We start from the raw sequence: 144179 nt of genomic DNA, 5'->3' as shown, positions 1-144179 counted from the left end.
CTGTGAGGCGACAGCGCTAACCACTACACCACCGTGCCGCCCCAGTGCTAATATATATATATATATATATATATATATATATATATATATATCCCCTTTGGACAGCAGAGAACAAATTGTGGAGGAAACTGTTCACTATGACACTAAAAAGAGACCACCAGCCACAGACCCTCACTACTCAATGTCAATTTGAACCCTTTCATGGGACTTAGCTGCTGAAGCCCCACCACACAGCCAGAGACAAACTCTAAACTCACGTCTTACCCTCCAGAAGCAGGGCAAGCAAGCAGAGAGAACAGAAACGAATGAACACCCTTTGTTATTTATTGAAATGACCACAAACATTGATTTGCAATACTACCCAATGTCATTGAGACAGCTATTTATCCCTCCTTCCATCATCCCAATGTTAACTTCTGCACCTTATATATCCCATTTGGACAGCGGAGAACAAATTGTGGAGGAAACTGTCTACTATGACACTAAAAAGAGACCACCAGTCAATATTCTCATCTAAAAAATTTTGCAAGCATCTTAGGATTTTATTTAGGGTCCTAGTTTTGAAGATACTGAGCATTGGCATTTTAAAACGCCTTGTCTTTGCATCGAAAATGAGCAAATTAAATATAGAAGTTGAAAGGGGAAGAAAATGCATCCAGATGGTTTGCCAGCCCGTTGCCTCGGGTGGGGGAAGTGGCACTGGAGGTCCACTGACCACACAGTAGTACTGTCTGTAGAATGGGTTATCTAGGGCCAGTTGCAATGCTGTGGAAAAGGAGGGAAGACGGGTGTTAGAGGTCCCCCCAGACCACAGAGACAAATTATTATCCTGGGCTGCTTTTTCAGTTGACTCCTTTCTAAGGTCACATGGACATCTGGTTGTCTCCCAGGCCACCTTTAAGGGACATGGGACAATGTGTGTGAATTCAGACTCACTCCCACAGGCTGTAAATGAGTGGCCTGGAGAGCTGTAGGGATAGCTGCTCCGTGAAGTCTGCAGGCTCTCATGTGCCTAATGGAGTTGAGAAGGGCAAGGTGAAGGGAGCTGGTCGAAGAGCAAATTAACCTCCGTGAACTCATCCTGTAATTTGGGAAGTGTTTCAAAGAGGAAGCTGGTATAGTGTGGTGTGCTCGGGGCAGGAAGAAGGTGTTGTCTGAGAACACACACGCTCGTGCGCGCACACACACACACGACTCCTCATTTTCTCAGTGTGACAGAATCATGTTATTGAGAATGTTGTAGCTAAAAATTGTGAATCCAATTTCATCTAAAATTCAAAAGAATTCAAATGAGTGAGTGCTTTTTCTGTCTGCACTCACACAAATGAAGCCATAAGGAAAGATACAAAACCATTCACCCAGACCCTTATCCTCACCTTAACATTTCCATACAAACCGAGTCGTGCAAATTCCTATAAATTTGCAAGCACAATACCTCGTTGAAAATTACTACAGCTATCTAATGACAGATGCATTTTCAATTTTAAAGTGAACGACATCTCCATACCTCTCCATAACCTCTTGAGTCCAGGCTTCTTGTCACTCACTACTTGGGAGTCCAGAAGCATTCATTCAGACTTTGGCTCAAATTACACAGGTGAAATCATAAACTCCTTACATTCTCAGACTCTGAGAATCTCATCTAAGACAATACACACTTCACAGAGACCTGCGTTTGTGTACAAACACAACACACACAATGGCCTGCAGCAGGCTGTTTGTGGGGTCTCCTGGGCAGGTGAGAGGGTCAGGCCACAGGTAAACCAAGGGTGTTATCAGCTTTGTCACACTATCTCACATTCACTGTGTTTGTACTGTTGATATGCGCATGACGACAGGGCGGGAAAGCCCACGGCCTCGGGTTCATTCCGTGAAGTCATGTGATTGATTGGTGTGTTTTGCAGTAGAGAAGCAGTGTTGATCTCTGCACGACAACAAAGGCCTAATATGTAAAATAGATTGTAGGATTGTCTGGTATTCAGTATAAACTCGGTATTGAAGACTCTCACAATTAGATAACCATTTTAAAGATGGGTTTCAGATCAATACCTGGAAGTTGTGTTGAATTTTGAGTCAAATTTTGGATTGAATTTCAGATCATTATATTTGTATTCTATGTGAACTAGAATGCAGTTACTTCAATGGGACATCATAATGTCCAGATAAGCGCTGAGTAAAATAATATTCTGTAACGGGGTGTAACGCAATGCCCTTATCTGTATTTGTTTAATGCTCGCATAGGTACAATGTGCAAAAATCTTAGGTACGTGCAGAGAGAAACGCTGTAGAGCAAAGATACCTTCAAATAATGAAATTAAGCATTCCTACATTTTAAAATAAATACTATAAAGAGCCGTAAACAGAAATAAATTAAACAAAGTCAATATTTGGCGTGATGACCGTTTGGTTTAAAAAATAGTAGTCTCAGGTCCAATTTGTGCAGTTTTATAAGGAAATTAGCTGGTAAGTTTTACTGAGAACCAGCTACAGTTCTTCAGGAGCCACACTTGCTCTGTAGTTTTGCAATAATGTGTGGAAATCTGATATGCGAACTTTGGGTGCGTAATACCAGTCAAAATTTGGACGACCTACTCATTCATAGGTTTTTCTGTATCTTGACTATTTTCTACATTGTAGAACAATACTGAAGACATCGAAACTATGAAATATCACATGGGACATAATGGAATTATGTGGTAAACAAAAATGTGTTCAAAAAATATATTTCATATTTTAGATTCTTCAAATTAGCCAGCGTTTACCTTGATGACGCTTTACACACTATTGGCATTATCTTAACCAGCTTCATGAGGTAGTCACCTGGAATGCTTTTCAATGAACAGGTACCTCGTGAAAAGTTCATTAGTGCAATTTTCTTGCCTTCTTAATGCATTTGGGATCAAACAGTAAATAATAAAAAATACAGTAAATAGCCCTATTTCACAATCCATATTACGTCAAGAACCGCTCAACTAAGTAAAGAGAAACGACGCCCATCATTACTTTAAGATATGAAGTGCTTTTTAAGTAGTAAAAATCCAAACTTTTGACTGGTCCTGTGTGTGTATACATATTTGTATCTGTTTTCATAGTCAGATTTAAACCAGAAGTGGGCCCCAGGCCTGTACTGGAATGGGCTTTTTTTCCCCCCAGTAAGTTCTGTGAGTGGGGTTGCCAGGTTCCATGTCTGGGTACTGCAGATATATATACTATAAAACAGAAATGTGCACCACTGTTAACTTATTTCCTCCAAAAATGCCCAAACACTTTGTGGTTTTTGAGTCGTAGTTGTGGTGAGAATTTTGCTGAAACCTATAAGCTTCAGCGAGCTGTTCTCTGAGTTCCACATTAAAGTAAGAAACTCACACCACGTTCTTTTGTTTTGTCCATTGAGACATTGAGATCCCAATTCTTTGAATCTTTCCAAAACAAAGAATACTCCACCAAGAATAACCAAGTGATGAACAGCAATAATGTTTATATATGTATATATGTGGTTTTTTTTTTCAAAATTAAGACATATACGAGAAACGCATGTACAGATTAGTATTGAGTCTCACTCATGTCCAGTGAACTTTCCAAATAACTTTGCTCACATCTGCTGCATCCATGCTCTCAGTGTGCACCATATTATTCTAATTTAACTTTATGAAACAGACCGTTTGTGACTGGCCAGAAGTTAACCAGGTTAATTGAACAGTGGCACTTGACCCCAGGAGAAGGCTGAGCTTTTAAAAGATATGGTTATATGTGGGACATTCTTCAGTGAGGTAGTCATAGGATACAGCGGATGTCACATTGGCATGGGAGAGGATAAAACATCTGACACATTTTCCCTGTGTATCATGTTCAAAACATCTGAGCCACTGCTAAAATCATTGTTTTCTAGGTTTACCTTGGAGATATCATGTGATTATAATATACAGTAGATAATTATATGTTGATTTTTAAAGTAATCTGAAGTTGCCAAATTTTCTTTTCTTTTCTTTTTTTCAAAGCTAATGGTTTGTTATCTTCTGGTATGTTAGGTGACAGAATACTATATAATGTCAAAAGCTAATTACTTACTCAAAACCATAGACTGATGCATCTCTGAAAAAATAATCTACATTTTGCAGCTTTGGAAAAAATGTATCTGTAGGAATTGTTCTTGAATAGATCTTGGAAGTGAGAGATTTAAAAGACAGTAATATATGGCTATGAACATCAACCGCTCACAGAGACAGTGAAAATATAAATGTGTAAAAACGTGAATTTATGAAAAATAAATTATTTTTTGAAAATGTAGATTTTATTTCTCTCATAACCACTCAGAGGTTTATCATTACATTACGCTGAGACTGGATCTCCTGTTCTGTTTCTGTGCAGTAGTGCTGCTTGTACTGACTTATCTCACTCTGTTTATTTCCTGAGATGGTGGTATTCAGGAAATCACTGGCAGAAAAGCCAAGTGACCATTGACTTTGTGTTGCCAGAGACCTAAAGGTAAGTCTTCTGTCTCCACACCCTATTGGAGTCCAAGTATTTGTAATGCAAATGATTTACCTCCATGACCAAGGCGAGGGCTACTGCTGGGTACCCCAATTAAGATAAAAATCAACTTTCTCAAATCAGAATATTAATGTACCAGGAAGAACGGCTGAAGTTTCTATCATTTGTGGACAGATTTGCGACATCCTGGATGAATACGATCTGCTGCGTTGTTCAAAAATTATTAGTTCTTTTCTTCTCTAAGGCTTAAACTATAAACTACAGCTGTTGATAATATAAACCAAACTTCTCTTTTTAGATTTTGATCAGTCTCTTTGGTCACCTGTTCTGCTTGATCAGAATTTTTAGAAAATGCTTCTAGTTTTTTGTTTTTAATAAAAGAGCCGAATAAACAGGCTTTAATGATTTATGATGATCAATTAAATGTAAGAATTCTGAATATAGTTCCTTTGATATTCTGCTATGGAATGCATTCACACTTCCTAAGGCAAATAATCCAACATTATCCACTGAGATAATAGACAATATTTCCTACAGTGTATTTCTAAGACTGTTCAGGGAACAACCTGGCAGATCTGTCTGAGCCTCTCCGTGCCAAGTCCATGTGTTTGCACTCTAGTAGGAAGCTGGCAGGCCAAAGGCTCCATCTGCTGGCATAAAAGAGAGGATGATGCTTATTTATCAGATCTACGGATGCGAAACAGTCTCACATCGTTTGATAATTCTTGTCTTGCTCCCCTCTAGACCTGTACACTGACAGCACAATTGTAGAATCTTTGGTTTTCTCAAGCAATGCTCAAAGACAATGCAGGTCTTCTGTTTGGATTATATTTGAACCGGTCTATATACAGCTTCTAGCTAGGAGGGTTAGGAATGTGGCCTCTAACCTGAGAACGATGGACGTTTGATTCATGGTGCACGGAGAAAGTAGGAAACAGGACAAATGCTAAGTTTATTAAGGTGTCTCAAAATTTCAACCTTGAAATTTTGCAGTGTCTGTGTGTAAACGTGCAGCCCCATAAATTTTTAATGCATATATTATTGAGGATTAAAGATTTCATTGTACAAAGAAACAGCTTAACATACCTCCCCTAAAATGTCTTGACTTTTTAGAAAACTTTTCAGGAGTGACCTCTTTCTTAGTCTACTTTCCTGTTGTCGCTTTATATTCCTGTATAAGGTGTTCTGGCACACTGAGTTTGCTTACGTTGTAAGTGAGAAAATGGGCAGACGGCAGCAGCTGCCACTGGGTCACGGTCCGTTATTCCGTTCTTCAGACTTCAAAGCACACAGAATACGTGTCTCTCTGCTCTCATGGTGGATTGACATTTGAGTGTATACGCTTGAGAATTCCCAAGGGTTCCTATATAGACTCTTATACGAATAAACAGAAGAAATCTTTAGGGTGCTAGAAAAAATGTCCCTAAAGGTAGGAAATGAACCTTGTTCTTGAGCTTCAACCAAGTCTTGATTAGAAAAAAAAAATCACTGGCTTTGACCTAAATTAAACTGATTTGATTATAATTATGATTTGATTATAGGAATGACAGGCTGGGTGGCACGGTGGTGCAGTGGTTAGCACTGTCACCTCACAGCAAGAAGGTTCTGGGTTGGAACCTCGGCCTTTCTGTGTGGAGTTTGCACATTCTCCATGTGCCTGAGTGGGTTTCCTCCAGGTGCTCTGGTTTCCCCCACAGTCCAAAGACATGCTGATTAGGTCAGCTGACTACTCTGAATTGCCCATAGGTGTGAATGTGAGCATGAATGGTTGTTGGGCTCTGTGATAGATTGGTGATCTGTCCTCTCACCTAAAGTCAGCTGGGATTGGTTCCAGCTGATGGATAAGTGATGGATGGATGGATGGATGGATGGATGGATGGATGGATGGATGGATGGATGGATGGATATGATATAACCAGTGCCTGTCATCCCTGTGTTTGTTTATATGATGGCTCTAGTGTTTGTGACCGCAAGTTGGCCTAGTGGTTAGCGTGTCCACCAGCGTGTATCGGAAGCGTGTATCGGGAGATCACGAGTTCTCCTTACAGTTGGGTCATACCAAAGACCATAATAAAAATGGTACCTACTGCTGTCTGGCAAGGCATGCTGCAATACAGATGTGAGTGGGGAGTCAAACTCTTGCGGTTACCAGAGGACTAGCCCCCCCATAACCTTAGCTATGTAATAGGTGAGAGGCCGAGGGCTACAGAAACAGAGATCAGCGCCGCCGTATGACGCAGGAAGGCCTTTTGTCGACTTTTCTAGAGCTTGTGAAAATAAAAATTAAAAATTGCAATAAAATAGATATTATTAGCATCACTATCATAAATCATTTGGACTGTTAAAATATTGCAAGAGAAAACAATTATTATTCAATCCACATTCACTGGATATGAGCAATCGCACTCTCTGATTGGCTGCTCTACTACTAGGCTATCAGCTCATATACCGTGAGTAGAGAAAAAAAAATGGCGGCCCGTGTTGCTGAACCAACCAAGGATGAAATAAAGACTCTACTCGAAAACAAAACCACAAAAAAAGCAACAAAATATGAAATGAAAGTATTTGATGGTAAGAACGTATTTTTTTTATTTTTCAAGAACTATTATTATTGCATTTTTCACAAATTGCTCCTGTCATTTCGCTGGTTTGTTTACATTCTAAGCGGAAATGATTGTGTCTGACATTTTGTATAAAGTTTTTATTTATCGAATTTGCAAAAAATAAAAATGCTCTGTTTCTCAAAACCCAGTGAATGTGGATAGAATAAAACAGTTATTCCACTCAATCTCATCGTACATGGCTTATAGCCAACTCGGTGCTGCGCGCCTTGTCAGCTATCAACTCATGTACGACTTGATTTTGTGGAATAACTATTAAATATACACTCATTTCAAAAAAGGAAAGTTTTGTGTACAACCCTACAACAGAGGGTTTCCCTTGCAGAGATAGTTTCAAGGGAAAAACCCTTTTGAGAAGCAAAGAACACATAACCATATCCAAACTATTGAGTAACCTTTTTTTTTTTCTAAATATCTAGCGGGCCTTATCTCTAACTGTGAATTAGAGAATCATTTTCAGTGGTATGACTCTTATTTTAGATCCATATTCCCAGAAAAAAAGGTAGTATATTGTATTTTTCATGGTACATATCCTGGTCATTTGGTCACTGAGGTTTTATCCTCAAGGGTTCTATGAGTGTAGCTTCAGTTACAGTAAAATAATTGTAGAGAAACATATTTAAAGTACACTTGGACCTGTTTGAGGTCATCACAATTCTAGACCATTTTTTTTTTTTTTTGCCATTTTATACTCTTTGTACCATGCAGGACAAGTATCACTGCAATTATTTCTCCGCACACTGTTCCATAACATGGCAACAGCATTGATCACAACCTGCTAAATGTACATTCTTGTAAAATTTATGAATGGAGCAAATTATGGTCAGAACAAAATGGCTGTTCTTCTGGTGGCTGTGCCGAACATAACTGTATGCAGCAAACCACAGCTCTGTGAGTTTTTCCTAAAAGGCAAATGGTTTTCCAGAACAGGAAACCTTTTCAGAGGCAGTCCATCTCTGTGACACACACACACACACACACACACACATAAACATATGTGACATGCACACACACTTTCTACCCCATCTCTTTAACATGCGCAGTCACATACCACGCAAACACACTTTAGTGTTGTGCTAGCAAAGTCTGTTCTGTTCTTCGATTAACTCACTCACACTGACAAATTTATGGAACCTTGGCCTGAGAGACAGGAAGTGTTCAAAAGAAAGTGAATGGTCCACTAAACATTCCTGACCACCCCAAAAAACATCTCAAGAGAGTCCGCCACTGTGAGGCTGAACTGCCAGTGCATGAAGCAGATTCTCATCTGGAGAGAGAGAGAGAGAGAGAGAGAGAGAGAGAGAGTTATTCTCTCAGCCAAGAGGATATCACACTTGACTTTCCTATAGGCGACTATCTACTGAATTTTTACAGTAACAGTATAATGAGCGGTTTTAAAAGCACCATTGTTCAACTGTGTTCCATGAACAAGATCATCATGGTGCACATGCATTTCTGATGTTCATTATCCACTCCAAAATCCCCCTTACCCTCTCCAAGTCTATCCACTCCAAAATCCAATAGAAATGGTTCTGTATGTCATGGACACGCTGTCTGCACTTACACTTTGCTACTGTTTGCAGGAATGATTTAGATTTAATTTTGATTGTTTGTTATAAAATAACCAGCACAAAGTGTTGACCCTGTCATTAACTGTCCTGTTTAATATTCATCCTCAAATAAAAATGATCATAGAGCGAGCATCAGGTGCAGCCGGATTTGTGCCCCAGTGGGCCTTGATTAGCACTTGTAGCATTTTTTTTTCACATTTTTGACCACTAGATGCAATAACAGCTCAATGGCGTTAAATGTATGGTGAGCATGATGCAACATCTGGAAAGGTGATCAAATCAATGGAACATTAGCTTGTATCTATCCAAAAACCAACTTTTTTTTAATATTGTTGGTCACTCAAAATATACACCTTTTACACCTGATACGGACAGAAATGCAATAAAAAAAAAGTCTGTAGTTTGTAAAGCATTGAGGTTGAAATTGTCTATCTATTATGGCACTTTGCATGTCATCTTTCTTGTTTTTTTCTTCTTTTGATGTCAATCTTGCGACAGATGTTGAGGATCAGGGCTCTCCACTTGCTGTGATCATTAACTGTAGAACTCCATTCTGCCATAGCCTCACTACGCTTGAGAGCACTTTTGCAAGTGTCTTTGTAACAAAGTAGTGGCCAACCAACTTTTCTTGTTCCATCAGCCAACTCACCATACACTAAGACCTTGGCCGGTCTATCATCATCCATGCGGCAAACATGCCCCATCCAACAGAGACAATTTCTGACCAATTTGATCTCTATGTCTTCTATATTGGCTTTTTCTAGGATTTCCTCGTTCATGACAAAATGATCCCATTTGATTCCCATTAGGTGACCTTGCTGAATGGTTCTGAACAGCTTCACATGTTTTTGGTGAAGGGTCCATGTTTTGTTTGGTATGAAACAACAAAACTCCATCCATCCATCCATTATCTGTAGCTGCTTATCCTGTGCAGGGTCGCGGGCAAGCTGGAGCCTATCCCAGCTGACTATGGGTGAAAGGCGGGGTACACCCTGGACAAGTCGCCAGATCATCGCAGGGCTGACACATAGACACAAACAACCATTCACACTCACATTCTCACCTGTGGACAATTTCGAGCCACCAATTAGCCTAACCTGCATGTCTTTGGACTATGGGAGAAGCCGGAGCACCCAGAGGAAACCCACACAGACACAGCGAGAACATGAAAACTCCACATAGAAAGGCCCCCGTTGGCCACTGGGCTCAAACCCAGAACCTTCTTGCTGTGAGGCGACAGTGCTGACCACTACACCACCATGCCGTCCAACAACAAAACTCAAAATAGGAAATTTATATATCAACAGAATTTAAAATGTATGGCATTGTGAATCAGGAATTTATGAAGATTAAGATTTGTTGAATGGCTGAGATATACCTATGGTGGGGCTCTGAACCACCTGCCTCTGTAGATGAGACACGATCAGAGAGATGATCACTGGAAACAATAATAGATTGCATAAAGTCCAACACTCTTTAAGGCTATCATAATATGCGTAATGTAGTGGCGCCATTTGTATAATTTTACAGTTTTACAGCCACCAAGTATTACTTTGATCATTATTTTGAGTGTAGATAAAATCTTATCAATATATCAACTGCAGTAACCGGACACTGTTTTTTTTTTTTTATAAAATGCTCTCTCACTTGTTTCTTCCTCCTTTTTGTCGCAGACTCCGAACCAAAGTGTTTGTGTTCTTGTATAATCTCAGAAATCAATAACCTTTGAGCTGTGTGTTTGCCCAGGCAGCAGTATTAATAGTGTCAACAGGCTAAGCTGTAGGTGCAACCAGCCTGTTACCTGTTAATACCAAAGTACCATTGTGTCCAGGAAGACATGCAGATAATTAGCTTGAGTTATTGCTCAATAATTGGATTAGGGTTAGCTTTACACTAAGTACGTGAATATTTAGACATTTGTATCCACTTATGCAGTGTACAAATGTCACCTCACAGCAAGAAGGTTCTGGGTTTGAGCCCAGTGGCCAACGGGGGCCTTTTAGATCTGTAATGTGCCTGTCATCTCTACCTGTGTGATCTAGAAATCATAGGTTCATTGGTTGAACTCTGTGCCTTTGTATGGTTGGAGGAAAGGCATGGGAGAGTTGAGACATGAGACTCATTGAGGTTAACACTGGCAAAGCCAGAGGGAATGTCTGGAATGTGACAGGGTATTAAGGAACTGAAAGAAGGCATGGCTGGGTACAATGGGGTCACTACCTGCATGGCACCATAACTCACTTTAACCCTACATCTACAACAATCAATAACGTTGTCCTTATTCAAGGGAAAGCTTTTTCCTCAGTACCTTGATGAGGACATGATGGAAGAGAGAAAGAGAACAGAAATGACAAAGAATGCAACGAATCCCCAAAAGACTAGCTGCTTATATTATACAGCAACAATTTTAAACAATTTTCATTCACTTGTTGGCAACAAATCATATAGCTGTGAAATGAATTGTCGAATTATGCCTCGTTTGCCAAAATATGACCTTTTTTCCAAGTGTACATAGGAAGTTACTTCTGCTTTTTGGGAAGTTAGTGACTATTTACACTACCGTTCAAAAGTTTGGGGTCACTTTGAAATGTCCTTATTTTTGAAAGAAAAGCACTGTTCTTTTCAATGAAGATCACTTTAAACTAATCAGAAATGCACTCTATACATTGCTAATGTGGTAAATGACTATTCTAGCTGCAAATGTCTGGTTTTTGGTGCAATATCTCCATAGGTGTATAGAGGCCCATTTCCAGCAACTATCACTCCAGTGTTCTAATGGTACAATGTGTTTGCTCATTGCCTCAGAAGGCTAATGGATGATTAGAAAACCCTTGTACAATCATGTTAGCACAGCTGAAAACAGTTTAGCTCTTTAGAGAAGCTATAAAACTGACCTTCCTTTGAGCAGATTGAGTTTCTGGAGCATCACATTTGTGGGGTCGATTAAATGCTCAAAATGGCCAGAAAAATGTCTTGACTATATTTTCTATTCATTTTACAACTTACGGTGGTAAATAAAAGTGTGACTTTTCATGGAAAACACAAAATTGTCTGGGTGACCCCAAACTTTTGAACGGTAGCGTATCTCACAGCACCACTGAATTCTCTAATTTGGTTGTTCAGAAGGTGTTTATTTTTCTATGGCAGCATCTCTAACAGTAGTGCTGTGCTTAAATGAAAAGGTTTCTATTAACATGCTCATTCAAATACATTATCATTTCTATAGCAACATCTCATTTACAGGGACTTGTATGATAGACACTACCCATAAAATAAGCCTAATAATAAATGGATTATAGATCCATTTTTAATGGCTGTTCAATCGTTGATATGGTGAAGCTGTGAGATGATGTTTGTTTAATGTTTATGGAGGAGTCTCCAGTGTCAGCACCTTGTCATGGTCAGTAAGTTTCCTGCCACACGAAAGTTCACTTTCTCTGTAACATCATAAAACTGTGTTTTTGTTTTTGCTTTTTTTTGGTACTAACTTGAAGAGCGAGAATACAAGAGAGACTGGTAAAGGAAACAACTACTTTTATTCTGTTCACATTCACAGGATACGGTATGAGCAATCACACGTTCTGATTGGCTACTCTATTACTAGGCTATCAGCTCATATTCTTGGGTTTCAGTCATGTGACTTTTCTTAGCGATTTCACTTCCGGTAAAACTGCAGGTGGTCAAGCAAACCAAAACAGCTGCCGTAGTGCAAACAACTAGCGATACCTTATCAGAGTACGCTCGTAATCTAGAAGCCACCGCTCGCTTTAGATATATTCAGAAGATTGCTATGTGCAATGGAATCGACCCCGACAGTCTGGGAAAGAAGGATTTGTCATACGATCTGGAAAAGTCGAGTTCCCCGACATCTCGAACTATCTGGTGTTGCAGACGTCCTTCTACACCGCAAAACAGATGAAAGCGTGGAAGAGTATGGAGGCTTACAACTTTTTTGTATGTGGCTGGGTAAAGGACCTCGCTATCAAGTCACTGCCCAATGAATCCTGTATTGTTTTTGCCCGTGTAAGTATGTTTTTTAAGCTTTTCGTTCGCATCTTTACAACAAAGCGCTGCAAGTTGAAGTGTAAACAAACAACAGTTGGCTTGATTCTCACTTGTGTTGGCTCTTATCTCTCAGGTAAATCATTCACAAAGATCATCAGAAACCCCTTTAAAGACCTGGATCTTAGTTAAACAAGATGCAGAAGTGATCACGGCGCATTGTAACTGTACGGCTGGGGAAGAATTTTGTCACAACCTTCATGCATATGGACTTTATTATTTGTGGTTGTTTTGATTGCATGCACTTGCTGAAAGACTCGTTGAAAAGACGACTAGGACACCCTGTTAAAGAAACGCGTGTTGTGTTGTTTTCAGTATGGCAGCCATCAAGTGAGGAGTAAACAAAGAAACAGCTGGGGACTTTAGCGCTGAGTGACTAAAAAAAAAATACTGTAAAATAACAACACAAAAAGCAAGAAAAGTACTTGGGAAACACTAAGGACATAGCTGAGAGGGAAATACAAACCTTTCACCAAGTGATCACTTCAAACTCGAGCATGCTTTGACTCGGATCCCTTCGATTTCAGTGAGAGGTTCAAAAGCCACCTTTCTCGACGTCTTTTTGTGAAATCCTGTGTTCGTTCATCCTTTTTTATTAGTTTACGGGGAACCCTGAAGAAACTTTTATCAGTTTCATGGTTTGATCGATTCAAACAACCTAAAACAACGCAAGCGTAAGGCGTCTTTCATGCGAGCAACGCACCTTCTCCATACAAACGCTTTGTCAACTGAGCTTTGGTAGACCACCAGCTAAAGTTTTGAATAACTAATGAGGCTGATGTGACGTTTTGTGAAACCCAAGAATACCATGAGTAGAGCAAAAAAAAAAGGCGGAGCATTTTGCTGAACCAACCGAGGATGAAATAAAAACTCTACTCGAAAACAAAACCACAAAAATACAAAAAAATAATTATTGCATTTTTCACAAAGTGCTACTGTCATTTCGCCGGTTTGTTTACATTCTTAATCTTTCAGCATCAAAATTTGTTGATTTGTTTTAGACTGGTTCAAATGCTCAAAGAAGTTTGAAAATTACATAACTGAAATGTCCAAGGAACAATTAAATAACTATCTAAAGTTATTCTATACCTCGGCATGACAGCAAGACGGCACTTTCTACAAAAAAACAACAATAAAGTCAGTTCGTGCAGCCATTGATAGGTTTTTAAGAAGTGGAAATTATTCTGTTGGACGTTTTATATAAAGTTTTTTTTTATCAAATTTGCAAAAAATAAAATAAAAATGCTCTGTTTCTCAAAATTCAGTGACTGTGTATATAATAAAACAATTATTCCACTCAATCTCATTGTACATGGCTTATAGCCAACTCGGCGCTATGCACCTCATCAGCTATCAGCTCATGTACGACGTGATTCCGTGGAATAACTGTTAAATAGCTGCTATAACATAAGAGATAACTGGAACTAATTTATCTTACAGACATTCCACAACATTAAATGTAAATAATTACATTTAAAAAGCATGATGTCATTCACTAGTACTTTTTTTTTTTTTAATTGGTTGTTGGCAAATCTCTGTGGTGTTTGAGGAATCCCTTCCCTATAGAATAGCTTTAGACAGTCATTTAATTCTTCCTTGGACATTTCAGTTATGTCATTTTCAAACTTCTTTGAGCTTTTGAACCAGTCTAAAACAAATCAACAAATTTTAATTTAGGATGTGCTGTTATAGGAAAAGGTATTCCTTACTGAGAGTATTTTAAAAGTTACCTTTTTAAATTGATTTTTTTCTACATCTCTCTCCTGTCTCGTGATGGCATTACGTTTAACGTGCCAGTTCATAATTTCAAGCTTGTCTTGAATGACAAACATTTCATGATTGAACAGAGGAGTACTAACTGTTATGTCAAATACCATGCTCTTTGATATGTTTAGAGTAAGCAGTGCCATTTTGTCTGTGATAAAAACTCTTTGGCCCATCAACTAATGTTTGTCCATCCAGGAAAGGAAAAATGATTAGCTCCTTTGTCTGTGAGATCAAATGCTAACAGGCTCCTAATCTCACTTTTCAAACAGGCAATCTCAAGAATTTGCCAGTAGCACATTCACAATGGGCCTAAGACAATAGCTGATGTAAAACAAGAATGGGTCGCCATGAAACACCTGCCAAAGGCAATATTTTAGAGAGAGAGAGAGAGAGAGAGCAGATCGACCAAATGTTGATCAAAAGTTACTTGCATGAACACTAATTTACTTAATGGAAGATGATGAGTCTATAAAACTCCCTGCTTTGTATAACATGGGAAACATGACCATTCTTTTTGGTTGGGAATCTATAAGAAATGCAAAAACAAATAAGACCATGTTCCAAACTTATAATATATGTTGCTTTACTATGTGCATCTAAAACAGCTTATTATATTCACATTCACTGAATATGAGCAGCTCCGGTTTCCCCTAGCCTGGCAAGCCAGACTAAATGTGAATATTTAGTCTGGCCTCGATCCGTAGACATTTCTGAAGGGTGTAGGAGGAACAAATCGCTGTCTTTCAAACTGTCTCTGTGCGTATAGGCCAACGCTCTGACCAATCAGCGCAACAGTGACTGTGACGTAGTCAGAGCGTGCAGTGGCGGAGACCTTGAAATAAATAATTTTTCAAAATGCGTATTAATTAATAAACAGGTTCTAGATATTAAGAAGTTTGGAGATAATGACCACAAGTTTGGAGTCTGTACCACATACTTAACATACACTTATTTTTTTCAAGTGTTTTTCAAGGGTTTGCTTAAACTGTTTTTGAGAGTTTTTATTTAGTGGTGTTTGGTGAAATAATTTCCCTTAAATTTAAAATAACGGGAAAATAAGAAACAATCAAAAAGTAATGTTTCAAAGCTGTTTATTAATTCTTCGTACTGCACAAACTAGCCCCATCCTTTTGGCTGCGAGCGGCGCTAGCTGGTAGATCAGACTTTTGCCATAGCTGGTCGGCAAAACAGCGAAAACGTCCTTCTTGAAAAGGAATGAGCGGAGAGCCTCTTCCTGCTCATGTTTCAACGAAAACTCCAAGTCTAATTCTTCTAAAACTGATTCCAAAGCGGAGTCAAACGAGCGCTGTTCACTAGCCCGTAGCCATCTTTCCTGTTGTGCTTTCTCCAGCGTCGCGCAGCTTTGTCGCCACTCCTGCAAAAGCCCGCCCAAAGAATCCAAACAAAAACCTTGCGTTGTGATTGGCGGGCACGATTTGGTGCCCGGGGTGTTTTTGTTTATATGGTGCGAGGCTAGACCCATTCGCTAGGCAAAAATATTTTTGGCCGCTAGGCGGGTGGGTCTAGTTTACTAGGCTAGGTTTCCCCCACAGTCTAAAGACATGCAGGTTAGGCTAATTGGTGGCTCTACAGTAAATTGACCGTAGGTGTGAATGTGAGTGTGAATGGTTGTTTGTCTTTATGTGTCAGCCCTGCGATGACCTGGCGACTTGTCCAGGGTGTACCCCGCCTTTCGCCCGTAGTCAGCTGGGATAGGCTCCAGCTTGCCTGCGACCCTGTACAGGATAAGCGGCTACAGATAATGGATGGATGGATGAATATGAGCAATCACGTGCTCTGATTGGCTACTCTACTACTAGGCTATCAGCTCATATACCATGAGTAGAGAAAAACAAAATGGTGGAGCGTGTTGCTGAACCAACCGAGGACGAAATAAAAACTCTACTCGAAAACAAAACCCCCCAAAAATACCAAAAAAAGCAACAAAATACAGAATAAAAGTATTTGATGGGAAGAACGTATCTTTTTTTATTTTTCAAGAACTATTATTATTGCATTTTTCACAAATTGCTCCTGTCATTTCGCTGGTTTGTTTACATTCTAAGCGGAAATGATTGTGTCTGACATTTTGTATAAAGTTTTTATTTATCGAATTTGCAAAAAATAAAAATGCTCTGTTTCTCAAAACCCAGTGAATTAAACAGTTATTCCACTCAATCTCATCGTACATGGCTTATAGCCAACTCGGCGCTATGCACCTCATTGGCTATCAGCTCATGTATGACTCGATTTTGTGGAATAACTGTTAAATAGCAGTATATCCAGGGGTTAAATTGGGCCGGGGCTGTCCGGGGCTGAGCCCCGGCACATAAGCTCGGAGCGGATGGCATATGATCACGCACACATCAAAAGCAACAAACCCTTTTCACGATTTTCAGTTCTGAATAATTAAATATCGTTTTATTAATCAATAAACCCATGACTTTTATGAGATAGATCATAGTTTTCCTGATAACAAGACGACCTGTCAAAGCTATTTAGAACAGAACTTGCGATCAGAGATTCTGGTTTCTGGGACACTGCGTGGGTTGCCAATTCCGCTTTTTATAAGCGACTTTGGGGTTTCTTTTTTTGTGAGCTCGCTTTAAAAAAAAAATCAGAAGTCGTGGTTTGCGGGTTTTTGGGCTTGTGTTTCAGCGTTGTGACTTGTTTATAATTTTCTCCGTACACCGTCTCCCCTTTTACCTGCATACGATCCTTGTTATTATTATGTATTCAATTATTTATTTGGCATGTGGTGCTTTTTGTATTGTCTAGAACATACATAAGATGAGCATATTATAGCAGCAAAATAGAAGCACAATCATTTGAATGCAGCAAAACTTTTGCTGCATTCAAATGATTGTGCTTCTATTTTGCTGCTATAATATGCTCATCTTATGTATGTTCTAGACAATACAAAAAGCACCACATGCCAAATAAATAATTGAATACATAATAATAACAATAATAATAAATGCTTCCAATGTTATAGTGTTGTTTGTATTTGGTTGCATTCACTGCATGAATATATTTGATTGACAATTTGACTGACAGTGTTTTGGCATATTTAACATTTATCCTCCAAAATAAATCAACTGTTTTGGTTTAAGATTGTGCAAGCCTTCAAATTTTCTCACTGAACATTTCTCCTTCACATTTTTCACCTGTAGGCATGTGACAAGATTTAACATGATATTGCTCAACCTACCTCTGTAAAGTCAGCTAACAACTTATTAAAATGCACCAGAATTCAGCAAATAACATGTATGATAATAAAAAACTCCTGGGGGAGGACCCCCAGACCCCCCACTAATCATTTCCTTCAAACCAATGTACAACAACCTGTACAATCTGTTACATTGGCCAACCAATCTACATTCAAACTGCCATAATGTGTAGGGGGGCACTACAAGACACACATAGGCCTACAACACACAGATAAGGTGTATATCTCTGTGCAATATGATATGGTTATCAAATTAGAGGGTTATTTTCCAAAAAGTATATTGGGGCAGGGCGGCGGGGGCAGGGGCGGGTACGAGGCAGAGCCCCCCCACATAACCAATCCCAATTTAACCCCTGAGTATATCAGTAACATGATTTTAGCTTAGCAGGCTTTTTTTTTTGTAAAATATTTTGTTCTGTTTCTGGTACTATGGCACACACACACAAAAAAAAATCCAGACCAAATTTACCAGACAGCAACCTAATAAACTGGCACTTGAGTGTATATTTGAAGGTTCGAATGCATATTGTGTAAATGAATGGTGTCTCAGTGTGCCTGCCTGGGTGACCTTTGGCAGCAGTATGTTGCTGGATTGCTGTATGCAGGGAGACTGAAAGAATGCTCTTTCTGTGGGACCGCTCCAAGATTTGTTTTGAAAAGAAGCCAGAAGAAAGTCTGGGAGACTAAGTGGAAGCAACTAAGCAGTGGTTACATCCTCTCTTATATATATACAGCGCCCTCCACAATTACTGGCACCCCTTGTAAAGATCAGTAAAACAGGGTTGGATAAAATCCACCTTTTGGTGAAGCCGCTTCATCTCACACTGAAAAAATGAGAAAAATCCAATCTTTAATTGAAATAAATCTATTCAGAGGAAAACAAATCCCTCATCAAGAAATAATTTTCAACAAAAAAAAACCATTATGTGCCACTATTATTGGCATCCCTGCATTTAATACTTAGTACAACCTCCCTTTGCCAGTAAAACAGCACTGAGTCTTCTCTTATAACATTTTATAAGGTTGGAGCTCCAGAGCAGGGCATCTGAGATCATTCCTCTTTATACAATCTCTCCAGATCATCCAGGGTCCGAGGTTTTCTCTTGTGCTCTCTCCTCTTCAGCTCACCCCACAGGTTTTCAATGGCGTTCAGGTCAGGGGACTGAGATGGCCAGGGCAGAAGCTTGATTCTGTCCGTTTGTAAGAAATGGACACCTATGTGCAATTTAGGCCAAGTTTACATTAGACCGTATCTGTCTCGTTTTCTTCGCGGATGCACTGTCCGTTTACATTAAAATGCCTGGAAACGCCGGGAAACGGGAATCCGCCAGGGTCCACGTATTCAATCCAGATCGTGTCTGGTCCGGTGCTGTGTAAACATTGAGAATACGCGGATACGCTGTGCTGAGCTCTAGCTGGCGTCGTCATTGGACAATGTCACTGTGACATTCACCTTCCTGATTCGCTGGCGTTGGTCATGTGACGCGACTGCTGAAAAACGGTGCTGACTTCCGCCTTGTATCACCTTTCATTAAAGAGTATAAAAGTATGAAAATACTGCAAATACTGATGCAAATACTGCCCATTGTGTAGTTATGATGGTCTTTAGGCTTGCCATCCTTCCACTTGCAAGTGGTAAGTGACTTGCGCACAGCGGCTCAGTCCCGAATCACTGCTCGTGCACTACACTCGCGTGCTCTGTGAGCTGCGCAGGGCCGGAGTGCACACCCTCCAGAGGGCACTCGCTGTTCAGGGCGGAGTGATTTGGAGCGCAGCCGCTGAGGAGGAAGCGATGAGCCGCACTGACACATTTCAACTTACGTGCCGAATTAGTCATGTGATTAGCGTATCCGTGTATTGGCGTTGCTGTGTGCACGCGAATCGTGTATTGGCGTTGCTGTGTGCACGCGAATCGTGTATTGGCGTTGCTGTGTGCATGCTAATCGTTTTTAAAAACGTTAATCTGATGATCCGCTGATATGGTCTAATGTAAACCCCACCTTAGAGTAGCCAGTTAACCTAATCTGCATGTCTTTGGACTTTAAGAGGAAACCAGAGCACCCAGAGGAACCCAACACAGTCACGAGGAGAAAATGCAAACACCACACATAAATGCCCTAGTCGAAGGCCCCAGAAAGGCCCTTCTTGCTGTGAGGGTAACCACTGAATGCTAACCACTGCCTCCACAAAAATGACAAGCTGCATTTTTGGTCTTATTAACCTCAAGGGAGAGAAAAAACAGAAGTTAGTAAAGCTGTTCATAGCTTCTATAATGTAAATAATAACACTCACTTGTTTTAAAGACGCTCTTCAACATTAAATGTAAATTTGTATAAATGGATAAACATACAATGCATCCTTTTTAAATAAATAAACACGATTAGCGTCGGTAAATTGCAGCGATATAAGAGGAATAAGATGCTTTGGGATGTGCTGTTATTTGAAAAGAATCAAATTAATTGTAACTAACTGTTTTTGTGTTATGCTGTATCACACCACCCTGTTATCGATTATATTATTGATTATTATCCTATAATATTCCCCATCATGCTTTATTACTTATTTATAGTACACATATACACTCACTGACCACTTTCATAAGAACCCCTGTACCTCTGTACATTTATACAATTATCTGTGAAATATACGGCAACAGCGCAATGTATAAAAGTCACGCATTAAGAGCTTCCTTTCATGTTTCCGTCAAAAACCAGTGCGGAGGGCGAAAAAAAGGGAAGTTGAAGACTAAAAAAAAAAAAAACAGGTGATGTTTTACAATCTTCTACTGTACAGAGCCTGTGCCCACTGTCGCCTCAGATTCCTGTTCTTGGCTGACAGATGTGGAGTCCTGCTGTTGAGCATCAACGGAAGCTCTTGACCTATATTTGCATGATTTTATGCATTGCACTTAGGCATTAATGAGAAGGTGAATAAGTATTCCTATTAAATTGTCCAGGAAGTGGATATTCATTATTTGGGTGGTGGACTGTGACACTGACATGTCAATGATACTGACATGCCAGTGTGTGTGTGGTGCTCACAGAAAGAGCAACCATGGCCTAATGGTTAGAGAAGCAGATTTGGGACCAAAAGGTTGCCGGTTTGAGTCCCTGGACCAGCAGGAATGGTTGAAGTGTGCTTGAGCAAGGCACCTATCCCCCAATTGCTCCCCAGGGTATGTTGTACATTGCTCTGGATAAGGTTTTTTTTCTTTCTCCTGTTTTGGTCACATCATCAGCTTTTCTTTGGCTAATCAGACACAAGGTACACCACCACTGTTGCCGGAGCAGTTGGGGGTTAAGTGCCTTGCTCAAGGGCACTTCAGCCAGTCCTGCTGGTCCAGGGAATCAAGCCAGCGACCTTTTGGTCCCAAAGCTGCTTCTCTAACCATTAGGCCATGGCTTCCCCAGCTCTGGATAAGAGCGTCTGCGAAATGCCTGTAATGTAATATTGGATGAAGCAGTGTTTCTCAGGGTCACGGCTAGTTTAATAAACAGTCTGCCTTTCAAAATTATCCATCCATAAACGTGAATAAGATGTGTTTTAATCTTTTAAGCTTATTTGCATATGGAAATTAAAAAGCAGGTTATGATCATAAGCATTAGCATGTTTAATAAAGTGCTAAAAGCCACAGAGCAAAGGTTTTGTACAGTTCCATTTTTCTCAGGCTTTCCCCACTCCGGCAGGGAAGCGAGGTGGAATTTCTCTGCAAACTCAGTAAGCCGTTCCAGAACAGGACCATTTTATTCCCAGGTATGCAAATTGTGAGTGCTTGGTAACCATTCTATATTTAACTTTGGGCTCAGAGATATAGCATTTCTTTCCAGGAACTGTGAGAGAAAGGAGGCCAGCCCATAACCTTGATCTAGTCTTTTCCTCCAGATGTGGGTTCCGAGACTGCAAAGCCAGAAACTAATCTGTCAGTGTTACTGAGCCTACATTCAAAAGTGTTTTCAAAAAACCAAAACATTAGGCTTGGTAATAGCGACACCATTCCCAAATCAACATGATGACGCGTTACACACTACTGGCATTATCTTAACCAGCTTCATGAGGTAGTCACCTGGAATGCTTTTCAATTAACAGCTCTGCCTCATCAAAAGTTAATTAGTGCAATTTCTTGCCTTCTTAATGCATTTGGAATCAAACAGTAAATAATAAAAATACACTAAATAGCCCTATTCCACAACTGTACTAATCCATATTATGTCAAGAACCGAACAACTAAGTAAAAAGAAACAAAACCCATCATTATTTTAAGACCTGAAGTGCCTTAATTCATAAAAATAAAGAAAAAATCCCATTATATTATAAGTGTTTCCAAACATGTGGCTGGGACTGTGTATGTATACACAACCCCAAATCAGAAAAAGTTGTTATGGTATGTTAAAATTGAAATTAAAACTGAAAACAGTGATTTGTAAATACAACCCCGATTCCAAAAAAGTTGGGACAAAGTACAAATTGTAAATAAAAACGGAATGCAATGATGTGGAAGTTTCAAAATTCCATATTTTATTCAGAATAGAACATAGATGACATATCAAATGTTTAAACTGAGAAAATGTATCATTTAAAGAGAAAAATTAGGTGATTTTAAATTTCATGACAACAACACATCTCAAAAAAGTTGGGACAAGGCCATGTTTACCACTGTGAGACATCCCCTTTTGTCTTTACAACAGTCTGTAAACGTCTGGGGACTGAGGAGACAAGTTGCTCAAGTTTAGGGATAGGAATGTTAACCCATTCTTGTCTAATGTAGGATTCTAGTTGCTCAACTGTCTTAGGTCTTTTTTGTCGTATCTTCCGTTTTATGATGCGCCAAATGTTTCCTATGGGTGAAAGATCTGGACTGCAGGCTGGCCAGTTCAGTACCCGGACCCTTCTTCTACGCAGCCATGATGCTGTAATTGATGCAGTATGTTGTTTGGCATTGTCATGTTGGAAAATGCAAGGTCTTCCCTGAAAGAGACGTCGTCTGGATGGGAGCATATGTTGCTCTAGAACCTGGATATACTTTTCAGCATTGATGGTGTCTTTCCAGATGTGTAAGCTGCCCATGCCACACGCACTAATGCAACCCCATACCATCAGAGATGCAGGCTTCTGAATTGAGCGCTGATAACAACTTGGGTCTGTTAGGGTTTTGCTGGGATTCAAACCTGGGTCGTTGGTGTGATAATCTAGCAAACCCCCACTAGGCCACCAGGGGGATGACTCAAATGCAGAGGCGTGAGGCAGAAGTAGAAAAAGTATCAAAAAGGTTTATTTACAATATGTACAAAAAATATCCAAAAAGTAAAAATACAAAAATGCTCAGAAGATATAAGGGAAAAAATAAAAAATCCAAAAGTACAAAACAAAAGCCAAAAAACAGAAAAGAAAAGGCAAAAATACCAAAGCTCAGAAGATCCAAAAAACACAGTAACTACTAGGTCCAAAAGAAAAGCAAAATGCAAAATAAAGAACACGTTACAGAGGAAACTGGAGATAAACATAACAGCACAAAGACTCCGTGACTAGAGGACTGAACTCAGGGGGTATAAATACACAAACTAAATTGAACACAGGTGAAGATAATCAGGACTAAACAGGAAATTAACACAAACACAAAACACAGGAACAGTGGCGGCCTCTAGAGGCCAAAAACAGTCCTAGTCCTAACAGGACCCCCCCCCCAGGAGCGTCTCCTGACGTTCCCAGGGTGATCCGGATGGGCCGAATGGAAGTCCCGACACAGTTCTTTATCTAGGACATCCCGAGCAGGAACCCAGCAGCGCTCCTCAGGACCATAGCCCTCCCAGTCCACCAGATATTGCAACCCGCCGCGGACCCGGCGGGAGTCAAGCAGGCGATGCACAGTGAACACAGTCTGCCCCTGGAAGATGCGGGGGGGGGGGGTTCCTAGGGGCAGGGGCATACGTCGACATCAGTACGGGCCGCAACAGGGAAACATGGAAAGTGGGGTTGATCCTCAGAGTCCGGGGCAACTGGAGCCGGTAGGAGACAGGGTTCACCCTGTGCACCACCTTGAAGGGGCCAATGTAGCGAGGAGCAAGCTTGCTGTTCTCCACCCGCAGCGGAAGGTCCTTAGTAGACAGCCAAACCCACTGCCCAGGGGGAAAGCGTGTGCAGGTCTTCTATGGCGGTTGGCCTGAGTCTGGTTGGTTCTGGAGGTCTGTATGAGGGTCTTCCTGACCTTGCTCCAGGTCTTGCGACACCGTCTCACATATTGGTTGACCGAGGGCACCCCCGCGTCCTCCTCCTGGTCCGGGAACAGAGGTGGCTGGAACCCGAATTGGCACTGGAATGGCGACAGCTTGGTGGCCGATGACTGCAGGGTGTTGTGGGCGTACTCCGCCCATGGCAGCCAGGTGCTCCACGATGTCGGGTTATCCATAGCCAGGCCTTGCAGGGTGATTTCCAGGTCCTGGTTGAGCCTCTCCGTCTGACCATTGGACTGTGGGTGAAACCCAGAGGAGAGGCTGGCAGTGGCTCCGATGACCTTGCAGAACCCGTGCCACACTCGGGAGGAGAACTGGGGCCCTCAGTCTCAGACGATGTCCTGTGGAAGACCAAAGACTCGGAAGACATGATTAAACATAAGTTTCGCTGTTTCAAGAGCAGAGGGGAGTTTGCACAGTGGTATGAAGCGGCAGGCCTTGGAGAATCTGTCAACTATGACCAAAATGACCGTGTTACCTTGTGACTCAGGGAGACCCGTGATGAAGTTGACTGCCATGTGGGACCAGGGACGCCGGGGTGGTACGAGAGGGTGAAGTCAAACCGACTGAAAAACAGGGCCCACCTAGCCTGTCGAGGGTTCAGTCTCTTGGCTTGCTGGAGGTACTCCAGGTTCTTGTGGTCAGTCCAAACCAGGAATGGATGTTGCACTCCCTCCAGCCAGTGCCTCCACTCCTCAAGGGCCAGTTTGACCGCTAGCAGTTCTCGATCCCCCACATCGTACCGGGACTCCGCAGGACTCAGGCGGTGGGAGAAGTAAGCGCAGGAGTGCAGCTTTCCTTCCGAACGTTGAGAGAGTACCGCGCCGACACCACTGTCCGAGGCGTCCACCTCCACGATGAATGGTTGGGAGGTGTCCGGGAGGACCAGAATGGGTGCCGTGCAGAAGCGGTCCTTGAGGTCTTTGAATGCCTTTTCCACCTGAGGAGACCAGCCATAAGATCCACCTGTCCCTTTGGTGAGGTCTGACATGGGTGCTGCTACAGAACTGAAGTTCCTGATGAACTTGCGGTAGAAGTTAGCGAATCCTAAGAACCGCTGAACCTCCTTAACGGACTTGGGAGTAGGCCAGTCCCGGACGGCCAGGGTCTTGGCAGGGTCCATTTGGAGTTGGCCTGTCCGTACAATAAATCCCAGAAAGGAGACCTCGGGAACATGAAATTCGCATTTCTGGGCCTTGGCGAACAGATTGTTCTGTAGCAGCCTCTGGAGAACCTGGCAGACATGGTGGCGGTGCTCCTGCATGGTCTTGGAAAAGATAATCGTCGAGGATGTCGTCGAGGTAGACAAAAACGTACAGGTTAATCATGTCCCTTAAGACGTCGTTGATTAGGGCCTGAAAAACAGCTGGTGCGTTGGTGAGTCCGAAGGGCATCACCTGGTGTTCGTAGTGCCCAGACGGGGTGTTAAAGGCAGTCTTCCACTCGTCTCCCTGTCGGATACGGATGAGGTGGTATGCGTTCCGTAGGTCCAACTTGGTGAAGACGGTGGCGCCTTGGAGCAGGTCGAAAGCAGTGGACATCAGCGGAAGGGGATATCGGTTGTGCACAGTGATCTTGTTCAGGCCCCTGTAGTCAATACATGGTCGGAGCCCCCCATCCTTCTTGCCGACAAAGAAGAAGCCGGCACCAGCAGGTGAGGTGGAGGGTCGAATGAACCCAGAGACCAGGGCGTCTTTGAGGTATTCCTCCATGGCCTTGCGTTCTGGCTGAGAGAGGGAAAACAGTCTGCCACGAGGAGGGGTAGTCCCAGGGAGCAAGTCGATGGCACAGTCGTAGGCCCGGTGCGGAGGAAGAATGGTGGCCCTGCTCTTGCTGAATACCTCCTTGAGATCCCAGTACTCTGTGGGAACTTGAGATAACTCGGTGAGATCAGGGGGCTCGGCAGGAGACACAGGAGAGCTAGAGAGCAGACAAGAGGCATGGCATGCAGGGCCCCATTCCACAACCTGGCTTGTTACCCAGTCTATGCGAGGGTTGTGGCGAGTAAGCCAAGGAAGGCCTAGAATAACTGGGAACTCAGGTGAAGGAATCAGGTGCAGGGATATTTCTTCCTTGTGACCTTGAGACTGGAGGAAGACTGGAGAAGTAACTTGGGTGACTCTTCCATCACCTAACGCTTGGCCATCGAGGGCAGACACAGACAGTGGGACTTCAAGAGGTGCAGTCGGAATATTGATGCTTTGGGCGAAGTGAATATCCATAAAGTTCCCAGCCGCCCCGAGTCTAACAAAGCTTGACAAGAGTGGACAGACTCACCCCAGGAGATGGAGACCGGGATGTAGATTCCTTGGCCAGGGAGTCCGGGAGAGAGGGTAGGCCCCGTCACAACCCTCCCTCGGCTGGACGGGGCGGTCCTTTTCCCAAGAGTTCGGGACATGATGCTCAGAAGTGACCAGGCTTGCCACAGTAGATGCAGCACTTGTCCCTCCTTCTGCGCTCCCTCTCAGATGCGGAGAGGCGAGTACGACCCACTTGCATGGGTTCTGGACAGTCACTGAAGGAGGTAGACGGTTTCCAGGTAGAGGTAGGGAGGCTGGGGGGGCTCAAGGCTTGGTGGCGTTCTCTCATCCTGTTGTCCAGACGAATAGCATGTGAGATGAGGGTTTCGAGGTCACTTGGGCATCCAATAGAGGCCAGACCGTCCTTGATGGGGTCAGACAGACCATGGTGGAAGGCTGACACCAGGGCAGTCTCGTTCCATCCACTTACTGCTGCGAGCGTTCGGAACGAGATGGCGTAATCTGCAACGCTTCCTCCTTGCCGGATGGACATGAGCTTTCGGGCTGCGTCGGTACTGATGTCCGCCTGATCGAAGACCCGAAGCATCTATTAAGAAAACAGCTGGAAATCAAGGCACTCAGGTCCCTGTCTTTGCCAGATAGCAGTAGCCCAGGCTCGCGCCTTACCAGCTAATAAGGTGATCACAAAGGCAATCTTGCGGCGATCCGTAGTGTAGGTGGTAGGCTGAAGCTCAAAGGTGAGTTGACACTGGGTAAGGAACTCTCAGCACTCGCTGTGCTTGCCGTCGTACCTCTGTGGTGCAGGAAGGCTGGGTTCGCGAGGTGAAGAAGGCAGCATGGCAGGAGGCACAGGAGCAGGAGCGGGAGCTGGATCAGGAGATGCAGGCAGAGATGTCAGCTTTGCCAGGGTTTTCCCGATTTGCTGAAGCAGTTCCTCGTGGCGAGCAAGGGCCTCACGTTGGCTGGTGACGACCTAACAGGGTCGTCCTTCTCCTCTTTAGTCCAAATGACATGGTGTCCCTGATTTCCATAAAGAACTTCAAATTTTGATTCGTCTGACCACAGAACAGTTTTCCACTTTGCCACAGTCCATTTTAAATGAGCCTTGGCCCAGAGAAGACGTCTGCGCTTCTGGATCATGTTTAGATACGGCTTCTTCTTTGAACTATAGAGTTTTAGCTGCCAACGGCGGATGGCACGGTGAATTGTGTTCACAGATAATGTTCTCTGGAAATATTCCTGAGTCCATTTTGTGATTTCCAATACAGAAGCATGCCTGTATGTGATGCAGTGCCGTCTAAGGGCCCGAAGATCACGGGCACCCAGTATGGTTTTCTGGCCTTGACCCTTACGCACAGAGATTCTTCCAGATTCTTTGAATCTTTTGATGATGATATGCACTGTAGATGATATGTTCAAACTCTTTGCAATTTTACACTGTCGAACTCCTTTCTGATATTGCTCCACTATTTGTCGGCACAGAATTAGGGGGATTGGTGATCCTCTTCCCATCTTTACTTCTGAGAGCCGCTGCCACTCCAAGATGCTCTTTTTATACCCAGTCATGTTAATGACCTATTGCCAATTGACCTAACGAATTGCAATTTGGTCCTCCAGCTGTTCCTTTTTTGTACCTTTAACTTTTCCAGCCTCTTATTGCCCCTGTCCCAATTTTTTTGAGATGCGTTGCTGTCATGAAATTTCAAATGAGCCAATATTTGGCATGAAATTTCAAAATGTCTCACTTTCGACATTTGATATGTTGTCTATGTTCTATTGTGAATACAAAATCAGTTTTTGAGATTTGTAAATTATTGCATTCTGTTTTTATTTACAATTTGTACTTTGTCCCAACTTTTATGGAATCAGGGTTGTAATATTTTACCTGTACTGCACTCATAACAATACAACAGCATGCTATTTGATGGTTTACCTCATGAATTTAATTTATTTTTTAAACAAACACTTATTTCATTTATGATTTTTGCAACACATTTGAAAAAAAAAAAAGTTGGAGCAGTAAAGCATTTACCGGTTTCTAATGTTGCCATTCCTTCTCACAATATTTAAAAGATGTTAAGGGACTGAAGACACCACGTGATGAAGTGTTTCAGGTGTTATTTTGTCCCATTCTTCCTGCAAACACACTTCAACGTAGACTGCATTTCAGATTTTTCAAGTGTACATCATAAAAAGAATTTTTCCCCGACACCCATTTATTTTTGTTTAGTGGACCGAAAGCTGCTGAATTCGAATCACAGACTTCCAATTGTATTAGTTTTTTTAAAAATAGAACAATTAATGAATTTAGGGCCACGTGGCTCTAAATTCTCCACTATTTTTTCCTGCTTCACCATGACCCAATTCAAGATACGATGTCATGCACCACATGGTGGGCTTTCCCCGTTCACGCAAGGCATTGTGGGATACAAATTTGAAACAGGAGAGGAAAATGGAACGTGAATGAAACATGAAAGACCAACTACAGTAACGGAAAGTGAGAAGAACAGACATTATGTTGTGAAGGAAAGGACACGCAGGACCAAACTAATAAATCTCGGCGGTCAGCGAGCACCTCAGTGTGATCAGTTGTTTGTTTAGTGACAGAATGATGTAACTGTCAGTGCACGGTCAAAGGTAAACCTGTAGATGGCAGTAATGCAACACTGTGGATGCCAGCTGCCGGAAAACCCAAAAGAAAAAGGAAAAGAAGAAGGTAAACCTGCGTATGCGCACACAGACTTCCTCCGTCTGCTTGACTGCATGAAGCGAGCGACTTCATGCACATTATTTGCTAGGGAATCCCCTCAAATTAAACAAGTTCCCAGCCACAGACTGGCCTGTTTTTTTTTTTTTAGATATTACAGAAATAAACATAACAATGACCAAATTTCAGAGGGAACTAAATTTCACCAATTTTATGAAACCGAAAGGCCGTCTAGCTTTAGGGTGTGCAAAATTACAGGCCGTCATTGTCATATTTTTGGTCAAAATTCTCCACACATTCTCTTTTGGGGACAGAGGGGACAGGCACCCTCTTCTTCCACAGCCATGCCTTTGTAATGTGTGCAGAATGCGGTTTTGCATTGTCTTGTTGAAATATCATCATTGGTCTTTTGCACACAGCGTCCATTTCTTCCAAAAAAGGCCTGGAGTACTGATTCGTCTGACCACAATACATGCTTTCACTTCATTTAATTTGTTAATATACATTCATTCCTGTATTTTAGGCCTGCAACAAATTCAGAAAAAATAAATAAATTTGAAGGAGATTATTTACAAATCATTGTTTTCAGTTTTAATTTCATTTTCAAAATGCCATCCCAATTTTTTTCTGATTTGGGGTTGTATTTTCTCATCTCATTATCTCTAGCCGCTTTATCCTGTTCTACAGGGTCGCAGGCAAGCTGGAGCCTATCCCAGCTGACTACGGGCGAAAGGCGGGGTACACCCTGGACAAGTCGCCAGGTCATCACAGGGCTGACACATAGACACAGACAACCATTCACACTCACATTCACACCTACGGCCAATTTAGAGTCACCAGTTAACCTAACCTGCATGTCTTTGGACTGTGGGGGAAACCGGAGCACCCGGAGGAAACCCACGCGGACACAGGGAGAGCATGCAAACTCCACACAGAAAGGCCCTCGTTGGCCATGGGGCTCGAACCCAGACCTTCTTGCTGTGAGGTGACAGCGCTAACCACTACACCACCGTGCCGCCGGGGTTTTATTTTATTTTAATGTAAAAACATTTAATTTCATTAATTTTGAAGGCGTCTTTGCTTGACAGCATTTTTTACATGTGCCCAAGACTTGCTTTTACACGTCTAACATTATACTTTACAAACGCACAATCACACACACCTTAGCCTCTTAACTAATCAGCAGGAATTTGGATTGGTAATGTTGTCTGCTGAAAGAATAGATTGCCTTTCGCTTCTGTGCCAATCTGTTTCCACTCAGTTCCTCCCCCTGCCTTGCACTTCCTCTCATCTACATCCTCTAGTGCTGCTCTCAGGCTGCTCAGCATGGGCCAAAGCATTGTAACGAGTGAAAGGATCTAGGCCGAATCATTACCCAGCCATGGCCAGCTCTTCTGAGATTCATAACTGGACTGTTTGTGGAATTATCCTGCAAAGGTTGTCACTTACAAAAGGACCGATAGATGGATTGACCAACTGCCTTCCGTCAGTCTGTCAAATAGAGACAGATGAGAGGTTATGTGCAGGGCACTGTCTCTGCGTTCTTCAGGATACACTGGATGCTAACACAGACGGTCAAAACAATCTGCCAGATTCAAAACAAACAGGGCCAAAAAATGAGGATAGAGGAGTGAGAAAGGTGCATGTCAACTCACACCCCATCCATTACCCTCATGTAACCGCACAGAAGTACACACATCCACAAAAACACACATGCTCCTAACCCAAACAGAAGGTTGAGGCATGCCTCATCCCCTTAACCAACTTCAAAACATTAGACGGGCTTTTAATTTCCAGCCCTGGGAAAGGAATGTCTTATTGAGGCTGCAAATGAACTATGTGAGGAGCATAGATCACTCCCTGACACTTCCTGATAGTAACACTCGAAACAACATGCCAGCTGAATCCCCTGGTTTATTTGTGTTTGGCATGCCACAGGGGTGGTGTGGTGATTGCCTGGTGGCATTCCAAAGCTGTGATTTATTACCGGCAAGCCCCACTGATCATTTAACAAACCACAATTTACAAACAGTTAGTGGGGCGGGGAACAACATTTCTCATATACATACTGTATATATGATTGCATTCAACTATCTCAAGACTTTTACAGCTAAGAGCTTGCATGAGTATTTTTTCATTTAAAAAAATGAACCATTTTGTATTTGTTAGGTATTGTATGTGTGAACGCTTATGAACAATCTGAATATGCAAATTTTCTTTCACTTTACAACCCCAATTCCAAAAAAGTTGGGGCACTGTGTAAAACATGAATAAAAGCTGAATGTGAAGATTTGCAAATCATGGAAATCCTATATTTCATTGAAAATAGTGCAAAGACAACATTTCAAACGTTGAAACTGAGACACGTTATTGTTTTTTGAAAAATATATACTCATTTTGAATTTGATATCAGCAACATGTTTCAAAAATGTTGGGACGGGGCGTGTTTACCACTGTATTGCATCACCTCTACTTTTATCAACACTGTAAACGTTTGGGAACTGAGGAGACCTATTGTTGTAGTTTTGAAAGAGAAATGTCATCCCATTCTTGCCTGATATAAAATTTCAGTTGCTCAATCGTTCGGGGTCTCGTTTGTTGTATTTTCCACTTCATAATGCACCAAATGTTTTAAATAGGAGACAGGTCTGGACTGCAGGCAGGCCAGTTTAGCACGTGGACTCATACTACAGAGCCATGCAGTTTTAATATGTGCAGAAAGCGGTTTGGCATTGTCTTGCTGAAAGAAAGAAGGCCTTCCCTGACAAAGATTTTGTCTGGATGGCAGCATATTGCTCTGAAATATGTAGATATCATTCAGCATTAATGACGCCTTCCCAGATGTACAAGCTCCCCATATCACATGCACTAATGCACCTTCATACCATCACAGATGCTGGCTTTTGAACTGTGCACTGATAACCAGCCAGATGGTCCCTCTCCTCTTTAGCCTGGAGGACGTGGTGTCCATGATTTCTAAAAAGAATTTCTACTTTTGATTCATCAGACCTCGGGACAATTTTCCACTTTGCCTCAGACCATCTTTAAAGAGCTCGGGCCCAGAGAAGGTGGCGGTGTTTCTGGATATTGTTTATATCTGGTTTTAACTTGCATTTGTGGATGCAGTAATGAACTGTTTTCACAGACAATGGTTTTCTGAAGTGTTCCTGAGCCCATACAGTGAGCCCACTCCAGATACATGTCTGCTTTTAATGCAGTGTCACCTGAGGGCCTGAAGATCACAGGCATCCAATGTCAGTTTTCAGCCTTGTTTCTTGCATACAGAGATTTCCCCAGATTCTCTGAATCTTTTAATATTATGGACCATAGATGATGTGATCCCCAAATTCTTTGCAATTTTACATTGAGGAACGTTATTCTTAAATTGTTGCACTGTTTGCCCTTGCAGTCTTTCATAAAGCATTGAACCCATCCCCATCTTTACTTCTGAGAGACTCCACCTCTCTGGGATGCTTTTTTTTTTATATCCAGTCATGTTACTGACCTGTTGCCAATTAACCAAATTAGTTTTTTTTAAGCATTACACAACTTTTTCAGTCTTTTGTTGCCCGTGGCCCAACTTTTCTGAAACGTGTTGCTGACATCAAATTCAAAATGAGCATATATTTTTTTTAAAAACAATAAAATTTCTCAGTTTCAACATTTGATATGTTGTCTTTGTACTATTTTCAATTAAATATACACTGAGTGCAGAATTATTAGGCAAGTGAGTATTTTGACCACAACATCCTTTTAATGCATGTTGTCCCACTCCAAGCTGTTTAGGCTTGAAAGCCTACTACCAATTAAGTATATCAGGTGCTGTGCATCTGTGTAATGAGAGGGGGTGTGGTCTAATGACATCAACACCCTATATCAGGTGTGCATAATTATTAGGCAACCTCTTTTCCTCTGGCAAAATGGGTCAGAAGAGAGATCTGACAGACTTTGAAAAGTATAAAATTGTGAGATGTCTTGCAGACGGATGCAGCACTCTTGAAATTGCGAAGATGTTGAAACGTGATCACCGAACAATCAAGCGTTTCATTGCAAATAGTCAACAGGGTCGAAAGAAGCGTGTGGGGAAAAAAAGGCGCAAAATAACTGCACATGATCTGCGGAAAATCAAGCGTGACGCTAACAAGCAGCCATTAGCATCCAGTTCTGCCATATTCCAGAGTTGTAACATTCCTGGAGTGTCAAAGAGTACAAGATGTGCAATACTGAGGGACATGGCCAAGGTAAGGAAGGCTGAAAAACGACCACCACTGAGTAAGGCACACAAGATAAAACGTCAAGACTGGGCCAAGAAATATCTTAAGACTGATTTTTCTAAGGTGCTGTGGTCTGATGAGATGAGAGTGACTCTTGATGGGCCAGATGAATGGGCCTGTGGCTGGATCAGTAATGGGCACAGAGCTCCACTCCGACTCGGACGCCAGCAAGGTGGAGGTGGAGTACTGCTATGGGCTGGTATCATCAAAGACGAGCTTGTTGGACCTTTTCGAGTTGAGGATGGACTCAAACTCAACTCCCAGACCTACTGCCAGTTCCTGGAAGAAACCTTCAAGCAGTGGTATAGGAAAAAGTCAGCATCTTTCAAGAAGAACATGATTTTCATGCAGGATAACGCTCCATCTCATGCGTCCAAATACTCCACTGCGTGGCTAGCCAGTAAAGGTCTGAAAGGTGAAAAAAATAATGACATGGCCCCCTTGTTCACCTGACCTAAACCCCATAGAGAACCTGTGGTCCATTATAAAACGTGAGGTCTACAAAGAGGGAAAACAGTACACCTCTCTGAACAGCGTCTGGGAGGCCGTGGTTGCTGCTGCACACAATGTTGGTCGTGAACAGATAAAGAAATTGACAGAATCTATGGATGGAAGGCTTTTGAGTGTCCTCATGAAGAAGGGTGGCTATATTGGTCACTGATTTTGTTTTTGTTTTGTGTTTGAATGTCAGATATGTTTATTTGCAAATCTGGAGTTGTCATATCAGTGTACCTGGTGAAAATAAATAAGTGAAATGGCTACACATTTGGTTTTTATTAAGTTGCCTAATAATTCTGCACAGTGAAAGTTACCTGAACACATACATATTCTCCTAAAATGGCCAAAACTAAAAACACCCCACTCTAACTTCCATACATATTCAGCTTTGATATTTATGAGTCTTTTTGTTTGATTGAGAACATAGTTGTTGTTCAATAATAAAACTAATCCTCAAAAATACAACTTGCCTAATAATTCTGCACTCCGTGTAGGGCTTCCATGATTTGCAAATCTTTGCATTCTGTTTTTATTTATGTTTTACACAATGTCCCAACCTTTTTGGAATTGGGGTTGTATAAAAATGTGTCTACAGGGTTATAGCAAGGAACTCATGTACGATACTTACTTAAATAAAGGGGTTCCTGACCATGAGACATCTCACACATTTCCGAAGTCCAAATCACATTTTTCAACATCCATCTAAATCATATTCTGCAACACCATTTCTCAATTACACCTACTTACATTGAAGCAGTTGTCATGTCTGAGCTCTATTAATCTCCTTGATCATATCCCTTATTCACATGATTATTACTTCTGCTGTTGATCAAGTTTAACAGAAGAAGACCTAGAGGAGAAGCGAACAGATTTGACAGTTATCCAATGAAATCGAGTCGTACATGAGCTGACTGCCGATGAGGCGCATAGCACCGAGTCGGCTATAAGCCATGTACGATGAGATTGAGTGGAATAACTGATTTACCCTATCCACATTCACTGGATTTTGAGAAACAGAGCATTTTTATTTTTAGCAAATTCAATAAATAAAAACTTTATACAAAACGTCCGACAAAATAATTTCCTTTAAGAATGTAAACAAACCAGTGAAATGACAGTAGGAATTTGCGAAAAATGGGATGATAATAATCTCATCTCATCTCATTATCTCTAGTTGCTTTATCCTGTTCTACAGGGTCACAGGCAAGCTGGAGCCTATCCCAGCTGACTACGGGCGAAAGGCGGGGTACACCCTGGACAAGTCGCCAGGTTATCACAGGGCTGACACTAATGCCTCTTTTCCACTACCAACGCGGCTGAGTTGGGCTGAACCGTGCCGTGCTGAGTCGGGCTGAGTCGAGCTGAGTGGGGCTGTTGGAGTTGCATTTCGACTACAACCACGCTGAACCGTGCTGGCTGGAAGTGGGTGGACACATTGGGTGGAGTTAGCGAAAGTGGGTGGACGTCACGTGATGTCGTTAGGCGGCGCAAACAGTGACATCAGTGATCTTTTAAGCGGTAGTCTCACGACCCGGATAGTAAACAATAAACATGGAGGACATGGAGTCGTTAGTGTTGCTGGTCTTGGTGCTGTGGCTTGTTGTCACCGACAACGCCAACAGATACTGGCAAGAGCGTATAGATGAGGCGAGGCGCATAAGGCTTCAGAAATTCTCGTAATTTGTAATTATTCTTCTTCCGGGTTTACGGTGTTTACAGATCCCAGCGTGCTCGCGGGGCGTGTGTGGGCATGTGAGGACACTCCTCCTCACCAATCAGCGCACAGGGGAGTGTCTCCTCACGTCCCTAGCCCCACTCGGCTCGGTTTGGCTCGCTTCAGCCCTACTCCAAAACCGTGCGAGTTTTGGGTGCTAAGCAGGGCTGAAGCGAGCTGAGTCGCGCTGCTCTGAGGTAGTCGAAACACGAGCCATGTCGGGCTGAAGTGAGCTGAAAAAGGGTAGTGGAAAAGGGCCAATAGACACAGACAACCATTCACACTCACATTCACACCTACGGCCAATTTAGAGTCACCAGTTAACCTAACCTGCATGTCTTTGGACTGTAGGGGAAACCGGAGCACCCAGAGGAAACCCACACGGACAACATGCAAACTCCACACAGAAAGGCCCTTGCCGGCCACGGGGCTCGAACCCGGACCTTCTTGCTGTGAGGAGACAGCGCTAACCACTACACCACCGTGCCGCCCCGCGATGATAATAATAATTCTTGTAAAAACTTTTTTTTAAAGATACATTCTTACCATCAAATACTTTCACTTCATATTTTGTTGCTTTTTTTGGCATTTTCTGGGGATTTGTTTTTGAATAAAGTTTTTATTTTGACCTCGGTTGATTCAGCAACACGCGCCGCCATTTTGTTTTTCTCTACTCACGGTAAATGAGCTGATAGCCTAGTAGTAGAGTAGCCAATCAGAGCGTGTGACTGCTCATATGCAATAAATGTGGATAGAATAAATAAGTATATCTAAATGGAATAAATACATTTGAGATACAATGACCTACTTTAGCTAGATTCTACTTTTAATATTTTAATGACTCTTCGTTTATGTGTTCATTTTAACTCTAAAACGTTCTAATCCAAAAACTAAACATGACAGCCATGTTAATTATGCAGCCGATGGTGTTAAAGGGAGTAATTCAACGTGCATACATTTTAGGAATGTGATCCCTTTCTGTGCCGGTGTGCATATAAGAGGGTGAGTGTATCTGTAATGTTTAAATATGAATGTTTCTCTTTGACAAGTTAAACATCTGAAATGTGCGACAAAACTTGAAATACCTTTGCTTTAGCTAAGTGCATAAGAAATTATAATGCAAACCTCACAAGCTTATGGAAAACTAGCATGAGAGCAGCAGACCTGGCTGACAAATAAGAAAAGAGTTTCTTTCATTCTGGTTCTTTCTTTTTGTTCTAATGATTGTTTTCTGATTGGTACTGTGCTCTAGTAATGCAGCTGTACTCAGACAATGCACATTTGGAACTAATCAGCTGAAAGGCACACTAGATATGAGAGAGACTGAGTGTGTGCAGCTCCGCTGACTGCTGCCTCCACGCTCCAGGCCTCTGGCCACTCTGTGGCCCAGCACTAGGCTCTTCATGTGGTTTCTGTCAAATTGCATCATTTGGAGCAAGGCCACAGGCAGACTCTGTCCCGCTGCCCCCACACTACTCGCCGGAAAGAAAAAGGGAAATATTTGGCAGGAGTTAACAGACCCAAAATGAGATCATTGACTTTTCTGGAGGAGAGGAGTTGCATCGCATCCATCAGCATGCTGCTTGATAATGCTTGCCGAGCTCGCAATTCCAAGAAAAAAAAACTTTTTTTTCCTCTTCCCCACTTTCAATGTAGTAGCTCATCCTCCCCTTCTTTGCCTCAGCAATTAGCCATTTTCATGTATATGGAATGTCTTAAGTGTGGGAGAGGGAGCTGTTGTTTTTTAAAATTCTTGAATGATACAGACGTTTTAGGGTGGTAATGAGCACAGGACAGGGAAGATAAGTTTGGCAGATCAAACAGACCATGGTATCGGAAGAGCCCAATTAAATTGTAACATATAATGCATATTCTGCCTCCTTCATGGTCTTTGAGCATGCACTCCTGCTTCTCATTATACACTCTCCAAAATATTCTTTTTGTCTTGATGGGATGAGGATGGATTAATTTTAATCTTCATTTCTATTCTACAGGATCACAAGTGCAAAGCGGTGAAAGGGACGACCACAATATGAGCAGAAGTGGCATTCTTCATACAGGTAGAGAAGTTGGAAAGTCAGAAGCTACACTATATACCCAAAAGTAACCATCTAATAATCCAACCTAACCTAACCTATCACACCCAGTGCTTTTAGAACATCCCATTTCCCATTCCAGATTTCCATCCATCCATTATCTGTAACCGCTTATCCTGTGCAGGGTCGCAGGCAAGCTGGAGCCTATCCCAGCTGACTATGGGCAAGAGGCGGGGTACACCCCGGACAAGCCACTAGGTCATCGCAGGGCTGATACATAGAGACAAAAAAAACATTCACACCCACATTCACACCTACGGTCAATTTAGAGCCACCAATTAGCCTAACCTGCATGTCTTTGGACTGTTGGGGAAACCGGAGCACCCGGAGGAAACCCACGCAGACACGAGGAGAACATGCAAACTCCGCACAGAAAGGCCCCTGTCAGCCACTGGGCTCGAACCCAGAACCTTCTTGCTGTGAGGCGACAGTGCTAACCACTACACCACCGTGCTGAGAAACAGGGTATTTTTATTTTTAGCAACTTCGACAAATAAAAACTTTATACAAAATGGCCAACAAAATCATTTCTGCTTAGAATGTAAACAAACCGGTGAAATGACAGTGGCAATTTGTGCAAAATGCTATAATAATAATTCTTGAAAAAATATACATTCTTACCATCAAATATACGTTTATTCCATATTTTGTTGCTGTATTGTATTTTTTGGGGGTTCGTTTTTGAGTAGAGTTTTTATTTCGTCCTCGGTTGGTTCAGCAACACGCTCCACTATTTTGTTTTTCTCTACTCATGGTATATGAGCTGATAGCCTAGTAGTAGAGTAGCCAATCAGAGCATGTGATTACTCATATCCAGTGAATGTGGATAGAATAAAAACTTTTAGCCTGTTTCAGTAATGTTTCAGTAATATATAATCAGTAGGTGTGTTTCAGTCTCAGTCACAGGTCTAAAGAATGTGAATGAGATCTATACTCATGATGTCATAATTTCCTCTAAAATGCATTTGGAGGAGAAATTAAAAGTGGATAGATTAAGCACACATTGTCTAATCAGAGCACATTAGTAGTACAGATAATACAATCATACGTTTAGTGTCTCATCTCATCTCATTATCTGTAGCCGCTTTATCCTTCTACAGGGTCGCAGGCAAGCTGGAGCCTATCCCAGCTGACTACGGGCGAAAGGCGGGGTACACCCTGGACAAGTCGCCAGGTCATCACAGGGCTGACACATAGACACAGACAACCATTCACACTCACATTCACACCTACGGTCAATTTAGAGTCACCAGTTAACCTAACCTGCATGTCTTTGGACTGTGGGGGAAACCGGAGCACCCGGAGGAAACCCACGCGGACACGGGGAGAACATGCAAACTCCACACAGAAAGGCCCTTCGCCGGCCACGGGGCTCGAACCCGGACCTTCTTGCTGTGAGGCGACAGTGCTAACCACTACACCACCGTGCCGCCCCTATGTTTAGTGTATTTAGGTTTAAACTAAAGGGTTACAGCTTTTCTATTTACTGTGTTTACTATGCAAAGGGGGGCGGCACGGTGGTGTAGTGGTTAGCGCTGTCGCCTCACAGCAAGAAGGTCTGGGTTCGAGCCCCGTGGCCGGCGAGGGACTTTCTGTGTGGAGTTTGCATGTCCGTGTCCATGTGGGTTTCCTCCGGGTGCTCCGGTTTCCCCCACAGTCCAAAGACATGCAGGTTAGGTTAACTGGTGACTCTAAATTGAGCGTAGGTGTGAATGTGAGTGTGAATGGTTGTCTGTGTCTATGTGTCAGCCCTGTGATGACCTGGCGACTTGTCCAGGGTGTACCCCGCCTTTCGCCCGTAGTCAGCTGGGATAGGCTCCAGCTTGCCTGCGACCCTGTAGGACAGGATAAAGCAGCTACAGATAATGAGATGAGATGAGATGAGACTATGCAAAGGAAACGCAGCATGAACTCGGTTAAAAATCAAGGGCTTGACCAGGTGTATGTATAACAGTTTGCCCCAATATTATTTACATTTATAGCATTTAACAAACACCCTCATTTAGAGCAACTTACAAATGATGATTTATTTATGTTTGTTTATTAAAATGAGACCTCAGCTCAACCCTAATAGTTTAACTATTGAGCTACTGATAGATTTTAGCCTTCCTATCTAATATCACCAACATGCACCACTGTAATCGTGTGCTTTCAAAAGTTTAAGGAACCCTTACAAAAAAGAAGTTTATTCAAGCGTGCTTCTAGTATACTTCTTTTAAACTAATAATAAGAGTATGCTCTCAGTTTACTTTTTATTTACTTATCAGAGATAAACTTATACATAAGTATATTTGGCTTATACTGAAAAGTATATAGAAAAGTGTAAGTATATTAAGCTTAAACGTTTGATCAAGATATACTTAACAAAAGTGTAATAAAAGTATTAAAATATTTGCGCCTTATGTTTAAGTGTACTGGCCCTGTAGTTGTGCTTAGCCTTTTGATAGTAGCCTATAAAACATTTCTTTTTCACACATGTTGGCTTCTTTGTGATATACGGCAGCACGTTTTAAATCCCATCTTTTAAACCTACATGTACCATACTGTAAGTTTGTGGTCAGCTCTGGGGTGGAATCTTAAGGTACAAAACACTTAAGTTGTCTACTGGTAGTGTGCATGAGGTAAGGGTTCGGGCTAGAAAACTAATAGTATGCCTAGAAGGGTAATCGCAGTATACTTCAAAACTAAAAAGTGGACTAGATGTATATAACTAGTAACTAATAGTACATTTCCAATATGCTATAAAGTATACTTTTATAAACTAAAAAGTGGACTGGAAGTGTGTAACGAGTAAACCAATAGTATATTTCCAGTATACTACAAAGTATACTTTCGTAAACTAAAATGTGGACTAGAAGTATAAAACAAGTAAACTCATAGTATATTTCCAGTATACTATGAAGTATGCTTTTGTAAACTAAAGAGTGGACTACAAGTATAGAACTAGTAAACTATTAGTATATAAGTTTACTTGTGGTATACTTGCAGTACAAAATAAAAAATACTAGTTGTATACGCACCGCGTGGGTTTCCTCCGGGTGCTCCGGTTTCTCCCACAGTCCAAAGACATGCAGGTTAGGTTAACTGGTGACTCTAAATTGACCGTAGGTGTGAATGTGAGTGTGAATGGTTGTCTGTGTCTATGTGTCAGCCCTGTGATGACCTGGCGACTTGTCCAGGGTGTACCCCGCCTTTCGCCCGTAGTCAGCTGGGATAGGCTCCAGCTTGCCTGCGACCCTGTAGAAGGATAAAGCGGCTACAGATAATGAGATGAGATGAGTTGTATACGCAGAGTTTACTTCTCTTAAAGTATACTTTTTATAAACTAAAAGTGGGCCAATTTAGTCCCAATAAGTATTAGGTTAGTTTACTTACAAGTATACTGAAAGTATATTGATATCCATATACTTGGTACACAAAAGTATACTTAAGGAAATATACTTTACTTAAGTATATTTCTTTTTGATAAGGGAAGAACCACATATGGGTGTGACAGTCAGGTGTCCATAAATTTTTGCTCATATAGTGTATGGTAGAATAATCCAAACAAAACCCTTGAAATATCTTGAAAGTATCAGCAATAAACTTTGAGTCTATTTAGTCTTGCTGCAAATAAAAAAAAAAAAACATTGCGCATCATAAATAAGGCAAGAAGGCATACAAAGTTTTTATAAATCCTTAGTAAAATACAAAACCTTCTGCAGATTTCGCAGTCTAATCGAAGCTATTGTGAGCACTATAGTGTTAGGTCTGCATGAGCATGATCAGTTGTGGCTCCAGAACTGTTAAGTACATGTTTATGTGGTGAGCCTGGAGATCTTGGAGTTACTAGACTGTGTTTTGTGATGATAGCACTGTTGGTATGTGTCCTTGTGTTTGGGCTCATCTTTCCAAGGTACTTCCTAATAGCGCTGTCATCAACAATCACAGCCGCAACAACAGTGGTGGGAGAGTAAAAACTAATTAAAGAAGAGGAACCATCTGAGGGATACCTGTGCGGTCAGAACAGTATTCCTATAAAAGAATTAGCAATTACGCTGTCCAGGTTGTAATAGTTTCAACATTTAATGGCATTAATAGGCAGACTTGCAGAACTGGTTCAAAAGATGTTTTGTGACATCCATAAAATGTCTTTCATGATCATTGCTGCTCTGTAAATGACATGATTGTTTGCTTTCCGGGGGAAAGACGACATGATGTTGAAAATTGGCTTGAGAGACTCCAGCTGCCCACCCCCCAAAACCTACACCCTCAGCCAAAGGCCTTCCTCTACACCATCGTCCCCCAGTCTAAACACACCTGACTTGTAAATATTCTTTATTGCATTCGTAACGTAAACACTCTCAGCGCCGGACCCGTCAGACGACTTTTCCCACACTCACGGAGTAAGGGTGGCCACTCTGTTCTCTAAACAGCAGTAGAGCAGAGAGGCTGGTGAGCAGGGCTTACGTCATCTTGCAGAGCTCTGGAGCACTTCCAGCCACCCACCAAGAGCACCACCACCCACCCGTCCAAAAAAAGCTCTCCGTGTACCTGGGACTTCTCTGCAATGGTACCTTGAGGTGACATTCTCCAATCAATAGTACACCAAAATAAAATATACAAAGTGGGTAATGCTTTGAACTGTGAGCCTCGAAACGATCTACAGCATGCAACTGTTATTATATCAGTAATACCTGCTTATCATATTACGCTTACTTACAAATATGGGTAAAGTAATAGCGTACACAATATGCAACATTTGGCCAAATCCACCAGTATCATTCATGTGTCTCAGTTTGTTTTACTAGAAATATGTCTCAAGTTGCACTATCACTACGGAATTAAAAGGAGTGAACATGATCTTTGATGCCGACCATGAATGACGGAAAAAAAATGGTCTTTTGGGTGGGTGGTTGTTTTTTAACTTGGGTGGGGAGCAGCCTTGTGTAGGACCACTTACAGGTTCTGTTCATTTTAACTGGTTTTCCAGTTCCGTGTTCTTAGTTTCAGGAGTAATGTCTTACGCTGGTCTCTTCAGCACGTCCGTGACATGTTGAAATTGCACCCGAACAAACATTGACCCTCCATTCAAGAAACTAAAAGCTTTGTGCCGAACAGCTTCAAAGGGAAGTGGAACAACAGATAAATATTGATATAGTTCAAGCCTCTGATAGGCTTGGAGCTGGGCCATGTTCTGCTCAATGTGAAATTCTGATCTCAGGTACCATGTATATTATCAGTTTTGTATGCAAGCATGATCAGTGTGGGAAAAGTATGACTAATAAAAGTTATCATTTGAAATCAAGGTTCAATTATTGTTATAAATTTCTACTGATGTGGAAAATTGTAAATGGCTGAAAACCATTTAGGCTAGCGAGGTTAAAGCTTATTTCCTTTCATTATTATGATTAAGATGAAAGATTATACATGTTAATATCCAAATTATTTGCATGCTTTTTCTGTTTTTCATATTTCACAAACTCCTTTCATGAAGTTTTCCACATTTTATTGAACTGTTTTGGTTCAATAGATCAGCCGTTTGAGGATGCGGTTGTTAGAATCTGGCATTTGGCTTAGAAAGCTATGCCAGACTAATAGATCAAGTTATTATTGTAACCTTGGGTTTTTAATGGCCTATCATAAATCGCTTTACTAAACCTACAACATGCATATATTCATACAAAAGTTAGCACTTTTGATGAAAACCAAAATATATTTAACAGTTATGCCACGAAATGGAGGCGTACGGGAGCTGATAGCTGACGAGGCGCGTAGCACTGAGGTGGCTATAAGCCATGTATGATAAGATTGAGTGGAATAACTTTTATTCTATCCACATTCACTGGATTTTGAGAAACAGAGCATTTTTTTCTTTTTGCAAAGTCGATAAATAAAAACTTTATACAAAACATCCAACAAAATAACTTCCGCTTGGAATGTAAACAAACCGGCGAAATGACAGTAGCAATTTGTGAAAAATGTGATAATTCTTGAAAAAAAAAAAGTTCTTCCCATCAACTACTTTTATTTTGTTGCACTTTTTTTTTCCATTTTTTGGGGTTTGTTTTCGAGTAGAGTTTTTATTTCATCCTCAGTTGATTCAGCAACATTCTCCGCCATTTTGTTTTTCTCTACTCATGGTATACGAGCTGATTGGCTACTGTACTACTAGTATATCAGAGCGCACGATTGCTCATATCCAGTGAATGTAGATAGAATAAATATTACTAATTCTTTTAGACTAGCAACCTACACTGAGAAGCTGTAACTCCCAGTTCAGAAATTTTATTTCTGAAAGTCAAAAGACATAAAACAAAAAAGGTCATTCCTATGCACATAGACATTTATACCTGATGTTCTGTAGCTATGTGCCTTTACATGTTCAGATGAATTCACAACACAAACTCGGCCAAATAGGACTCAATAACTGTTTAATCACAACTGTCAACAGCATCTGTAAATCAACCCCCCCCCCAAAAAAAAAAAAAAATAGTCAAGGCAAGGAGAAAGAGGCACCACAAGCAGGAAGACAAAAAAAAAAGAAAAAACCTCACCCTTAAAAGTCAGGTTACATTTGTGTTCAGACTAAACATTTGTCATATGTTCCATTTTATTTGAAAGAATGCTTTGTTCTCTACTTGGTGTTTATTTTACCGCTCACAGGAGCACTTTGCATAGCATTTTCCTTAAACTCACGACCTCCTGATATCAAATATCATTTCAAAAACACCACATCCCTCTGTGAAAGTACACATATATAGTTCATTTCCAAGCAACAATGTTCCACTATATTTTTGAGAAGAAAAATCTCATAGTCCATGGTCTTGCTCTATCAAAACCACTGGTAGGTGGCAAAAACAGTAGCGCACAGCAGATTTCCTGGAGAGCCGTTTCAGGTAACATGCATTTCTGGAACAGGGGGATTTTTATGGGTGACTGACTGGAAGAGCATATCAGTGATTTATACGGATTATAAATAGTGCTGTTGAAGTACTGCTACTGGATAGCTTTCTGGTTGGTCGAGGCGTACCCGTCTTATTGCTAGGCTCACCTGTACGGTAATGCATCAGGCTTGACCTGAATCTAGTCATCCAGGAGTGAACTCTAAAAGGATATACATCAACATTCTAATACTTGACTGGTCTACTGAAATTCCCCTCAAAGCTCACTCTTACTAGAAGATGATTGGCCTGTGGCGCCATTTGGTTCTGACCCTTCAGGAGCAACGTTTTTTGGCTGAAAGTTGAGTGAGGCGGAGTTTATGCAGTAACGCTTTCCAGTGGGCCGGGGGCCATCGTCAAAGAGGTGTCCAAGGTGAGCGCCACACTGAAAACACGCACAAAGTTAATTCCACTTGTGTAGAGTTTGATCGCGTTCAGTTGATCCATCCATTATATTCCTGTTGTAAGTAAGTGTTTTTGTTGGTTTGATCATCAGTTACGTACCTGACTGCAGCTCGTCTCCACTCTGTGCATGCCATAAGAAAAATCATCCGTCTGTGTTATTGACTCTTCTTTGATCAGATCAAAAAAGGATGGCCATCCTGTATTTAAAAAAAAAAAAAGGAAGGACACTGTTGTGGTATGCACTGTAAATCTGTGGTGTGTGTGGTAGTGCGTGTGTGTATTTACCCTTGGTTTTAGTTTAACCTGGAAGCAGCAATAGAATGGAATCCCCCTACTACATCTTGGCTTTTCCCTCTCTGTCTTAGCACTTGGAGTGTCTTTATCTGCCAAACCACCGCTAAGCATTTATTTTTGTAACTCATTCCAGACTAGATGCTTGGCGTACCCCCTCTCCAACTTGCTTTTCACTGCTTAGCGAGATCCTTGCTTGCCTTGTAATTAAAAGGACAGAATGAAGTAATGGCCTTTATTAAACCATAAAGCACATGTCAGCATGCGCAGGGTGTCAGGATTTGCATATTTTAGAAGACAAGAGCATAGTGCCCTATAGGTTTTCATATTTAGCATGACATGAGACTACACATGTCCATGACGGAGAACAAATGTAATATTAAGATTAAGAAGGGGGGGGGAGCACAAGAATATGGCACACTGTCCACCGAAGACAGAGAACTTCTCCTGTATGTAGCACATGCTGTTACAGGTGGTTACAGTCTAACCAAAAGCCGAGGAAGTCAAATAAAAGTCGCAGAAAACGTCTGCCTAATCCTTGGTGTGGCAGGCTATCTCTGTACCGCATGGCTTTTATGTGGAAGATTTCAGCTCTCTAAAAGTGGAGCGAATGGAAAGAGCAGCCATGCCGGCTCATGGGTGGTCCTCCTCATGGCTTCCTGGGTAGCTGGCTGTAGACCTCTCGCTCTCGTACTGCTTCAGCAAATACATTTGTACATGTAGTCTTCGCCAACAAACCTTCTACATTAATATGAGCAGTAATAGCAGTTAACGACCTTGCTCTATAGACCGAAGTAACTTTGCTTCATATCTATGTGGTGCAATGAAGTATGACTTATGACTCTTGCAAGTTCTCAAGTCACGCAGAACAGTTTGAAACAATTTGAGCTTGAATTAGTCATTCACAACAGCCACTGATTCAGAGGTTATGAAGTAAAAGTTGGCAGGCACAGTGCATGTAAAAATGAAAAATATTTGACACAGCAAGCCACTCATCCCTCTCTAGTCGTTATATCCTTCGGTCGGACTTGATTCAAAACAGATTAAAATGTATTTACAAAACAAACAAACTGTACAGAGAAGCAGGAGAAGAAGAGGTCCATGTTGAAAATAACCCTACTTCAAGTTTCCACCTCCCCATCTTTATCCTGTTGTTCACCCCAAGTTCAATAACCAACAGCATGTTCCTTCTTAATTGCTAAGCGGTACCATGCACTGGTAATTCTAGGAGGCTTTTTTCCTTTTGGCCAGCTAGACATGGGGCCCTGACTGTTGAGACCATATGCTGAACATCAACACGGGCTTATTCCAGGGATCCCATGGAGCGCGAGTGCTCACGGACACAAGGTTGCTCCAGGTTGCAAAGTCGCATCATTAGCAAAAGTAGTATTATTGATGTGATCATGACAGAGTTTAGGCTTATAGGAGACGACTCACTGTTGCGATGTTATCTGTGGTTAAAAGCACCAGGCAGTTCCTCACCCCCTCCCCTACTCTGCCTCTCCCCAATCCCAGGCCCAGCACGCTTCAGCCACCCTCTCCCCCTTTCCTCCTCCCTAGCTAGGGAGGCAGTGCTTGGCCACAACTACAAAGCCACAAAATTCCACTCAGACACAGGAAGCTCTCAGGGGAATATAGAAATCCTATGAGTCAGAGCAGGAGAATCCCAGTGGATCGTTTCTGCACTGATCTAATGGAGCTTTATCGGTGGACTGAGCAGAGCAGTGAATGGAGCAGTGTAGCAGTGCTCTAACAAAACAGGAAATTGAGTCTATATGAGGCTGGCCTGCAACATGGGCTGCATACAACGCAGGAGGTTTGGCTCTGGTCTCTGCAGCGAAGACAGAAATCACTCGGTGCAAGGAAAAATCCTATTTTTCCACTGTGGGCCCACATGGTTCCTATTACAGGTTGTTTTCTGTGGGGAATTCATGCATGCTTGTAGGTTGAACGGAGATGGAATAAAAATAGCATACATAACACCACAAGAGAAAATGTTTTGGATTGCAGAGCTGTGAGACATTAACAAACTGTTCCCAGAATAGTATTCGTATTGTGTCATGCTCTGCCACAAAAAAAAAAAAAAAAAAAAATGAATTTGAAATAATACATTTTACTGGGCCCACGCCTGTGACCTTTAACACACTGCAGAGGCCTAAAACTGCAAGACTTCATTCCAAAAAACTGGTGCAAATCTCTCGTTCTTGGACCTATTAATTTGTATCCAGTGTGATAATAAAAACGTGCTCAGAGTTATGCACTAATTGCAAATGAAATGGAATGGCATTGTTTGATGTGAACAAATTAAAAGCTGGGAATTTCCAAAAGGATTACAAATGACAGCAAGCTAAAGTTTACTGCCAATGCATTAATCTCAGAGACACAGATAGCGTTCATTAAAATAACTGGCTGGATATTTTGTGGGCTTATTAAAGTCAGCGTGCTCGCCTACTTCACGCAAGTAGATTAATAAGAATGTGAACCTTTGTAGCCCACACTTAGTGCCTTATTAGACAGCAGACGGAGTACACATTCAGCCTTGCAATCAACCATAAAGAGGGCAAAAAGGTCAACCTCTCCCTTCAGAGGAGTATGAGCAACACAGAAAGAGACAGAGAGAGAAAGGGGTCAAAGGCAGCAAATTTATATTTTTGCATAGATATGGACACACGTTTCATTCTTAAAAAAGTGCAGCACTTCGATATGACTGCAAATGCAAGCAAAAGGAAGATTTCAACGAAAATTCACAAGCATTCGTAGGAAACGATACTCAAAGTGTGAATTCTTTTATAAACTGGGTGTGAAAAAACCCACACACACGCACACACACACACAGCATATCCACATCCTTAAAACAGTTAATTGTTCTGGTTAGAGAGACAGATAGAAACATACCTGAGCCAGAATCAAATTTCTTATCTGACCTGCAACATCAACAACAAAAAAATTAAATAAATAACTAAATAAATAAATAAAATAAAATATTAGGGCTTGAAAAGTTGAGCTCGTCATAGCATAGCTGTCTAAGAACAGGTTCAGATTAAGAAAGGATTACGCCTGATGGGGGACTATTTTTCTCTAATGTTAAGTCACGGTCCAACGCTGAGCTCAATCTTCCATTACAAAGCCAAGTCTTTCCCAAGTGTTTCATTTTCTCCAATCCCCCCCAAAAAAAGCAAAACAAACAAACAAACAAAAAAAAACTAGTGCTGTCAAAAATGTCACGTTATTAACGCGTTAACTTGACTCAATTTTAACGGCGATAATTTTTTTATCGCGAGATTAACGCTCTGTGACATGATGTAGGTTTTTCATAAGCTTTTGAAACTGCCAGGAACTTGGAACAGAGACTTTGCTTAGAAAAACGACAGCAGCTAGACTGTAATGCCACGCCCCGCACAGCCAGAGTCCTCTGCCCTCCCCCAAAGAGCCACGGTGCTCGGCTTAGGTTTCGTTTTCCCATCGGCGGCTCCAGCCCGAACTTGCAGTGGCTGTGACAAGACGTGTTATGCTCTGCAATAAAAAAACAAACAAACATTGGTACAACCAGTGTTCGAACTATGCCGATATTTTCGGGGGGTCCCTTTTTTTCCCTTGGGAGGGGGGGTGCTTGCGCTTGTCTCAGAGCGCGGATCTCCATCGCGCGCTCACTTCAGATATGCAAATGCTTCCCGTTACACACGATTGCTATGTCAATAAACATCATTTTGCCAATATTTTAGAGACCCCCCAACATTTCCCAAATCATGTTTTCAAGGGATCTCATGTCTGTTTCAGGGGATCTCGGATCCCCCGAGTACCCCCGTAGTTCGAACGTTGAGCAAGCCCATTCACTTTTTTATGCTGATAAGAGAATTACAATGGTTTTTCATGTGACAAAAATGTGCGATTAAATTGCGATTAATCGCGAGTTAACTATGACAGTCGCGACATTAATCGCGATTAAATATTTTACTCGCTTGACAGCACTAAAAAAGCCCCCAAAATTTGGGAAATATCTCGTGAGCAATAAATAGGCAATTTGTGCTTTCTGAGTGCATAGTTTGGAGGATGGGAGGGAGGTATGAAGGGTTTGTCTGCCTCCTTTGAGAACATTGTTCCTAAGATATGGGTTAATGCAAACCATAAATTCAGCATCCTTTGAAGCTCTCCAGCGAGCTGTGGGAAAAAGGCGACCTGGTAATGGCTCCTGGGCTGCTTTCGGACACCCTGTCAGGTAGAGTTAACCTCGTGCTGCAGCTGGGCCACGTGTGGAAAAGCCCAAACCGACCAATCACACAGCGTCAGAGATAGACAGTGTGTCCAAGCACACAAACAACTGCCAGCACTCTGTTCCTAATATCTTGTCAGCAAGCTGTGGAGGGTTTAATAAGCTCTCATCTAACTTTAAAGTAACGATATTACATATATGTGAGATGGTGCGAGCTGGACAGGAGGTGAATTATGAGAATTACTAGTGATCATTAAAAAAGGTTATTTTAAATAAATAAATAAATAAATAAATAAATATAGTGAAGACTTAAAAACTTACATAAACAGAGGGGCGCCGCAGACAACACAAGTGTACGTTCCCTCCTCTTTGTGGTCTGTGTATTCTCCCCTGAACGCACTAAAATGTACAAAGACAAGTTTAATTATTTACATGTTCCAATACAGACTTACTCAATATCTGAAAATGTTTTGCACTTGTTAAATCTATCTATCTTCACTGACCCAAAAGCCTTTACCATACACATCAACCAAACATTTTTATGGGCTGTTAACAAACTGCATTTTGTTATTCTTGCTCAACACATCTGGTTAAGAGTGTCATTAGATTCAACATGATTTATAAACAGTTTAATCTTCACCACTATGCTTAAGAGGCTGATCTGCCTGAACATGGCTGGTTTAGATCAGGCTGCAGTGAGGGCAACATGCAGAGAGAGGGAATATCTAAAAAGGGGAGCAGCTTGGTTTTGTAGCCTCTGATCGTCTGCAAGCCGCAGGCCTCAGAAAACTCAACACCCTCACCCACACGCAGACTCAGGGCCTGGGGCATTTTTCACATTCCTCCTGCCAATGGGCCGATAAATACTTTCCCCACGTGTGCTTTGCTGTGGCCGAACCCAACCAGAGAAGGGAAAAAAGGAACAGAGTTCTGCCTTTTTCTCTGCAAACATGACATGGTTTGCAGGCTGGCATAGTCAAGTCAACGCACTCGACCGCGCTCTCGTCTCCTGAGCCCAGACAGGCCAAACAGAGACGGCAACAAGCTCAGAACATTCAGGAGGCAAATATCCATCCAGCAGCACTACAGAAAGCTCATGCGACAAATCTCTGATGCATTTCATAGCCATAAATCACTAGGGCGAATGTTTTGAATATTTGTGTAGCTGTCTAAAACCAAGAAGAAGAAAAAAAAAAATCCAAAAGGTTCGAATAAAGAGTACAAGACAAACTAAAAACACTGACATAAATAGGGCCTTTAACATTTGTACCTTTTTGGACTGCCCAATACAACATTACAGTTATCTAATGTTGCAATTTGTTAATGGATCCTCTCTCTTCTTTAGTGTTCCGTCTGATGACAGGCCCGTTTACTAGAGAAGAATTACAGTAGTGGTTTCCTGTTGCCTTCTACTGGATTATTATAGAGGTTTTCTCCTCTCAACCATTCACACCTACAGGCAATTTAGAGTAGCCAGTTAACCTAACCGGGGAGGCATGGTGGTGTAGTGGTTAGCGCTGTTGCCTCACAGCAAGAAGGTCCTGGGTTCGAGCCCCGTGGCCGGCGAGGGCCTTTCTGTGCGGAGTTTGCATGTTCTCCCCGTGTCCGCGTGGGTTTCCTCCGGGTGCTCCGGTTTCCCCCACAGTCCAAAGACATGCAGGTTAGGTTAACTGGTGACTCTAAATTGACCGTAGGTGTGAATGGTTGTCTGTGTCTATGTGTCGGCCCTGTGATGACCTGGCGACTTGTCCAGGGTGTACCCCGCCTCTCGCCCATAGTCAGCTGGGATAGGCTCCAGCTTGCCTGCGACCCTGTAGAACAGGATAAAGCGGCTAGAGATAATGAGATGACAGATGAGTTAACCTAACCACATATTAGGTCTTTGGATGGTAGGGGAAAACCAGTGCACCCGGAGGAAACCCACACAGACACGGGGAGAAGATGCAAACTCCACACAGAAAGGCACCTGTTGGCCACTGGGTTTTGAACCCAGGACCTTCTTGCTGTGAGGCAGTAGTGCTAACCACTACACCACCGTGCCACCCCAATGGATCCTTGGACAACAAAATTATTATTTTAAATATCCTTAAAAAAATAAAATAAAAAACCCTCAAAATCCTTTCAAGCTCTTTCCACCATGATTTTTTTTTTTTTAAACTTTGAAACTCACTATAGTCACTTTTTTTTTTGCATTTTCAATTGTCATTAACTGTTGCATTAGGGTGTGTTAGGAGGAACAAAGGCAATGGAACCTCAGGTCAGGATTATACTCAACATGTGACTGCATACACAGCAGCTACGTGAATACGTTGTTCTTGTAATCATAACATTCGTACATCAGGAAGATTAAAAGCATTATCCACTAGATGGCACGTCAGGGCCAAAAGATCTCTGTCCAACAGGTTTCTCCTCAAAAGGTTTTACTGATGTTGATTGTTATCATCAACACGATGGTGTAGTGGTTAGCACTGTCACCTCACAGCAAGAATTGGTTCTGGGTTCGAGCACAGTGGCTGATGGGGGCCTTTCTGTGCGGAGTTTGCATGTTCTACCCGTGTCTGTGTGGGTTTCCTCCGGGAGCTCCGGTTTCCCCAACAGTCCAAAGACATGCAGGTTAGGTTAACTGGTGACTCTAAAATTGACCGTAGGTGTGTAAAAATACTTATTAGTCTAATTTCTCAAGTAAGGGCGGCACAGTAGTGTAGTGGTTAGTACTGTCCCCTCACAGCAAGAAGGTCTGGGTTCGAGCCCCGTGGCCGGCGAGGGCCTTTCTGTGTGGAGTTTGAATGTTCTCCCCGTGTCCGCGTGGGTTTCCTCCGGGTGCTCCGGTTTCCCCCACAGTCCAAAGACATGCAGGTTAGGTTAACTGGTGACTCTAAATTGACCGTAGGTGTGAATGTGAGTGTGAATGGTTGTCTGTGTCTATGTGTCAGCCCTGTGATGACCTGGCGACTTGTCCAGGGTGTACCCCGCCTTTCACCCGTAGTCAGCTGGGATAGGCTCCAGCTTGCCTGCGACCCTCTTAGAACAGGATAAAGCGGCTGGAGATGAGATGAGATTTCTCAAGTAGATTTGTAAGCTACACAACCAGTATTTTATTTTATTTATTAACCGTAGTGATGAAATTGGTTGGTGTTAATACTCCAAGCCTATCTAAAATAGAACATAAAGTACATGATTTGAAAACACAGCCCTAGTTTATTCTTCAGTCCGTTACACTATTTATGCCTGTTTTGCTTAAACGTTGCTTTAACAGTTTTGGCCATGCTCAGTTGATACTCCGAGTGAGCACAGAATAGCCATCTTTTCTATACATATTCAGAGTTAAAAGCAAGTGTAATCCTGGGCTTCTATCTTTAAAACTGCATGTCTAAAATGTCTTTGCAACTTTAACGCCTTTATAAAGTCTGGTGAACTTTAACAAGACCTTTTTCCCCCTCAGATATCGCAATATATTCCATCCACACTCACTGGATATGAGCAATCGCGTGCTCTGATTGGCTATCAGCTCATATACCCTGAATACCCTGAAAACAAAATGGTGGCGCTTTTTGCTGAACCGAGGACGAAATAAAAACTACTCAAAAACAACACCCCCCCCCCAAAAAAAAGCAACAAAATATGCAATAAAAGTATGATAGTAAGATTTTTCTTCAATTATTATAGCATTTTTCACAAACTGCTACTGCTGGTTTGTTTACATTCTAAGCGGAAATGATTTTGTCGGACGTTTTGTATTTATTAAATTTGCAAAAAATAAAGATGCTCCGTTTCTCAAAATCCAGTGAACGTGGATACAATAAAACATTTATTCCACTCAATCTCGTCGTACACGGCTTATAACCGACTCGGCGCTGTGCACCTCATCGGCTATCAGCTCATGTACGACTCAATTTCATGGAATAACTTAAGTATACGTCCAAAATAAAAATCACAATAAATAAATAAACCTAGTCTGAAACTAAACCCTACAAGATTTAAAATAAGTGTCTGAGGAAACAGTAAGAGTGACAAACCTCTGCTCTACCACGCACATTCTCACCTCTCTGTGCCCTTTTCCTGAGTAACATGGTACTGCATAGGTGTCAAGCGCTTCTTCAGCTCTTCCTGAGAGAAGCTTTGGGGCCAGGTCTTCTTGGTGTGGCATGTCCCTAGAATAAGTTGGGTAGGATACAAGTCAGTGACCTCAGGTACGCCACATAAAAACATTCATATTTCAAAAAAACAAAACAAAAACCACTACAGAAATCTGCACTGCAAAAGAATACGCAAACCAAATGAAGCCATCCTACAGCAGTTTTAAAGACGACCTGTTCCTGCGTAATTCCAAGCATGAGTCAGGGATCACTGCTCTAATGTGTGGGTCACACTTTTGCACACGATCATACATTTGTACACAGAAGCATGCACTTGGTCATGCTTGAAAATTTGAAAGCGCATTAAAATTCAGGCACACATGCTCCATTTTGGAAATCTGGGTCCTTGCTGAGCAATTTTAATTAAATGATATACAAGAGTACAAGATACGATTAATAGGAGGACCTAATTGAATAAGTGCATGTTGACTCTTGCCTGGAAAACTGTACAGCATGTGACAGTGGGTCAGTGCAAAATTATGTGCTACAGCCAAAGTATTACACTGTTCATTATTTAGTCAAATTTTTTACCTTAGGTAAACATCCAAGCCAACATTTCTTCGAAAGGAGAAACATCTACCACTACTGGCATTAGAACACGCACACAAGCTATCTAGCATTGCAACAATGGTGACATCTAGAGGGTAAATCAAAGACTGACTGAATACTTGTGCATTCATACATTATTAATACTGGAATATTATAATATATATTTTATAACCCTAGAGAGTAAAACAGAGTAAAGAAGCAAAAGGAGAGAATAAAACCAAGTTAAAATTTTATTTGGGGGGGGGGGGGGGGGGAGGCATTCATACCCCACTTAACAATAAGACAACTGCGGAATGCAGTAAAATACAACATAATCCCAATTAATTTTAAACTAATACTAATTTAGCCCCCCCTCACTGGATAAGACTGCTTTCATTGTGCATGTGAGGCCCGTGGTGGTTCAACACCTCAGTGTTATTTTCAGTGCTTCTGCTTTGGTGAAGGCCATATGTTGGGAGACTGGCGCTCCTGTCACTTGTGCTATGCGGGGAATTCCTCCCCACAAGATTGAAACCATGTGAAAGGAGGAAATAATGGGGTCTTTAAAGGGTCCCATTGGTGAATGGGCTCCATTGATCGGTCTCTCTGTCCAGTGAGTACAAAGTTACTTCTGACACAAATTCTGAGAAGACCCCCATATTCTCATAGGGAGAGGATTTCTGGATCCTATTAGACAGACATACTCACACAGAAAAGGAAAGTGAGAAAGAGTGTGAGACAGAGAGAGAGAGAGCGTGCAAAAGAAAGAACAGAAAAAAAGTCAAAGGAAGAGCGAAAGAAAGAACGAACTTGAAGCTACGTCTAAATAACCTGTAAAATTTGCTCAGTGACACTGGATTCAAATTCTCCAGCACCTTTTCTCATGTTTAATGTATCGTCCCTAAGGGCAAATGCATTTTCTGCCTTAATTATTCCATCCTGCCATCGAAAGCCAGGTTCTACTGGCACTGATAAGTCACAACGCTCAACCTATTTTGGTACCACGTAATTCATGAAAAACAGCAAAACCATTTGAAGCTCAGCTGTGCATGCAAGCTTAAAAGGAAGGTAAGAAAAATGTTAGATGTTAATCCATGAACAACTGAAGAATCTAGTCTAGGAAAGAGAATGATGAAATCTGGCAGCAAGGGGTTGTCAAATACAGGAAAAGCAACACCCCCGGTGCTGTTTTTCTAATTTGCAGGTGCACGCTAATTAAGTTAGATATTAGAGCTCCCAAGTGAAAAAATTTTTTTGAAAACCAGAATCTTGGCACTAAATCCATATGGTGGCTTTTCCTGTAAGCGACGTCATCTTGTACCCCTTGCTCACGCAAACACTCACGATTGCGCACACAGAGGAAAGCCGTGTGTTAGACCTCGCAGAGGCAGAGCACGCTACACACACTGCACACACTGCAAACACACACAGCTTCCAGTGGACCTGAGGGAAGCCCGCAGGCCTTGAGTTTAACAGGTTGGCTTTTGGTCACCAAATGCAGAAGATTGAACCCAGACATGGATGCCGCTACCAGGGTGGATGCTGCTGCAGGACAGACAACAGGCTCAGGCTAGAAAACAAAAACAAAGGCGGGGTATGGGAAGGACAGAAAAATAAAACACATGTCAGCAGGGTCAGTCACAGAGTCGGACACATACAGCAGAGAGGTCAACCTTAGGATAGTCTCAACCTCAGATGATCCTTATGTCATGGACAAAAGATGAACAACAGTGTCTCTTTTGTATACTTTTCTGGCCACAACCTTCAGAACGTTGAAGTTTAAAGTCTGAGTAATTCTCTACACTTCTGTGCACACATATCCAGCAAGAAAGAAAACGATGAGCGACACAATGAACATTTTGAAGCAAGTTATAGTCAGTGGGCTGAAAAACCCATTAGTGGAATCCAGTCTTTAAAAGTATTATTATACAGTCAGTAGTTCGTAAATGAGATTCTTGTGTGTTTACCAACAGGTTATGAAAAAAGGTATGAGGCTGGTCATCTGTCCTGTCAGTCAAGTTGCCTCATACAGACTACATGATGAAGCTAGAGGTCTGGCTTGTGAGACTAATCCTAAAAATGACCAAACATCTTTCAAGCAAGGGCAAGACCTTTAATGAGGAAAAAAAAGAAAGAAAGACACAAAAAGCGAGTAAATGTTGTGAGCAGAACATGAAGCACCTCAGTCGAAATGAAAACCTTGCAGATGTTGTATTTTCCAGACTACAAGATGCTCCAGAGTATACCACTGCTTAAAATAATATAAAATATAGAAATTTATACACACTGATCACCCATCACATTAAAACCACCTGCCTAATATTGTGTAGGTCCCGCTTGCGCCACCAAAACAGCACTGAATCGTCAAGACGCAGACTCCATAAGCCCTCTGAAGGTGTGCCGTGATATCTGGCGCCAAGATGTTCACAGCAGATCCTTTAAATCCTGAAAAGTTGTGAGGTGGGGTCTCCATGGATTGGACTTGTTGGTCCAGCACGTTCCAGAGACGCTTAATCGGATTGAGAACTTGGAGGCCAAATCAACACCTTGAATTCTTCATCATGTTCCTCAAACCATTCCTGAACAATTTTTTGCAGTGTGGCAGGGAGCATTATCCTGCTGGGGGCAGCCATGGCCTAAAGGTTAGAGAAGTAGCCTTGGGCCCAAAGGGTCACCGGTTTGAGCAAGGCACCGAAACTCCAACTGCTGGGTATGTGCGTGCTCATTGTACGTTGCTCTGGATAAGAGCTAGGGATGTCCCGATCCGATCATGTGATCGGAAATCGGGCCCGATCACATGGTTTCAGACTCGATCGGAATCGGGCATTGCCTCCCGATCAGAGATCGGATATATATCTATGTAATATATTCTCATTTTTAACACATCAATAACTATGCGTTGGCACAGAGTGAGACCAGACCTCTTGTCTCAACACAGCAACATCAACGCGTGCGGCATGACATCACTTTGTAGCGGAGACGCTATTGGTTATTGGCTGCCTGTTGCCGGCAAAGTTGAACACGGAAGCAGTTCGAAGCGGAAAGCAAAGCATGAGATCTTTTTTTTTTTTCGTTGGATGACAAAAGAAACGGGCTCAAACCTGAAAGGGTAGAAATGCTTGTTTTCATCAAGAAAAACGTTCATTTCCTTAATTGAAATTACTGTACACCACTGTGAGATGCGTTCTTAAAAGCAAATTACTGGCACTGTGGCACTTTATTTTTTTTTATTTGTTTACATTCCTGCCAGGTATTTTAAGGTTATTTTTTTTAATTTGTTATTTATTGTTCAAACTGCCTCACGTAAGTGCTCTGTTTGCTAACGGAGTTGTTGGATGTTAAAATAAGGTGTTAAATAAAAAATGAGGAACATCCTGGATCCGTTTCTTTCCTCGTCTTTATTTTTTATGGATTATAAGAAGTATCGGATCGGGACTCGGTATCGGCAGATACTCAAAATCAAATGATCGGTATCGGATCGGAGGGCAAAAAAACCTGATCGGGACATCCCTAATAAGAGCGTCTGCTAAATGCATGGAATGTAATGTAACGTAGTGCTGAAAGAGGCTACTGCTATTATAAAACACCATTGCTGTGAAGAGGTGTACTTGGTCTGCAACTCTGTTTAGGTAGGCGGTCTGTGTCAAAGTAACATCCACATGAATGCCAGGACCCAAGGTTTCCTGCAAGAACATTGCTGAGACCAGAACCATAGCATTACATCACACTGTGTCCAACTTGCCTTCTTTCCCAGGTAGACATGCACACACACACACACCTGGCTGTCTACATGATGTCAAAACAAATGTGATTCATCAGACCAGGCCACCTTCTTTCATTGCTCCATGGTCCAGTTCTGACACTCATGTGCCCATTATCGGCTCTTCCGGCAGGGGTCAGCATGGACAGCTCAATACACAGCAAGCTGCATATTTTGACACTTTTCTATCATAGCCAACATTAACTTTTTCAGCAATTTGTCCTACAGTAGCTCTTCAGTGTTCAGTAGTTCTAAAACACTCAAACCACTCCATCTGGTACCAACAACTATTCCATGGTCAAAGACACAAAATTCACATTCCCCCCCATTCTGATGTTTGATGTGAACATTAACTGAAGCACTTGACCTGCATCTGAAGGCATGTACAGGTCTCATCTCATCTCATTATCTCTAGCCGCTTTATCCTGTTCTACAGGGTCGCAGGCAAGCTGGAGCCTATCCCAGCTGACTACGGGCGAAAGGCGGGGTACACCCTGGACAAGTCACCAGGTCATCACAGGGCTGACACATAGACACAGACAACCATTCACACTCACATTCACACCTACGGTCAATTTAGAGTCACCAGTTAACCTAACCTGCATGTCTTTGGACTGTGGGGGAAACCGGAGCACCCGGAGGAAACCCACGCGGACACGGGGAGAACATGCAAACTCTGCACAGAAAGGCCCTCGCCGGCCACGGGGCTCGAACCCGGACCTTCTTGCTGTGAGGCGACAGCGCTAACCACTACACCACCGTGCCACCCGCATGTACAGGTGTTCCTAATAAAGTGGACCATGAATATGTAAGGTATAATATACAGCATCATTATTGTGAAATAAACCCCGACAGGGTGAGATGCAGGATTCTAACTTGAAGTGGAGGGGTTCTGAATCGCCCTGAAGAGAATTATTTCACAATATTGTCTGGTTCACTGTGCATTATCCCACTTAGTACACGGCTACTTACTAAAGAAATCAATAAACTGGCACAAAATATCGATGTGAATTTTTTTTTTTTTGCTACAACCAACGACATGGTCCATAGCAACAGTCCATTATACAGAAATAACAGAATGCCGTAAACAAACCAATCAGAATCGATTATCCAACAAAGTCATGTAATAAATACAGTACCAGTCAAAAGTTTGGACACTCCTAATTCAATAGGTTCTTTCCCCCCCATTATTTTTATTAGTTAAAAAAGGTCATCTCATGTCTAAAAGTAACGATGGATGTCGTTTCTCTTTACTAGTTGAGTGGTTCTTGACATAATATGGATTACTACAGTTGTGGAATAGGGCCATTTTTATTATTTACTGTTTGATCTCAAACGCATTAAGAAATTAACAAATTGCACTAATTAACTTTTAACGAGGTACCTGTTAACTGAAAAGCATTCCAGGTGACTACCTCATGAAGCCGGTTAAGATAATGCTGATAGTGTGTAAAGCATCATCAAGGTAAATGTGGCTTTAAGGAATCTAAAATATGAAACATTTTATTTTTAAACACTTGTTTTTTTGTTTACCACATAATTCCATCAATCTGAGATCTTCAGTTTTGTTCAACAATGTAGAAAAGAGTCAAAATACAAAAAAAACAAACAAACTATGAACGACTAGGTGTGTCCAAACCTTTGGTACTGTATGTATAAAACACTCAGATTCTGTTTGAACCCTTGTACATAACGCAGAGGTTTCGAAACAGAAGTGCATGTTCAGTTCACGGTGAATGATCCAATCTACGAACCTTTTATTTATGTCTTGCATCTTACAGTCTGGAAAATACAGTTTACAATGCAGTAACGATTTAGGTAGAAAGCAGAAATACTAGAAGAAGGGGAAAGAAAAAGGCAGGAGTTAATTTAAAAAAAAGGGAAGAGTTACATTTATTTAAAAAAAAAAAAAAAACCTGTTGTACATGAAGACCAAGATCTAGGAATAAACTATTTCAAAACACACACCATAACCATTTTTCCAGCAAACCAGTCATGTTTGAGAAAGAAAAAAAAGTTTTATATGCGTGAGAACATTTAGTGTGTTATGGGTTGTATAGATTACAGCTAACAAAAGCGTTTATGTGTACAGCAGAGAGTCTTCATGATAAGAGCATGTTTGAGAAGACATCTGGGGAGATGTGCAAAATTCCTGGCCATTGTCAAATCAGTGGCTCCTCTGGCTGTAGCACATGATAAACCCTCAGTGAACTGTAGATGACAGGAAGTGAAGTAGCCTAAACACTGAGACACTGTCTAATAACATGGACCATGGTACCTAGAGGCTAATATACTACCTATTTATTTTGTTTGCTTGGTGGAAAAGACGCATATAAATTAGGCTTTGAGTCAACCAAACTTCAATGGCCAAATTGTGGCCTAAATGCAAATTACAAAACCTGAATCCTCTCATTAGCGATCATAACTCCTCTCATTAGCCATTTCCCTCAACTGGTCACACAGACAGACATCTTAAGTTACAGTACCTAGTGAAATGGGTGAGGTGACATTTAGGACTCGGCCAATTTTCATAGTGGAGCTCGAGTACTGGAGAGTGGCCACTGGGGCCAAAGCGCGGAGAAGACGGCATGCCATCGCGCCTGTGGTGTAGCGAATTCAAGCAGAGATAGTGCAGCTACAAGGAAGAAGAGTGGGCCAGGGTCATTCAGCACAGATGGGGGAAACTACAGAATCAAAGAAGTGCAGTGTTATAATGCTAAAATGAGCTATTGCGATCTAAATTAACAGGGCTCAATACACCAGTATGTATTAAAAGCAAACTGAGGAAAAGGGAACACAACCTGAGAGTGAGAGGTGGGAAATATCTAAGGGTAGAATTTATGTGAAAGGAGGTCCATCTAGTGGACACAGTGAGACAGAAGAGAGATATTTTCATCTCCTGGGCTAATGACTGTTGAATAATTCAGCTGAGTCTGCATGTGCAACATTAATGCAACAAGTAGCTTTGTTCTTCAAATAGACCCATCAAACTATAGACAATAGGTTAAAATTAGAATACATTTATTTTTATTGGAGCATTTATTCAGTATTAACAAATATTTATCCAACTCTAGCAATGATTTCACAGGTAATTTAACTTAAGGAATTTGCATCATTCACTACTTGGTGATGTAAAAAAAAAAAAAAGGCAGTCGGTTGAGCCATCATGACATTCATGTAAATGATTTATTGGAGTCAGGGAAGGCCACATTTAAAAAATACACAGCCATGAGCTCTTAGCATAGGCTATAATTAGCTGGGTATGCTCGGTTCTACGCTTGACCTTGTAACGTGTGCAATTGTTCCAAACTTAAAGTTTTTTTTCTTCTGTCAGCCCAAACACCTATAACCATCATCATCATTCTAACTGAATATTACAAAAGCATTCAATAATGTTGACTGGTATGTACTTTGCTTATTTTAATCAAATTCTGAGATGATTAGTCTTGTTTATGACTCACCCTGATGTATAATTTGTTCTGCACAGACGCTGAGTCACTTTGGCTTAAAAAGCAAGACTTTCAGGAAGAGAGACAGTCAAGAGTTAAAGCAATGCCACGTCCAATACAAAACGGTCCTTATTTCCTCTGTAATGATAAACTGGGAGACTGGCTATCGTTACGATCCGGACATGAGAAAGCAAGAGTTAATAATCATTAAGGGAAGGTCAGAAATCCTGGTAAAATGGAGTTGCTCCTGTAGATTTATATGACCTTATATGGCTGTAAGAGAGAGAGAGAGAGAGAGAGAGAGACCGACATTATATAAACTCTGCAGCAAATGTTTCCTATTCATCCAAGTGGATTTGCATTCCTGCATTAGGAACATAACCTGGTATTGAGCATCAGTATAAAAAGCTTGTTTTGTGTTAAAAATCTAGCCCAGCCAAGGCAGACTCTCCAATGGAAAATCCAGCGTGGTCTGTCCAGCTGTTGGACCATCTTTACCAGATGGTAACCACTGGTCACACCACTGCTACGTCACAGAAGGTAAACTTCTAAGAAAATAAGACAATTAGAAAATCTCAAATTCAAATAATGAAACTGGAAGGTCACCGAGCGTCTGGCAAAGAAGGTGTACCAGCTCAGCCTGTGTTCTGGTAGCTGATCAGATTAAGCTGGATTTTAGTTACAGAAGGGTCTTGGCACACTGTTTTGCATTATATATATATATATATATATATATATATATATATATATATATATATATATATATATATATATAAACAACCTATGTAATTCATTGTAATGATGTTTAAAGAAGATTATATTATATAGACACACACACATATATCCCTACAGGACATAGTCATGATAAAAATCAACCTGGTCTCCTTTAGTATGAACAAGTCATTTCTCAAGGCGTTATTTATTACTCATTAGCTAGTTGCTATAGCAACAACGGTGCAGACCGACACTGCACGCGCAGTTAGCCAGTTAGCAAGCAAAACAGTGTTGCTAACGCGAGCTCTGACAGTAGGGTTAGCCAGCTAGAAATAAATAACACCTCAGTACAACTCAGTTGTTATCCCAAACGACGTCTATCACGCTGACAACGTGGAGGGGGGGAGAAAAAAGTGTAAACGTTTTTTGTCCACGCCGAGAAAAAGACGAATGCATTCCCAATGCTATATACTGTATAGATATATATATATAGATACACTACAGCTAGCTTTAAAAGTGCGCATGCGCGTTCAGGTATCTAATTATAAATCGTTATTAAAGGACAGAACTTACCAGTGAAAAGAAAAACAGCTACGAAAGACAGGTAAAGCGTGAGAAGTGGACCGGTTCGGAGATGCATCTGTTTGACAGCAGAGTCACTGTGGACTTGTTAGGTAATGACAAGTGCATTGTGGGAAAATTCCTCACGCGCTCCTGTCATCTCCAAATATGAGCAATAACGGCCATTTATTCGCACGCGCACACAAATAGCTCACAAACCAATACCCAGCAGGAAGCTATAGAGAATATCACTGTATCAGCCATTAGGGTTTTAACCCCTGAACTGTCTGTCTCAAATTCAGCTCTTATTCACTCAGAGTCATTTAAATCTGAGTCCAAGGAATATTTTAGCCAGAAATCGTAATTAATTTTTTTGGGGGTTTGTTTGTTTGTTTGTTTGTTTGTTCCCCCCTCCATAAATGTAACCGATTTGTAGTTTGGCTAATGCTGCTAGCAAGTATAAGGGGACGCTAACACTATACACACAGTGGTGCTTGAAAGTTTGTGAACCCTTTAGAATTTTCTAGATTTCTGCATAAATATGACCTAAAACATCATCAGATTTTCACACAAGTCCTAAAAGTAGATAAAGAGAACCCAGTTAAATAAATGAGACAAAAAATATTATACTTGGTCATTTATTTATTGAGGAAAAATGAGCCGATATTATCTGAGAGTGGCAAAAGTATGAATGGAATATATCCGATATACCACAAAAAAGCCAGTCAATATTTATTGTACCTTTAGGGGTACAATGACTTGTCATTGTGGTAGTACCCTCTCTAAGGTACTTATCTGTACACTTTATATCCTGCTTGGGCCCATATATGTACATTTTTGTCCCTAAAAAGTACAAACAGTTACCTTAAAGTGCCATTCCACCATTGGATGTATTCTTTGGCATAAAATACAATATATTTTGACAACATATATAAATGGTATCACTAGATAGAGAAATCTTTTAGCTATATCAAACATAATTTTTTGACAACGACAAGTATATTCATTTTGCGACCAAAGTCACCTACCCTTTTAATTTCCGCGCGTGATGTCATCGGCAGGTTCCCCTTCTTGTGTACCACGTTACGTGTGACGTGGCACATATTATCAGCAATGGCGGATAGAACGCGATAAAAAATAATACCAATAAATCTAGCTAATACCAATAAATCTAGCTAACTGAAAGATTAACTCAAAATGTTTCGCAATTTTTTTGGCCCCCATATACGAGGAGAAATGACTCTCTCACTTTGGGGGTTTCCTGGTCTAAAAATAGACCGACACGTGGTACACAAGAAGGGGAACCTGCTGATGACATCACGTTTCACTACCGCGCGGAAATTAAAAGGGTAGGTGACTTTGGTCGCAAAATTAATATACTTGTCGTTGTCAAAAAATTATGTTTGATATATCATTTTGAAGCTAAAAGATTTCTCTGTCTAGTCATGTTGTCATAAAATATATTGTATTTTATGCCAAAGAATACATCCAATGGTGGAATGGCACTTTAAGGTCTAACAATGAGCCCTAGGAGGTACGAGTGTCAATTGTACCTTGGGGGACAGAAATGGACTCCTACTGTACCCTTATTTCTGACGGTGTGAATGTAAACATAGCATACTATTAGATAGATTAGCTTATACCATATATGGACATAACGGTGATATTGGGATAGCAGCCAGGTAGTCGACTAGCGACAAAAAATTTAAATACTGTAATATACAGTAGTGCTTGAAAGTTTGTGAACCCTTTAGAATTTTCTATATTTCTGCATAAATATGACCTAAAACAACATCAGATTTTCACACAAGTCCTAAAAGTAGATAAAGAGAACCCGGTTAAACAAATGAGACAAAAATATTATACTTGGTCATTTATTTATTGAGGAAAATGATCCAATATTACATATCTGTGAGTGGCAAAAGTATGTGAACCTCTAGGATTAGCAGTTAATTTGAAGGTGAAATTGGTATTTTCAATCAATGGGATGACAATCAGGTGTGAGTGGGCACCCTGTTTTATTTAAAGAACAGGGATCTATCAAAGTCTGATCTTCACAACACATGTTTGTGGAAGTGTATCATGGCACGAACAAAGGAGATTTCTGAGGACCTCAGAAAAAGCGTTGTTGATGCTCATCAGGCTGGAAAAGGTTACAAAACCATCTCTAAAGAGTTTGGACTCCACCAATCCACAGGCAGACAGACTGTGTACAAATGGAGGAAATTCAAGACCATTATTACCCTCCCCAGGAGTGGTCAACCAACAAAGATCACTCCAAGAGCAAGATGTGTAATAGTCGGCAAGGTCACAAAGGACCCCAGGGTAACTTCTAAGCAACTGAAGGCCTCTCTCACATTGGCTAATGTTAATGTTCATGAGTCCACCATCAGGAGAACACTGAACAACAATGGTGTGCATGGCAGGGTTGCAAGGAGAAAGCCACTGCTCTCCAAAAAGAACATTAGCAAACTGCAGACAAGCAGCAAAGATCAAGTGCACAAACCAGGAGGCTATTGGAAAAATGTTCGGTGGATGGATGAGACCAAAATAGAACTTTTGTTTAAATGAGAAGCGTTATGTTTGGAGAAAGGAAAACACTACATTCCAGCATAAGAACCTTATCCTATCTGTGAAACTTGGTGGTGGTAGTATCATGGTTTGGGCCTGTTTTGCTGCATCTGGGCCAGGATGACTTGCCATCATTGATGGAATAATGAATTCTGAATTATACCAGCAAATTCTAAAGGAAAATATTAGGACATCTGTCCATGAACTGAATCTCAAGAGAAGGTGGGTCATGCAACAAGATAACGACCCTAAGCACACAAGTCATTCTACCAAAGAATGGTTAAAGAACAATCAAGTTAATGTTTTGGAATGGCCAAGTCAAAGTCCTGACCTTAATCCAATAGAAATGTTGTGGAAGGACCTGAAGCGAGCAGTTCATGTGAGGAAACCTACCAACATCCCAGAGTTGAAGCTGTTCTGTACAGAGGAATGGGCTAAAATTCCTCCAAGCCAGTGTGCAGGACTGATCAACAGTTACTAGAACCGTTTAGTTGCAGTTATTGCTGCACAAGGGGGTCACACCAGATACTGAAAGCAAAGGTTCACATACTTTTTCCACTCACAGATATGTAATATTGGATCATTTTCCTCAATAAATAAATTAATAACTAAATAAATATAAATAACTGGGCTCTCTTTATCTACTTTTAGGACTTGTGTGAAAATCTGATGTTTTAGGTCATATTTATGAAGAAATATAGAAAATTCTAAAGGGTTCACAAACTTTCAAGCACTACTGTATATTACAGTATTTAAATTTTTTGTCACTAGTAGACTACCTGGCTGCTATCCCAATATCACTGTTATGTCCATATATGATATAAGCTAATCTATCTAATAGTATGCTATGTTTACATTCACACCATCAGAAATAAGGGTACAGGAGGAGTCCATTTCTGTCCCCCAAGGTACAACTGACACTCATACCTCCTAGGGCTCATTGTTAAATCTTAAGGTAACTGTTTGTACTTTTTAGGGACAAAAATGTACATATATGGGCCCAAGCAGGATATAAAGTGTACAAATAAGTACCTTAGAGAGGGTACTACCACAATAAGTCATTGTACCCCTAAAGGTACAATAAATATTGACTGGCTTTTTTGTGGTATATCGGATATATTCCATTCAGGTAGCATGCTACTGAACGAGTCAAAGACTCGTTCAATATCATGCTAGTTGAATGGAATATATCCGATATATCACAAAAAAGCCATTATTATTCATACACATTCCTTTCAGTTCAACACATCTTTCTCTTTCAAAATCTTCTGTATTTAACGAAGTAAACCTGGCAGCCATGTTTGCTTACAAATTGTCACAGTCGCTCATTAGCGCGGAAGTTTTACGTCTCTGATGTATGTCATCATGTTATCCTGACAACCATGCAATATCGTAAACCATATTCAACGCTCATTCTCCACTGGGTAGATTGCCTTAATACATGTAGGATAAGCGATATGCTAACAATATTGCATGCTATCAAACCAAATGAATGAAGCCTGCTAGAAGGGAATAGACTACAGGCTTTTATTCCATCGAAAGTGTTGTGCATGTATAATGTACTTTATTTTCTGAGTGCACAGCATTTTTATTATTGCTGTATATTGTGCTACTTGTTACATCTGATACTTAGCACACTAGAACTGTGCTAATTACGCTCTTTTAGCACTTACTGTACCATCTTGTACCAAAGCTTGATTATAGCATGAGCTAACTATGAGGGCCCCCCCAGACCCTTCAACGCTTACAATGTGAGGGCTGGCTCCAGTCCCCTTGGTCTTTAAATCAGTAACCATTACTGCTCCCCAAACCTTTCTGTGCTTACATTGTGAGGGTCCACAGACTCCATGGTGTTTAAAATGTAAGCTGACCACTATAGCCCCTGCACCCCTCAGCATTTACATTGTTAGTCTATCTCCAAAAGATATGTACCCAGGGGCTCCCCGGGACCCTGATCCAGCCGTTTGTATACATGCACTTTATGTAGTCCTGTGCTGACAGCCAGGAACCACTTTAACTGTAAAATGTGTTTTATGAGCCCATAATTGACATTTATTTGATGAACATAATTTACTTATTTATATATTCAGCTCGTTACTCAAATGCGTATAGCCTACCCTGGGGGATACTAAAACAGCCTTTTAAAAATAAATAAATTGAATTTTAACTAAACATTTGTTCTCAGAACTCAATCAATCCCTTCTTTTCATTTTATAACCAGGGATCTTTCCACCTTTGTCATGTAATAATCAGTATTTTACTAGGAAATACATTAATGAAGAGATTGTGTATATGAAGGGTAAATTATTATTTTTTAAAAATAACCAGTGGCTGGGCAACCACCAGAGAAATAATCAATCATCTATCCAGTCTGCTATTCGTCTGTTTTGAACTTCTCATTCATCACGTATTACAGATTATTCACATCAGTGAAGACAGGTCAAAACATAACATTCTTAAATGTTCTCTAACTCTCAAAACAACATCTATCAAAGTTGTAAGATATGAGGCAACACTAATTAAAAACCCCTAATAAACCTTTAATTAGAGCAGGTTTAACAAGTGACAAAATTACATTAAAACAATCTGAAGCTTGAAAAAGCCTGGATTATTGTTCACGTTCCCCTCTGACTTGCAGGTCAGGGATCTTGGTCAAAACCATAAAATCTGCTGAGACCGCTGCTGCTGCATAATATTACTTTGTACAGATAAAAATGTTCAGTGTACAGAAGGTACATCATAGAGGAGGGGAAAAAAACAAACAAACAAAAAAAAAAAAACAATAATGGAGATGCAAGTCAGGCACCATTTCAAGCCACGCCACACCAAACCAAGTTTACATTCACTGAATTTACAGCCTACACAGAAAAAGGGAAACACACTAAAAAGGGGTAAAAACACTGGGCTATGGACACAAAGCAAATTACACTGTGTGCAAGTACAGTAACATGTCTGCATTTTTCCTCACGTCAGCTCTGAGATCATACAATTGTTTAAATAGGTCAACCCTGCAGTCAAAAAAGCACTTGTGCAGAGGTGAGACACTATAGTGTGCAACCTTGATGACCAGTCGAACTGACCGGATGAATAGTTTATAATTAACTGCACCCATGAGTGTACTAGACATCTCATGCCATGGCCATTAAAAAAAAAAAAAAAAAATATTCAGGAGTTTTATCAGAGAATTGACTACCTCTGCTCCTCAAATGATGATTCCACTCAATTTTGGAAATTAATTTAAAAATAGTAAACACATTCCCAGCAGGTGCAGCGCCAGTCCCTAAAACACAAAATTAAGGCACGATTTGGTCATTTGCTGCAGAGAACAGTGCACTGTTTTGTGCATTGCTTGTACTTCTTGCTGCAAATACTCCACTCCATCTGCACTGCATTTCTGATAGAAATGACTTTTTTTTTAGAAAAAATATGGAGAACTAAGGGAAGAACTAAGTTATATGATAGGTTTTTACCAAACCCATCATATAACTGCTTGGTCAATCACTCTGCAACTTTGATATCGCCAAGTCATTACAACCTTTGTATGGGCCCACAGGAGTTAATCGGACCCTTGATAATTAATTGGGGACAATGTTTCTTACAAATTTACACTTTATTAATCTCAAATGAACCCTCACCATATTTAAACAAAACATGCTTTGTGAAGATCAGCATGGCTTATCTGCCCCTCTCTCACAGGACTACGACACACGATGGGTAAAACACGGTGGAAACAGCAACATACTGAAACACCGTGACCAGGTGTGCTGATCCTGATCACGTGGAATACTTTAGCTTTAGCTGTGCACTAAATCGCTTTGGTGGCCAGAGGAGGTCTGTGGATGAGGAAAGAAAAATCAAAACCATGAAACTGCACCAATAATAATGAAAATGCATAACTTTCAAAATATAAAGAAAATAGTAATAATAATAATAATACATTAGAGTACAATGGAATACAATCAAAATGGCAGGACTGAGGTGAGAAATGCATGAAGTTGGGGGGAGGGGGGAAGACGCATTAAATTACAGAAGAAGCCAATTACTGGACACGCGTTTTAAAACCAAGCGGCTTGTATATCACTACCGCGTGGTTACAGCATCCCCTCTGGTACGTCTTTTCACTCGTTTGTTGGTAGGAAATGAATTAGAGCTTATGGCAATCTGCAGTTTTATATAGACAATTTTAACCACCACCATTCGACAAAATATTTACAGCACCCCTTTGAGAGTGTGTGCATGCCATTGTTTTGGACTAAAAACTACAAAGAAAGGAAATACATAAAGTTAAAAAGTCTTCAGGGAAATAAACATCCACGTTATATGATACAATTTAAAGCATAAATATAGGGATATTGGAACCAGCACATGCAGCTATGTATAGCCCAACAAAACTCCTTTTGACCAAGTAGAGGAGTAAACAAAACAAAACAAAAAAAAAACCCAGACAAGAGAGGAACCACAGACTGCAGCTTCAGTTCTCTCTCGTACATCCTCAAATCTGAATATTAGAATAAATTGGAAGCAATGTTTCCTTGTTTAGTCCATAAACCCAGTCTGTGTTTTTAAACAAAAAAAAAAAAAAAAAGGGGGGGGGGGGAGACAGAAAAAAGAAAAGCATAATAGATAATTGTGTCCATTGCACCAAAGTTTCAGAGGAGGGATATGCATGACTAGCTGTCCTAAGCAAAGCTCTGACAACTCCCAAAATGTTCATTGTGCACAGCTCTCCTCTTCAGCTCCATCTCCAAGACAAATAAGCTGACAGGGTTGCAGCAAACAGTCACTTTAGACCTGCTTACAAAAGACCATGTCTTCAATGAAGGAAAAGCTCCTGAGCATGGCTCCGACTGCAGGGAAAGACCCAGGAAACAGGGAGACTCTCAGAGAGAGAAGGAGAAGAAAAGGAAGAGAGCGCATAAGAGGACAAGGTTCGGGCTCAGGAGAAGCTTAGGAAGCTGGATGGGCTGGAGCGCTGGTGTAACCGGGCCATGGTGTTCATGCTGGAACTGGATGGTTTCAGTGGTGTGTTACAGCCCAAGGCCTGCGGGAAACGCTGGTGGTAGCGGTCAAGACGTAGGTACTTAACAGTCACCAGCTTTCCTGGAAAAGAAGGCACAAGAGGTCAGGAGCTCGATAAAGCACAACAGCAGTTTGTAAATAAGCATACGATCAATGTAAACTATGATGCCTCAGCCTATTCCGCTCCCTTCTATCGCAAATATTAAATCCATTTACCATCAAACCAAGAGCCATGCAGTGCCTTGAAAGCTTTCCCAGAGTGCTCGGCTGAAAGGCACTTCACATAAACACAGCCCTGTGGGGACAGAAGAGCTTAGGATGAGAACTTTTACACCACCAATATGGAGACTCCAATGTGAAAAAGTGTAATGTTAGGGTACTTTCACACTTTTTTTTACAAAGAAAGAAAAACATGCTGCCGGAGCACGCTGGTATGAGGGGCCTCATGTGACACATTTCAGCAACAAACAGGCAAAACCCACCTCTCGTGAATTCTTATCAACGGCAATGTGGACAATCCCATCATTATCGCTGCATTTTTCCAAAATGGCTTCTTGAATGGCAAGATGCCAGTTTTCCCCCACCTCCCTAACGAACAATAGAAAACTGGATGTTGAGAACATCATGTCTTTAAAACATTTGGCCTCTGACATGTAGAACTGGCCTATCAAACTTTTAAATCCAGTCAACATGCCAAAGATTAAAGCGGTTGTACTTTTTAAAGCTTACATTTAAATGCAGTGCACATTTCTTTACTCTTAACAAATCTTAACACAGATTTGATACAGCCAGAACTTACATTACAGGGTCAAACATGTTGCGAATTTTCAGACACGGCGTTAAACTGTTTGGTGGTGAATTCCTTCGATCCAGTGGAAATGCTGTAAAGCACAGCAAGCACAATGTTGAATATAAAAATACCCTTTTCACATACACAGGCCAAGGGATAACATTTTGGATGCCACAGTTTGTAACAAGCAAAGCTACCTTTTCCCTGCCATACTTTGGAAGGCATATTGCACATCTTGTCACAAGACAGGGGAGGCTGAAGCCACCGCCACACCAGGAAATCTGCTCCTCCAATCCTCTGTTCTTCTGTCCGGATGCGGGAGTCGTTTGCAGAGACAAATTTTTCAGCTCTATCCCATACTTTCTTCATCTTCTTCCTGACATTTAAATTAAAATACACACACACACACTTAAGATTTACAAAAATACCATAGAAAGGAAGTACTGTTAATGGGAGACACATCAAATGCATGTACATTTTGGCCGAATCCCATTTCACCCCTTGGACCAACCCCATGGCCCTTCCCCTCCATTTTGCGCGTTCACGTGAAGGGGTAGGGGTATCCCAATCCCAGTTAACGCGGAGGGGTAGGGGAAGGGGTAGGGCTTCTGTACCCCTCCAAACGGAGATTTTCCTGGAGCTGACTCCGAACGAAGGGGTTTGAGTGATTTTCCACAATGCCATGCGGATTTCAGCGAGATTTCATGCGGATTTCAGAAAGATGGCGGTTCCCGCGGCGAAAGATTGTCATAAATGTATTTTCTCCATTATTTGTGTTTTAAGTTGTTATCCAGAGGAAACACGCCGCTTGATTCGCTTTCGAGCTGAGAATGAGCAGCGATTTCTGAAATCCAAGCTGCTGCTAAAAAGCTTTGGGAGTGAGTATTGTTTTCGGTTGCTTGACTGCGTACGTTTTGTTCTGTTATTCTCGCTTTTATTGTTTACATGAGTGTTCTGACACCTCATTCTGTCGGATGTGGTGCACGAAGCGCCAAAGATATCCCATTCAGTGGTGTTAGTTAACAAATCACACCCTGCCAGCAGAGATTTCTGGTTCTGGCTCTGACTGTAGCGGCTGGTCGCAGCCAATGACGCATTTGGTCGCGTTTTGCTAACGTAAACGCTGACGGAGGTACGCGATGACGTATGCGATCGTTGAAGGGCTATCCCAATACGTAGGGGTTGAATTAAGCCCTATCCCTTGTAGCTCAGTTTCAAGGGGAAGGGCCAAGGGGAAGGGGGAGGGGTAGAAATTAGAATTGGGATTGGGCCTTTACCCCTTATGCTTGCCTTATGAGACCGGTAGATATCATTACCATTATTAAAGATAACCGATTTAAGGCTATGGGGGGGAAAAAAAACAACCAAGTACAAGGTTCAGATGTGCACCAATATGAAATTTGCTGGTCAGTATATTTATATTCTTGACAAAATTAAAAGCACATGTGGATAGTTGGGATGGTTCTTCATGCTTAGACTTTTTACTACATGGACATAATACATTTTACACCACATTCATACAAGTTCAATATTTTTATGCCATTTCCTTACATTCATATCGCTAAAAGTCCATTTCTAAAATATGAATACACAAAATTAAACCAAATAAAGAAAAGGCGTGCGTTTTGTCCAGTCCCTTAAAGGAACAGTCCACCGTACTTCCATAATGAAATATGCTCTTATCTGAATTGAGACGAGCTGCTCCGTACGTCTCCGTTTCATATCACTGGCCATATAAACCTTCATATCACTAGTTTCATATCACTGGTCATATAAACCTATGTAAACAGGAAAAACGCGGAAGAGTTTGGTCGCATCTAACTACAGCCCCAAAAAATACCATTGGCCATGCTGAGCCTAGCTACATTGCTAACAGGAGTGACAGCACGTCTGACTGCGTCTGACTGACTGGGAGGTCGCGCAAAGCTCGGAGAGGTACGGAGCAGCTCGTCTCAATTCAGATAAGAGCATATTTCATTATGGAAGTACGGTGGACTGTTCCTTTAAAGCTCATAGGCAACGGTTTTAATTTTATGCATATTTGAAACTTTATATGTTAAAAAACCCTCTGCAATTTTCTTCTGGTCCCAAGAAGTATTGTTAATAAGTAATAATTAAAAATAAATTAGCGCAGATGGTGGTAAATTTCTGTTCGGCGATTTTCGTGACCACTCGGCGCGTGACGTCATTTAAGACAAACAAGCCGCTTGAGTTGAGTCCACTTCCGTTTACTTGCATTGCCATTTGGCTTGAGTGCAGACGTGCGTTCAGAAATTTCCAAAGAAAAACCATGCCTTATTGTTGTGCAGTGAACTGTAACAACGGGACCGGTTCAGGAAGAAGTTTTTACCTTTTTCCGAGAAAGGAGAAGAAGCAGAGAGAGTGGATTGGCTTTTTCCGGAAGAGAAGAAGAGGCAGAGAGAGTGGATTGGCTTTTTCCGAAAAAAAAGAGGCGGAGTAAGTGGGTTGGCTTTTTCCTAAAGAGGAGAAGAAGCGGGGCGAGTGGGTTGGCTTTTTCCGAAAAAGGAGAAGAGGCGGAGCAAGTGGGTTGGCTTTTTCCGAAAGAGGAGATGAGGCAGAGAGAGTGGATTGTGTCTTACCCCTTTTCCACCAAATCAGTTCCAGGGCTGGTTCGGAGCCAGTGCTGGTTCACAACTCGTTCAACTTGTGAGCCAGCTGAGAACCAGCTTGCTTTTCCATCGCTCATGGTGCTAAGAGAAGACATGTCATTACGTCGCTGTATACGTCAGTTACGTCGTTGTATACGTCATTATGTCGCTGTATTTGCATAAACCTTGGCGCGAATATCGAAGCAAAAACAACGCGGAAGAAGCAGCAGCAGCAACAACAATAATAATGGATGACTTCGCGTTTGTACAGCTGCTGCTTCTCGTCGCTTAAAAATGGCGATCTTTCGCGGTCTTGTTATTGTTGTCGGTCTTAACAACTCCGCCCCCCCGCTGACGTAAGCGGTTCTTTCCTCTGGCCCAGCAGAGTGTTGGTGCTAGCCTGGAACAGGTTTTTCTGGCCCCAGAGCCAGTTCTTTGTCAGTGGAAACAGAAAACCCGGTTCCAAACTAAGCACTGGCCCTGAGCCAGCCCTGGAACTGCTTTGGTGGAAAAGGGGCATGTGTGAAGTCAGAGGGCTGGCTTTTTCTGAAAGAAGGGAAGAAGTGGAGAGAGTGGATTGTGCGCATGAAACAAAATCAAGCCGTCAAAGAAGAAACAGAGCAGCAACGCTCAAGCAAAAAGGAGAAGATTGGAGGTAAACATTTCTACTTTTGCTTGCAATTGACAAGTCAAGAGTCCTGAGGGATCCTGTACAATCATTGTGGAAATGAGACAAAGGGATATTTCCTCGCTTAGAGTCGGCTATAAATAGTATAATGCCACGGATGGCAGGCTAATGTGGCGTACTGGCATACTGTCAAGTAATCGTTACCGATATCCACTAGGGAGGGCGGTTTAATTATTCTTCAAAAGGCTCTTGTTTAGTATTATGACGAAAGTAGGAATTTATCATAACTACCAGGATAAATCGTTTGGGTGCGAGTCTTGTCGAGGCCCGGGGTCACCGTGATCAGAACGGTGGTTTCACCTCTCGATATTCAATTTGGAGAGTTCCTACTTCAAAATCGCTATCAGACATTTTACACAACCTCTCACGACCAAAGTCCGTACACGTGTGCTCGGTTCACAAGTAAAACACAGAGCTGCTCCCAGTCTGTTTGGCTTAAATGACGTCACGACAACTGTCCCCTGGCGGTGAAAGTGCGCATAAGCAAGATGTCAACAAACCTTCGGAAATTGGGCAAAACAGTATATTTTAACCGTTTTATTCAATTTTAGGCCGCAAATTAGACACTAGGAAGATTGAATTCGCTTTTTGGGTCGTTCTTCTAGACAAAGTTGATATTCTACGTTTCACCTCCGACCATTGCCTATGACCTTTAATGGGTACAGCACTGGGATGTAGTTTAACAGCTCCGCTATAGAGCTAGATCAATCTATGATCACTTTACCAGCTTTATTTCTGACAATAACGCTGGATCATAAAAACGTGCTACAAATTCCGTGAGCGTTTTATATCTTAAGTAGTTAATACAGAATCCACAACAAAATGCAAAGGAAGATGTGTTTAAGATTTTTAAAAAATGAGACATTTTAGTCTAGACGTCTAACATCACCACTGCTCACAATTCAAAGCTTCACAATTGACCCAGGGCATCACAAGTGATTAAGTGGAAGGATTTCTGTCTTTGAAAATAAAAACACAAACACGAGACTGTTCAAACAATGAAATTTGTTCTGGGAGCCCAAGACACTAACAGAAGGGCATGGCAGAGTTAACTTATTTAACTTAGGATTAAACTCATCAACGATGAGCCTAGACCAAGTCAATACAGTCCAAAATAAATGCAACACAGTCTCAGCCTGAAACAGACAGCAATCCCACAGCTATCTTTAAAACAGTGTGATTTTCTGGGTTTGTTCGCTGAAACTGATTAGCACATGCCTGAAAAGTCTAGCTGAAAGGTAAAATGTCCTACCTCTCCTGAGGCTGAATGAGAGAATCCCGCACATGAAGAATGGGCAGAAAAGGCTGCAGGTCCTTGTTTTCCTGGCATGCTTCATTATGACTCCTCAGGACATCTGGACACACAAAAATGAAGCTTGGACACACTCGTCTCATTTCACCACTGCTCTGGTACATCACGTGAAAAGTCATTTATGCAGAACAAACAGCCGCAGAGAAACCTGTCATTGATACCTATGATTCTCTCCACCATGTCATACATCTGCCTGGTCTCCTCCTCCTCCCTCCTCCATCGGTACTTCATGTAACGCAGTACGCCATAAACAATGGCAATTCCTTTGGGGAAGCAGGAAGCAGACAGAGCAGATCACAGATGATCAAAGAGAGTTAGGCAAAGCCGAAGAAAGGGTGAGCCGGGATTTACATAGCAGAGGTCTAGAGGTCAATGGCTGTCTGCATTTGCCTGAACCAGAGGCCAAACCCTTTACTTATTCTTAATAAATCTAGCCTCAAATCACTGTACATGTTGAAACTCTAGTATTGAAAGATGTACCAGCAAGGATGAGGAGCACTCTGTAGATCACAGTGAAGAAGGCTCGTCGAAGGCGGCAAATGAAGGACATGCGAGGGTGTGTGGACTCCAGACGAGTAATGTCAGACACATCCTCCACTAGTTGCATAGGGTCATCTGTAATCAACCTGTAAGCCCAGCAGTCAGGGATTAAGAGAACACATTTACATATTGACCCATAGCTATAAACAACAACAACGGCATTACAAAATAAACAAGGTCACATCAGTTTAGGATATTCTTAGAAAAAAAAGGTTTACTATAGCAAGCTTTGGGGTTACTTTACCTTATTCCAGAAATATCTCCAGTTCTAATGATCCACTCCATGGCTGTTTCTATCCAACATTCATAGCTTTTATTTTGCAGCTAGATAAAGCAAAAAACATACATATGACTGAATACACAGTCGAAAACAAAGATTTTTAAAATGTAACAGTAGAGAAAAGGTCCAAGACATTTTTCATTATTCTTATCCCACAGCAATTTGCCAAAAATGACCATTTATTTCTGAACAACCCTTACTTTTTATTGAGCTACTGTCCAAGGTTGTAGAATACCCATGAAATAGTTAGTTCCCATTATGATTGACATTATAGCAGAAATTAGCTACGGCCAGGTCACTCACCAGCATTTTATTCATTTAAAAAAAAAAAAAAGAAAAAGGGCTCGTCATTTTACGCCAAGTTCACTACATGATTTTAACCCTGATTTTCCACTTAAGAGTTTTTAAAAATTGCCGAAGAAAAGCCCAACCAGAGGCAAATCAGCATTCGGTCTCAATTTGTGAACCTGTTCAAAGACATGTTCTGAGAAATTCACCGATGCACCGCAGATCCCCAAAAAATATCTAGCAGGGTAAATATCTGGACCCGTCAGAAAGTCCAAATCCTGTAGCATGAAAAGTGTTGTGACCAGCAAGGAGTTCGGTGATGAGCCACAGCCAATGAGAGTGCAAGGTGAGGGTAAAACACACAAGAGGAGTTTTAAACAATAAACAAACAAGGCTACAGCAAGTGTAGCAGAAAGTGCAGGTGTGTGGTTGCCAAGTCCAAAGGCTTCCCTTTTGGATCGGATAGTGTATATACAGTACGTATTAGTTATACCAGAAACTGTGGTGATTATTTACAGTGCTCAGCGTAAATGAGTGCACCCCCTTTGAAAAGTAACATTTTAAACAATATCTCAATGAACACACACAATTTCCAAAATGTTGACAAGACAAAGTTTAATATAACATCTGTTTAACTTATAACGGGAAAAAGTAAGGTTAATAATATAACTTAGATTACACATTTTTCAGTTTTACTCAAATTAGGGTGGTGCAAAAATGAGTACACCCCACAACAAAAACTACTACATCTAGTACTTTGTATGGCCTCCATGATTTTTAATGACAGCACCAAGTCTTCTAGGCATGGAATGAACAAGTTGGCGACATTTTGCAACATCAATCTTTTTCTATTCTTTAACAATGACCTCTTTTAATGACTGGATGCTGGATGGAGAGTGATGCTCAACTTCTCTTCAGAATTCCTCAAAGAAAATAATTTCTTTCCACCACAAAGGTGAAGGCTACAAGATGATCAGCAAAGCTTTACTTATCAGTCAGAATACTGTAGCAAAAGTGATACAAAAATTTAAGAAAGATGGAACTGCAACCATCTCACAGAGACGTCCAGGTCGTCCACGGAAGTTAACACCTCGACAGGAGCGTCTTCTGATGAGAAGGGTTGAAGAAAATCGGCATGCAAGTTCACTAAAGAAGTAGAAAGCCAAACTGGGGTGACTACTTCCCGTGACACAACGCGGCGTACACTGCAGAGGAATGGCATGCATGGATGCCGTCCACGAAAGAAGCCTCTCCGAAAGCCGAGGCACAAAAAAGCCCGCCTAGAGTTTGCCAGGGCCCATGCTGACAAAGATGAAGGCTACTGGGACTCTATACTCTGGAGTGATGAGACCAAGATAAATGTTTTTGGAACTGATGGCTTCAAAACTGTATGGCGTCGCAAAGGTGAGGAATACAAAGAAAAATGCATGGTGCCTACAGTGAAGCATGGTGGTGGCAGTGTCCTTATGTGGGGCTGCATGAGTGCTGCTGGTGTCGGGGAGCTGCATTTCATTGATGGCATCATGAATTCACAGCTGTATTGCTCTATACTGAAAGAGAAGATGCTACCATCACTCCGTGCCCTTGGTCATCGTGCACTTTTCCAACATGACTAAACACACATCTAAAGGCCAATTTATGCTGACAACCCAGTCCTCGCAGATGGCGTCGCAGACAGCGCCTGCGTAGCCCCCCCACCTTCGCAGATGCTCTGCGCGCACCTCCCAAAAATTGTGACCACCGCAGAAGCCTCGCAGACAGCGTCGCAGACAAGAGGGCTCCGATTGGTCCACTCTACATCTGCTGTACACGCACTTCCGCTTCCCTACTTTCCCAGTTTGGTTTGTTTTCACGACCGCCATTTTTAAAAACACGAGCGAAGATGGAGCAGCACGAAGAGCGGTTGATCGAGGAAGTACGTACATCTATACGACTCCAGTTCTAGTCATTATAAGTAACCGGAGGATAAACACTCTACTAACCACACCCAACAACTACTCCTAGCGATTTCGCGACTTCGCGCCTCCTTGCGTTGTGGCAGTGAATAACATCGCGCACGCCTATTACTCCCCGCTCAACGATAAATTACAACTGTCTGCGAAAAGCTATCTGCGAAAGCCTTGTCGCAAGAGCATGCAGAGGCCTTAAGGCCACTGTTGGATTTCTGAAGAAGAACAGGGTGAAAGTGATTCACTGGCCAAGTATGTCTCCTGATCTGAACCCAATCGAACACCTATGGGGAATTCTGAAGAGACAAGTTGAGCATCACTCTCCATCCAGCATCCAGTCACTAAAAGAGGTCATTGTTGAAGAATGGAAAAAGACTGATGTCGCAAAATGTCACCAACTTGTTCGTTCCATGCCTAGAAGACTTGGTGCTGTCATTAAAAATCATGGAGGCCATACAAAGTACTAGATGTAGTAGTTTTTGTTGTGGGGTGTACTCATTTTTCCGCCACCCTAATTTGAGTAAAACTGAAAAAAAATGTGTAATCGAAGTTATATTATTAAGCTTACTTTCATGTTATAAGTTAAACAGATGTTATATTAAACTTTGTCTTGTCAACATTTTGGAAATTGTTTGTGTTCATTGAGATATTGTTTAAAATGTTACTTTTCAAAGGGGGTGCACTCATTTACGCTGAGCACTGTAATAGTAGTGAGTTGACTGGTAAAATTATGCACACAAATGGAGTAGAAAAAAATATATTGTAAATGCATATGAAATTAGATAAGTAGGCTTGGACTACTTTCTGCATGAATGTGCTGCTTGCGTCTCAGTAAAAGTGGTTTCCTCAAGTACGATTTATTTCTGAGAATATTCATCATAATATTCCCATTTCAAGACCTTGATGAATACCCATCTATGTGGAAAAACTGCATGGCTCTAATATTGCTTGGCAATCATGATTGTGTTCAAACACTGTTTTGAAATCAAGGCTCAGTTTTGTCACAATAACATGGCAATCCTGCATTGCATTAAATGCAAAAGAGCCTGAGCTCCTTCTTTCTGCCCTGTGCACAGTCTTGCATTGTCAATGTCCTGCATTTATTCAGTTTTTAAATCAGCAACTTATAAGGCTTATGCTAACGTTCATTAAAAAAAAAACCCGATGCAAACACTGCTGCACTTGCTTTTTTTTTTTTTTGGGACGGGGGTAGTCCGGTCCAGTCTTGTGCATAGTATTACATCGTTTCCTGTATCTTCTCATGTGTGTTTTTTTCAAGATAAAACAGTTTGGAGTCCAGGCAGACTCATTTGGGATTACTAGTGATGAAGGATCTTGTCATTTGTGACGCCTGTCACTGATCAGTCACATAGTATGCAAACCACAACCATTTCAGGATTTCCCATAAATAAATAAATAAATTGTATGGTGCGAACAGGACAACAATCTGATGACTCTGAAAGTCATGTCATGTATGGACCCTTTTCACGTGACGTCACGACAAACGCGGCCGCCATTTTGGACATGTACTACCAGTAGTCTACCACAGCCAACAACGAGGAACGACGGCGAAGCATCGAAAGGAATATAGCCATCAAAGAAAGTTTTTACTTTCAGCAAGACTTCCATCATGACATTATATTGTTGTGCACCTGGATGTAGTAACCATCAACACACAAGGCAAGATTTATCATTTTATCGGATCCCGACAGATGCTGACCGACGGAGAAGATGGATGGTCTCAAAAATATTGGCAAAATGATGTTTATTGACATAGCAATCGTGTGTAACGGGAAGCATTTGCATATCCGAAGTGTTGTGTTTACATCAAAGATAAAATAAACCGATACGACAACGACTGCTGCTGCCAGGTTGGGGACACAAACTAGTAGAAAGGAAGTGTGCCAACAGACTTCCTTTGTGGTCGATTCTGCTTTAAGGTAAGATGCATTTAATTATTCGTCTGCTGTGGGTTTGGAATTGGTAGCCTGACCGATTCGTTCATGTTTGTGGTGCCATTTGTTTGTTGACACGTGTTGAAATGGAAGATTGGTTGTTGACATGATTTCCAGTGATGCTTTGGTGCTGCTGTGGATCAGATGTGTTAAGTAGCCTGACTGTTTTTTTTTTTCTTGCGTGTGGTATCGTTGTTGACGCGAGGTTGTTTTTTGAACATGCCAATGCGGACATGATTTCCCCTGATGAGTTATGACTTCAGACGCGATGCGTGTGTGGAGTTGTGGAGTCCGCATATGTGCGCAAGATAGGCTTCTCATATGTTTGGAGATCCGCGCTCCGAGACAAGCGCAAGCACCCCCCAGGGAAAAAAAGGGACCCCCCGAAAATATCGGCATAGTTCGAACACTGGGTTGGAGAAAGTAGTGGCAAATAGTGAGTGCACAAACCATAGAAGGCAAACTGTACACAGCGTCAGGGCAGTGTGATGGTATGTCTACTTTTAGATTGTGTTAGCTTATCAATGAACAGACTCGTCACTTGACGAGTTTCACGTCTTTACGATGGATACTTAAATGCATGTTAGGCATTATTGTTGCAGTCTAAGCAGTCATTGTAGCAGCTAGATGAGCGAGAACCGAAAGGGTCTGTGCCATAAACTGTTATTTCTTCATGTCCAAAATGGCGGTCGCGCTTACGAAGGTCACGTGAGTGAAAAGGGTCTATAGCTGCCGTTAATGAGAAACAAAAAGTCCTCTGTCAAAGACTTTCCTGTGGTAGAAACTTTAAGGGAACAGTTTTACCTTGAAGCATTATAAAGCCGTAACAATGGAGTCTATCTGAATGAATGTTCAAGTCTCCTTACAGAAGACTCCATATCAATGACGATACATTTTTCTTTGTTAAAGATCATGTTACCGAGTTTAGATCACACATCTTACTATACAAGTAGGGGTGGGCCATATATCGAGATTTGCGATATATCGATATGTTTTATGAACACGAAAAAGATTTTGGCATATCGTATATATCGAGATAATGCTCTAAATTAATATGATTTCGCCACTGTGCTTAATTTCCTTCACTGTGCTATGGTGCTGCCCGCCCCGCCTCCTTCTTGTGTTTGTACCCCCTCCCCTCGCGTGTAGGCAGCGTGTTAACTCATTCAACATGGCGGCGCCCACAGAAAGCCCGGAGGCGGCAGAACTCGTACCAAAAAAAAAAGGACAAATGGCTCCATTATATGGAAATATTTTGGTTTTAAACCGTCGGACGAACAACAGAAAGAGGTCTACTGCCGGGAATGCAAGAAATTGGTGGCAACCAAAGCATCGAGCACCACGAACCTGTTCAACCATTTACAGGTACGCCACAAACTTTTGTACGAGGAGTGTGCCAGGCTGAGAGTTAATGCAGTGAGATGAGTTTGAGTTTTGTTTTTAAGGAAAAGGAAGGCAATGTGTATTATTTCTATAAGTCAAATTATTATTTATGAAATGAGGGTTTTTTTTTGTTATCTTAAATGTTTAAGACGCACTTTATAAGAACTGCCTACCCTCAGGTTTTATGTTTGTAATTAAAATAAGGCAATATACTACTTCCTTGGTTTGATAATTCATGTTAAAAATGGTGCACAAGCACTTTGTTACTAGTACCTGTCTACCTCTAGGCACTTGGCTGCCTACCTGTTTGCACTTCAATTAAAAAAAAAAAAACCAACACCTTGCTGAATTTGGTGTGTCTGTTTTTTGGGGGTTGTTTTTCCTGCATAGATATCGAGATATATATATCATATATCGAGATATAGCAAAAATATATCGAGATATTTTTTTCTCCATATCGCCCAGCCCTATATACAAGTCATTGTGAATTAGCTTTTACTACAGAAGCAATATCAGAACAAGTACATTAATATAAAACATGTGACACTACTGTCAGAGCTGCTGTTATACTTTCAATCAAGAACTTAACAGCAATGTAGTATAATTCGGATTATTTCAAAGTCACTGACAGAACATCAAAAAGTCTGACGTGCTAACTGCACAAAACTTAACCTACCTTCAAATACTTGGTGGCCTCCGAGAAGGAGACACTTCTGTTTAATGGTTCGTTGAGATCTTTGCAGTCATGTTCACCTGAAATACATACATTTCATATTTAGCGAGAGAATCTCTTATTGTCCAAAAAGCAACCTGGAAATATTACTGTACACTAAAGCTGGGTGATCGATTCCATACCATGATTAAGTAGACAAGAAATGTTTCTCTGGGGGCATTATGAGAATATCACTACTTTAATTAAACAATTCAAATGTTCCTGGCAAGACCAATTACACATTAACATCTAATTTACCATCACGTTTCATTTGACTTTTTATTAATAGCACCAGAATATCTTAATGTGTGAATGTTTTTAAATTAGGTTAATGATGATCTTGCAGGCCAAAGCATGCAATAAAGTCTGAAAAATTGCTTCTTTTTCAATGGCTACATGTACTTCAAAGTCTACAAGTGCCCCTGAATGTAGAACCAAAAGTCCAAGGTGTTGAGTCAGACCTAATCCAGCTCCTTCTACCTGGGCAGAGTCAAACCCAAAATTCCAGGAAGTGGAGACAGCTTCATGTATTTCAGGCTGGATGAGTGGTTTTGAGTGTATTGCTCCGTATTGCACAGGGTCTTGTGGGTTAGGGTTATGGGAGGAGGAGTTGGATCAAGTCCAGCTCTACCCCCTGGACTTTTGGTACTGCGTTTCCAAGTTTCTCCCCTAATGATGTAAATTGGATAGAAAACTTGGGTAAGCTTCACCTGCACTAATCACAAGGTTGGCATTACGTCTCATGTATGAGGAAACCAGTTAGCACAAGATAATGAGCACACAAAGCCAAGCCTCTTGTGATAATTCTATAATTGGGTAGGTTGGTACTGTAGCACAAAACAATCCCGATTCTTCCTGCTTGTGCAGTTGTTTCAAACGATTTACCATAAGAAAGCTGTTTAAAAGATCAACCAACAACAAACCATTGCTGTTTTACTCCATTTTGAAATCTACATTTCACCTGCAGTATTGGCCAGATGGTCATGCAGATGGAGGAGAAGACTGAGGATGGTGTCTCTCTCTGTGTGGCTCTAAAATGACAAACGAACGAGAACAAAAGAATAAGAATGCTGTTTTAAAAAGAAACATTCGCTGCAGCTCAACCTGTTTTTCTACGTGATTAAACATGAAATCATAAGGACGACAACAAAGGACTTTTTAAAAGTAATTCAATCGTTAGCATAGATTTAATGCATCCTCCAGAATTATGAAAAACAATCAGCCCCAAAACACAGTCGGGTCCATAAATATTTGGACACCTATGGTTATTATTTTAACTGTCTAACACAGTATATTGGCATTGAAACTAAATTATGAACATGGCTTCCAGCTTTAGTTTGGCATTTACATTCAAATCAAGTGGATAGTGTAGGAATTACAGTACATTTTACATGTGGTCCTCCCCTAAAAATAAATAAATAAATGGGGGGGGGGGGGGGGGGGGGGGGGGCACTGACATTTCAACAGCTCAGCAAAAAAGATGCATGGAAAAAAAAATTACTGTAGTGATGGAGATATTGATTTTGTGCACTAAAGTAGAGTGTTCCATTAAATATGCCCGTGTATCATTTTTCATCAATTCAATGAACAAATATTTATCACAATCCAGCTTGACATTCATGGAAAAGTAACCACCAAGATCTAGATTACTGATGGGACTTGAACTGCAACAAGAGTACAATCAAGCTATAGACATCTGCAAGTCCAAGTTTGTGTGCCCATTTCATATTGGTGTAGAGGAACTGAATAAAGGTCAGGCCAAAGGAAATTACATCACCCAACACTGTGGATATAATCCTACTCAGTGGAGGCTAGGGCATAGCTGATATATCCATAATTTGTAATACACCCATAATTTGTACAATACAGTTTATGCACAGATTGATAAATAAGGATCGAGGATATTTTATCCCAAGGCATGCTTGCCTCTGCCAGGAGGTTAGGACTTGGCTGTAAAGGGAGCATTTTCCAAAAAGACCCAAACATATCAACCAACACAGAAATCAAAATCAATAGTAGCACAAAATCAATATCTTGCAATGACCATCTCATTCATACATTTCACAACTGAACAGTTATAACTTCATTCAAGTTACTTACATATGTTTTATCAAATTCTGCACCAAATGGGTGGCTTCTGCCTGCAAAAGGGAAAAAACAGAACAGCAATAAGAACTTTAATGGCAGAGTAGAAGAGGTTACGTCCCACTGCATTTCCCTTTCATGACTGCTGAGTGCAGAAACATACCCAAACATCATGTGAACAAACGTGGGTCTCCATCATTCAAACTCATTGACAGATTATGCTATTCAGTTATTTTCCACATTCATACCTCTAACGAGGTACAAAAAAATTAATGGCACATCTTTAAAATGATTATAATACGTTCTGGGACAAAACAATGGCAGCAAGTTATTTGGTTAAAGAAACTTAAAGTAGACCCTTTCAGATTTTTCAAGTCTAGGTCATAAAAAGAATTTTCCCCAACGGCCAATTATTTTTGTTTAGTGGACCAAAAGCTAGTTCATTCGAATCACAGACTTCCAATTTTATTAGTGGTTTTTTTTTTTTAAATAGCACAATTAATGAATTTAGGGCCACGTGGCCCTAAATTCTCTGCTATTTTTTCCTGCTTCACCATGACCCAATTCAAGATACTATGTCATGCATCACGTGGTGGGCTTTCCCCAGTCACGCAAGGCATTGCGGGATACAAATTTTAAACAGGAGAGAAAAATGGAGGACATGAGTGGGCAAATGAAACATAAAAGACCGACTACAGTAATGGAAAGCGAGAAGAACAGATGTTATGTTGTGAAGGAAAGGAAATGCAGGACCAAACTTATAAATATCAGTCGTCAGCGAGCACCTCCATGATCAGCTGATCGTTTAGCGACAGAATGATGGAACTGTCAGTGCACAGTCAAGGTAAACCTGTAAATGGCAGTAATGCAACACTGTGGATGCCAGCTGCCGTAAAACCCAAAAGAAGAAGATAAACTTGCACATGTGCATAGGGACGACTTCTGTCTGCTTTACTGTGAGCATTTTTCATGCACATTATTTGCTCAGGAATCCCCTCAAATTAAATAACTTCCCAGCCACAGAAAGGCCTGTATTTTTGTGAGAAATTACAGAAATAAACATATATCCCAACAATCAAATTTCACCAGGAAATACGTTTCACCGATTTTATGAAATCGAAAGGCAGTCACGCGTTAAAATATCAGAAATATAGACAATATAATAAGTCTGTTCCTTCTAAACATTTGCTGGCAGGGTTACTCAGCTATCAAGCTAAAAAGCTGCACCTATTTCACAAATGACTGTGCTACAGAAGAAAAATGCATTATGACTTCCACTACACGTTGTCTAACAGTACAGCAAAATGTCAGTATTACTATTTCAGAATAAAAGAAAGCAATATATCGCAACATGTCTGCCACAATTATACAAATCCTATCTATCTATCTATACAGAGAAACCAAACAGCAACAAAATGATGCAAATCCTGCTGAATACAACCAGCAAACAGAGCTAAGCAGTGTAGTTGTGGTCACAGACTTCCAACGTCTCTGGCGAGACGAGCAATTAGTCTGCCCGAGCTTATCTGTGACCTAGATGTCTGTCTGCCACTCGCTCTTTAGTCCAGACTCTCCCTGGATACACCATACACACTCATGCTCTCAATACAGGCAATCGCTTCCTCAGGCAGACATAGCAGTGTTGGCAATTAAACACAAAAACAGCACTTCAGTGCTTCCTAGAATTAAAGGTATTATTAATTAACTGATGAGTTAGGTGTGTGAAAGCAGAGAAAACATGTTCAGTGCAGGAACATGCACTGGGAACAGGACTGAAAACACTCCACTATAAACAAAAATAAATCAGGGGGAAAAAAATTGCAAATATATTATATCAGGGGAAGAAATCAGGAACCCAAATGCCAGAGTTAAAACACCTTTGCATCACAGTGTTGCTCTCCTGCTGATCGCCTGACGAATGGGTCTGCCACTTTTCAGCGCAAGCTGTCTCCATTAAAAACGTACAAGAATATGAAATTTATTGAATTGAATACGGACAGTTTTGTTCACATGAAGGATTTATAACTCCGTCTGGCTCACTATAAAAAGTGACCTACTTTTGCATAAATGGTTTAAAATATGACAGTGTTGTTCTATCAAAATGTTTTACTTTATATCAAAAAGCACAAAAAGGTGTACCATCATATGACTTATCAAAAGTGCAGTAAATTAAGACACTGTGATGCTCATCATGTATTGAGACATCAGACATTGTTTTGTAGTACAACAAACTACTAGTTGCAGTAATGCTATATTTTATATGACGTGTAACTTTTAAAATAAGTCATGGGAATGCAGACACCATGGCTGGGCCTGAGAGCTTGATGATGATTGAGACTCAAGCTCATCAGAATACAAGCAGGCCTTGGAAAATAACATCCGTTAAATGTCGTCTATAGACTCACCATTCACTCCGTCTGGGGCTCCAGAGCCCCGCATGCGCAGGTACATGAGGCCGAGCAGCACGAAGAAGAGGCAGGCGGCGGTCAGGAGGAACATGGACAGGTAGTGTGCGCTGAAGCCGCCGGTGACTGACACCTCGTCCCGTTTAAACTGCTCCAGCAGCTCATCCTCCGGTCCCGTGGCCTTCCGTTTGGGGCTGTAGTTATGGTTGGAGCCGGTGTGGTTCGAGTGGTTGAAGGCGTAATTGGAGGCCAGGCTGTTGTACGTGGAAAACCGAGGTCTGAGTCCGGAGCTGAAGCTCTCGGTGGTCGCCGCGGCCTCCTCGCCGTTTACACTCGTGAAGCGGGAACTTTTCAGATAGCTCCCTGTAAACTCGCTGGTCTCTCTGTCGTCCTCACTCGCCATGTCTTGACCGGCAGCACCGGGCCTGGTGTCTGCAACCTTTTCCCGGACGCGCTCCGACTCCCAGACGCTTTTGTACGGAGTGGACGTGAACTTCGTCGCACTCCGTCTGGAGAGCAGACGGCGGTCGCGTCGGTATTCCCGTTCCTCCTCCTCCTCGTCTTCTTCGTCCGAATCAGAATAATCCCCACAGAGCTTGTTACTGTAAGACCCTTTACTACCGTTCAGAGTTCTCCCGGTCCTTTGAGGCTCCTCTTCGAGACCGTCCTCCGGTTCGCCGTCATCCTTATCCAAGTCTCCGAAGCTGGATTTCCCCCGTTCTGTCCACCACGGAGAACCGAGGCCGCTTCTTCTGCTCTCTGAAAGCCCGAGATGGAATTTACTACTGCTGCTGCTGTTGTTTAAACCGAGACCGGTACTTCTGCGTGCGCCGGCGGCGGGTGTCTCTGGTGTAGTAGGCCTTACGGAGTGAAGCGCCGAGCCTCGGTCTCTCCTGCTGCCGCCGCTGTGGTTCAGGCCTCCCTTTTTCTGCGGCGCCTCCACGTCTGACTCGTCCGAGCTAAAGCCCAAGACGAACTTTCCGCTCCTGTCTGCTCGCTTTTCGTTCAAAAGTGGTCGAGTGCCTGGGCTTCGCGTCGAGTTCACGTACGTGACGTCACTGGCCGTCGGCCGAGCCCGGAACGCTGAGGTTCCCGCCGCTGTGTTATGACCACCGCCGCCGCTGCTGCTAGCACTGCTGCTACTACTGTTATTGTTGACGCTGCTGCCGTTTCGCCCTTTCACGCCTCTGGAACGCTGTTGTTGCTCCTCGCGTAGTTTTTTGAGTTTTTTTAAGTATACAGGCCGCGTGTTCTCCGTAACCGGGCCCGGAGAGAAACCGAAGCGTTTTAACTCCGAGAAAAGCTCCTCGTCCGTTAGCTGCACGGACGCCATCTTTGCACAAAACTCACACTGAAAGCGTTACAGGAAGTGACGTAGAAGACAAGTCGCACATCCGGGCAGTAAAGTTAGCCGGGTGAATTTACCACAGCAGCACTGAGCGTCAGAATTTTGCGTTTTAACTGATATTAAAACTGTTTTCAACAAAGTTTCTCCGGTACAATCATTTTGTGGGTGGATTAAATGCGCTTTAGTTCAGTTAATGTCATTCAGATTATGTTAAAATGTTTCGGATGAAATGTATCTTTAAATTTATTTACAATAAAAAAATATCACTATTTACACACACACACACAAGCCAAGGTGTGATTTTCAAAACAATTTATTGATATCCTCACGTGTGTGTGTGTGGGTGTGAATAAATATTTAATTAATTATTGTTTTGAATTTTTAAAAATACATCCAGATAATTCAAAAAATTAATATTTTTTGAAAGATTTATCAGAACCAGAACCAGGCTGATTGGCCGAGTATGTCGACCCGAACAAGGAATTCGGTTCCGGCAGTTAGTGTCTCTCTAGCGATACAAAAGAGGTGAAAAAGTGTGAAAATATGTATATGTGTAATAAAAGAAAAATGTAAATATACAGTATGTGGGCGGCACGGTGGTGTAGTGGTTAGCACTGTCGCCTCACAGCAAGAAGGTCCTGAGTTCGAGCCCCGTGGCCGACAAGGGCCTTTCTGTGTGGAGTTTGCGTGTTGTGTCCGTGTGGGTTTCCTCCGGGTGCTCCAGTTTCCCCCACAGTCCAAAGACATGTAGGTTAGGCTAATTGGTGGCTCTAAATTGACCGTAGGTGTGAGTGTCTCGATGTGTCAGCCCTGCGATGATCTGGCGACTTGTCCAGGGTGTACCCCGCCTCTCACCCATAGTCAGCTGGGATAGGCTCCAGCTTGCCTGCGACCCTGTAGAACAGGATAAGCGGCTACAGATAATGGATGGATGTAAATATATGCATATAATATGGACAATATAGACATGACACAATATAATCATGTGTAATCTACCATAACTATTATAGGCAATATACACAATATATCTAAAATATCTGTATCTATCTGTAATCTAAATATCTATATCTATCTATAGTATAGTGAATGTCGATATTATCTATCTATAATAAACATCTCATCTCATTATCTCTAGCCAATTTATCCTGTTCAACAGGGTCGCAGGCAAGCTGGAGCCTATCCCAGCTGACTATAGGCGAGAGGCAGGGTACACCCTGGACAAGTCGCCAGGTCATCGCAGGGCTGACACATAGAGACAAACAACCATTCACACTCACATTCACACCTACGGTCAATTTAGAGCCACCAATTAGCCTAACCTGCATGTCTTTGGACTGTGGGGGAAACTGGAGCACCCGGAGGAAACCCACGCAGACACGGGGAGAACATGCAAACTCCACACAGAAAGGCCCTCGTCGGCTGCTGGGCTCGAGCCCAGGACCTTTTTGCTGTGAGGTGACAGTGCTAACCACTACACCACCGTGCTGCCCGCTATAATATCAATAATATACAATATCTATAATATACAGTATACATTATAAATATGTATGCTGTCAACAATATAAACAGTACACCATACAGACAATATGCAGGATATTTACAGACAAGACACAATATACAACCCCGATTCCAAAAAAGTTGGGACAAAGTAGAAATTGTAAATAAAAATGGAATGCAATAATTTACAAATCTCAAAAACTGATATTGTATTCACAATAGAACATAGACAACATATCAAATGTCGAAAGTGAGACATTTTGAAATTTCTTGCCAAATATTGGCTCATTTGAAATTTCATGACACATCTCAAAAAAGTTGGGACAGGGGCAATAAGAGGCTGGAAAAGTTAAAAGTACAAAAAAGGAACAGCTGGAGGACCAAATTGCAACTTATTAGGTCAATTGGCAATAGGTCATTAACATGACTGGGTATAAAAAGAGCATCTTGGAGTGGCAGTGGCTCTCAGAAGTAAAGATGGGAAGAGGATCACCAATCCCCCTAATTCTGCGCCGACAAATAGTGGAGCAATATCAGAAAGGAGTTCGACAGTGTAAAATTGCAAAGAGTTTGAACATATTATCTACAGTGCATATCATCATCAAAAGATTCAGAGAATCTGGAAGAATCTCTGTGCATAAGGGTCAAGGCCGGAAAACCATACTGGGTGCCTGTGATCTTCGGGCCCTTAGACGGCACTGCATCACATACAGGCATGCTTCTGTATTGGAAATCACAAAATGGGCTCAGGAATATTTCCAGAGAACATTATCTGTGAACACAATTCACCGTGCCATCCGCCGTTGCCAGCTAAAACTCTATAGTTCAAAGAAGAAGCCGTATCTAAACATGATCCAGAAGCGCAGACGTCTTCTCTGGGCCAAGGCTCATTTAAAATGGACTGTGGCAAAGTAGAAAACTGTTCTGTGGTCAGACGAATCAAAATTTGAAGTTCTTTATGGAAATCAGTGTTATTCGGACTAAAGAGGAGAAGGACGACCCAAGTTGTTATCAGCGCTTAGTTCAGAAGCCTGCATCTCTGATGGTATGGGATTGCATTAGTGTGTGTGGCATGGGCAGCTTACACATCTGGAAAGACACCATCAATGCTGAAAGGTTCTAGAGCAATATATGCTCCCATCCAGACGACGTCTCTTTCAGGGAAGACCTTGCATTTTCCAACATGACAATGCCAAAACACATACTGCATCAATTACAGCATCATGGCTGTGTAGAAGAAGGGTCCGGGTACTGAACTGGCCAGCCTGCAGTCCAGATCTTTCACCCATAGAAAACATTTAGCGCATCATAAAACGGAAGATACGACAAAAAAGACCTAAGACAGTTGAGCAACTAGAATCCTACATTAGACAAGAATGGGTTAACATTCCTATCCCTAAACTTGAGCAACTTGTCTCCTCAGTCCCCAGACGTTTACAGACTGTTGTAAAGAGAAAAGGGGATGTCTCACAGTGGTAAACATGGCCTTGTCCCAACTTTTTTGAGATGTGTTGTTGTCATGAAATTTAAAATCAACTAATTTTTCTCTTTAAATGATACATTTTCTCAGTTTAAACATTTGCTATGTCATCTATGTTCTATTCTGAATAAAATATGGAATTTTGAAACTTCCACATCATTGCATTCCGTTTTTATTTACAATTTGTACTTTGTCCCAACTTTTTTGGAATCGGGGTTGTACTAAAAATATACACGACAGTCAGAGTACACAGAGTGCAGTGAGGTAGTGCAAACAGGAGTATAAAGGAGGTACAAGTAATACAGTAGTATAATGGCAAGAATGGATTCGGTCAGATATTTATGACATTGATAGCACGGGGAAAGAAGCTGCTCTTACAACGTCTTGCAAAAGTATTCATCCTCCTTCGTGTTTGTCCTGATTTGTCGCATTACAAGCTGGAATTAAAATGGATTTTTGGGGGGTTAGCACCATTTGATATACACAACATGCCTACAACTTTAAAGGTGAAAATTGGGGACATCTCTATTAGCTTAGCACATCTAGCCATTGGGATTTTTGCCCATTCCTCAAGGCAAAACTGCTCCAACTCCCTCAAGTTAGATGGATTGCATTGTTGTACAGCAATCTTCAAGTTATGCCACAGATTCTCAATTGGATTGAGGTCTGGGCTTTGACTAGGCCATTCCAAGACATTTAAATGCTTCCTTTAACCACTCCAGTGTAGCTTTAGCAGTATGTTTAGGGTCATTGTCCTGCTGGAACGTGAACCTTCATCCCAGTCTCCAACCTCTGGCTAACTCAAACAGGTTTTCCTCCAGAATTGCCCTGTATTTTGTGCCATCCATCTTTCCTTCAGTTCTGACCAGCTTTTTTGTCCCTGCAGATGAAAAATATCCCCACAGCATGATGCTGCCACCACCATGCTTCACTGTAGGAATGGTGTTCTCAGGGTGTTGGGTTTGCACCACACTTGGCATTTTCCATGATGGCCAAAAAGATAAATTTTAGTTTAATTTGACCAGAGGATCTTCTTCCATGTGTTTGGGGAGTCTGACACATTCTGCTGGGCAAACTCCAAATATGTTTTCTTAAGCAATGACTTTTTTTTCTGGCCACTCTTCCATAAAGCCCCTCTCTGTGGAGTGAATGGCTTAAAGTGGTCCTATCTCAGCTGTGGATCTTTGCAGCACCTTCAGTGTTATCTTTGGTGTCTTTGTTGCATCTCTGATTAATGCCCTCCTTGCCCGGTCTGTGAGTTTTGGTGGGCAGCCTTCTCTTTTGATGTTTGTAGTGGTGACATATTCTTTCAGTTTTGCTGTAATGGATTTAATGGTGCTCCCTAGGATATTCGAAGTTTGGGATATATATATATATATATATATATATATATTTTTTTTTTTTTTTTTTTTTTTTTTTTTTTATAGCCCAACCCTGATCCATACTTGTTCACAACTTTGTCTCTGACCTGTTTGGAGTGCTCCTTGGTTTTCATGTTGCTTGCTTAGTAGTGTTGCAGAGTCAGGGAGTCAGGGTCCTTCTAGAACAGGTTGATTTATGCAGCCATCATGTGACAGATCATGTGACACTTTGATTGCACACAGGTGGATCTTAATAAACTAATTATGTGACTTATGAAGTTAATTGATTGTACCAGCTCTCATTTAGGGGTTTCATAGGAAAGGGGGTGAATACCTATGCACAGTCTAGATTTCAGTTTTCTCATCTTAATTATTGTTTGTGTCACAATAACACAATAACTTTCACCTTTAAAGTTGGAGGCATATTGTGTAAATCAAATGGTGCTAACCCCTAAAAAATCCATTTTCATTCCATGTTGTAATGTGACAAAACAGGACAAACACCAAGGGGGATGAATATTTTTGCAAGACACTGTATGTCTGGTGGTTCTGGTTCGCAGTGCTCTATAGTGCCTGCTATAGGGGAGGAGTTGAAAAGGTTGTGACCAGGGTGTGAGGAGTCCTTAATGATTTTCTCTGCCCTTTCCTGGTTTCTCTTCTTCTTCTTTTGGCTGCTCCCGATTAGGGGTTGCCACAGCAGATCTTTCGTCTCCATTGCTTCCTGTCTTCCGCATCCTTCTCTACCACACCTAACACTTTCATGTCCTCTCTCACCACATCCATGTATCTCCTCTTTGGCCTTCCTCGTTTTCGTGTGCCTGGCAGCTCCATCCTCAACGTTCTCCTTCCAACATGCTCTGCATCTCTTCTCAGGATGTGCCCATACCATCTCAGTCTCATCTCTCTTAGCTTAATTCCCAAGCTCTCCACATGTGCTCGTTCCTTATCCTGTCCAACCTTGCCACTCCCATCGCAAACCTTAACATCCTCAACTCCGCCACCTCCAACTTTGCCTCCTGTCTCTTCGTTAAGGGTACGGTCTCCAATCCATACATCACAGCTGGTATCACTACTGTCTTATACATCTTACCTTTCACTTTTGCTGGGACTTTCCTATCACAAATGACTCCTGAAATCCTTCTCCAACTGCTCTATCCTGCCTGCACTCTCTTTCTCACCTCACTGTCGCAGCCCCTATTTTCCTGCACAGTTGACCCCAGGTACTTGAATTCATCAACTTTCTTTACGTCTACTCCTTGCACCTTCACTACAGTCTCGTCCCCATTCTCACTGATGCACATGTATTTTGTTTTGCTCCTGCTCACCTTCATTCCTCTTCGTTCCAATGCATCCCTCCACAGGGGCGTAGCTGGGGGGGGTCCTGGGGTGCCCATGAACCCCCCCTTGTCAGACCATACATTTTTTCAGTAGCCGCATAAGAATATTAGAAAAGCGCCCACTGTAATTTTTCTAACATTTTTTTTAAACTAGATTGTCACATCAGCCTCATTAGGGTTTCTATAACCTTGACTTCCTGTGGTTTGGGTGCGAAAACCCAGTTTGTCAGAGTGTGTGCGGGAGAGGCAGATGTAAGTGCAGATATGTTAAATAATACACAGTGTGATATGAGCATAAAGTGCGTGAAACGCACACAATAGGCAAACAGTCCGAAACAGCAGGCAAAATTGTAATCGAGGAAACAGGCAGGAGGTCAATCGAGGCGAGGACAGAATATCGGAGGCAAAACTATACAAGATCAAGGGACGAGAAACAAGAGTCGAAAAACCAGGAGGTCAACAGGAACAGGAAACAAGGCTCTCTAAGGCACACTAGACATGGTGTAATACTTTGCATCGTCCTTGCATGGGCACAGTCCTTAAATAGCCCAAACATAGTTCGCTGATTAAAGACAGGTGTTCTTTGTTAACAGAGCTCGTTAGGTGTGCGCACAGCCGGAGGCGCGCCTTCAGGTGCACGAGCCAAGGCGCGCAGGACTGAAACAGTTCTGTGCAAGCGCAACACGATCGCACTAGAAAGCATGGTCAAGCTGCCAGTGTAGCTGCAGTCTTTTTAGTTGCGAATTATGAGTATTTCCTCTTGCATTAATAATTCGCCATGTCAAAACAAGCGAAACTTTCCTTCTTCTTCCGACGTGAAGAAAGGTAAGCAATTTATTATATATTTTTTCCATCAAAGTTGCATTTTGTGGCTTCGAAGCTAAGTTTTAGTGTGCCGTTTCTAGAACACAACATCAAGAAAATGCAGAAGAAACAGCAATAATGGAAGAGCCGGTTTCTAAGCTACCTAAAACTCATCTCATTATCTCTAGCTGCTTTATCCTGTTCTACAGGGTTGCAGGCAAGCTGGAGCCTATCCCAGCTGACTACGGGCGAAAGGCGGGGTACACCCTGGACAAGTCGCCAGGTCATCACAGGGCTGACACATAGACACAGACAACCATTCACACTCACATTCACACCTACGGTCAATTTAGAGTCACCAGTTAACCTAACCTGCATGTCTTTGGGGGAAACCGGAGCACCCGGAGGAAACCCAAGCGGACATGGGGAGAACATGCAAACTCCGCACAGAAAGGCCCTCGCCGGCCACGGGGCTCGAACCTGGACCTTCTTGCTGTGAGGTGACAGTGCTAACCACTACACCACCATGCCACCCCTCCCTAAAACTAGCAATGGTAATTATTTTGTGTTACATAATGTACTCAGGCTGCCAATCAGTGTGTGACCATCTCTCCAAACAGTTCAGTCGTTCCAACTGCACACCTCAGTGCTGTGGTGTTCCTGTGAAATGTACAAATCTCTACAGATCATCCTCTCTGCTCATCTTATTTTGAAAAGTTTGTAGGTGTTTCATTTATCTCATTCTCATCTCATTATCTCTAGCCGCTTTATCCTGTTCTACAGGGTCGCAGGCAAGCTGGAGCCTATCCCAGCTGACTACAGGCGAAAGGCGGGGTACACCCTGGACAAGTCGCCAGGTCATCACAGGGCTGACACATAGACACAGACAACCATTCACACTCACATTCACACCTACGGTCAATTTAGAGTCACCAGTTAACCTAACCTGCATGTCTTTGGACTGTGGGGGAAACCGGAGCACCCGGAGGAAACCCACGCGGACACGGGGAGAACATGCAAACTCCACACAGAAAGGCCCTCGCCGGCCCCGGGGCTCGAACCCGGACCTTCTTGCTGTGAGGCGACAGCGCTAACCACTACACCACCGTGCCGCCCTGTTTCGTTTATTTTGTCATAAAAAACACAAATCTGACAAGGTAGTGATTATGGGATTAGATTTTGGGTGTGAAAATAAAATGATAAAACACACACACACACACACACACACACACAAAAAAAAATCCCTTTTATTTGAAGACACTGTATCTGTTTTGTTCGGTTTCAGTAGAGTGTCACTGGGCGCCACCGAGTGGTCAGAGCCGGTCATTACAGATGGTGATGGGTTTAAAACCCGAGACTTGCGAAGCGCGCGGACATTTCATTCCCTAAACCGCGCACGCAGTGACGGTCCATCTAATGCTTAGGATTTAAAGCTAAAGGAGATTAATCATATTAAACAGCGCAGTGCACAGGGTGCGAGCCGGAGTATTGTGCGCAATGGCTTTAACGACTCTCATGTTTCAGCTGTGTTTTAAGATCTACTTTATTCTAATTTTGAGGAGTTTGTTAGTCGGAGCTGCCCCCGAGCAGAGAAGTCTGTACATGTGGATTGATGCCAGGCAAGCAAGGATATTATTAGGTAATAATAATAATCATCATCATAATAATAATTAAAAAAAAATCATAGTGCCAGAATTGCGACAATTACTCTCTAGAGAATCTGATCTGCACTTTTATTTGAATAATCTTTCAGTAGTCAGTTCTGATCTCATGTCTGTCTGTAAGTCATTATTTCAGTTTAAACAGAGTTTGCATGCTTAATTGTTTGGTTTGATCAGGTTTCGAGGAGGATATTTTAATTGTGTCTGAGGGTAAAATGGCTCCGTTCACCCACGACTTCAGGAAAGCACAGCAGAGGATGCCGGCTATCCCTGTTCAGATCCACCACGTGAACTTCACCTGGCAAGTGACTGATGATCAGGTAAACAATCCAGCAGTCCAGGTTTAGTCTGGATATAGACTGAACAACTTGTTTTATATGGAGGTGATTTAAAAAATCTCATCTCATCTCATTATCTCTACACTGTAAAAAAAAGAATAGTTGAGAATACTTGAAATTTCAAGGCAACCGTCTGCATTAAGAATTTTATGTTTTGCCAACGATGTGCCCACACTGTAAAAAAAAATCTTGTCAAATTTACAGTGAAAAACTGGCAGCTGTGGTTGCCATTTTTTCACCGTAAAAAATACAGTGACAGTGTATATGGCTTTACGGTAAGGTATATCAACACTTGTAAAAACAACAGTTTGAAAATGTTCAATTTTACAGGTATTCAATGTACAATAATCAGTACATAACTGTTAATTTTACGGATATTCATTGTACAATAAACAATGATTCAAAATGATGGTTACAAGCAATGATCTACTAGACAGATACATTTTTTTAGAATTTTTTTGGGCTTTTTTCACCTTTATTGGATAGGACAGTGCAGAGACAGGAAATGAGCTGGAAAGAGAGAGGGGGAGGGATCGAGAAATGACCTCAGGTCGGAATTGAACCCAGGTCCCCAGATTCATTGTATGACGCCTTAGTTGACTGAGCCACAATGGTGGGCATGTTTTTGTTTTTTTAACAGGGCAATGATGTAATTTTAACCATCACATTCTGTTTTAGTCTTACAGTTTGTCTGTGTTTAAACTACAACAATTTGTAAATTATACAAAAAAATATGATCAATTCAACATATTCTTACCGTTAAATTAACAGTGGCATTTGGTTAGGAGTTTTACAGTATATTGATGTAAATTACACACTGCTTCATTGTTTTTGTATTTATAGTTTTTTTATGTCATGATTTTACATAAATTCACTGTTAATTCTACGGACATTTTTTACAGTGCATGATAATCCAAACTATGATAACACTGTTATCTTTATTAAGAATTCTTAATTAACTCAATTTTCAATTCCTCATTCTGCCAACATAGATTTCTCTTTTTGCTGAACAGTGGCATTCACAGTAGTACAAAAAGGCAATTGAGGTTATCACAAGGTTTTTTGGGGGCTTTTTTCACCTTTATTTGGATAGGACAGTGTAGAGACAGGAAATGAGCGGGAGAGAGAGAGACGGGGAGGGATCAGGACATGACCTTGGGTCGGAATCGAACCCAGGTCCCCGGATTTATGGTATGGCACCTTATCCACCTGAACCATGAACTTCAACCGGAGAGAGAACCACATTGCCCAGCCCTTGCATTTGGAAGAGGAAACCCCGTGTCTTGGTCATTAAGAGCATGTGCTGAATAAACACCTGTGGCAATTATGTATTTTCAATTCAGATTATTCACTATTGTATATTTACACATCATTGAGGTGCACCCTATCAGTTTGATGTGGATTTTTCTGTTTGTTAATAATTATTCATATTTTCTTGTCCATTCAATTGTGAATATGGAATTACTTGAACAAAGCGTAATTCTATTTTTTACAGTGTAGCCACTTTATCCTGTTCTACAGGGTCGCAGGCAAGCTGGAGCCTATCCCAGCTGACTACGGGCGAAAGGCGGGGTACACTCTGGACAAGTCGCCAGGTCATCACAGGGCTGACACATAGACACAGACAACCATTCACACCTATGCTCAATTTAGAGTCACCAGTTAGCCTAACCTGCATGTCTTTGGATTGTGGGGGAAACCAGAGCACCCGGAGGAAACCCACGCGGACAACATGCAAACTCCGCACAGAAAGGCCCTCGCCAGCCCCGGGGCTCGAACCCAGGACCTTCTTGCTGTGAGGCGACAGCGCTAACCACTACACCACCGTGCCGCCCGATTTAAAAAATAATAATAATAATTTTTTATCTTGGGTGTATCATGTAGTGGTTAGCACGGTCGCCTCACAGCAAGAAGGTTCCGGGTTCGAACCCAGCAGCCGGCGAAGGCCTTTCTGTGTGGAGTTTGCATGTTCTCTCCGTGTCTGCGTGGGTTTTCTCCAGGTGCTCTGGTTTACCCCACAATCCAAAGACATGCAGTTAGGTTGATGTGGGGCGGCCTTGGGCTGAGGTGCCCTTGAGCAAGGTACCGAACCCCTGACTGCTCCCCGGGCGCTGTAGTGTGGCTGCCCGCTGCTCTGGGTGTGTGTGCGCGTGTGTTCACTGCTTCAGATAGGTTAAATGCAGAGGATGAATTTCACTGTGCTTGAAGTGTGCATGTGACAAATAAAGGTTTCTTCTTCTTCTTGTCTGTGAAGATTCTCAGTCATCCAGGTCATAGTAAACTGTGGGTGGTAAAAGAGAGCAACTTGCTTGAAGATTCTTGAAGACGTTTCACCTCTCATCCAAAAGGCTTCTTCAGTTCTGTCTGACTAAACAGTTCTGTCAGACAGAACTGAAGAAGCCTTTCGGATGAGAGGTGAAACGTCTTCAAGAATCTTCAAGCAAGTCCAGTTGCTCTCTTTTACCACCCACAGTCTTCTTCTTCTTTTTCTTCTTCACCTGAGAGTGTAGTGAAGATGCAATGGATGATCATGTCACGTGTCACATTTCCCTTTCAAGAACTTGAGACTTCTTACTCTGGTGATTTCCCTGATTTGACTTTGCCAGATTTAAATGTATTTCAGCAAGGAAATAACCAAAAGTACCAATTTCAGTACGAATATCACTGGGAAAGGATGTATCACAACAAGCATCACACTGAATTTGCTTGTAATGTTAAAATGCTGAAACGTGTGATAGAGCCCAGACATACAGGACCACATTTAGGATCTTAGTCCTGGTGGAACCAATTACAAACAACAGAACAAGATTTCCATCTTGGGTGTACCAACTGAGAGGGTAGTGAAGATGCAAGGAGTAGACGTAAAGAAAGTTGGTGAATTCAAGTACCTGGGGTCAATTGTGCAGGAAAATAGGGGTTGTGATAGTGAGGTGAGAAAGAGAGTGCAGGAAGGATAGAGCAGTTGGAGAAGGATTTCAGGAGTCATTTGTGATAGGACAGTCCCAGCAAAAGTGAAAGGTAAGATGTATAAGAGACCAGCTGTGATGTATGGATTGGAGACCGTACCCTTAACGAAGAGACAGGAGGCAAAGTTGGAGGTGGCGGAGTTGAGGATGTTAAGGTTTGCGATGGGAGTGATGAGGTTGGACAGGATAAGGAACGAGCACATGTGGAGAGCTTGGGAATTAAGCTAAGAGAGATGAGACTGAGATGGTACTGTATAGGCACATCCTGAGAAGAGATGCAGAGCATGTTGGAAGGAGAATGTTGAGGATGGAGCTGCCAGGCACACGAAAACGAGGAAGGCCAAAGAGGAGATACATGGATGTGGTGAGAGAGGACATGAAAGTGTCAGGTGTGGTAGAGAAGGATATGGAAGAGAGGGAGCAATGGAGATGAAAGATCTGCTGTGGCGACCCCTAATCGGGAGCAGCCAAAAGAAGAAGAAGATGATGATTTTGGGTGTACCAGTGATTTGTCTTGTGGAAACATGTTATTTATTATTTTACATAAATAGCATGTGCATACAAGATTTAAAAAAATACCTTTTGGGACTTGAGATGCTCTGTAGTTTTAGCATCCCTTAAAAAATCACTGAAATAAATAATGGAGTAGAGAAAAAAAAACTTTCAATGCGTAAGAAATTAAGCTACACTGTCTATAACTACACTGTCTTCTCTTCTAATTGGTTGAAACTTGACCCATCTATTGTTAAAGAGCAGAGTTTTTTAATGCAGTTTTTCTTTCTTTTTACTGTCATTTTTTAATCTCTCGGTGTTTAAGGTCTCAGTGCATTGAAGCTGCTGAATCTGGGATCAAAGCTCGTGCCTGCTTTATCCCTCCCCTGCAGGCACATGGCCCAAACATTCAGACCATCATCAGTACACTCATGCCTGGGTCTCTCTTTCCTTTCACATTTACTTTTTTCCATTTAAAAAATGCATATAATGGCAAGCTTCTGGAGATCTGGCAGTTTGGTGGTACCAAGGTTCAAATTCACCACCATCACCACCACCACCATGACCTTCCCATCAGTCATCCAAAATCCAACTGCTGTATCATCACTACTTTTAGCCTCAGAGGTCCATTCAGAATCTGTTTTTGTGCTGTTGATCCTCTTTGTTGTTGGTTACTGGATTTACAATATAAGTGGTGAAATGGATGATCATGTCACGTGTCACATTTCCCTTTCATGCAATTCAGAACTTGAGACTCCTTACTCTGGTGATTTCCCTGATTTGACTTTGCCAGATTTAAATGTATTTCAGCAAGGAAATAACCAAAAGTACCAATTTCAGTAACAATATCACTGGGCAAGGATGCATCACAACAAGCATCACACTGAACGTTGATCTGCTTGTAATGTTAAAATGCTGAAACCTGTGATAGATCCCAGACATACAGGACCACATTTAGGATCTTAGTCCTGGTGGAACCAATTACAAACAACAGAACAAGATTTCCACGTTGAAGCATCCATGTTGAAGTTTCTGTAGTGTGCTCATTCAGTGCGTGCCAATGCTACACGATCACATGCTAATTCATACATCTGAGATAGCCACTCGAGGAGCACTCGACAGTTTTGTTACAGAAGTGGCCCCTTTGAAAATGTACTGGGTTTGTTAATAATTAAGCGGAAGTAGAGGGAAGTTAACCTTAAACAAATTAGATTGACAGTAGAATAGCACTTTTAACTGGAATATTTCAGGTAACCCATGAACGCACCACAGAGCACCAGGGATCCTGGTTCGAACCTGAGCTTGTGTGGAGTTTCACCTGTTCTCCTTGTGTCCATATGGGTTTTCTCAAGGTTTCCTTCTCATTTCTCAAATAAAGTGGGTTTCCCCTAGATGTGAATGAGTGTACAGTATGTGCATGGTGCCCTGTGATGGACTGGCATCTCATTTAGCGTGTGTTCCTGCCTTGCACTCAGTGTGCCCAGGATAGGCTTTGGATCAATGTTGTAAAGTGGTTATTGAAGATGAATGAATGGATTTCCTTTTTTTCTCAGTTTGAGGACCAGATGATTCAAATCCGGTTTCTAGATAAAAGAAATGTAAACTGGAAGGAAAATCCACCTTGCTAAATGATCAGAGGATGAACCATAATGAAAAAAAATCATGTGTTGGATCAGGGTTCTCCCCCCCAGCTGATTTGTTAAAGCCGGCAGGATCTAACAAATGACATGCCCGTGGACATTGAGATCATAATCCACAAATGGCATGTTGACTCAATGAGAAAGAGAGAAGTGGGGTTAAAGAGGGAGCGAGAAGTGTACAGAACGAGAGTAAAAGAGAAAGGGTTCTCTCTTTCCTTGGCTCCGTTAGTCCATACTTCAAAGCCCACCGCTTAGGCTTTGGAACAAAGACCTCGGGCATAAAAGGCTGGCGGTGAGAGTTATCTGTGTTGGTTATTAGCATTCAGCAGAAGGATTAGCGAAGCTCTCCACACAGCCTGTGTATTTTCTCTTCATCAAACACCACTGTGCTCCAGAAATCTAAATTGGATAGGAAGAAGAAGGAAAAAATAAAAAGAGGGAGACAGAAAAAAAAGGTCACCTTTGCTTTCATTATGTGTAGTGTGGTGGCTTTTTTTTTTTTGCCTTGCCATCACAGCCACTCTGAAAAGTGTGTAATTTTCAAAGCTTTGAGAACATTTTTTTTTTAGCAAGGAAAGCCTCATTCCCTTTGGAGCAAATAAACCAATTCACATCCATACACACAAACCAGGAGGCTGCATTCATTCCTTGTAGATATATGTCCTCTTCTGTTGAGCTGACTTACACAGCATAATCAAATTTACAAATCCGTAACCTCTCTTTTCATCATGCTTTCACTGGCCCCAAGTGCCCTCCTTCAGCAGAAGGATAGCAGAGGCCCACGCTTCAGCCGCAGCAGCTTTCAAAACTTTTGTTAATAAGAAAAAAGGAAGAGCAAAACCCATATCTTATTCCACTGCAGGAGGATTACTTCTATGAGTTCCAGAGTCTGCGTTCCTTTGACAAGGACATCATGGACGACCCCATCGTCAACGTCCCGCTCCTCGGCTCTATACCTCACAAAACTTCAGGTGAGAAAGTATTTGCTGAATATATAGTTGTATCTTTATCTAGCTTGGAGCACATTCTGATTTTTTTCACAGTCCACAATGAAATATAGCGAATGGGTTTGTTTACTCAGTGGTTCAGGTGGGCTTCCCATGCCGAGGTGAGCAAGATGGAGTCGCAGCGTTTGAAGTCACCATTCTGGTAATGGACAAGGGTGGAAACATCGTCCTCAGGACCCCACACAATGCCATCTTCTTTAAGACCTGTCAAAAAGGTTAGCTCCTTCACACTTCTCATTTTGGATTTGTTTGCAGACCATTTAAGAAGGAAAGAAGTCAAGACACATTTTCTTTTGGATATACAAGTAAATACTGCTGATATAAAGGTTCTCATACTACAGCGCTATAGAGTTCTCAGATCTGACTGGTCTGGCCTGAGTTTCCCAAAAGCATCGTAGCATAAAGATCATCGTTAAATGCTGCAGCGAGCAGCACAATGAACGCTCTCTCTCTCTCCTAGTTAAGATGCTCTTAGCATTAAGAGACTTTTGGGAAACCCAGCCCTGATTTGTTGATTCATGTTCTATTATAGCAAGGCTGTTTTTTAATCCACTCCTTTTATAGTACTGCAGTTTTTCTAATTAATTTGCATGAGCAGCACTGGCGCAAATTCTCACTCAGGATCTTTCTACTTTCTTCTTCTTATTATTATTATTATTGTAATGTTTTTTCGGATGCTATTTCTTCCTCAGTTTTCAACCAGTCATCACCAAATTTCATGTGAAGAATACCTCTCGGCTGAATTACGTTTCGACGACTTTTGGTGCTGATCCGGATCACCGAACCAGAATGATCCATGAAAAACAGGCTTTTTTTCAGTCACTTATAGCTCTGTCAATTTTCATGATTTTTTCAATCAGTTTTTTTTTATTTTGTTCAGCAAAATGACCTTCACCTTGACCTTCAATTGACAAAGGTCAGCTAGCGCAAATTACTGCAACTTTAGTCACAGTCTCTATGAAGTGTTATTGTTTCTATAGTCACACCTAATTCAGAGGAACTTGTACAGCAGGCGTTCCAAATAATCCAAGCTGAAAAATTAACACGTTGAAATGTTATTAATTGTTAACATGGTGAAGTGTTCTGGAAGGAGAAATTTATTTAATATTTAAGGAAGGAGTCTCCATTTGATCTGGCGACTTATCCAGGGTGTACCCTGCCTTTCGCCCGTAGTCAGCTGGGACAGGCTCCAGCTTGCCTGCGACCCTGTAGAACAGGATAAAGCGGCTAGAGATAATGAGATGATGAGATGAGGAGTCTCCACTGTCAGCACTTTGTAACAATCAGCGGTAAGGCTGTTTTCTGCAATGGGAAAGTCTTCAGGACAAAGGACTTTTTTGTGGTTTTGCTGTAATATGACAAGCTTTTGTTTTTTTTGTATTATTAACTTCAAGAGAGAGAAAAAGAGAGGATGATGAGGGAATGACCGTTTATAGCTCCTATAATGTAATGAATTACAGAAATTAAACTTTTTTTGTGGACTAACTATATTAATTACTGCTATATTACTACTATATTATACTTTATTCTATCCATGTTCACTGGATATGAGCAATCGCTTGCTCTGATTGGCTACTCTACTACTAGGATATCAGCGCATATTACCGTGAGTAGCGAAAAACAAAATGGCAGAGCGTTTTGCTGAACCAACCGAGGATGAAATAAAAACTCTACTCAAAAGCAAAACCCCCAAAAAATACAAAAAAAGCAACGAAATATGGAATAAAAGTATTTGATGGAAAGAATGTTTCTTTTTTCATGTTTTATGAATTATTATTATTATAGCATTTTTCACAAATTACTACTGTCATTTCACCAGTTTGTTAAACAGGAATTATTTTGTTGGGCATTTTGTGTCAAGTTTTTATTTACCGAATTTGCTAAAAATAAAAATAAAAATGCTCTGTTTCTCAAAATCTAGTAAATGTGGATATAATCAAACAGTTATTCCACTCAATCTTATTGCACATGGCTTATAGCAAATCAGTGCTATGCGCCTCGTCGGCTATTGGCTCATGTACGACTCAATTTCATGGAATAAGTGTTAAATATATAACTATATAACTATAACTGATTATAATGTATGGCATGTTTTTGACTGATAAATAAAAAATTGAAAGCAATTGGCAAATTGCTGCGGCATAAAAGGAATAAAACACTTTAGAATGTGTAGTTATTGGAAAATAATAACCTTTGTGTTGGTAGTCATTAGCCCCTTTTACTCAGGCTGTTCAAGACGGAAATCTTACGCCTTTATTCCACCTCGCATTCTGTATATGTGCTGTTCCACCTCTGAGCCGGAACGATTGGTCGTAATAGAGCCGGAATCAACGTCTGTGAAAAGGTGGGACGGGGTGTGCTGTTTTTGACATTCTCCTTTCTGAAACCAGCGCACATTCAAACATCTCCATATATGGCGTCTAAGGTCCGAGTGCCTTTCTGCCTCTGATCGGTTTCTCTCTCTCCTCTCCATTTGCAAGCGCAGTTTTCTCTGACAGACTTACTTTTTCCCCCAAAAAAGCCGGCTCGGTTAAAGGACAAAAACATGTTTTATATATATATATATCTTAAAGCTGTTATTTTCCTTAAACATGAATTATTTAATAGAAGTGATTACATGTTCCATATGATGCTTAGCAACTTGGCTTGTGTTACTGGTAGAAGAGTGGTATAAATGTACACTGCTAACAAGAGCATGCCAACACTCAGTTCACCTGCCATTGTTTTTAAAGCAGCGCCGGTATGCTCGGGGTATGCTCTGTCATATATACAACACGGAGATACATCACCCTAGACGCTGACACTCCTTTGTGACACGTCACACCTCTGTTTGCAGAACGCTGGCTCACAATGTAAAAACACACACTGACACGGCTTCATGCCAGCTTTATTTGGTTCAGTGTAAGTCACACTAAAGTCAGAATATTGAGATACCTTCTTTATACCAATATTTAACAGTTATTCAACGAAACTGAGTCGTACATGAGCTGATAGCCGATGAGGCACATAGCGCAGAGTCGGCTATAAGCTATGTACGACGAGATTGAGTGGAATTACTGTTTTATTCTATCCACATTCCCTGGATTTTGAGAAACAGAGCATTTTTATTTTTATTTTTTGCAAATTCGATAAATAAAAACTTTATACAAAACGTCCAACAAAATAATTTCTGCTTGGAATATAAACAAACTGGCGAAATGACAGGAGCAATTTGTGAAAAATGTGATGATAATAATTCTTGAACAATAAAAAAAGATACATTCTGGCCATCAAATACTTTTATTCCATATTTTGTTGCTTTTTTTTGGGGGGGGGTTCTTCTTCTTCTTTAGGGTTTTTTGGTGGTTGGCAAACCAACTTAAAAGTGCACTACTGCCACCAACTGGGTTGGAGTGTGGAACAGGAGATACTGGGGAAAAAGCAAACAAAAAACTGTATTCTTTTAGCTGTTTTGTTTCTTTTAAATACTTGATAATTTTTGGGGTTTTGTTTTCGAGTAGAGTTTTTATTTCATCCTCGGTTGGTTCAGCAAAACGCTCCGCCATTTTGTTTTTCTCTATTCACAGTATACGAGCTGATATTCTAGTAGTAGAGTAGCCAATCAGAGCGCGCGATTGCTCATATCCAGTGAATGTGGATAGAATAATACTGAATATCTGTGTAAAAAGGGCTGTTGATTATTTTTTGTAACAGTGCATCCTGGTTTGTTTTATTCCTGTTTATAGGAATAAGCATGTTTTAGAGAAGATCTCATTATTTCCTGGACAAAGTTCTTTGAAATGGTGCACCAAATGACTTTATGATTAGCTCTGCATGTTTTTCTTTGTGTGAGAACTCAGCTATCTGGAGAAAATGCAAAGCCGGGTAAGTTCAATGGCTTTGGGCACCAAGGCACAGCCTTTGCTCTCTGTCTGATGATGGACAACTAATGTTGTGGTTTGTGGTCAAACCCATGTATAAACAGTCAGTGGATCTTTCGTTGTCGAAATGCAGCTAATTTAAGCCCAACACAACAGTGGTTTGCATTAATAGAAAGAAAGTGCATGTATTTGAAGAATGATCTTGTTGCACACACTGACTGAAACATGTGTCTGATGCCCAGTGTGTTTAAGAATTGATGAAAAAGAGAAGGAGAGATGTGATACGGGTCCCACTGTTTTTCACACACAAAGGCCGTGGCTGACCCATGATGTCATGTGAAATCTGCCAGCTGCAGCCTATGACCCCCCCCCAGCACACACACCTAGTGCTGCATTCCTTACACACCCTCCTCCACACACACTCCACAGATCAAATGGTCCATCTGGCTGAGGTCTCTCTGTGGGGAGGAAGCAGCACGTTCACCAGTGACAGCTGAAGGTGGCCTAATGATCAAAACACAGGAAAGTACACCGCCATCATTGTGAGCTGGGATTATGTCGTGACTGTGGCTGCAGGCTTGGCCATATGAGACAAATATTCCATATGTGTTTTATTTCTGTAACAGAGGAATGAAAGTTGGTGCCAGGTTCCCCTTAGGGCAGCCGGTCAGCTGTTGCAAATATTCCAGACACTGCTACCGCTTGTAGAAAGAGAGGAAATTGTTTTTCAAACACGTCTGGAAGCTCAACTCGTTTCCATGAAATGAGCCTTTAATGTGACTGGAATACATGGCTTTCAAAAACATTGTGCGGAATTAGGACACGATCTGTGCTAGACCACAGCAGTCCAGATTTAAATTGCTAGATCTGAAATGGCATATGTGACAGACTTGCTGACATTATGGTTTTACCTCAAAGCCTCTGCAGTTCATGCTTTCTTTTCGAGCTCTGATGTTTGCTTCCTTTGAAGGCGTGTGTGAGTGAATTCAGTTGTCCATGTAGGACCCTTAAAGTGATTAGAAAACTCAGAGAGTGAAGAGCCCTCACCATTTCATTCTTCTTCTCTCTCTGCGTCTGAAGCAAAGTGTCCTGGAGGCTGTAGGAATGGAGGCTACTGCAGTGAGAGGCATGTCTGCGAGTGTCAAGACGGTTTCTATGGCGCATATTGTGAAAAAGGTAAAATCCTGCAATTAATATCGATTAAATAAAGTATATATAAATACAGATAGATTTGTATTGCATCTGGCCAACATACACCAAACTCCAAACATCTTATGCAGAATACAAAGCACGCCAAAAAAAAAAAATGCACATAAATATTCAGATGTTTTCCATATAATAACTACACAGCAGATTGGGTGGCAATACCATGTGGTTTTCATTAGTTTGCAGCTTCAGAGAAAGAGTTTTTCCTTTGAAACACCTCAAACTCACCTTCGTTAGACTTTTTCAGACCAGTGACCTGTGGTATGTTGGATTGGATCGAATATTAGGGGGAAGCGTTTCATAAAAGACTTAAAACTATTTTCACTTGCTTTAAAGCTGCTGCTTAATTTCAGCAGCCACTATACTACATTGAAATCCATAAAGTAAAATATGTATAGACACTGGCAGAAGTGTGGTGTGGTGTGGTGTGGTGTGGTCATGCAGTGTTTCGCACCGTCACCTCACAACAAGCACGTTCTGGGTTTAAACCTGCTGGTCGAAGAGGGCCTTTTTGTGTGAAGTTTACATGTTCTCCCTTTGTCTGTGTGGGTTTCCTCCTTCCTGGTGCTGTGGTTTCCTCCCACAGTCCAAAAACTTGCAGATTAGGTCAACTGGCTGGTCTAAATTGCCCATAGGTGTGAACGTGAGAGTGAATGGCTCTTTGTCTCTCTGTGTTAAGGCCAATTTATGCTGACAACCCAGTCCTCGCAGATAGCGTCGCAGACAGTGTCTGCATAGCCCCCCCACCTTCGCAGACGCTCTGCGCGCACCTCCCAAAAATTGTGACCACCGCAGAAGCCTCGCAGACAGCGTCGCAGACAAGAGGGCTCTGATTGGTCCACTCTACATCCGCTGTACACACACTTCCGCTTCCCTACTTTCCCGGTTTGGTTTGTTTTCACGACCGCCATTTTTAAAAACACGAGCGAAGATGGAGCAGCACGAAGAGCGGTTGATCGAGGAAGTGAAGAAGTACGTACATCTATACGACTCCAGTTCTAGTCATTATAAGTAACCGGAGGATAAACACTCCACTAACCACACCTACCAACTACTCCTAGCGATTTCGCGACTTCGCGCCCCCTTGCGTTGTAGCAGTGAATAACATTGCGCACGCCTATTACTCCCCGCTCAACGATAAATTACAACTGTCTGCGAAAAGCTATCTGCGAAAGCCTTGTCGCAAGAGCATGCAGAGGCCTTTAGCCCCACGATAGATTGGCGACCTGTGCAGGGTGTATTCCGCCTCTTGCCCAATGTCAGCTGGTATTGGCTCCAGCTCACCCACAACCCGCAATAGATCAGCACTATAGACAATAAATGAATGAAAACGTATATAGTCCATGAAGCATAGCCAAGGGGTCTGTGCCTTCGATTTAGTTACAGCATTGGATATGCTTGTTTATGTTAGTTTTTAGCATGTAGGAGGATGAATGGTAATTACAGAGATCAGAGCAGTCAAGATGCTACAGCCTTAGGAAATACTTGAGTAACTGAGTGACAAATTTTTTAATGTTAAAAATCTTATTAAGTATGTAACTGATTTACAACTAACAAACAAAACATAAACCGTCAATCATCCAAAGAACCTACAAGGAATACTTTTTCCATGTTATGAAGTGCTATGCATTTGGGGTAAATGTAAAATACATCACAGTGATATCTACTTGTGTCCATCTCCCAGCATTATGTTCATCAAGATGCCTGAATGGGGGCATGTGTATGAGTCTAGGAGTGTGTATTTGTCCTCCTGGCTACTATGGAGCCAGCTGTGAGAAAGGTACGAGACAATATCACCCTAAACTCTCTCTCTCTCTCTCTCTCTCTCTCTCTCTGTACGTGTGTGTGTGTGTATATATATATATATATATATATATATATATATATATATATATATATATATATATACCTGTATAATAAATATGCAGGTGATTATAGAAAATTGTGCTCTGATTGAAAAATTCGGACTATTTCTCAATAATCACCTCGAGCGACTCGGCAAAATGGCGGCCAGTCGCTTTGTCATCGTAAATGAGGAAGAATTACAAATTATGAAAGAAAATGCTGTTCTTAAAAGCACTAAAGACGCTACAAAGTTGGGTTTACAACTATTCAACGGTAAAGTGGAATTGTGATTTATTTCATCTATTTTAAAACAAAGTATTTTGTGAATCGGCATAGATCAGTGACACAAGTCTGCGCCACACCGTTATTACATTTGCATTGCCACTTTTGAATTTTGAAAGAAATGATTTTTAAAAATAATCACCTGCGTATTTATACTAAAACAATTATCTGCTTCAGGCTCAGTGAATATCAGTCAACTTCGTCCCGGTTATTATTCACCAATATTCACTTCATCTTCAGTGAATAGTTGTTAAAGTTATACATGAGTGGTTCTTAAGGTCCAATTATGAACCTTAATGGTGCTCTATACTCATGTTACAGTGTAAAAGTTACACATTAAAGGTACAAACATGTTTTTTTTGTTTGTTTTCTGAGAGGTTTTCTGAGAAGTGTATTGCACATTTATCCACAGAATAAACATGTAGGTACAATTCTCTTGTTTGGTTTGCAGCAAACTGCACCACTACATGTGTGAATGGCGGAACATGTTTCCATCCTGGGAAATGTGTTTGCCCTGCTGGTTTTGAGGGTCTCCGCTGTGAAATGAGTGAGTACAATCAGAGCTGTTGTAAATCAATTATATACTTAATAAGATTCTTAACAGGGTGGCACGGTGGTGTAGTGGTTAGCGCTGTCGCCTCACAGCAAGAAGGTCCGGGTTCGAGCCCCGGGGCCGGCGAGGGCCTTTCTGTGTGGAGTTTGCATGTTCTCCCCGTGTCCGCGTGGGTTTCCTCCGGGTGCTCCGGTTTCCCCCACAGTCCAAAGACATGCAGGTTAGGCCAATTGGTGGCTCTAAATTGACCGTAGGTGTGAATGTGAGTGTGAATGGTTGTCTGTGTCTATCTGTCAGCCCTGTGATGACCTGGCGACTTGTCCAGGGTGTACCCCGCCTTTCGCCCGTAGTCAGCTGGGATAGGCTCCAGCTTGCCTGCGACCCTGTAGAAGGATAAAGCGGCTAGAGATAATGAGATGAGATGAGATGAGATTCTTAACATAAAAAAAATTGTCACTCAGTCACTCAAGTATTTCCTCAGGCTACAACATCCTGACTGCTGTGATCTCTATAATTACCATTCATCCTCCTACATGCTAAAAATTAATATAAACAAAAGTTTAAAAGGAGGAAAATAATCAGCACTGGTTAATTACCGACTGCCTTCCTTAAATTTTTTAAATGTTGCCTTATATTATTGATGTAGATGTTTGTTATTTAGTCCTGTTGTACTGAAGTGCAGCATTTGACAGTATTATCCGTGATATTTTAATGCACAAATTTAAAATCTAATTGTTTTCGACAGAGTTCTTGCCTGCTTTAGATCTTACTTGATGGATAACTACCCGTTTGTTAGCATTCATGGAGATTCTTCAGCACAGAGAAAAGAGCACCAGGGTGTTCCACATGGTTCTATTTAAAGTCCCATATTATTCTCCCTTTATATATACACACCTTTAGACGTTTGGCTTTCACTGTTATGCTGATGATACACAAATACAGTTATCAAACAATCCAGCCAGATTCAGGAGTGCAGCCATGTAAAATGGAAGACTCATAAATTGGTAAAGAGAGAAATAACCTGCTGATAAAAGAGAATATTTATGTTGGGTTAGGAAGTCTGAATAAAATATGGGTGCTGGATTAAGCTTAGATTTAACTTAAAGGATCACATGCAGTTCATCTGGTGGAGGATATTTTTTCTTTCAAAACTCTGGAGAGAACATCAGGAACCATGGTTATTCATTTTAATTATTAGAACATACTTACAGAAGTTTCATTATGAATTTCAGGTGAAATGAGATATAAAAATAAGAAATAATACATCTTTGTCACTTCATGTTCCAGTGTCTGATGGTAAAGTAAAGGGAGAGCCCTTACATTTGTCACTCAGTCATAATGGTCACATTACCACATGCTGTCTGCATAGACGCCCCCAAATAAACTTGCTAACTGAAGTGTGCTCTCACACTAATGCCAAATGGGCCAACACCTACATGGGACATGACGTAACGTGACATGATTTAACAATGAATGCTAAATTCTTTTGTTAGCTGTAGTCAGCTGGTTACAGCTTTAAGACTAAGTGATAGAGTAAATGAACTGAGTTAGTGAGTGTCTCGATATGATTTTTAACGATATGATATTTCTTTGATTTCAGCAATGTTGTTTCTAATTATGATGTAAAATGACTATGGCATGAATTCCACACGTTTGTGTTGTCTGAATACATGCTTCAGATTAGACTTGAGGAAAATCTGACCTTTTATACAAAGCAGATATTGAACATTTACTTTCCTTGTTTTATATATATACTGGGTGCGATTTGCTGGGGGGGGATGGGGGGGATCACCCCCCCCCCCCCCCCCCCCCCCCCTGGTTTTTATCTCTGCTGAAAAAAAATCCTCGGGGACAACCCCGTCAATAAAACAAACAAACCAAAAAAAAAAAGTTGACAGGCATGTTGTGACACAGTTTTCTATGGTCTACATTGCACTCACTTTCAAAATGACCCAAAGTGGCAGCTTTGATGTTCACGAACGTCCCCAGCAAATAGATACATTGTAGATAATAACAATATCTTTGCGTTCTATGCAGGGATGCAAACAGCGCGCCTTTTGGCGGATCCCACCTTTTTCACGGCTGATTTTTTTTTTAGGGGGGACGTTGGAGTGTCTGATTATAATTTCAAAGTAAATTCTGTATTAAAATTACTAAATAAGCAAATCCGTTACAGTCCATGAAACAGGAAGTATAAGGATGAGAAAAAAACAGTTTAAATCGGAAAGCTGCGCACAATGTGAACTGAGCCATCAGAGCAAACTGTTCATTTAGTATTCATGTATTATAGTGATTTTCGAGTCACTGTCCATTTAATCCGGAGGGAGAGAAACATCACAGCAACGCGACAAACAATGCGAACTTTGTTGTGTTAGTGTTCGTGTATTTAGTCAGAGAGATAGGAAGATGAATTTACTATCTCTGGTTTAGTGTTCGTTTTCATTTAGTGTTATTCATTTGATATCATCGGATGTTATTGAGCTGTTAGCCTATTGTTACCTTAATTTTGTGACGTTTCATGATTAAAAAAAACCATCCCCCCTTCTGTTTTTTTGACAAATCGCACCCTGTATATATATATATATATATATATATATATATATATATATATATATTACTGTGTAAAAGTGTTAGCCACATGTAAAGAAATGCTGTCGGCCAAAAATGGCTTAAAAATAATGAAATTAAATGCTTCAACATTTAAAAAAAATATTATAATGAGCAGTAAGCCATAATAAATGAAACAGCGTCAATATTTAGTGTGAGACGACCCTTTGCCTTAAAAAAAATAGTAGCCTCAGGTACAATGAGTGCAGTTTTATATGGAAATGAGCTGTAGGTTTTATTGAGCATCTTCCAGAACCAGCCACAGTTCTTCTGGACACTTTGACTGTCACACTCGCTTCTTAATTTGCACCAAAACCCAGCAGCCTTCATTATGTTTTCTTTTTTAATCTGAAAAGTGGTCCTTTGAATTTTAATGTTACCCTAGATGGCTTTTATTTTAGTTTATTCTATTTTAAAATCCTCGTTTATTCTATTTTATTCTATTTGTTATTTAACTATTTTTACTTATTTAGTTACTTTTTTTTTTAAGTTATTTATTCAAGCTGCACAGACCAAGATCTGGGTAACTGCGTTTCGTTCTTATCATGTCACATGGTTTGAATGACAATAAATCTGAGTCTGAGTCTCTTATGTAATATGCTGCTCAGATACAAACTTTTTTTCTGTAACATTTAATTTTGTGCTGGAAAATGAATGTTTGGACTCTCAAATGTTTACTGACTTGAAAGTCATAAAATAGAAATCTATAACAAAGTTTGTATGAAAAATATAGGGTGCCTAAGACTTTTGCACAGTAATATATATATATATATATATATATATATATATATATATATATATATATATATATATATACAGTGGTGCTTGAAAGTTTGTGAACCCTTTAGAATTTTCTATATTTCTGCATAAATATGGCCTAAAACATCATCAGATTTTCACACAAGTCCTAAAAGTAGATAAAGAGAACCCAGTTAAACAAATGAGACAAAAATATTATACTTGGTCATTTATTTATTGAGGAAAATTATCCAATATTACATATCTGTGAGTGGCAAAAGTATGTGAACCTCTGCTTTCAGTATCTGGTGTGACCCTCTTGTGCAGCAATAACTGCAAGTAAACATTTCCGGTAACTGTTGATCAGTCCTGCACACCGGCTTGGAGGAATTTTAGCCCATTCCTCCGTACAGAACAGCTTCAACTCTGGGATGTTGGTGGGTTTCCTCACATGAACTGCTCGCTTCAGGTCCTTCCACAACATTTTAATTGGATTAAGGTCAGGACTTTAACTTGGCCATTCCAAAACATTAACTTTATTCTTCTTTAACCATTCTTTGGTAGAATGACTTGCGTGCTTAGGGTCGTTGTTTTGCTGCATGACCCACCTTCTCTTGAGATTCAGTTTGTGGACAGATGTCCTGACATTTTCCTTTAGAATTGGCTGGTATAATTCAGAATTCATTGTTCCATCAATGATGACAAGCCGTCCTGGCCCAGATGCAGGAAAACAGGCCCAAACCATGATACTACCACCACCATGTTTCACAGTTGAGATAAGGTTCTTATGCTGGAATGCAGTCTTTTCCTTCTCCAAACATAATGCTTCTCATTTAAACCTAAAAGTTCTATTTTGGTCTCATCCATCCACAAAACATTTTTCCAATAGCCTTCTGGCTTGTCCACGTGATCTTTAGCAAACTGCAAATGAGCAGCAATGTTCTTTTTGGAGAGCAGTGGCTTTCTCCTTGCAACCTTGCCATGCACACCATTGTTGTTCAGTGTTCTCCTGATGGTAGACTCATGAACATTAACATTAGCCAATGTGAGAGAGGCCTTCAGTTGCTTAGAAGTTACCCTGGGGTCCTTAGTGACCTTGCCGACTATTACGTGCCTTGCTCTTGGAGTGATCTTTGTTGGTCGACCACTCCTGGGGAGGGTAACAATGGTGTTGAATTTCCTCCATTTGTACACAATCTGTCTGACTGTGGATTGGTGGAGTCCAAACTCTTTAGAGATGGTTCTGTAACCTTTTCCAGCCTGAAGAGCAACAGCAATGCCTTTTCTGAGATCCTCAGAAATCTCCTTTGTTCGTGCCATGATACACTTCCACAAACATGTGTTGTGAAGATCAGACTTTGATAGATCCCTGTTCTTTAAATAAAACCGGGTGCCCACTCACACCTGATTGTCATCCCATTGATTGGAAACACCTAACTCTAATTTCACCTTCAAATTAACTGCTAATCCTAGAGGTTCACATACTTTTGCCACTCACAGATATGTAATATTGGATCATTTTCCTCAATAAATAAATGACCAAGTATAATATTTTTGTCTCCTTTGTTTAACTGGGTTCTCTTTATCTACTTTTAGGACTTGTGTGAAAATCTGATGATGTTTTAGGTCATATTTATGCAGAAATATAGAAAATTCTAAAAGGTTCACAAACTTTCAAGCACCATTGTATATATATATATATATATATATATATATATATATATATATATATGCTTCTGTTATATATAAAAGTTATTCCACGAAATCACGTCATACATGAGTTGATAGTCTATACACCATGTACGACGAGATTGAGTGGAATAACTCTTTTATTCTATCCACATTCACTGGATTTTGAGAAACACAGCATTTTTATTTTTATTTTTTGCAAATTTGTTAAATAGAAACTTTATACAAAACGTCCAACAAAATCATTTCTGCTTAGAATGTAATCAAACTGGCGAAATGACAGGAGCAATTTGTGAAAAATGCTATAATAATAATTCTTGAAAAATGTAAAAAAATACATTCTTCCCATCAAATACTTTTTTCCCCATATTTTGTTGCTTTTTTGTATTTTGGGGGGTTTTGTTTTCAAGTGGAGTTTTTATTTCGTCCTCGGTTGGTTCAGCAACACGCTCCGCCATTTTGTTTTTCTCTACTCAAGGTATATGAGCTGATAGCCTAGTAGTCAAGTAGCCAATCAGAGCATGTGATTTTATATATATGTATATATATAAAATATAATGGTCTGGGCCTTATTTGTATTACTTTGCTTCACCCTTTCCATTTCATCCTTTCCTTTCCTGTCATCCTGCCTTAACTCCAACAGTCCCCCCCCCCCCCCCCCAGCTCAGAGACAGGATGTTTTCACACTATCCATTATTTCCATTCTACTCTGTAGTTCATGTACTTCTGTTACCTGATATCTAAGCGGAAATGCCATTCAGACATTAAAATATATAATATATCTATGACACATATTAGGCTTAGTTCAGGAATATTTTCCAGATTTAACTCTGTCTATGACTGGAAGAGCTACTCGACTGAAATAAAAACATGCCTCGAGTCCTCTCTAGGATTGGGTAACATGCTTTATATAAAACCTGCCAGTCTGTGTGAAGACATGTTGTAATAAAGATATCACATATTATCTTTCCATGGATAAAGATTTCATTGATACTTATAGTTTTAGGCATAAAAAAGGTGTTTGTAATTCTGCTCACCACTGCCTGTAGGTTGTCCATCTGCATACTTCTGTTTTTACAAAAGAATCAAATTTCCCTTTACCTCATCTCAATTACTTTTTACTTTTACATCACGTTGTAGGCTGTTAATTACCTAACAGCTGTAAAAATGAAATCGGTGTAATTAGTTTCTTTATAAAATGCACGATGCACAGTTTCCACTGTTTAATGGTTTCGCATGGAAAGCGCTAAATCCAGAGCTGTATTTTTTTTTCTAGAGCAGTAGAAGGTAACACTATAATTAATACAGAAAGGCACAAGCTCACAACTGAACCATTAAGGTTTCTTTGCCTTTTTTTCTACATGACTCAATAATAAATAGTTTTCGTTTATCCAATACATTATCAAATAATCAGTATCGTGGCTGGGGTTAGCCTGTCAGTGTGTGCTCAGGTTTCACACTTGGATTTCATTTTGATGGATTTTTTGGTGTCGACTGACACAAAACAGTTCTTCCATTGAACATAACACAGCTTGTGTTAAAGCCCAGCCTTTGACATTACACTTAACAAAAAAGTTCACATGGGCTCAGGTACTAAGAGAATGTCAGTATAAGATGTATATCATGTGTTCAGTGATAGGCCTCACATCAGAACGGTTCCATTTAAACCATTTAACCAAAATGGTATTGTACTATAGTTTACCATGAACTGTCGATCAATAATATATATATTATATAAAATTTGAGTATATATATATATATATATATATATATATATATATATATATATATATATATATATGCATAATTGTACATAATATATAAGCATAATATGCATAATTATGATATGGGTGTCTGTGTACGTATGGATGTGTACAGTTATACTGTAGGTATGTGTATATGTATGTACTGTGTATATGTACTGTATGTGTGTATATATGCATAACATAAGTATCTGTATATATGATTTGATTTGGTTGATATTATACCATGTTGGTATGTCTTGGTATGTTGGTATGTTTTCTTTTTTGTTGCTTTTGTTTTCTTTTGTGTATATAGTTTATTATGGTGGAAAGTGACATTTGATTAGCGGTGGTATAGAGGGTTAGGATTTGATAAGTTATTTACTTCTTCCTAATCCTTTCCGAACATTATTATGTTACTGCCTTGTAGCTACGCTATTCTGTTTGTTTATGACGATGTTTTGATTATTGCATCTTTTATTTTTATTTTTTTGTTTTTATATCTTCTTTACTGTTCGGAATCAATCAATCAATCAATCAATCAATCAATCAATCAATCAATATTACCTGTACATGGTAGTGTGTCCAGAGGCAGTGTGTAACTATTGTTTTTACTTTTAGGTAAATGTCGCCAGCAGTGCAGAAATGGAGGCAAATGTATAGGAAAGAACAAATGCAAGTGCAGCAAGGGCTACCATGGCGATCTGTGCTCAAAAGGTGGGAAAAGATTCCTTTTTCATGCTTCCTTTTTGACTTTGGCCTATGCAATTGAATAACATTTTTTTAATTATTATTTTTTTAAATAAACATTTTATTTTTTTATTTTTTTTTAATCTTGCAAAAATCATGTGTTACCACAAGCTGACTCAAGTTTTCACTTTTTCTTATTTGTATGACTGTAGGCCATTGTCGTACCCAAAAAAGAGCACAGAAAAGTTACAGCATGTACAAAATACAGCAGCAAGCACTTTTACTCAAACACAGATGAATGAACAGATTAATCCAGGATGTTCTTCTTTTGCTGCACTTCTATTCCATGCTTATAATAAGTCTGAGTAATAATTATTACTTTTTTATTTTTAAATTGTCACTTTATTCTCCTCTTCTTCCTCTTCTACTTCTTCTTATTATTATTATTATGATTATTATTACTTAGAATTTCTTTTATAGCTTTTTCTCATATTGTATTATATTATAAAGGACATTTCGAGGTGCTTTACACACACACACCACACACACAGAAAGAGAGAGATGTTGCTTAGAGAACAGCTGGTGGTCTATGGGCTTGCAAAGGAGATTATGAACAGCAACATTTCCTGAATAGCAACACTTCTCCTCTAAATCCTAAAGCTAAATATTGTGTCTCTATTTCTGCTGTGTGTGTGTGTGTGTGTGTGTGTGTGTGTGTGTGTGTGTGTGTGTGCATGTGTATGCAGCTGTCTGTGAGCCCAGCTGTGGAGCACACGGGACCTGCATGGAGCCCAACAGGTGTCAGTGCCAGGGGGGTTGGCACGGACGTCACTGTAATAAGAGTGAGTGAGGAACCTGATCGCAGCACACAGTATTCACTCTAAAACCCCTCGGCCCTAAAGCTGCTTTCCCAAGCCTCAGCTACTAACTACACGCCATAAACACATGAGTACATTTAATCCACGGTAACTCTAGAGGCTGCTTGGGCTCTTCCGGAGGCTCAAGTGAAAATGAGAGCGAGATGTTGGGTAGGACTGGCTCCTCGCTGCAGCTTTGTTTTACTCAACCCTTCAAAAGTGGAGGAAAGGGTTCATATTACAGGCTTCATGGAACCACCATCTGCCTCTGTTTCCTTTACCCCACGTGTGGTTCCAGGAATTAAAGGTCTTATAGCTGAATATTTTCAGGCATTTTTATTTGTATTATTATTGTGTGTCTACATTTTATATATATATATGTAATGAATGAGCTATTCTTGACATAGTATGGATTACTAACTTTTGACAGACACACCTGTTAATTGAAAAGCGTTCCAGGTGACTACCTCATGAAGCTGGTTAAGATAATGCTAATAGTGTGCAAAGTGTCATCAAGGTAAACGCTAGCTACTTTGAAGGATCTAAAATATGAAACCTACAGGTATTACGTTACAGGCATTTAGCAGATGCTCTCATCCAGAGCAACATACAACATACCCAGAACAGCCCAAGGAGCAGGTGGGGTTAGGTGCCTTGCTCAAGGGCACTTCAGCCATTCCTATTGGTCCAGGGAATTGAACTGGCAACCTTTTGGTCCCAAAACTGCTTCTCTAACCTTTAGGCCATGGCTTCCCTTTTTTGTCTTTTTAATGTTGTTTACCACATAATTCTATACATTTTCCATGTGTTATTTCATAGTTTTGATGTCTTCAGTATTGTTCTACAATGTAGAAAATAGTCAAAATACAGAAAAACTTATGAATGAGTAGGGGTGTCCAAACTTATGACTGGTACTATAGGACCATAACTTTTGACTGGTACTATAACTCTCTCTCTCTATATATATAATATACTCTGTATATTAAGTTTTTACGAAATGTTTACTAAGTTTCTTAATAATGTTTTGCACATCAATACAAATAGACGTTTTCATTTTGTAGCATCTTGCTTTCATTCTATAATGTCAGGAAACAATGAGATAAATCACTAAGTACTGTTAAATTACAATTTACAAATTTTAACAACTTTTATGTTATAAGTACAGTGCTTGCAGTTGTACTGAACTGCATGTAAGATAAGGTAAGGGTAAGATAAGTCTGGCAGTGCAATTTGTGACATTTATAAGTGTTTATAGAACTTTAATAACTGTTGGGGGAATAAAAAGCAATGAATCTGGCTAATTCCTTCATTTCAAGCTTACATTTTTTTCAGTCTGTAAATTAACTCTGTCCATTAGTCAGAAATGAGCTGCTCCAAGGCAACTCACAAGTTGCTCAGCAGCAGGTTTGTAGTACTCGAGTCCAACTCGTGCCCTAATTTTAAGGACTCGTGACTTGACTTGGACTTGAGAACTGATGACTTGGACTTGTGCGTTAACTGCATTCGGACTCGTAAATTGGAGACGAGGACTTGGATTTTTTTCTTTATTTTTTGTAACATGCCATAATAATTTGGCATCATATATTTATATCTAGGACGGCACAGTGGTGTAGTGGTTAGCACTGTCACCTCACAGCAAGAAGGTTCTGGGTTCAAGCCCAGCGGGCGACGTGGGCCTTTCTGTATGGAGTTTGCATGTTGTTGCCGTGGGTTTCCTCTGGGTGCTTGGGTTTCCCCCACAGCCCAAAGACATGCAGGTTAGGCTAATTGGTGGCTCTAAATTGACTGAGTGTGAATGGTTGTTTGTCTCTATGTGTCAGCCCTGTGATGATCTGGCGACTTGTCCAGGGTGTACCCTGCCTCTTGCCCATAGTCAGCTGGGATAGGCTCCAGCTTGCCTGTGACCCTGCACAGGATAAGCGGTGATGGATAGATGGATATTTTTTATCTACATTAATTTTTATACTAACTTTGCGCAAGAGAATGCACATTCACCTGTTCATACGTCATGTTCAGGAACAAACTATCGTTAATGGCGCTAAAATGCCTGGAGAGAAGCCCCTAGGATTGTCTGCTTTGCTTATACAGACTTCTCGTGCAGTGGGAAAAATACACTGCTATGTGTTCCATATGTAGAAGAACTATCGAGGAGACGACGGGGACAACCTCGAACTTCAATCGTCATTTGGCAAGACTCCACCCAGAGAATTAAGCGACACGCTATGTTCATTGCTCTGTTGATAGCGGGGATTGTTTGCTGAGCGATGAACTAGCTAGTGTTAACCCTTTCTCATGTTATTTGCCCTGTTGATAGTGGGCGGGGCTTGCTGAGCGATGAACAAGCTTTTTATCTGTAGCCTATTAACTAAAATGGGGCAGTCGAGCAGTAACGTTAGTCCAACACAGTAGCAGAAACGCTTTCATATAAAGGCAGCAACAGCCACCGTCAAATGGTGCGGTTGGAGTCTTGTTCTTGGAATCGGCTCAAAATTTTCTTGAATGACTTGGACTTGAACACTGGGGACTCGAGACTGGACTCAGACTCGAGGTTTAGTGACTCGACTACAACACTGCTCAGCAGTGTGTGAAGTCTTATCTGAATGGAAATTGCAATTCACTTGACACACAACAGAGGGCTGTAAAAATGACAAATGGCCCCTTTAAATGTTTTGCAGTTACTGAGTAACTCATCTCATTATCTCTAGCCGCTTTATCCTGTTCTACAGGGTCGCAGGCAAGCTGGAGCCTATCCCAGCTGACTACGGGCGAAAGGCGGGGTACACCCTGGACAAGTCGCCAGGTCATCACAGGGCTGACACATAGACACAGACAACCATTCACACTCACATTCACACCTACGCTCAATTTAGAGTCACCAGTTAACCTAACCTGCATGTCTTTGGACTGTGGGGGAAACCGGAGCACCCGGAGGAAACCCATGCGGACACGGGGAGAACATGCAAACTCCGCACAGAAAGGCCCTCGCCGGCCACGGGGCTCGAACCCAGACCTTCTTGCTGTGAGGCAACAGCGCTAACCACTACACCACCGTGCCGCCTAGTTACTGAGTAACTATCTAAGATAAACATAAATAGACTACAAGCTGAGAAATCATTCATTATTAAGCATCAGGCTCATTTTGTATCTTTATTCTTCCAGGATATCGTGGGGGATTGTCATTCCTACACCGCCAAACAAACCCCAGGCCCAAGTCCCACACCGCAACAGAGAAAGAAACCACTAACACTAACCCATCAGAGAGCAACTATGTAGTTTAAGATTCTTGCTGTCCTTTGTGACCCCCTCTGCCTCTGCCCCTGACCCAGCCTCTTCAGGGACTCATCCTCATCATTCTTCATGAGATCCTCCCATCTTAGACTGCTGCTTCCCCAAGAACCAGACCTCTTTTTTTTATTTTTGTACTCCGTATTCCCTTTCAGAACTCCTTTGATAGAGTATCTCTCAGTCCCGACAGACTCTCCTTCTGTGCTGCAGACACTGCGAGGGAGTGCCTCTGCTGGAAACGTGGACATGAATCACAGGGAGTACATTATAGACCAGAAGTTCTTTTGTGTGGGCATGACTTGACTGAGGATGGTAATTACTGTGTTCAGCTCATGTGCATGGGTTGGCTAGTCTGTCTGTTTCTCTTTATCACTCTCGTCTCTGTGGAGACAATGAACAGACTGTCGAACGCCATCTGTTATGTTCCTTTTTTTCTGTATTCTGTAGTGTATATGCCATATGAAATGGAAATATATTTAGATGTTATGACAAAGTAGGATAGTCAATAAGTACTTAGTTTTATATAACAAACAGATAAGCTGTGTATAGGCATACAAAAGCAATTAGTAATGGACTGTTATCATCAAGTGGGTGATTATACCACTCAAATAAAAAAGACTTATTCATTTACTGTATGTTCTGAAATGTGCATTACTCTTCCAGATGTGTGGCAGCAAACAGGATGCAGCCCTGTCCATGCTGCCACTCAGAGCCTTGCTTAACTCATGGGTTAATATCTCCAGTCCCAGAGACTGGAGCTTGTCGTGTTACAGAGAAACTGGAAGCCCTCTTTGTTGAAGAGTCTTGCATGGTAGATAAATCGGACTAAATAAATGTTAATTATTATATATACAGGACACTTTTTCGATGGAATAAAAACATGTATTCTATTCTCTTCTAGCAGGTTTCATTCATTTGGTTCGATAGCATGCAATATTGTTCGCATATCGCTTATCCTACATGTATTATGCCACTCTACCCAATGGAGAATGAGCAGGCAATATTGTTACGATATTGCACGTTGTCAAGACAACATGAAATCACACATCAGAGCATGAATATCCAGTGAGACACTTTTCTGCTGTGCATGCAGGCAATCATTTCTGTGTTCGCCGGGAAAGAGAAAGACACGTTGAACAACAGTCTACCAAAACTTCATTAGATATTCTTCACGCATATTTACAAGAGAAAAACATACCAATGGACATCGGAAAACTGGAAAAGAGACACATCAGAGATGTCAAACTTCCACGCTAGTGAGTGACTGTGACTGTTTGGAAACAAACATGGCCACCAGGTTTGCTTTGTTAAATATACAGTGGTGCTTGAAAGTTTGTGAACCCCTTAGAATTTTCTATATTTCTGCATAAATATGACCTAAAACAACAACAGGTTTTCACACAAGTCCTAAAAGTAGATAAAGAGAACCCAGTTAAAGAAAGGAGACAAAAAAATTATACTTGGTCATTTATTTATTGAGGAAAATTATCCAATATTACATATCTGTGAGTGGCAAAAGTATGTGAACCTTTGCTTTCAGTATCTGGTGTGACCCCTTTGTGCAGCAATAACTTCAACTAAATGTTTCCGGTAACTGTTGATCAGTCCTGCACACCGGCTTGGAGGAATTTTAGCCCATTCCTCTGTATAGAACAGCTTCAACTCTGGGATGTTGGTGGGCTTCCTCACATGAACTGCTTGCTTCAGGTTCTTCCACAACATTTTGATTGGATTAAGGTCAGGACTTTTATTTGGCCATTCAAAAACATTAACTTTATTCTTTTTTTAGCCATTCTTTGGTAGAACGACTTATGTACTTAGGGTCGTTGTCTTGCTGCATGACCCACCTTCTCTTGAGATTCAGTTCATGGACAGATGTCCTGACATTTTCCTTTAGAATTCGCTGGTATAATTCAGAATTCATTGTTCCATCAATGATGGCAAGCCGTCAAGGCCCAGATACAGCAAAGCAGGCCCAAACTATGATACTACCACCAACATGTTTCACAGATGGGATAAGGTTCTTATGCTGAAATGCAGTGTTTTCCTTTCTCCAAACATAACGCTTCTCATTTAAACCAAAATGTTCTATTTTGGTCTCATCCGTCCACAAAACATTTTTCCAGTAGCCTTCTGGCTTGTCCACGTGATCTTTAGCAAAGTGCAGATGAGCAGCAATGTTCTTTTTGGAGAGCAGCACTTTCTCCTTGCAACCCTGCCATGCACACCATTGTTGTTCAGTGTTCTCCTGATGGTGAACTCATGAACATTAACATTAGCCAATGTAAGAGAGGCCTTCAGTTGCTTAGAAGTTACCCTGAGGTCCTTTGTGACCTCGCTGACTATTACACGCCTTACTTTTGGAGTGATCTTTGTTGGTCGACCACTCCTGGGGAGGGTAACAATGGTCATGAATTTCCTCCATTTGTACACAATCTGTCTGACTGTGGATTGGTGGAGTCCAAACTCTTTAGAGATGGTTTTGTAACCTTTTCCAGCCTGATGAGCATCAACAATGCTTTTTCTGAGGTCCTCAGAAATCTCGTTTGTTTGTACCATGATACACTTCCACAAACATGTGTTGTGAAGATCAGACTTTGATAGATCTCTGTTCTTTAAATAAAACAGGGTGCCCACTCACACCTGATTGTCATTCCATTGATTGAAAACACCTGACTCTAATTTCACTTTCAAATTAACTGCTAATCCTAGAGGTTCACATACTTTTGCCACTCACAGATATGTAATATTGGATCATTTTCTTCAATAAATAAATGACCAAGTATAATATTTTTGTCTCATTTGGTTAACTGGTTCTCTTTATCTATTTTTAGGACTTGTGTGAAAATCTGATGATATTTTAGGTCATATTTATGCAGAAATATAGAAAATTCTAAAGTGTTCACAAACTTTCAAGCACCACTGTAGAAGATTTTGAGAGAATTTTGGCTGCCAGGTCGCTCCTTTGTGTGTAGTTGTCAATGCAGATTTTAAAAGTAACTAAGTAAGTTACACAGGGACATGTATACTTAAGTCTGAGTGAAAATCCTGTAGCAAATGTGCATGGAAGAAGAGTCTGGAGACAGAAATCTTAGTTTCTCGGTCGTTAGCCTGTGGTACTTGCTCTTGATAGCACTGGCTTGACCACTTTATTAGCTTCCGCAAACACTACTGATGAATGCTACACCTGCTGGAAGGTGACTTCACTGCCACGCTTACAACGCCAACTTCAATGAATGAATGAACCCTTTATTACACTAGTCACAAGTACCAGCAAAATTGACCATCAACCTGTCCTTACATACATACATACACACAGTCGACAGAGGGGGAGTAACAGGACAGGAAGACAGGGATGAAAAGAAAAAATAAAGAGTAACATGAGGAGAGGGGAGGAGAAAAAAAAGAAACCCCCACACTATGCTCCTGTGAGGAGTACAGTGTGGGAACATTAAAAAAAAAAACCTCAGCACATAAGCACAAAATAACACAAGTACACTTTACAACATAAAAACTCGGGACTCAAGGGGGGGGCGATCAGGGGTGGGGGGTAAGGGGGAGGGGAGGAGGTAGAGGTAACCCAGCGCAAGTAAGCAGCCGTCTGCTCCTGCAGCCATGATGGCGCTGGTCACGCACCCACTTGTCATACTGGGGATGAAGCAGCGACCGCGGGAAGAGGAGGGAGGAATACGAGAGAGTCTAACAGCAGTGACCTCCGGGGGGAATTGTTTTCCCAGCAACGGCCTTGGCCAAGGCTAGTGCTGTCTGAGGGAGCCAAAAACAGATAAGACTGGGCTTGTTTGGTCTTGGGTCGAGCAAACGCATTCCTTTACACGACTACTCTGATTGTCCATTCTTGTGGGTAAGCTAGCATTAGCCTTTGTGAATGCTAATATGCTGATATGAAGAAAGTGTGTATGTACTATAATAATATTGTTTGGCTTTTTTTCGTGGTATATCGGATATATTCCATTCAGCTAGCATGATACTGAATTCGACTTCAACTCATTCAATATCATGCTAGCGGAATGGAATATATCTGATATACCACTCAACACCAGTCAATATTATTTCAATAAATGCCTCCATATAGAATGCGTCACCATATTCAAGACTTTAATTAGTCTTTGGTAATTAATAATCAGTGTTTACCAATTGTGAATTAGCTGTTACAACTGAAACTATTTATTTTAACCAGTGCATTAATATGTTCTATGAATTACATTCCTTACTGCTGTTAGAGCTGCTATTATAGATAATTAATCAACACCCTTTGACCAGTTGGATTTGAGAATTCAACAGCACTGTGTAACGAACAGAACCCATGAACCCTTTATATAACTACGCTCCGTTTAAATCAAAGTATACTGTGCATAATGGTGCGTTAATTAAAATGGAGGCAACACACAGAGTTGAGTGCAAAAGTTTTTATCCCTCCTTGATACTTCTATTTTACAGAATTCCATGTACATTTATTACAGTTCTCATTTAACACACACTTCAAAATTGTATAAATGCTCCATCAGTTGAGTCTGTCAGCAGTTCTTTATTCACAGACTCAAACGTTTCCATCCCCTCTGACATGCTTGAGTTAACTTATTTAAACATGTCTTATTAAGGTGTCTAGTGCATATTTATTTTAAGTCATATTTAATTCATAAAGACATCAAATGGTCTTAAACTCCAAAGCAGTCGACTGTGTTCAATTGGAGCAGAAAGAAATATAGCCATCACACGACTTAAAACAGAAAATATGAACCTTTTACAGAGATGGAGTCATGAATTAAAAGATATAAACATTTATATGGACACAACCAAATGTTGGAAGTAAAATAAAAGCCATTTAACAAGTTAATATCCACATTTACTGTGTATCAAACTCAGAGATCAAATTTTGATTGTTCCATCTTAATACACATTTTTTATCTTTTTGTAGTGTGATATGTAAAACCTTTCATGTATTATATGTTTGTTTCTTTATTTCGACATTAGGTCCACACACACAGAAGAATTCTTGTACTTGGTGCCCTCATGGAGACATTTTCAGACAGTCTTATGAACAGCATTTTCATTCAGGGTTAGTCATTTCTTCCACGTGCTGAGTGTGTGTGAAGTGACAAAGGTGAATGAAGCCCAGCAGATCAAGGAGAATTGCGCTCTGGCTGTGCTGTCTAATTCGGTTAAGGGCTTGTTACATCAAGCTTTGGTTTTACGTCCCTTAGCACAACCCAAGCACTCATACTACATATTAAATGATTGATAGTTAAACTACTATAAATTCCATCATGCTTTTTACTGATGAGAAAGAGAGAGAAAAAATATTATGAAAAAAACACCCGGGATTTATATATATGTGTGTGTGTGTGTGTGTGTATTCTGAGTCTTACAACTAGACCTTGAAACGAATTTTGTTGTTCAACAGCCACTTTGCCTAATTTGTTGTTTTCCAAATTTACCAGTCATGTGAATCTTAAAACTCATCCATTATCCATAACCACTTATCCTGTGCAGGGTCACGGGCAAGCTGGAGCCTATTCCTGCTGACTAAGGGTGAGAGGCGGGATACACCCTGGACAACTCACCAGATCATCACAGGGCTGACACATAGAGACAAACAACCATTCATGCTCACAGTGAATTTAGAGCCGCCACTTAGCCTAACCTGCATGTCTTTGGACTGTGGGGGAAAACGGAGCACCCGGAGGAACCCACGCAGACACAGGGAGAACATGCAAACTATACACAGAAAGGCCACTGTTGGCCACTGGGCTCAAACCCAGAACCTTCTTACTGTGAGGCCACAGTGCTAACCACTACACCACTGTGCCACCCCTGCAGCTTAAAATGCATAAAACAAATAAATAAATTCATACATTATTTGTCTTCCTGATATGAATTTTTTCTAATAATTAGAATTATTAGACCCCATAAAACTCTAGGTGCTTAGCCCGGTCATTTCCAAACCACTCATAATTCATGAAAATTGTTCCGTCACTGCTTGACCCAGTCAATAACGGCTATACATTACATATAACGTCGATTTAGCTGAGCCAATATGAGCGCATAAAGATGATGGAACTCAAAAGTAACAACTATCCATGAGATAGACTGTCAGAACAGTGTACAAGTTTATACATTTGAACCTCATCTCATCTCATTATCTGTAGCCGCTTTATCCTTCTACAGGGTCGCAGGCAAGCTGGAGCCTATCCCAGCTGACTACGGGCGGAAGGCAGGGCACACCCTGGACAAGTCTCCAGGTCATCACAGGGCTGACACATAGACACAGACAACCATTCACACTCACATTCACACCTACGGTCAATTTAGAGTCACCAGTTAACCTAACCTGCATGTCTTTGGACTGTGGGGGAAACCGGAGCACCCGGAGGAAACCCACACGGACACGGGGAGAACATGCAAACTCCGCACAGAAAGGCCCTTGCCGGCCCCGGGGCTCGAACCCAGGACCTTCTTGCTGTGAGGCGACAGCGCTAACCACTACACCACCGTGCCGCCCTACATTTGAACCTAAAAAGGAATATGATGTATAATTACTGGACATTTGTAGATGTTCGACAGATGTTCATTTATTATTCTAAGTAGGTACAAGCAATAAGATGGTAAATGGTTTAAGTTAATATGTTAAGATATAATCTCCCTTTACATCCCTTAATGGTAATGGTGATATGAATATTATGCTATTATATTCCTAATATAGTATTTTTCCCTGAGGTGATATAAATATTTCTTACTAACTCTAATCTCAAATTATTTACATCCCCACCCTTTTCCTTTATTGCTGCTGTCAGTATCTGCTTTTCATATCCTCTGAACTGGATGCTCACGGTTGTATCATGCATTCTCCATCTCTTCAAGTCATCCTGACATATCTGTTCTAGCTCTACCAAATGTCATCCAACGAGATTTTTTTTCTCAAACTACATCAATGTTGCCTACTGGTTATTTGCTGTTACATCCACATTTAATTCACTTTATCCCAAGAAAAAAATTGTAAAAAAAAAAAAAAGTGGACACAACCAAACCGGGTACAATTCAACTGCATGTAGATGTTATAACATGTACACTTTTTAAAATAGAGGTACTTACTTTTAGCAAAAAAAAAAACCTGCCTTCAAATATATGTGGATTCTGCCCATACTTTTTAGTTGTTGGGTTTTTTTTTTTGGATGAACAGAATTGTAAGGTTATCCAGCAAAGTGCCAAAATTTACTCATCAGTCTTACTCAGGAGTATTATTTGAAGTACAAGCCTGCTGCTTTGTGTAAGGCTGTGTCATCTGAAAAGAATTTCCACATTCAAATACCAACCCAATAAAGTGTCTAACTCCAACCACCTGCAAATGGTAATGAGTAGATTCCTTAGTGCTGGTCTACACACACACACACACACACACACACACACACTCATGCACCAGTCCAGAGCTCTGATTCACTCTGCCACCCACTCTTCAACCTATTATGTACATACCTATCAGATACACCCTACACACACTCTAAAGTCTCATGTCCAGACCAGAAACTTACAGACGTCTTATACAACCCCGATTCCAAAAAAGTTGGAACAAAGTACAAATTGTAAATAAAAACGGAATGCAATAATTTACAAATCTCAAAAATTGATATTGTATTCACAATAGAACATAGACAACATATCAAATGTCGAAAGTGAGACATTTTGAAATTTCATGCCAAATATTGGCTCATTTGAAATTTCATGACAGCAACACATCTCAAAAAAGTTGGGACAGGGGCAATAAGAGGCTGGAAAAGTTAAAGGTACAAAAAAGGAACAGCTGGAGGACCAAATTGCAACTCATTAGGTCAATTGGCAATAGATCATTAACATGACTGGGTATAAAAAGAGCATCTTGGAGTGGCAGCGGCTCTCAGAAGTAAAGATGGGAAGAGGATCACCAATCCCCCTAATTCTGTGCCGACAAATAGTGGAGCAATATCAGAAAGGAGTTCGACAGTGTAAAATTGCAAAGAGTTTGAACATATCATCATCTACAGTGCATAATATCATCAAAAGATTCAGAGAATCTGGAAGAATCTCTGTGCATAAGGGTCAAGGCCAGAAAACCATACTGGGTGCCCATGATCTTCGGGCCCTTAGACGGCACTGCATCGCATACAGGCATGCATCTGTATTGGAAATCACAAAATGGGCTCAGGAATATTTCCAGAGAACATTATCTGTGAACACAATTCACCGTGCCATCCGCTGTTGCCAGCTAAAACTCTATAGTTCAAAGAAGAAGCCGTATCTAAACATGATCCAGAAGCTCAGACGTCTTCTCTGGGCCAAGGCTCATTTAAAATGGACTGTGGCAAAGTGGAAAACTGTTCTGTGGTCAGACGAATCAAAATGTGAAGTTCTTTATGGAAATCAGGGACGCCGTGTCATTCGGACTAAAGAGGAGAAGGACGAGCCAAGTTATCATCAGTGCTCAGTTCAGAAGCCTGCATCTCTGATGGTACGGGGTTGCATTAGTGTGTGTGGCATGGGCAGCTTACACATCTGGAAAGACACCATCAATGCTGAAAGGTATATCCAGGTTCTAGAGCAACATATGCTCCCATCAAGACGACGTCTCTTTCAGGGAAGACCTTGCATTTTCCAACATGACAATGCCAAACCACATACTGCATCAATTACAGCATCATGGCTGCATAGAAGAAGGGTCCGGGTACTGAACTGGCCAGCCTGCAGTCCAGATCTTTCACCCATAGAAAACATTTGGCGCATCATAAAACGGAAGATACGACAAAAAAGACCTAAGACAGTTGAGCAACTAGAATCCTACATTAGACAAGAATGGGTTAACATGCCTATCCCTAAACTTGAGCAACTTGTCTCCTCAGTCCCCAGACGTTTACAGACTGTTGTAAAGAGAAAAGGGGATGTCTCACAGTGGTAAACATGGCCTTGTCCCAACTTTTTTGAGATGTGTTGTCATGAAATTTAAAATCACCTAATTTTTCTCTTTAAATGATACATTTTCTCAGTTTAAACATTTGATATGTCATCTATGTTCTATTCTGAATAAAATATGGAATTTTGAAACTTCCACATCATTGCATTCCATTTTTATTTACAATTTGTACTTTGTCCCAACTTTTTTGGAATCGGGGTTGTAGCTTCAATCAAATCAGTGCTGTGTAAACTAGCTGGTTTAAAAAAAAAAAAAAGTGCTGGACCACTGTATTATTTTCGGCTAAATGCCTTATTCCTCCACCAGACGCACACATACACACTGGGACACTTCGCACGTTACACCAATTAACCCCGGTTCAGCCATGGGGGGCCTGTGGGCAGTCAACTGTGCTTCCCTCAGGCCAGAGGAAGACCAAAATGTGGTCCGAGACAACAGGGGAAAATAAACAGTCAGTGGGGTGATTATTTGTGCTGCTCTGTGGCACGTAGCAGCTCGGCCCACCACACTCACTCTCTCGCACCCAGCCGAATGGCAGCACGTCGACTTTCCCTTAATAACAATAACAAAAACAGGCTGTGGAATCTCAACAATGCACCCAGCAAATGGGACAGCGCTAACACTGGACACGGATTCCACATGCTCTGTTTGATAAGTTTCCTCTCAACATCTGGGTATCCTGTATGAGGCAGGTGCAGTCTGGGCTTGTCATGTGTTTTCCGGTTATGACTGCACCAGTAGCTACTCAACACTACTAAAACAATGTTAGAAGGGGTTGTGTTCAGGTTCTTTCAGTGGTTAATGGTTCTGCATTTCTAAATGGGAAATATTTGTTGCTACAGATGAACAAACTGAAAGTTCCATTAATGTGCTCAATGCAACTTTAATTTTCTAAGAGTGTAATCTGACAGTGTTCATTTTGACAAGCATTTTAAATTGCGTTTCAGTCTGAGTCACTCACTGAAAACTTTTGTTGGTTTTATTCAAGGTTTAGTCAGCGGAACTCAGTTCTAATTTTAGTCAGTGTTATTTTCTCAGACAGTTTCATGATACTGTAACAGATTTTGCAGAATGATATTTCTCCTGGCTGTAAAAAAATTCCCTCGAGAAGTAAGTTTATCTTTAACTATGTGTTTAATCAGAATGTTACTAACTTACTCTACTGTAGAAGCCTACAAGACTGGTGGTGTTCAGTACAGGTTTGCTTTTTCTATTAATTTAGTAATATGCTGTACATTAATATAAATGTTTAACCCTGATAATTATGTACAGTGGTGCTTGAAAGTTTATGAACCCTTTAGAATTTTCTATATTTCTGCATAAACATGGCCTAAAACATCATCAGATTTTCACACAAGTCCTAAAAGTTGATAAAGAGAACCCAGTTAAACAAATGAGACAAAAATATTATACTTGGTCATTTATTTATTGAGGAAAATGATCCAATATTACATATCTGTGAGTGACAAAAGTATGTGAACCTTTGCTTTCAGTATCTGGTGTGACCCTCTTGTGCAGCAATAACTGCAACTAAACGTTTGTGGTAACTGTTGATCAGTCCTGCACACCGGCTTGGAGGAATTTTAGCCCATTCCTCCATACAGAACAGCTTCAACTCTGGAATGTTGGTGGGTTTCCTCACATGAACTGCTCGCTTCAGGTCCTTCTACAACATTTCCATTGGATTAAGGTCAGGACTTTGACTTGGCCATTCCAAAACATTAACTTTATCCCTCTTTAACCATTCTTTGGTAGAACGACTTGTGTGCTTAGGGTCGTTGTCTTGCTGCATGATCCACCTTCTCTTGAGATTCACTTCATGGACAGATGTCCTGACATTTTGCTTTAGAATTCGCTGGTATAATTCAGAATTCATTGTTCCATCAATGATGGCAAGCCGTCCTGGCTCAGATGCAGCAAAACAGGCCCAAACCATGATACTGCCACCATCATGTTTCACAGATGGGATAAGGTTCTTATGCTAGAATGCAGTGCTTTCCTTTCTCCAAACATAACACTTCTCATCTAAACCAAAAAGTTCTATTTCGGTCTCATCCGTCCACAAAACATTTTTCCAATAACCTTCTGGCTTGTCCACGTGATCTTTTGCAAACTGCAGATGAGCAGCAATGTTCTTTTTTGAGAGCAGTGGCTTTCCCCTTGCAACCCTGCCATGTACACCATTGTTGTTCAGTGTTCTCCTGATGGTGGACTCATGAACATTAACATTAGCCAATGTGAGAGAGGCCTTCAGTTGCTTAGAAGTTACCCTGGGGTCTTTTGTGACCTCGACGACTATTACACGCCTTGCTCTTGGAGTGATCTTTGCTGGTCGACCACTCTTGGGGAGGGTAACAATGGTCTTGAATTTCCTCCATTTGTACACAATCTCTCTGACTGTAGATTGGTGGAGTCCAAACTCTTTAGAGATGGTTTTGTAACCTTTTCCAGCCTGATGAGCATCAAGAACGCTTTTTCTGAGGTCCTCAGAAATCTCCTTTGTTCGTGCCATGATACACTTCCACAAACATGTGTTGTGAAGATCAGACTTTGATAGATCCCTGTTCTTTAAATAAAACAGGGTGGCCACTCACACCTGATTGTCATCCCATTGATTGAAAACACCTGACTCTAATTTCACCTTCAAATTAACTGCTAATCCTAGAGGTTCACATACTTTTGCCACTCACAGATATGTAATATTGGATCATTTTCCTCAATAAATAAATGACCAAGTATAATATTTTTGTCTCATTTGTTTAACTGGGTTCTCTTTATCTACTTTTAGGACTTGTGTGAAAATCTGATGATGTTTTAGGTCATATTTATGCAGAAATAGAGAAAATTCTAAAGGGTTCACAAACTTTCAAGCACCACTGTATATTGCTCTTCCAGGTAAAAGTTAACACCCCCCACCCGCACCCACCACCACCACCACCACTACTACCACCATTACCACACACGGTTTTGCTTGTATAAAATACCCCCTTGTCTGATACTGTAATAGCACATTCCATGTAGCATTCATGGATGTGGGTATTGGATGAATGGAAATAAGACAGTCTTTTTTAGGAAGGACAAGAAATTCTAATGAATCAACTATAATTTGGCCATCAATATTGGATCAGTCAAGGTTTTGTTTGTTTTGCTTGAAGATTTTTGTTCTCTGAGATGTTTTTCAGATCACACTTCTTACAAGTAACCTGCTCCATAAGCGGCCAATGGAAACAAAGACCCACTACACATACTTCTTTCACATATCATATAAAAATTAAAACCTAAATACGCTGTTTTTCCGAACAGAGCCAGACATTTCATCTTGTCTTTACCTGTCATAATGAACAGAGATTTTGCTGTAATTTTCATTGTCAATTTTTTTTCATTTATGTTGTCATTGCAATTTACAGTACCACTGAAAAGTTTGGACACTCCTTCTAATTCAATGTTTTTTTTCTTTCTCATCTCATCTCATTATCTGTAGCCGCTTTATCCTTCTACAGGGTCGCAGGCAAGCTGGAGCCTATCCCAGCTGACTACGGGCGAAAGGCGGGGTACACCCTGGACAAGTCGCCAGGTCATCACAGGGCTGACACATAGACACAGACAACCATTCACACTCACATTCACACCTACAGTCAATTTAGAGTCACCAGTTAACCTAACCTGCATGTCTTTGGACTGTGGGGGAAACCGGAGCACCCGGAGGAAACCCACGCGGACACGGGGAGAACATGCAAACTCCGCACAGAAAGGCCCTCGCCGGCCACGGGGCTCGATCCTGGACCTTCTTGCTGTGAGGCAACAGCGCTAACCACCGTGCCACCCAGGCAAGAAATTGCACTAATTAAGTTTTGACGAGGCACACTTGCTAATTAAAAAAAGCATTCCAGGTGACTACCTCATGAAGCTCATCTCATCTCATTATCTCTAGCTGCTTTATCCTTCTACAGGGTCGCAGGCAAGCTGGAGCCTATCCCAGCTGACTACGGGCGAAAGGCGGGGTACACCCTGGACAAGTCGCCAGGTCATCACAGGGCTGACACATAGACACAGACAACCATTCACACTCACATTCACACCTACAGTCAATTTAGAGTCACCAGTTAACCTAACCTGCATGTCTTTGGACTGTGGGGGAAACCGGAGCACCCGGAGGAAACCCACGCGGACACGGGGAGAACATGCAAACTCCGCACAGAAAGGCCCTCGCCGGCCCCGGGGCTCGAACCCGGACCTTCTTGCTGTGAGGCAACAGCGCTAACCACCATGCCGCCCAGGCAAGAAATTGCACTAATTAAGTTTTGACGAGGCACACTTGCTAATTAAAAAAAGCATTCCAGGTGACTACCTCATGAAGCTGGTTAAGATAATGCCAATAGTGTGCAAAGCGTCATCAAGGTAAATAGTGGCTGCTTTGAAGAATCTAAAATATGAAACATTTTTTGTTTTTAAAATAAACTTTTTTTACTTACTACTTAATTCCATACATGTTCCATCTGTTATTTCATAGTTTTGATATCCTCATTATTGTTCTACAATGTAGAAAATAGTCCAAATACAGAAAAACCTATGAATCAGTAGGTGTGTCCAAACTTTTGACTGGTACTGTAGTCATGAAATAAAAGATCATCAGTAAATATTTATTGTCAAAATGTTTGTTGACAAAATTAACACTGTTCTCCCTTTTTATTACAGAAAAACAAAATAATCTTGACTTTGCTTCTGACTGTTGAGCAATTCATGGAGGTTACATTACATGGACAGAGGACTTGTAGTTCCTTCAAAGGTTCCTTGTAAATACTAATTAGAATTATCATGTAAACAACTTTCCCCAGACATTATTCAGCTCTCAGTGTTACGGTTCAATGAAGAGTTTTGGTTAAAGCATTAAAAAAGAAGAAAATAACATCGAAAACCACACTTCCTGTCCTTCCCAGCAAGACACTGCAAATTTCAAACAAACAAAAAGGAAATAAATTCATGAAACAAAGGAAGATGTTGTGAAGTCAAATAATACAGAGAAATTATTGAACTAAGAAGGGAAGAAGTTGACAAAAATGCAAAATAAAAACAGATCGCATCACCACGACAGAAAACCAAACAAAAATGGCACTTATTTTCTTACAGAGCTTCCCCACAACAATAAACAGTCACCTACAAAATTATGGGTTCTGCTTTGAGGAATGGGCAAAAATTATTGTTTAAAATAAACCTTACAGTTTTGTGGCTAGTTCAAGATTGATGGAATCCTGAATTCCAGCACATACCAGGATATTGTAGTCTGAACTGAAGAGAGCTGTACAACCCACATACGCAACCCTAAAGGGGTGTCAGAAGTGTAAAATATCTGGCATGGAGAGCTGGACAAAACCTCAAGGTCTCTCCAACTCGGTTAGACATTACATATAGAGACTCTGTTATTCTTTTTAGCTGAGGCTTCACTATATAAAGCCGACAATAAGCTGAAACTAGCATTTTGCAGACATTTGGCGCCACTCAAAAAGCTGCTTGCATTGAAATGATATTGTGTTGAAATAAAAACTATACAGTGTATTCATATATTTAGGCTCACTTGTTGTAAGTCATTTTTGCTCATTTCCATTTGGTGTAGAGTTGACCGTATGCACGAGTGATTAATGTGTCATAACTGCGGCAGTATGACACAGGAAGAAAAAACCTTGCAACTAGCTCCAGTAATTACAGTGAGTAATGCAAAAAAAAAAAAAAAGCATCCGATGGCGGGAGAAATTAATCTAAAAGCTGCTCTTGATCCTCAGAATAAGTCATGGTACTTTAACCTGTCAGGAAAGAGAAAGAGACCAAGATGTGACCAGGAGAAAGAGAAGAAACCACAGTGCAAACACAGAGACAACAAATATAACTCATATTTGACACACAGACAGATTTTTTTAGGTTTATTGTGAAAGAACATTCACACGTCCAGCCACAATTAGTATAAAAGTGCTCACAGGGCTCAGCTCACCTTCATTTCAAAGATACAAACACATCGATATAAGGTTTCAGTTTGGCATGCACTTTAGATTATTTGCAAACTATTATTTTGGACTTTTGTGCAACCAAGAGTAACAGCACCACCACTGGTATAAAGAAGTCCCCGCCCCCCCGAGATTTGATGTTCATTTGCGCTGATAATTTAGCCCACTTTACTGACACATCTACAACACATCATCAACAATGAAATACAGTTGTGAGTCTAATGAGTGCCAACTAGATACGTAGATTATTTACTATATCATCTTTTTCCCGGGCGGCACGGTGGTGTAGTGGTTAGCGCTGTCGCCTCACAGCAAGAAGGTCCTGGGTTCGAGCCCCGGGGCCGGCGAGGGCCTTTCTGTGTGGAGTTTGCATGTTGTCCGCGTGGGTTTCCTCTGGGTGCTCTGGTTTCCCCCACAGTCCAAAGACATGCAGGTTAGGTTAACTGGTGACTCTAAATTGAGCGTAGGTGTGAATGGTTGTCTGTGTCTATGTGTCAGCCCTGTGATGACCTGGCGACTTGTCCAGGGTGTACCCTGCCTTTTGCCTGTAGTCAGCTGGGATAGGCTCCAGCTTGCCTGCGACCCTGTAGAAGGATAAAGCGGCTAGAGATAATGAGATGAGATCTTTTTCCCAAAAAAAATGTCTTGGAAGGAGAAACTAAAAAGTGATGGACAAAATACGCAGTCCAATCAAAGTACAAATTACCAGAGGTGGACAAAGTAGCCAACTTCTTTACTTAAGTCAAAGTACAGATCCCACTGGTCAAATGTTACTCCGATACAAGTGAAAGTTGTCCAGTCAAATTTTTACTTAAGTTAAAGTACTGAAGTACTTGCTTTTAAAAATACTTAAGTATTAAAAGTACATTTTCTGTCAACGCATCGTTGTATTATTGCCACAACGCTTACAAAACCTAATGCCTTTACCAAAGACAGAAATGCGAATTCACAAAATGAACGCATGTTGTGCCATCATGGTGGTTTAACATTAAGCTAGCTAGTCAGTGAAACTCCACCTGACATGCTAGCAAACTCTTTTCAAACTCGAAATCATATTGGGTAGCTAACGCTACTAGAAAAGAAAGATTTCTACATTCTGTTTATTTGGCAAGATTATGCTAAAACATTCTGAAAGGACTTCAGATAAGTTAACATTATTCATGTTCGTGTAACTTTTTACATGCTAACTAACAGTGTCCAAGTTAACTAGCTATGTGTCAACGTTAGCTGTGGACAAGGCTACAGCAACTTGGTGGGCAAATCCATAGAAAGTCATGTGACTAACCAGACTGCATAGCCATTGTAGCATTATCGCTAGCTCTAAAAGCACAAACAACTTCACTGCAAGCTTTCTCTTGGAATAAAATGTTTACAGACCTCAATATGCTTCCGCAGGTTGGATGGCAAGTTTTTGTAGGCCGTGATGTGGTTTGTTTTCGGCAAACAAAGCAAACATTTAAAACGAAATGAATCTTTAATCCTTTCAGAAAACTATGGGCTCATGGGCCATAAGTGTGTGCATTCTTCAGAAGAACCGTCTCCTTCCATTCTGTCATCAACTGATTGTGTTCAAATAAAGCTGCTGAGAAATCATTGAACTTGATTTTATACAGTCTATGGACGTGACGTGACCCTAATGATTACTGATCGGCTGTCTCAGTGTCACCTGCGAATAAACTAATCACGTTTGAGAAAAGAAAAGAAAAAACATCCACTTTCAAAGCTGCTTCATAGTAACGAGTAACCAGGACCTTGATAGAAATGTAGTAGAGTAAAAAGTACGATATTTGCCTTTCAAATGAAGTCAAGTTAAAGTCATAAGTTTCCAAAAAAAAATACTCAGGTAAAGTACAGATACTCAAAAAGTGTACTTAAGTACAGTACTCAAGTAAATGTACTTTGTTACTGTCCACCTCTGCAAATTACACAAAATGGACAGAAAACAGAAACGTAAATTCAGTGTGTGTGTTTGCACGTGCGTGTGGTTTTTTTTCTTAAGAGTTACAATTTTTTGGCTTGCGTATTTGGAGAAAACATAGAACGAACCCAGGAGGATATTATAGACTTCAGACACTTCAATAAAACTTTAAAATCACAAATGCAGCTGCCTATCTGACTTTAAAGTGCATATCCTGGACCAAATTCATTTTTTTTATATGAAAGAATGTCCAGAAGGGTAATTTTGCACAAGGCCATCTGTCTATAGCAGAAAAAAATAAAATAACAAAACGTGTCTGGAAAAATCCCAAGGGAGTCTGGAGCCAGATTCGTGACGTCACCTGCGGAAGCGCCAGCAGGCTGCGTGAGCTTTGCACGGTTTCAGTGCACAGCCTGTGTAGACCAAGCGCTCCCATTTCTCTCTCATTGTCCAGTCTTTTGGAAAACGATGAGTACTAATCCCATCAAGATTGGTGTTGCTACACCCTCCTACGATACATCTGTTAACCATTTTAATAATTACGTGATAACGTTGAAGAAATTTGCAGAAAACCACCAGGTCGTTTTCTCATAAACAAACCAATGCTGACGTAGGATTCAGAGGGAGGCGTCCAGCACGTGTGGTCATGAAAATCAATGTTTCCCAGGAAATCCAAATGGCAAGTTTTTTTAGAGGTGGACCAATTTGCCTCAAATGGCTTAATTTCAACTGAATTTTTCTGGTATTGCGCAAGGTGAAAAAATTGCACAAAATGCAAAATGTGACAGATATTTGACCAAAGTTTAATATAAAATAGGAGAATTACAATGATCTTGCTCCTGAATTTACCCGTGATATGCACTTTAAGTGTGCTAAACTGTTTGCCCCACATCGTTCTTATTATACCATCAAATCAAATTTGAGTGATGTATTACAAGATGATAATTAATTTTGGAGTGACTTATGTCCAGTTAAGTCTGGAAAAAAGGAGATGGACAGCCTCTAAACACAATATACTGTAACATGTTCTTATACGAGGGTTCTAGCTGAAGCAAAAAGGTCTTCTTTAAGCCTCGTGTGTGTGTGTGTGTGTGTGTGTGTGTGTGTGCGTGCATGCCAGTGTTTTAAATCATCCTCTTGGCATGGAAGAGAAAGGCAGAAGCAACAAAAGCACACTCATTGAGCTACTGTGCTGCAAGGCTCCCATTGGAGTCACCGTGAGAGAAAGAGACAGAGACAAGACATCAAAGGCTAAGTTGGAGAATAGATGGCCTAATCCAAGAGATCAGTACTGTCCCCATTCACAACCAGCTTCTGCATAATACAGAAAACAGGTAGGATGATGGCGAGAACTGATTACTGCTATTTGCAGGAAGGGGTCTTGCTGCAGTGGTATACAGCTCATACAAATACACGACAACAAAATAAGAGGATATAATGACAGGATGTAGAGATAAACGCTTTCAGGAAATGATTGTCCCTTTAATAAGGAATTCATGTGCGTCCAGCATCAGTTATTAATAAAGTATGAATGACAGGCCATAGTCATACCAGTGGCAGCAACACATCAACAAGAGGGAAGGGACACCATAAAGCAAGCAGAAGAGCACATGCAGGGGAAAACTGACTGAGTTTAATGCATGAATTCCACCAAACAGGGCACAGAAAGAAAGTTAAATGCAGCGCTCCACAACCTCTTGGTGGGAAAGCCAAAGCTCCCACTGCTTTGCTCCAGAGCTGCCAAATAAGATCAGAGGGAAACCTGCTGTGCCTCATCACACAACACAACTCTCGCGCACAATGGAAAATATGCTTCAGATTAAGGTTGGGCAAATTAGAAAGGGGAATTAACAAGCAACAAGGGTGGGGATGAAACAACTCGAACGCCAAAGAAAGCAACATAAAAGTGCATCCAGAGAGCAGACACAGCCTGGGTAGAAGATCAGGTGTGTTCTTATAGATAATGGCTCCAATAACAGTTATCGGCTCAACATTCGGGATTTGAATGTGAATAGGCTTTGGGGCTTAATAATGCACAAAATGCAAAGTAAATGAAAAGGGAGCAGTTTGAAGAATGCAGCATTGAGCTGACATTGAATTGATTTAGGTCATTTTCGTTGATGTGAAGCTTGGGTCAGTAGGAATCTGAGGAGAGTTAGTGGATGACGTAGATATACAGAGATTATCTGGAAATCTCTTAATCAAATAATGTACAGTAAGACCAGGACCAGCTGGTATCAATGGGCTAGCAGGGTTGAGCCCTTAAAAAAACCCTGAAGGCTCAGATTTTGACCTTCTTGGTCATGTTGTCTTATTTGCTATTAACTAATTGCTTAAAGTAGATTAAATTTCGACCGCCAAGGGTCATTAAAAAAATAAAAATAAAAAAAATACACAGAGTGGTATGAAGAAGCAAGGGTGGGGCTGATTTCTTTCTAGCCCAAGGTGTAGATTCATGAAGCCGAAAGGTGACGGTCGTGTCCAGTGATAACACAGAGAGAAATGCCTCTGAGATCTGCTGTCCATTTGGGGCTAAATTATTTAACACATCAGTAACTAACACATCAGCAGTGACTGAAAAGACGACCATAATACAGAAATTGATCAGCAGGTGTAATAAAACACGGTGGGTGACTTTCTTGATGGTTGATTCTTTTAAAATGCCTTTGGAGGAGAAGAGAAACAAAGCTTTGTCCAAATCGAAGTTTCTTAGACATTCTACTGCTCCTTTACGAGCTGTTACTTGGAAGCCTCTCTGATGGTTCAAGGCTCCATTTTACAGTTCGACACAGAAGCTTTAAGATTTCCTCTAAATGGACAACAGAACTTGCTTTGTACCGAATCACCTCCAAGTCAGAGATATTCAACAACACTTTGCCAGATGGGTGGCATGGCGGTGTAGTGGTTAGCGCTGTCGCCTCACAGCAAGAAGGTCCGGGTTTGAACCCCGTGGCCGGCGAGGGCCTTTCTGTGTGGAGTTTGCATGTTCTCCCCGTGTCTGCGTGGGTTTTCTCCGGGTGCTCCGGTTTCCCCCACAGTCCAAAGACATGCAGGTTAGGTTAACTGGTGACTCTAAATTGACCGTAGGTGTGAATGTGAGTGTGAATGGTTGTCTGTGTCCATGTGTCAGCCCTGCGATGACCTGGCGACTTGTCCAGGGTGTACCCCGCCTTTTGCCCGTAGTCAGCTGGGATAGGCTCCAGCTTGCCTGCGACCCTGTAGAAGGATAAAGCGGCTAGAGATAATGAGATGAGATCTTTTTCCCAAAAAAAATGTCTTGGAAGGAGAAACTAAAAAGTGATGGACAAAATACGCAGTCCAATCAAAGTACAAATTACCAGAGGTGGACAAAGTAGCCAACTTCTTTACTTAAGTCAAAGTACAGATCCCACTGGTCAAATGTTACTCCGATACAAGTGAAAGTTGTCCAGTCAAATTTTTACTTAAGTTAAAGTACTGAAGTACTTGCTTTTAAAAATACTTAAGTATTAAAAGTACATTTTCTGTCAACGCATCATTGTATTATTGCCACAACGCTTACAAAACCTAATGCTGTTACCAAAGACAGAAATGCGAATTCACAAAATGAACGCATGCTGTGCCATCATGGTGGTTTAACATTAAGCTAGCTAGTCAGTGAAACTCCACCTGACATGCTAGCAAACTCTTTTCAAACTCGAAATCATATTGGGTAGCTAACGCTACTAGAGAAGAAAGATTTCTACATTCTGTTTATTTGGCAAGATTATGCTAAAACATTTCTGAAAGGACTTCAGATAAGTTAACATTATTCATGTTAGTGTAACTTTTTACATGCTAACTAACAGTGTCCAAGTTAACTAGCTATGTGGTTGTCTGTGTATGTGTATATGGTTGTCTGTGTCTATGTGTTAGCCCTGCGATGACCTGGCGACTTGTCCAGGGTGTACCCCGCCTTTCGCCCGTAGTCAGCTGGGATAGGCTCCAGCTTGCCTGCGACCCTGTAGAACAGGATAAGGCGGCTAGAGATAATGAGAATGAGACTTTGCCAGATGTCGTATGGGAATGAGCTTGTCCATGTGTATGGACAACAGTGTGGCCTGTACTGTCTAAATGAGGTGTGGGATGGTGTGCATCAATCATAGCATGTTTATGCTGTGGGAATGAAAAGTGATGCGTGTGTGTGTCAGCCATATGCACTTTAGTGAGAGTGAACCTGGATGTACACAGGATACACTCTCTTTCTTCCAGACTGTTCTGCCACTTGAAAGACAAAAACATGAAGATCAAAGCCTTACTCTCATCCCACAAGAATTTCTAAGTGCCCCCATCCTCCTCAAGAACACCAACCAGCCTGGAATTTTAAGTGGGTTTTACCATCTTTCAGGAGCAGACAGAAAAGGGTTCTGAGGAGAATGGATGGCTCGTTGCAACCCCTTAAACAAACTAAGACCACAGTCTGACTTAAGAGGTCTCTCTCTCTCACACACACACCATTTTAAACAGATATCTTGTTTGTCTTGTCTCTCCAATGGAAGAAGGTAAGCCCTCATACACAAGACTGCTCTTTAGTTCAGGAACGTGGACACACCTTACTGAAATTACACTGATTTGATCAGGAAATACATTCACGCTTGAATTTTATTATATTTGGACTGGTTACGCCCTCTTGTGGCCAAAACTAGGCTCACACAAGTGAATCAAGCATTTTGCATTTCCCACCCAGAGCTTGGACTTCTGGCAACATTAAAAGCATTGTGGGGTGGTTGTTGTTGTTTTTTCCTTTTTTCAGTAAATTATGTATAAATAGGGGTGTCAGTTCAGGGGACAATAGAGTCAGAGGCATTACAGTAGGATTTAAGATTAGTGAAACTGACTACAGTGCACACCGGCATAGCGGTTAGTCCCGTTTCCTCACAGCAAGAAGGTTCTGGGTTTGAGCCCAGGGACCTTTCTCTCCC

The 144179-nt window shown here is 41.1% G+C and overlaps 3 protein-coding genes across 15 annotated transcripts; 1 reads left to right on the top strand and 2 right to left on the bottom strand.

Annotated features, from left to right (window-relative positions):
• Nucleotides 1–43914: 43914 nt before the first annotated feature.
• On the bottom strand, nucleotides 43915–62597 carry msrb3 (methionine sulfoxide reductase B3). 11 transcript variants are annotated; one of them, XM_060903271.1, is made up of 10 exons: nucleotides 62508–62596; nucleotides 61603–61768; nucleotides 61233–61493; nucleotides 60573–60629; nucleotides 60258–60455; nucleotides 53390–53498; nucleotides 49669–49746; nucleotides 48033–48061; nucleotides 44946–45043; nucleotides 43915–44826 (listed from the first exon to the last, which is right to left on the bottom strand). In XM_060903271.1, exons 5-10 carry the CDS (start codon nucleotides 60364–60366, stop codon nucleotides 44659–44661), a joined length of 591 nt encoding a protein of 196 aa, XP_060759254.1. In that variant the 5' UTR covers nucleotides 60367–60455; nucleotides 60573–60629; nucleotides 61233–61493; nucleotides 61603–61768; nucleotides 62508–62596; the 3' UTR covers nucleotides 43915–44658. The 11 variants fall into 11 exon arrangements, with proteins under 11 accessions (XP_060759254.1, XP_060759252.1, XP_060759256.1 ...); XM_060903269.1 differs by lacking the exon at nucleotides 60573–60629; XM_060903273.1 differs by lacking the exon at nucleotides 60573–60629 and having other exon boundaries at nucleotides 60258–60406.
• A 4993-nt stretch (nucleotides 62598–67590) lies between these two features.
• Nucleotides 67591–88421, bottom strand: lemd3 (LEM domain containing 3). Its single transcript, XM_060903265.1, has 13 exons — nucleotides 87082–88421; nucleotides 84692–84732; nucleotides 83553–83622; nucleotides 82556–82632; nucleotides 76269–76348; nucleotides 75965–76110; nucleotides 75646–75747; nucleotides 75425–75527; nucleotides 71073–71251; nucleotides 70885–70966; nucleotides 70568–70673; nucleotides 70302–70380; nucleotides 67591–70166 (listed from the first exon to the last, which is right to left on the bottom strand). The coding sequence occupies exons 1-13, from the start codon at nucleotides 88412–88414 to the stop codon at nucleotides 70003–70005; spliced, it is 2562 nt and encodes an 853-aa protein (XP_060759248.1). The 5' UTR covers nucleotides 88415–88421; the 3' UTR covers nucleotides 67591–70002.
• Nucleotides 81788–122997, top strand: wif1 (wnt inhibitory factor 1). 3 transcript variants are annotated; one of them, XM_060903267.1, is made up of 10 exons: nucleotides 81788–81861; nucleotides 96747–96889; nucleotides 102868–102976; nucleotides 103087–103227; nucleotides 107953–108048; nucleotides 109763–109858; nucleotides 110657–110752; nucleotides 118156–118251; nucleotides 118971–119066; nucleotides 122241–122997. In XM_060903267.1, the coding sequence occupies exons 1-10, from the start codon at nucleotides 81801–81803 to the stop codon at nucleotides 122357–122359; spliced, it is 1053 nt and encodes a 350-aa protein (XP_060759250.1). In that variant the 5' UTR covers nucleotides 81788–81800; the 3' UTR covers nucleotides 122360–122997. The 3 variants fall into 3 exon arrangements, with proteins under 3 accessions (XP_060759250.1, XP_060759249.1, XP_060759251.1); XM_060903266.1 differs by lacking the exon at nucleotides 81788–81861 and adding an exon at nucleotides 96308–96547; XM_060903268.1 differs by lacking the exons at nucleotides 81788–81861; nucleotides 109763–109858; nucleotides 110657–110752 and adding an exon at nucleotides 96308–96547.
• Nucleotides 122998–144179: the final 21182 nt, after the last annotated feature.

This window comes from Neoarius graeffei, chromosome 21 (genome assembly GCF_027579695.1).
Source record: "Neoarius graeffei isolate fNeoGra1 chromosome 21, fNeoGra1.pri, whole genome shotgun sequence".
NCBI lineage: Eukaryota > Metazoa > Chordata > Actinopteri > Siluriformes > Ariidae > Neoarius > Neoarius graeffei.
Note: the sequence above shows the minus strand (reverse complement) of the source record. Positions and strands in the feature narration are given on the sequence as shown.

Excerpts from the sequence above, each read along its gene's own strand:
- lemd3 (XM_060903265.1), bottom strand. The coding sequence starts at position 88,414 with ATGGCGTCCGTGCAGCTAACGGACGAGGAGCTTTTCTCGGAGTTAAAA. Across the intron at positions 70,967-71,072 it reads CAAAGTATGGCAGGGAAAAG|CATTTCCACTGGATCGAAGG; the intron begins GTAGCTTTGCTT and ends TGTGCTTTACAG. Across the intron at positions 70,674-70,884 it reads AACATGTTTGACCCTGTAAT|GGAGGTGGGGGAAAACTGGC; the intron begins GTAAGTTCTGGC and ends ATTGTTCGTTAG.
- wif1 (XM_060903266.1), top strand. The coding sequence starts at position 96,406 with ATGGCTTTAACGACTCTCATGTTTCAGCTGTGTTTTAAGATCTACTTT. Across the intron at positions 102,977-103,086 it reads TATACCTCACAAAACTTCAG|TGGTTCAGGTGGGCTTCCCA; the intron begins GTGAGAAAGTAT and ends TTGTTTACTCAG. Across the intron at positions 109,859-110,656 it reads TGGAGCCAGCTGTGAGAAAG|CAAACTGCACCACTACATGT; the intron begins GTACGAGACAAT and ends TTTGGTTTGCAG.
- msrb3 (XM_060903272.1), bottom strand. The coding sequence starts at position 60,366 with ATGGCATGCCGTCTTCTCCGCGCTTTGGCCCCAGTGGCCACTCTCCAG. Across the intron at positions 49,747-53,389 it reads CAGGAAAAGGGCACAGAGAG|TGCGTTCAGGGGAGAATACA; the intron begins GTGAGAATGTGC and ends TGTACATTTTAG. Across the intron at positions 45,044-48,032 it reads GAAATTTGATTCTGGCTCAG|GATGGCCATCCTTTTTTGAT; the intron begins GTATGTTTCTAT and ends TTTTAAATACAG.